Genomic DNA, 143,821 nt, shown 5'->3' with positions numbered 1-143,821 from the left:
TTCAAATTTTTTTTCGGTGTGAAAGCCGAATTAGAGCTTGATAACCCTGCCATCTCAAGTTTACTGCTTGAAGTAAGGCTGACAACCTTTTTCCACTTCTTACTGAAACGGCATCTAAAGATAGGGTTGTCTTCTTTCCCGTATAGCATTTAATTTGGCTGTAAAATGTATTTCGCTGAGTATTTTCCTGGGGTATTACTTGGGTAAGTTATGGACGTTTAGAGCGTTGAATTAGAGAAATTATTTGCTCAAGACGTTCAATCCAAACATTGCTTGTAGCTCTTCTTGTACTAATATGTAGAAAGATTTAGAAGGTTAAAATTAGCACATGCAGAGGATATTTCCCCAAATTTTATCTTCCCAATGTCAAACTCTTACGCTTGTGAAAAACACAAGCAACAAACCTGTTCAATATTCTTATCACTAATATTTCTTGCTGAATGTGTTCAGTGGAATGGATTGGTTACATATGCAAGACTTCCTTTAAAGTTATTGTACCAAATGCTTCAAAGCTAAGCCAATATCCATTTTTTTGTACACCTAGATCATCAACATCCCTGGTAACAATTTTTCAGAAGCAAATCGTATGCCATTAGTAACGATCTAATATACTGATTGTGCTCTCACTCGCCTTAAAATTAGTGTTGATATATTGCTGTTGGAACTAATCCATATATTTTAAAAATGACGCTTTTTGTCTTAAAAGGGAAGAGACTTCGATGCCGCAGCACCTGCCCTTTATAACGTCCATCCCATGCCAATAAAGCACAACCGTTTGTCGGCTCATGAAAGTCGGCTTTGACTGGTCAGGACTTTGATATTCACTTTTCCCTTAAGATAAAGTTCAATACAGGTCTTCCGTCTCGTTGTTCCACTATGAGCATTTAACAATTGACTTTCCGGTCAATGCTGAATTACGTTAACTAATTTCAAGAGACTATTAGTCTCTTGCTAATTTATTTTATAATCAGTTTCCGTTTCATTCTATTTTTTAGGTTTTCCCCAGACATGGCCGACAGTTCTTCCAAAGATGGTTACATCGTCGCTTTTTCGCTCTCGATTGTCACGAACTTAGTTGGCAATATCCTCGTGTGCCTCATCATATTGCTGTTCCGCGATATGCGCATTCCGATGAATTATTTGCTAGTTAACCTAGCCGTCAGTGACATGATGGTTGCAGTCTTCATGGCTCCATTGTATGTTTTCAACCTCACCAATCATCCGAGTGGTTCCCTTGGTAACTATCTCTGCAAGATGGTGACTGGAGACGCCTTGGCTTGGACCGGGTCACTAGCGTCAATTTTCACGCTTATCTGCGTTTCTGTCGAGCGCTATCTGGCCGTCACTTACCCTCACAGCAAGAAAAAAAGGCTCACTTCAAAAAAGTTAAAATATATAATTCCAGCAGGCTGGGTGTTTGCCATCGGGGTTAATATTCCCCTGTTCTTATCATTTACATACGACGACAATTCTGAGAGCTGCGTCTATTCGTGGCCCACGGAAAATTTTATGAAGTATCACAGCGTCATTAACTTCCACATATATTTCCTTTTTCCAGTGGTTATCATGGGGACTTTATACTTCCGTCTCATCAATAAGCTATGGATCAAGAACCCTTCAACCTCAACGGTGATGCAGTTGGCTGCACTCAAGAACCGCCGACGCTCCACCAAAATGGTAATCATGGTGAGTGTGGTTTACTGCATCTGCTGGTTTCCCAACGGCTTCGCTTACGTCTATGTCGCCTACTCCTCAAAGCCGTTATTCAGCGACGTGCACATTGTATCAGTGTTGATGGTATCGCTTAACTCTGCCATTAATCCCATCATATACAGCTTGCAGAGTCATCGATTCCGACGACATATTGTAGCGCTGTTCGCGAAAATAATCAGCCCTTGTCACAAAGCTCGGGTGTCTCCCGCTGTTGTTTATGCACGATACAACGAGACCAACTCAGGATCTATGGCAACTGAACCCGTAACTCTGGTTTAGCTGGCCTCCTTGAACAATCAGCTCCATATGCCGGCATGTATAGTTGATGTTAACTGTGATCAACAGCAGATACAGATCGAAGTAACATACGTTTTTAAGCATGTAAATAACTGTAATTACATCATCAAAGCAATCTTCTAATCCAGCTTAGTGGGACTGTTTAAACACTTAGGGGCTGTTTCAGTATATGGAGGGAAGAAGATCCTAGCACTAGAAAGATCCTAGCGCCATATGTTTTCTCTATTCGGTTTACATGCAAAAAGTCGTACTTGGCCCTAGCGCTAAGATCTTCATAGAGATAGGAACTTCCTAGCTGAGAGATAGGAAGATCCTAGCACCATGTAAACTACATTCACTAGGAAGAACCTAGTACTAGGGACAAACAGAACAAATGGCGGCAGCCGGGCGTTCAGCTGCTCAAGGCCGACAGTTTTTCTTCTTTTCCTTCTCCACTTGGTAACCACTTCGGCCGAAATTTCTGCATGTAAAGCAAACGAAAAGTTTTTCCACCCTCTAGAATCTTCCTAATGCTAGGATCTTCCTCCCTCCATGCAAAAGGCCCCTAACACTCACATTCAGTTATTCCAAATATCGTCAATCATTGGTGATAAAAAAATTACATGATCACAAGAGAGAGTGAATCCAAAAACGTTTTAAGTTACTGGGGGCTGGAAGCTAAGAAAATTTGCGCTAGATTGGGGCCCGGAGTCACTGAAAAAACTGTTGACCTCGGGGCTCAGAGTGGAAATCTGTAACTGAGTTTTTAAAAGATTACTCTCTGGTTCAATTCAACACACTGAGAAAACAAGACTTTTTAAAGTACTTAAAAGTGCGTGTACATGTAGTTTGTGAAAACGTTTTCGTTAGGTGTACTGATGCAAACAATTATAGACCTATCTCCCTGCTGTCAAACTTCAATAGAATCTTTGAGAAAGTTATGTAGAAAAGAATGATAACATACATCGACAATCACGACTTACTGTATTCCTCGCAATATGGCTTTCGTAAACGACATTCAACTCAACATATTGTTAATGCCATACAAACTAACATGAGTCAGCGATTACTTCTATGTGGAGTCTTCATAGATATTAAAAAAGCTTTTGACACTGTCAATCATGACATTTTGCTTATAAACTTAACCACTTAGGTTTCCATGAGATAGTTAACGATTGGTTCTCCTCATATCTAAATGATCGCACTCAAACAACGCAGCTGTATTCTTCTTTGACGGCCCACAGTAATTAGCTGTTAAAATCGTTGCGCCACGGGTACCAGATAGATAAATTAAATGTTGTCTTAAAGACGACCTTTGCATGCAGGGCAAAATTTCGCGATATATATTATCAGGTAAGGTCTTCACTAGAAGAGATGTTTTAAAACAAAATTTACCGCTTCGAAAACTTTATTTGTGAGGCGCTATCTGAAAGCAATGAGAGCAAATTAATGAAGAAACCAATTGGAGTAAATAAAAGGAATGACATGTGAAATGCAGGTGCAGCCTTAATTTGCCAGTCGAAGAAGCATTGGTGTTCCGGTGTCTCAACCATAAGCGAGCAGTTAGCTACGGGTTATATTTAATTAAACACATACTGTATTTCGGGTGGTTTGAAACTACACAAACGGTGTCCATTCTAGCAAAGGTACGTTTTGAAATCAGTTGAAGTAGTGCATAGATTTTTACCACTAACGAAGTCCTACTTATATGTTTGACATGATATCGGTCCTTGAACCAATTTAGCTTCTTGTTTGTTTCTAGCGGGTTAACATGATCATTTAGAAAATGTGGATGATATGCAATCGACAAGAAGGTCGTGTCTGAAAAAGGGTTAGGAAAAATCACATATTTTGGTCTAAAATTAGGCAAGAGTTTCAAGAAGCGCGCTTCCCCCGGTGGCAAGATGTAGGTGTACCCATTAAAATATACGTTTAGCCAAGCCTAAAGGCGGAGTTCCACAATTCCTATTTTTAATAACATTTATAAAAGTCTGCTTATTGTATGAACGTAATAACTTTATGAGTTCCTCATCCATTGGGAAGTTCTATATATTTTTAATGCATATGCAGCGAAAGCCAGGGACACAACTGGCGATTTTATACGCCGATCGCGGCGAATGTGATCGCCGCCAATTACTGCAGACACACTTGGCGATTTTTTTCGTCGATCGCGGCGATGTGGCAGTTTCGAAAAGTCATGTGAAAAAATTGCCCAACCTGATGGGTTGACTTCACTAGCGACTTGCAGTGATGAGCATAGAAAATCGCGGGAACGGGCACACTTGGCGAATGCTTGCGAATTTAATCGCCGATATCTGACATGCCAGATATCGGCAATTTTATACGCCGAACGCTGCGATCGGCGTATAGAATCGCCAAGTGTGTCGCTGGCTTAACTGCTCCGGCATCAACAATAACAATGTAATACAGAGGGCACAATGCTCATTTGTTGTAACAGAGCGCAGTTTTTTATAATTTTCCTGTCACCGAGGGCAAAATTACTTTCTCCTGATTGGTCGAGCGGCGAAAATACTCGCTCCTGATTGGCTGAGCACGACAGTTTTACATTTTGTTGGTTTCTGCATTTTGTGTCCAAAAACAACGAGTTCTTCTAGGTTCTTTAGAGTTCGACTCTTTAAGTCGGGTTGTTTGTTCCAAAGATACATGGAAATCAAGTGCTGCAGCTAGGACGGAAGAAATTACTCCGCAAGTTCTTTCTTTGGATCCACCGTTTGCTATTTTTATCGATCTATGTTCGTCTGGTAGGAAGCTTCCTAGCGCAGGTGAAAATTAATTGATGCCTAGCATTTGGTTTTATCGTTGTTAGTTTGCTCCTGAATTTAACTTTTATTCTGTCTTATATACATGTGTATAATGGGAACTGTTCTCGTCGGCGATTTTGTTTGTTTTGTGCGCCACGAAAAAAATAAATAATTTGTTGGTTTGCTTGCGCCTAAGGTGAGTGTTTTACTGACTGTTCTACGAAGTTCCTTCATAGTTTTAGGAACATTTTGCCCTCTGTGCTATAAAAGCGGAATTTAAATGGACTCCAAATGATATTTATTTTTTCTGTTTTTAGTTATTCTTTTTAGTATTTAAGATGATCGAGGCGAACCGGTTTGTGAACAGTCAAGGCGCGCTACGTAACACTGTCACCGTCTAGTAAATTTTGCTTATCAAGAAGGCCGTACGTGAACCTCAGAGAAAATGGCTACCATAACCAAAAAAAGACTTCAAATATATCCTTGAGTAAGACTTTCAGTAAAAATTACTCACACATCTTAATCTTTGACGTTATATCCTACTGTTTTAAGTATTTTTGTTTGTTTTCAGTCAAGATTGTCAGAAATAAATGCTAAAATTAGAAATATATGCAAGAAAAACTTGTCAGTAGTTTATGCAAACGATACAATGTTGCGAGACGTTTGTTTGACTGACTGTTTTAGCTTTGAATCAAATTTCTTTTGAACGAAGCAAAATGGGACGAGATTAGAAATAAAACTCCAAGGGAAATAACGAACATGGACCGAAAAATGAGCTCAAAAGACTGCTCTGAAGTTAAACAAGTTGCAGTGTTAACACTACAAGAAAAACAATATCTTGCAAAACAGCAAAGTTTTGTCAACAAAACTCGCCTCTTTGGAGAATAACAAGTCCTTTTATTTGATTGCTGATTTTTTCGTTCGTTTTACAACGTTAAGTTTCACTTCAAGAGGAAAAATCCAGTGTTTCATCGCGCCGGATTAGAGTAAAATAATTTCTCTTCAAGATTCGGCCGCTGTTTATGAAGTGCCGCCTCTAAAAGCTGCTAAAACAGTCGATTTGTTTCTCCCGCCGCGAGTCGCCTTGCTCTTTTTCCCGCTGTTTGACGGCAAAATTGAACGAGATCGGAAAATAAAACTCCATATCTTGCAAAACAGCAAACTAGCAAAGTTTTGTCAACAAAATTGCATGAATATACTCGCCTCTTCTGAGAATAACCAGTCCTTTACTTCCATTGCTGATTTTTCCGTGAGCGAAACGTTTCACTTAAAGAGGAAAAACCCAACGTTTCGACGCGCCGGATCGGAGAAAAATGATTTCACTTCAAGATTCTGGTGATGTGCCAGTCGATTTGTTTCTCCCGCCGCTAGTTGCCTAGCTCTTTTTCCTGCTGTTGGTTACATAAATTGACTCTGTATCTTGTCGTCTTCAAAGTTACTTTTTGTTTTTTTCTCAAATGTAGTTGGCGATGCAACTTCCCGCCAAACAAACGCGGACGGCAGCACAGTTGGCCACGCAATTTCCCGGCGAAAAAAAACGCGGGCTGCAGCACAGGGTTTGAGTGTCTCATTTCACATTAGCTTATATGGAAGAGTGTACGTACGGACAGTCGGACGGTCGGTCCGACTAAGTGAAGTCATAGTCTCTCGAACTGATGGGTTTACCAAAATCTCTTAGCTATTGGACGCGCAGTGCTCCGCTATTATTTGTCAGTAAAAGACGCCTGACTTTGTTTGTGTCTTAACCATAAGCAAACTGTCATTTACGGCTAAAGAAAATACGCTACTTTGGCTGGTTTGGAACTACAAAACCCTTTTCCATTTTACCGAAAAATTGGTTTTGAAACAGGGATTTCGCGCAAAATGAAAGAAATTACGGTGGAGAAACACCTGAGGGTGTTCCGTGCTCATTCGCGTATTCCAGCCGGGCTGGAACTGATCCATTTCTGGTGCAGCGGACGAAAAACACGTGCTGCAAATGGCAGGAAAGTACTTGCGCCTTTAGTTCAGTGTGGTCAGCTACAACACCCAATTTGTCCTACCGTCCCACCTACTCCGTACTTCTTCTTATATGAAATTTTTTCGGATACAATGTAATTTTATTTTGTATAAATATACACCATGTTAATTTTTTATTATTTTTTTTGCGTGTTCCAGGATGTTCCGGGACGTTTAGGAATGTTCCATGTTCCGAGTTTTATCGACGGCCTACGAGCATTAACAATTGAGATATCCCGAGTTTGATGTTCTTAGTGATCAAAATAAAATATTATTTCCCTTTAATAACAGTGACCTTATATCTGTAAAAAACTAGGTTATTTCATTTTTGAGGCTTTTCAGAAGAGCAAAAACAAAAAAGGAACGTGATTGTATTTCAACTCTATAAATTACTTTATTTTGTCACTGCTATGTACTTTTTCATAATGTGATTATTACTGTACTTTTATTTGTTTTTGTTTTTCACTTATTTACTTTTTTTTGTGCAATACCATCTATGTATATGGGAATGCAAATAAATTGTTGTTGTTGTTGTTGACTTTCCCGTCAATGCTGAATTACGTTAACTAATTTAACTAATTCCGTTTCCTTCCATTTTTTAGGTTTTCGTCAGACATGGCCGACAATTCTTCCAAAGATGGTTACATCGTCGCTTTTTCGCTCTCGATTGTCACGAATTTAGTTGGCAATATCTTCGTGTGCCTTGTCGTACTGATGTTCCGAGACATGCGCATTCCAATGAATTATTTGCTCCTAAACTTAGCCGTCAGTGATATGATGGTTGCAGTCTTCATGGCTCCAACGTATATTTTTAGCCATATCAATCATCCAAGTGGTTCTCTTGGTAACTATCTCTGCAAGACGCTGACTGGAGATGCCTTGGCTTGGACCGGTGCACTAGCGTCAAATTTCACGCTTGTTTGTGTTGCTGTCGAGCGCTATCTGGCTGTCACTTTCCCTTACAGCAGGAAAAAAAGGCTGACTTCAAAGAAGTTAAAATATGTCATCTCAGCAGGCTGGGTGTTTGCCATCGGGGGCAATATTCCCTGGTTTTTATATTTTAAATACGACGACAAGTTTGGGAGCTGCGTCCATTCGTGGCCCACGGCAAATTTTATGAAGTATTACAGCGTCATTATGACCCACATATTTGTCGTTTTTCCAGCACTTATCATGGGGACTTTATACTCTCGTCTCATCAATAAGCTTTGGATCAAGAACCCTGCAACGACAACGGTGTTACAGTTGGCTGCACTCAAGAACCGCCGACGCTCCACCAAAATGGTAATCATGGTGAGTGTGGTTTACTGCATCTGTTGGTTTCCCAACGGCTTCGCTTACGTCTATGTCGCCTACTCCTCAACGCCGTTTTTCAACGACGTGTACATAGTATCAGTGTTAATGGTATCGCTTAACTCTGCCATTAATCCAATCATATACAGCTTGCAGAGTCATCGATTCCGTCGACATATTGTAGTACTGTTGGGGAAAATAATCAGTCCTTTTCACAAAGCTCGGGTGTCTCCCGCTGTTGTTTATGTACGAAACAAGGAGACCAACGTAGCATCTATGGCAATTGAACCCGTAACTCTGGTTTAGCTGGCCTCCTTAAACAATCAGCTACATATGCCGACATGTATAGTTGATGTTAACTGTGGTCAACAGCAGATACAGATGGAATGAACATACGTTTTTAAGCATGTAAATAACTGTAATTACACCATCAAAGCAATATTCTAAACCAGTTTAGTGGGACTGTTTTTAAAACACTTAGACTCACATTCAGTTATTCCAAATATCGTCAATCATTGGTGATAAAAAAATTATATGATAACGAGAGAAAGTAAATCAAAAAACGTTTTGAGTTAGTGGGAGCTAGAGACTAAGGTCGCTTTCCATTAGTTAGAACTGGCCGGTCGGAACGGTCATTTCGTACATGGCGTGTGTCAGTTTCAAGGTCGGCATCTACAAATTTTTCGAAATTGCATAATCAGAGAAATGAAAGTGCCGTTTTGAAGAAGTTCGAAGAACTGACATGCAACCCAAAATTCAACTTGAGGAACTCCGTCCGCGAAATGACCGGTCTGGCTGGCCAGTTCTGGCAAATGAAAAGTGCTCTAAGAGGAAGCTCCATAAATTTGTGCTAGGTCGGGGCCCGGAGTCATTGAAAAAAACTGTTGACCTCGGGGCTCGGAGTAGAAATCTGTAACTGAGTTTTTAAAAAATTATTTTCTGGTTCAATTCAACTTCCTGAGAAAACAAGATTTTAAGTACATGTAGTTCAGTTGTGAGAACGTTTTCGTTAGCTGCGCTTGATTAGTAGGAACATTATGAATGCGGATAGTTTAGCACTTTTTGGTATTTAATTTTTAATCTCTGTTTAGTTTTATCCGTTGAAGATCATCAGTTTGTCGAAACCTCAGTTTTTTTTTTTTTTTAATTGTAACCCGAGAAAGCTTTTTTACTTTTTTTTTTTTGCAATCAATCCTGATTACGGATCTTACGGTTTTCTTGGCATTTGCTTAAGTTTCAACAGCTACAAGAAAAGCATAAGGAGAGAGAGGATCACCTTGCCTGACTACGCGTGTATTAAAGCCTAGAACAATTCAACGACAATTCAACGGCTGACAGTTTAAAAGGAAAAATCAGTTGGGGCATTTTTGAAATATCTCGATTTATGCAAATTGCGAGGTTTTCAACTCACTATTGCTTTATTTTAGCGTTTTAAGAGCGACTCTCCCTAAGATCCACACATTCAATTTTCATCTAGGGATTGATTTCTCTTGGTAAGTAGGTAACAAAAATGAGATATGATCGGAGGAGTTTAACTTACAATTTTCTGTTTCGAACTTTTCACATCCCTGGCTATGCTCGAAACCCAGTGGCGAGATGGTGAATTTTGCAAGACTTGCAGCTGTTAGTTCTGGAGAATACAGATAATTTAAAACCTCCTGATTCTCTAGTTATTAACGATGATCCTTCACGTTTATACTATGATCAATTGCAATCGTAAGGTTTAATAAATGTAATAAATCTCAGGACAAGTGTATTTACTTGGAGTACTTTTTAAAACATGCAATTTAGCCCAAGTTCAGAGGAATAAATTACAAAAGTGGCTCGTACTCACAGGCACTTCTGGATCTACATCTCTGGAAAGTTCCATCCATGGTCTGTGAAAATCTGTTAAAACATTTTGCCGCAATCCAGTTTTTGTTCCACAAGTGAGAGGTGAAAGTTGTGAGATTCAACTAACACGGCCATATTTCTATCGAACATGTCATCAAAGAACGGAGGCAACGAACCAAGAAATGAGGCAAGTCCATCGCATTGAAACGAATTCACTGTCCACCATGTTTTTTTTTTCTAAATTTCTGTTTCCATCGATACAAATCACAAGGATTTGCGACATCGTAGTATATTGGATGCTGGACTGACAGTCATCTACTCGAAGGAACCAATTTTTTTCTTCAGCTACGTAACCTATGTCATCGAACGCATCTTGTCGAGAAGTTAATGCAGCACGCTATTTTGAGCGATGTTCGGCACATAGATTAGGTATATAATTTGGACGTAGGATGGCGAATTTCAAGGCTTTGGCCTCGTTTTCATAGTTTCCATAATTTTTCCTCTGTTTGTTTTTTGTCCCTCTCTCTCCATTTTACGCCACATCGTATTAAACGCCTTTCTCAATCGATCACTCAGCCATTGTTCAGCACTGCCGTAAACAATGTCGTAACTTTTTTAGGTGACGCGACACAGAAATTGTTCTTTTGGCCAGCCAAGCTAACGAGTCTTAGAGAACCAAGGGTTCTGAGATTTCTTAAATAAGTTTTAGGTGAAAATCCAAATCATGTAAGCGCCACTAGGAAGTTCCATCGTTTGAGTCTGAAAATAAAAGTTTCTCCACGGATCACTCTTAAACCACGAGGCAGTGGGGTAGGAGACAGCCTTGTACTCAGATTCCAGATTTCAACAGCTTCAGCTCACCCCCATCTCAAATGTTGCCTTTAGTCTGCTCTGTGTTGAATTTTAACCGATAGAAAATTTTATAACACGCACATAGTGACTGTCATTTCTTGTAAAGATTATTGTTTTGTGTTGTTCTCGTTGCCGTTGCCGACCTTCAGATCAGAGTACGAGATTCAGTTCGAGTGCGACCGTGTTCAAATTTAAGTTCAAAGTGAACCGAGGTTTTCTGCTCGCTCGTATAAACTGTTTTTAAACTCTAATTTTAAGCTAGTGGTAAAGAAAAGTCAACGTCAAAAGTGAGGGACAAAAAACTTTTTGAAAAATCTTTATTGTTGTGTAATTAAACTCGAACCAAAGTTGTTGTTAATCCAGAATTAGCTTAAAACAACTGGGCCCAGAACTCTCACTTATTCCCGTTGTTTATCAGCGCATGAGGAGGCCCAAGAAACAAGCTAGATTCATTTGGTGCGACCAGCGGTGATTTGAGCCACGCAAACTAGATTTGGAAACACGCACTCGAACTCAATCTCGCACTCGTAGTAAAATCTGAAGGTCCCTATAGATGGTTTGCACTGCCGCCATGTTGGTGGACAAAACAAAAGAAACTTTGCTCACATCGTTTGCATGAAAAGTGAAATGAACTCCCAGAGGAGAAAAATCTTATTGTTCCTGTCCACGAACATGGCCGCGATGACGTCACATGCAAACCATCAATAAGAGGCACCTTACATAATAAGTGGAAGTTGTCAGATAAAAGGACTTCAGCACCGGTTGATGGATATCCGTTTAAAAAAAAGAAGTCAAACGAATTGATGTCTCCCTGTTAAGTAAATATAGTTGTTGTTTTATTTTTAAACTGACTAAATATTAAATTCTTAACAGTATTTTTTGAAACAGAATTAAAAATGAAATATCGTCGCTATTACGTAAGTTGTTACACGAAACGTAAGAAATAAGTTAAATATATCTACCTGTATGGAGTTTTTTTGCCAAAACCGATGGAACAATCAAGTTAATTGTGGTTGCACGGCTATATATATATATATATATATATATCTTTTTTTACGTAAAGATAATATAACTGAGATGTCGCATTCCAGTTTTAGTGGCACCAATACGCAGCAAAGATGAAGTGAATTTCATAAACTAGATGTTTCTCATTTGTGCAACGACCGCACACACTTTTCTGGGAAGCAAGACTTGCTTCCTAGAAGCAGAAGAATTTTGTTGCGACGATTGCTTGCATGTCTCCCTGTAGAATTATGTCGATAATAATAATACAAATTAGTGAATATATTCACCATGTGTAAGATCAGGGTTCTTTTATTAATTTTGATGTATGGAATTAATTGTTAATGCATCACAAGATTTCCTTATATCAGCTGGAAGTTTAAAAATATTGCTGCTATATAAGTCGTCAAACGTGCTTTAGAAATCATCAGTTGGTACAATCATTGTTTGTTTTTAAATCGTGCTTTTTTCTTTTGTTTTTTCACATTTCTTGGTAGTCTTAAAAATAATAAGTTGATAATAGTTAGAAATAATGACTAACAAAAGTCGGCCCAACATTTTCCCCATGTCATCCATCCATCAATTGACAATATATAGTCACATTGTTTTGCAAGTACATTTGTGAATAGAGAAGAGAAAATATCAAGCCCTCGCAGTGGTCCCTAATATCAATACTCTTCAATATTGTGGTAAACATTTGCTCACATTCTGTTTCTAGCCAGCAACTTCTAGACTTCGACCTCTAAACAACTGATTAAATCTGTCTGTTCAAAGATAGAAGGTAAGTGATGCTTTTTCTATTTCTGATAAGGAGGCAAAACGTATCACGTACCCTTCGAGTGATAGATGCAGTAGGTATCAGTTAACGAGACAAGACGTCTAAGGCACGGTCCACTAACGAGTGTAGACAACATAAGTAGCTTTAAACTTGTACTCCAACATTTCTTCAAACTACATTTTTTATTCAGTCCAGGGGCAGAACAAAAAAAGATATATTTGTTTTAATTTTGAATCTAAATCCTTTTGAATCATATTACACAAATATCAGTCGACAATGTCGTCGATAGCTCAGCTGATGTAAATGCATGTACCTAAACGACACAGCAGTTCTAAATGACGCAGTTCGGTTCAATGCAGCTCAGTAGGCGTCTTTCACAATAAAGAGAACAACATAAATGTCAGCTATCGTGGGCATTGATGCCGCTACAGTGGTAGAATGCGCAAAAGTGATAAATACTACTGCTCGCCAAGGGTCGCCTTGCTAAATGAACACAATGTTCATAATGAACATAATGTTAAATTTTAAATTATTGAAATAAAAATGATTGAAATGATTGAAACAATGGATTGGTGACAAGACGACTTTTAGGTCCATCATCACTGACCAATATAATTCGACACAGGATTCTTTTAATCTAGTGTTAATAACTTCCCTAACCTCTCGGCATATTTGGAGCATGTTTGTCCTTAATGCTGCAGTTGGAAGACAGTGAATTCTTAGATTTTAGCGTGGACAGCCGCGTGAGGTTTACTGAATTCCACTTTTCGCGTGATCGCATACAAAACGGAAAAATTAAAATTAATCTCCTGGAGATGAAGAACGTAAGTTGAAATAGTTCAGAAGTAAATAATTTAGGTATGCGTATTTTTTCAATAGAGGTTTTCTTGTCGACATAAGTTAATCTTTATAATATATGAGCTCTGAGTTCGCGTTTTTCGTTTCACGCTCAAGAACTGCGTGCAAACTGAAATATTCTGAGGTAAACATGAAATTTGCATTATCCACAAAATTTAAAAAAAAAAAAATGATTCTTGAAAGTTACTGCTGTGTTAATATTAATATAGCTTTATGTTTATCATCAAGTACCATGGCTAAAAAAAGCTTATCATGATGATGATGTCACAAACAAATTGCATTAAAGGATGAACACATATCTATAAGGCTATGTCTACACTACGCTGGATAGCATTTTTCGCCGTTGTTAGAAATACTCCGGCCAGGTGTAAAGAGAAGCGGTCCAAAACCGCCGCCATTTTTCGGTTTCGGTTCTATTCTCTGTTCACACTACTCAAGAAAGTGTCACGAAAACCTGTACGATATAGTTTGCAAAAGTGGTGCAATATAATGATATCGAAGCACATACGTTTTTGTAAAATTTTCGTTTGACAAGATCCACTCTAAGACCAGAAAAACTGTTGCGAACCTCCTTAACTATTCTTGTAGAATTTTTTTTTCAACCTTTCGGGATCACGAATTTCAAGACTTTCATAAAATTAAAGAAAAATGTAAATTGTAGAGTGTCAAAAGCCTATTTAAAGTTGATGGATATCAGCAGCCTAGCGTGTTTTCTTTTTCTGTGACTGATTCACGGTATACAAAATCGATCTTACTCTTTGTCTAATGTAACGATCTTTTAACACGTTACCAGCCTCCTTTATTTGAACGTCTGTATTGATAAGAGAGACGGACCAACAATTTCTATGAGCTTGCGATCCTTTTCTTTCTTTTCTAGGATCGTTCTCATCACCTGCCTCTTATGAAAAATCACTAAAAAATTTCAAAAATCACACTTTGTAACTCATACAGTTCATGAAAATAGTCTTGAGGATGGTCATTTTTTTGAAGTCTTCGGCAAGTCTTGACCATTAATGTTTTTCGACAAATCTTAAAAGTGTCGACAATTTCCAGAAATCATAAAATTAGTATTGACATATTGCTGTTGGAACTAATCCATTAATTTTCTAAAAAACTGACGCTATTGTCTTAAAAGGGAAGAAACATGGATGCCGCAGCACCTGCCCTTTATAACGTCATTCTTATTCCCATTATGCGCAACCGTTTGTCTTATGAAAATCGGCTTTGACTTGTCCGACTTTGATCTTCACTATTCCCTTTAGATACAGTCCAATACAGATCTTCGTCTCGATTCTCCATTATCGACATTTAACAATTGACTTTCCGGTCAATGTTGAATTGCGTTTAAGCAATTCATTTATAATCAGTTCCCGTTTCATTCCACTTTTAAGGCTTTTGTCAGGCATGGCCGACAGTTCTTCCATGGATGGTTACATCGTCGCCTTTTCGCTCTCGATTGTCACGAATTTAGCTGGTAATATCCTGGTGTGCCTCATCGTACTGCTGTTCCGTGACATGCGCATTCCGATGAATTATTTGCTAGTAAACCTAGCCATCAGTGACATGATGGTTGCAGTGTTCATGACTCCAATGTATGTTTTCAGCCAAATCAATCATCCAAGTGGTTCTCTTGGTAACTATCTCTGCAAGACGCTGACTGGAGATGCCTTGGCTTGGACCGGTGCACTAGCGTCAAATTTCACGCTTGTCTGCGTTGCTGTCGAGCGCTATCTGGCCGTCACTTACCCTTATAGCAGGAAAAAAAGGCTCACTTCAAAGAAGTTAAAATATGTCATCCCAGCAGGCTGGGTGTTTGCCATCGGGGGCAATATTCCCCTGTTTTTATATTTTAAATACGACGACAAATTTGAGAGCTGCGTCTATTCGTGGCCCACGGCAAATTTTATGAAGTATCACAGCGTCATTATGGCCCACATATTTGTCGTTTTTCCAGCACTTATCATGGGGACCTTATATTCCTGTCTCATCAATAAGCTTTGGATCAAGAACCCTTCAACTTCGACGGTGATGCAGTTGGCTGCACTCAAGAACCGCCGACGCTCCACCAAAATGGTAATCATGGTGAGTGTGGTTTACTGCATCTGCTGGTTTCCCAACTGCTTTGCTTACATCTATGTCGCCTACTCCTCAAAGCAGTTATTTAACGACGTGCACATTGTATCAGTGTTAATGGTATCGCTTAACTCTGCCATTAATCCAATCATATACAGCTTGCAGAGTCATCGATTCCGTCGACATATTGTAGCGCTGTTTACGAAAGTAATCAGCCCTTGTCACAAAGCTCGAGGGCCTACGGCTGGACGTAATGCAATTCCAAAAAACAGCGTGACCAACACAGGATCTGGGGAAACTGAACCCGTAACTCTGGTTTAGCTCGCCTCCTTGAACAATCTGCTACATATGCCGACATGTGTCGTTAATGTTAACTGTGGTCGACAGCAGATACAGATGAACATCTACATCTACATTTATACGTGGCAAAGGTTGCCCATCGCGCCACGGTGTGCTGGTGCTGGTGTATGTACTTAACACATCATTAAAAATACAGTGCTATGTAATACAGTGCTGTGTATGGTGTTTATACACGTGCAGAGGAAACATGTATAAATATAATTAAAATTAATTAAATGTTAAAATGTGCCCGCAGGGCAAGTTTGAAGGGGGCCTCTAATTGTATATTTCGGATGTTAAGTGGTAGTTCATTCCACCCTTTTATACTTGGGAAGAACTAGTTCTTGTATATCTCCCCCCGTGCGCTATGATTAATAAGGAACATATACGTTTTTAGCATGTAAAGAACTGTACACTTCCCAGCTTTATTATTAGATACCGTGTAGCAAAAAAATTTTGCGGGAGTTTTATTTTGCGGATTGGCGAGTTTTTGTAGTTTGCGGGAACAAATATTTGCGGTACGAGATGACTAAAATTTTTGCTGGGAACTTATTTTTGCGATGCTCCGTTCAAGCAGCAGAGCATTTAAGTGGAAGAAACCTTAATATTTTTTAACTTTTATTGTACGGTATGTTGAGTCACAGTTCACTCTACTTACATATTAGAGACATATCACTGTAATACCTTACTGCGTAAAGGGACTGAGCAACAACAAAACAAAAAGCCTACCTGGCCTACTATGTACAACCGAACACTACATTATTTTATAAGAAAGCAGTAAGAATGTTTGAATTACCGTAGCTGAAACGTTTCTAGGCATACAGAGGGGCTCTCGAGTGAAAGATGTAGCAAGTATACAACTTTGAGACCTAACTGGGAGCGGCCTGCTAAAATGCAAAACTTTGCCCTACTGTAACACAATGAGGCAGACTCGGCCGATGGTAATATAAATAACACTCTTGTTCAGTTGAAGTTTTAAGATTTGAAACAACTTCTGTGCAGGCCGCCGCAGAAGCGCCACTAGATCATGGTTGGTCGAAAGTAAATCGCCCCAGTGGCGCAGATCTATTAAAAGTGGAGTTTTTAATTTGACTGAAGGGAGTTAATTTTTGCGGCGTTTTATTTTACCGGTGTTTATTTCTGCGGGAACTAATTTTTGCGGATCGAGGTCAATCCGCAAAATCCGCAAAAATTAGAACCCGCAATATTTTCATGCTACACGGTAAATACGTTACGTGATGAGTTTCGTTATGAGATCAATAGCATTTTTGAATTTTTTAAGTCCACTTATTATTATATTATACCATATTACTTGAGGCTAACGTCATAAACTTTAAACCAGAGAAACTACAGCTTCAAGATAAGGAAAGAACGGGGATGGAAGGCAATGCATGACCTGTTGAAGACATGGCGTTCACAAATTGTTTTTTACTTTAAGAAGTTTAGGAACACTCACAATTAAACAGAACACTAGGCTAAATGGATGATACATGCTTCTGCCTGAAACGGAGATTTTTGTACAGTACTGTCGTAGAAAACAGTGATGAGGCACCTCATGTTCGCAGGGACACTGTGTTCGACAAAGATTGGGAGTTCACAAGCTTGACCCTTGTAAGGTGGAACATGGGAAGGGCTAGCTGGGAGGTCAGCAGCTGTGATGTACATCGACCAAGTGGGACACTGGTTCCAGCAGTTAAGAAGAGGACTTCCGGTCGTGTGTGAAGGATTGCGCATGCACTTCTGGTTGCACAATAATGGCCGAAGGAGATGTGACTTAATTTAGCATTTGCATGTATATGACATTCTAGACATTAGTTAAAATAAAATAGAAGCTAAATTAACCAAACCAGAAGCACAACCAAGCGTGCACCAGTAAAAATAGCGTTGTATAGTTTGTAGGGTGTAGGTGTCGGTATTTAATGTATATTAAGACACTAATTTGTTTATTTCTGACAAATTATTTCACATAGTTATATTACAGCACGTTCTCGAATTGTTGGTGAATAAAGCTAATATATCACATCACTAAAATAGTTCTTTGCAATTACAACTCCAAAACATTCTTTTAAACACTAAGACCCACACTTAATTATTCTAAACATTGTTAATCACTGGTATTAAAAAAATTATGATCACAGGAGAGAGTGAATCCTAAAACGTTTTAAGTTATTTGGGTCAAGAGACTGAGGTAGGGCCATAACTTCTTGCTAGGTTGGAACCCGGAGTCATTGAAAAAAATTTTCACCCCGGGTTTCTCAGTGAAAATCTGCGAGAAATGTTTAAAAAATTACTCTTTGGGTCTTTCTCTTTTTGATAAAATTTTTGTGTCACCGGACCTCTGGGTCTCATCCCAGAATCCGCCAACAAAATGGAAGGGGAGGGGGAGAGGACTGGGGTGATAAAATCTTCCTAACACATAATACAGTATCTTTAACATCCCACATGGGGAGCCTTACTAGCTCTCGCTTATTGTAGGTTCATTTACACCACCCCACAAGCTGTAAAGCTCCATCAGTATGTGGGAACAAGCAAATAATGGTTGTTGATCTGGAATGAAGATGATGGCAACAACGAAGCTGGATGATGATACTGATGATGATGATGATGATGATGATGATGATGATGATGATGATGATGATGATGATGATGGCTAATATTATGCTACAGTCCGATCAGCCTTGCAGAAATTTGAGTCATTATGTTACACCATGATGGTAATGTTATCATTGTCTCGGTTTTCACCGGGCAATTTATTCATTTTCTTCATTTTCGTCTTCATTATCATTGTCTTCAGTGGGGGGTGGCAAGCCATCTGGCTCCACAAGCATCGCAAATTCTGTAAATACAATGAAAATTAAGAACAAGAGTTGAAATTTGATTCAGTGATATGACAGGCTAAGTATAGTAAACGTAGAGAGAGAAAGCCTCAACGATCCCAGTTGAGATTACGATGCTCGCCGTACTAAATTTGGGCGCGGTATCCTGCAGATTCTGGGAAAACCTGCGAGTGAGTTTGGAACAGTTCGATATTAATTAAACTCGTATATAAGAACTTTCATTCTAATTCTCCATTTTTCCTTGTAGTGTTTGCAACAGTATTTTACACCCGGAACAGGACGCTATGCTGCAGACGTCTTGTTGATATGCTTTTGAGATTCAGGGCCCATACGTTTTTAAGAAGGATTTATCTCATTTCGTGTCCATAATTGTACACCTCGAATCCGATGCCATTAAATAAACGATCGATCGAGAATAACCTATCTGATCTAAAAGTAGATGCAGCAGTTTATCTTTATGTATCATCATCATCTCATTCTCGCCTATGACTAATGTCCTTGCTTTTGATATATTAAATCAAATAACCGTATAATTCTGAAATACTAACAAGGGCACAATAGTACGAACTCTTTTGTGTGGTGTTCGTTACGTACCCTCCAAGGTAATTCGTCTGTCTTGGTTCAGGTTGGTGCTTGAAATCAAGTCTTTCAGATCTTCAGCAGAAACTTTCCAATCCATTTTCTCCAACAAATCCCTCAAGTCAGCTGATTCAATGTATCCTTTGTTATCAGGGTCAAAAACACGAAAAGCCTGTATGATGTCTTCTTCAGTCCCCGCAGGGGTCTTCTGTTCCTCCATTAATTGTATATATTCTTCAAAATTTAACATCCCGTCCCCTGAAACAAACAATGCGAAGTAATAAATCAAACAAGAGGAAGAGTCTTTCAAAGACAAGCAAGCATGTTTTCAAAATTGTGAATTTTTTGTTTTCAAAATAATTTAACTTTCTGGCCCCAGTTGTTCAAAGGGCAGATAACTTTATCCAGTGGATAAGTCACTATCCAGCGGTGCAAATGTACTCCAAACAACACTTCTGTCAAGTTTTCAACACAATCCCATATTTATGTTAGACATAAGCTTCTACTCTTTACACAAATTATAGGGCTATAGGGAAATTCTTGCACACATTTATTTGCCGCATAGCGACCTATCTAGTGGATAAAATTATCTGCTCTTTGAACAACCGAGGCCTGGACGTTACTTTTAATTCAAAGTTCACCTATTGGTTTTGACTACTGTCTAGTCAATTTTGAGCATTTTCTAAAGTGTTTGAAAAAAAATCGATAAATCCAAGATGGCAGCCATCTACAATTGATGACGTAATGCCAACGCACTTGACGGTTACCAACTCGTTTTGTGAACACCAGAGGAAATATCTTTTGGACGTTATTTACACTCTCCAAGTGTCGCTGTTGTAGCTTTAACACTTTTAATGGAGTTAAAAGTAGATGAAATTCTTCCTTTTATCAAGGGATTTGTTCCATTAATTTACTAGAGCTAGAGTGTGCAGTCTTTTATCAAAACTGAACTTAAATGTTCAAAGTGTTTGCTTTGCACCTACCATCGTAGTCGACGGTGAAAATCATCTGTTGTAAGTCTTCTTCATTCGGATTAAACCCCAGAGTTCTCATGATAGAACCCAACTCTTTTGTAGTAATGTAGCCATTATTGTCTCGATCAAACAAATAAAAGGCGGCTCGGTATTCTAAATAGAGAAATAATGCGCCAAGTTATCTTTTTTGTGAAAGAGAGACATTAGTTCAGAGGCACTCAGAAAAAATGAGCACTTGTGATTTTTAAAACTGAAGCATCCTACCTTCGATTTGCTCCTCAGAGAGTCGTTCCTGTGTAGTGAAAAGGAAAGGTGGCGCCAAATTTAAGACTTCGTACGCTCTTCAAAAAAGAAATGAATTGTGACGGATGTACCGTAACAGTGAAACATTGATAAAATGTATGATTTCATGGATTTCATGCGGAAAGGACGGGTGATACAAAGCGAAGTGATTAGCGCATCGAACTCGTTTCTTTGTTGTTCCCTCAAACAAACAACCTAGCTCAACTTGTTGGCGTCTTTTCATCCAGTTATATAAAAAAGGTTAACCTTTACAGAACTAACAAAATGCTGGATGGTTTTATTTTAGGATCTCATCCAGGGCAAGGTAGTCACGATGTTCCTAGTCACATCACGCTGTGTATTCCGTGATGAACTAGTATCTAGTAATACTCCTAATCACTACATGCTGGGAGTCTTGTGATGAACTACAGTATCACCTCCAGGGAGTTAAGATGCTGTAATACCCCTAGTTACTTTATGCTCCTGGAACCGAAGTTACATAAGCGAAGACTGAGTGGAAAGCCTGTGGGCGAATGTGACGTCATCCTAATTGAACAAGTTTTGTACGTACGCTTGCTTTAAAAGAAATCAATAACCATACTAAGCACCCCCGGTTATGACAACTGAGCCGCTCAAGGTTTATAGTTAGTCTACAAAGAAACACTATAGGCTACACTATTTCAACTTTCCACTGCAAAACGAAGATCACCAAATGTAAAACCCGATATAATTTTTGCCAAATATTGTCACTATCCAGAAAATTATAGTTTTGTTTACCATGCCCGTCAGTAAATAAAGCGGTGGGTATTGTTCCTTAGGAGGAGTCATTTGAATTGATTTCTACTCAAAATTGTTAAAGCAAAATATGACACGCGCTCTGTAGGCTATTCTTTTTCATTTCTTTATTTTTCGTTTTGTTTTCCAGACGTTAATTTTTTTTTGTGCTCATGATCGAAGGAAGTTATAGGCAAACGTAATGTCAACATCAATTTTAGTACCTGTTAAGGCAATTAATTATTAACATTCACCTCAGTAATAATGAGAATGTAAAATGTCAAGTGGCTGCGTGCTGATATTTTGTTTTCGCTTAGAATTTGCCTGAAGAGAAATTACGCTTAGACGAACTTAAGAATTAGGACCTGAACTCAGCTCTGTTTAATTAAAAAAAAACAAGACTAGAAAGATGATGGTAGATTTAATCGATTTCCGTCGATTAATAACAATTTTTAAACTGAGTTTCAGTACGCATTGCAAGGCACAAATCTCGGAAGCCTTGTAGCATTATTTAGCAGGTGCTAGCGCTGTTTACGGAAACAAAGGTAACTTTAAAATGGAATAGAACGATTTAATAAATGTCAAAATGTGAGGCAATCACCTATCGTTAGCAACCAGCAATTTTCGAAAGAAAAAAAATCAGCTTAAAGTAAAAAAATGTTTTAAAAAAGTAGAGGTTGGGGTACAGCTAAGAAGCAAATCTAGTGTTTAATCGATTAATTTTCCTCTTGTCTAACGAAAACGCATTGAAAACCCAAGAAGGATTTTTCGTTTTCTTTATCCAGATGAAGTAAACAAGGGAAGCTGTATCCGAACGTAACTGTCAAAAACTGGAAATTTTGCAGTATTTGTATCCGTTGCTATTTAATTGTTAAGCTCCTTGCCTATTTACAAACAATGTAAGAAAGCTAATGTATTATCGACTAACTGACGGTAATTTTGTAAGCAACCTTTCAGTGCTAGAATTGACACACACATTGTACGTTTGCAATCTAAGATTTAAAACCTACCATAATATGATGATTCAACAGCCGGACGTCACAATTAGTCGCGAGGCAGTGAAACCTTGCAGGCACGCTATGAATACTATATTAAAATGCAACTTCGTCGGCTAAACAAGCTCTCCAATGTCTACGGGCGTTTGTAGAATATGATTGGAGAAAAAAGTTAATACTCCCACTGAAGCAGCCAAGAAATTACGCATGCGCATGATATTGAAACGCTATGCTCCATTCAATCCCTTACTCGTCCCCAGAGCTCCTCAGACTTCTCTCGATCCAGGGCCTCTTTCTCTTTGAGCTTTCCCACCAGTAAAGAAACAAAACGACAACGAAGGCTAAAATCCCTCTGAATGTTTGGTGGGTGTGTGCGACTCCGTTCTCCAAATCCTGACCCTATATTAGACCAGAATATGTAATTTTTCAGACCTGATCTCTAAAATTCATAGCTATTTTCTCAGAACTGGCCCCAGTTGTTCAAAGGCCGGATAACTTTATCCACTGGATAAGGCATTACTCAGGGTCTAAAATATACTTCACGTTAAAAGTGGTCCAACGTTTTCGTACACTCCCAAACTTAAAACTGTGGTTAGAGTGTGCATATTCGCTTGTACACGAGGAAATACTGAAATCTTTGCACAGATTGAAACTGTCGGATAGTGACTTATCCACAGGATAAAGTTATCTAGCCTTTGAACAATTGGAGCCTGGTCTCTAGAATCGGAACCGTTTCTGTAAAACATATATCCGTCGTCAGACTTTCAGACTCCAAAATGGTTAAAATCTATACCGCACTTCAGACCAAAACATCTAAAAAGCCATACCGTTTGGCGCCGTAAATATCTATAAAGCTTATGCAGGGGACTAAAACATCAAGCGTTAAAGAAATTAAATTTTTGGCATTTATTCAACCGACAAAACATGGTTAGTGCTCTTATAAACATAGACTATATAGATGTGTGCAGCTCCAGTTGCTCTTGATTATTAGCTGTATGTTTTGATCTAAAAACGAGAAAGGATCCCATGTTTCTAAGTAACGACTCAACTTTTATTGATTTTAAAAGTTAAATTCTAACTCTTTATAGTTCTATGAGAACACTAGGAAAGTTTATTGTAAAGATTCTACCATTTATCGGGTACGATAAGTTACCGTGACTTTTGAGAAATCGGCCTCGGTGTTTTCTTTTCTCAAAAAAAGAGGCGTTTTTTCCAATTAAGTATTCAATAACTTACCGGTATATGCCGCCATTCAACTCAGTCTTCATGGATATTTGTTTTGCCTGACAAAGTAAAGGTAATAATATATTTATGTCTTTACAGCTTTTGAACTTTTTAACAACATTTATGCAATTAATTTATGAGTAACTCGCTTTCGAAAATGGATCTTTCGGAATTCATAAATTTGTTATTCAGCTTATTGGCCTAACTCTGTCTGCAACCTATGTTAAACAGCTTGATTTGATCGAAACCTTTCAGAAACACATTTTGTCGCTTACGGCTTTTAGTATATGAGTTAACCCCGTAACAATAAAGCGATGGTCGTCCTGTATTACCATAAACGTTTAATATATCGATTCAGGTTAGCTCAAGAACATTCTTCATACGTTGAGGGAAGCGGTTATGGTAAGATTTCTGTTTCGTTAACTGTTTCATACTTACTTTGATCTTAAAATCTTGGTTTTTTTTCTGTTACGTTAACTGTTTCATCCTTATTTTGCTCTTAAATCATGATATTTTTTCTTTCGGAGGAGGGGTCTCCTTAAACTTAGAGACGACAGAACTAAAAAACCTCTCGCACGCGCGAGGTTTTTTCGTTCTGTCCTTCGAGACTGGAAAACAGCAAAATTGTCTGATAAAGATTTCGGAACTACACGGACTGTTTCCAGTATCAGAAGCTAGCCTTTTAGTGACACTAACACATCCTGCAGTATCAAAGACCAAATCTCTATCGACTGTAACAATGGTGATGTTAACAATGTTATGTTTCTGAAAGCAACCTAGTAATACCTTGATATATATTCCCTTTGTGCGGATTGAATCTCGTGCGTTTTATGCGGTCGAACTTTTAAACACGCACACAAACAAAGAATTAATAAAACAAACAGCAATTACAAGGCATCGATGACGGTTAATTTGTTCCCAGCACTTTGAAGTTGCTTACAAAAAGGAAGGTAAATTGTTACTGAATCAAAATAGGTAAACCTTACACTGGAGTGAAGACGTTTTAGGGGCCACTAACGACTCCTGTTTGCTCCTCATACATCTGGAAGCCGAAATAAACTCCACACACGAGTCGTAGTGACCTGACGCGGGACTTACTAGTGACATTAGAATAATTATTACATGAAGCACTGACATAAATATAAGCACACTGATAGAGCGGTTTTCAATTGAGTGTCGAAAGTAATTCACGTTTGGTTTGGTTTTGTATTACTACGTTCTGTGATTGGTTAACAGAACTCGCGCCACTTTCTCAACCAATGGGAATCCAAACCAAAAACCAATCGTGTTTTCGCCGCACGCGTTTTCCCGCGCTTGGCGCCAGTTACATGTATTTGCTTCGAATTCTGATTGCCTCGTTGTGTTGTTTACATCTGTTGCGATTGTCCAGAGTAATTACTTTGGTTTTGGTTTTACGACACTCAATTGGAAACCGCTCTAGAAGGAAAAGAAACAGAATGGTTCTTTTTATGGTGACCTGACTACAAATTAATACGCATAAGCAAAGACAATCACAAACACGGTGTAAAACAGTCTAGTTCGCAAGCATAAGTGGTTAGTTATGCTTTAGGCTTGTTCAAGTTAAAAATCAATCTTTAAAGCACCAAATTTCGCCAATTGAAAGAAAATGAAATTAATTTCGTTTTGTTATTGTTATCAGCTTTTCTCCAATTTTACTCCTAGAAACAATAACATTTAAAAGTATTTTGGCCTCTGACGACGTATAAGAGTATTCGCGGAGCATTGAAAAGTAAAAAGAAGCAATATTGTTCGTTAAAAATTCATAAGTTAGTTTAAAAGTCGGCTTTTTTATTTCATTCTTCAGAATGATTGAAAAATCTGATTTTTTCTGACATCAATGTTATCTTAAGTTGTTACAACAGATGGTTTTTTAATTGCACTGTTGATGCTGATGTTTTTTTTAACTTGTTCTTTGCAGGAGAAACTCTCCTCTGAAGAAATAAAAGGTAATCATTTGCATCACAGCGTCGTTAAATTTTAACATGAATTCAAGACGTACGATAGCTTACTTAATTCATAGAAAACACTTGCAGAATTGATGACCTTCTTCATGTGACCTTATCATCGTAACTCGTTTCCAGTGTTACTCTGATGTAATCCACACAGCTATAGTACAATGTACCATGAGCTAAAAATAACCAATGACGCAATTGTCTAAATTGCTCTTGTTACTCCGTAAAAAAGTGACTTGATTTCCAACCTATTCTTATATTTTAATGGCAGAGTACCTTGAGGTTTTCGAGTATTTTGGCCAGAATAAAAATGGCCGCATATCAACAAGGCAACTTCGACAAGCAATGCTTCTGGTGGGCCTCAACCCAACTGATTCCCAAATACAGAACCTTATTAATGAGAAGGAATATGATGGTAAGTGGTTAACAAACAACATCACCTTTATTACTGGGAGAATTTACAGGAACAACAATAATGTTATGAGCAACGCCGATGATGATAAGAGCAGAGAAAGATGTATGCGTTGCACAGTAACAGTAATCTAGCAAATTGGGTTTAAATGGATTACACATTTACTGAGCCAGAATTAATGAAATTATTGTACTGTATTTTTTTAATTATATAACGTGTATTTTGAGCTCATTGGAAAGCAGATGGAGAACATAAAGACTTTTCTTCAATAAATCCCATCTTAAGTAAGTTCTTAGCACATTCTTAACCAAAAAGGTCTGGACAGTACGAAAGTCACAATAAGTGTTAAATGTAAGACGACGATTTTCAATTCAACAGTCATGTGTTGGCAGAAACTTCTGCCTTCATCTAATTATTGATGTTAAAATTTGCATTTCCTGTAACATTTACACTGAAGAAGGAAGGAGTTTCTGCCGATAACATGCCTGTTAAATTGAAATCGTAGTCGAATATCGAAGATTTGTTGTGACATTCTCGACCCTTTGAAATCCTAATATCAACAGGTATATTCTCTTCACCTCTCTTCATATAATTCTTATGATGCTAGTTAGAAGAATCTGTATGAGGAAAAACATTTTATCATTGGTGACGATTTTTTTTATTCTCGTTATCTGTATGTTTGATTAAACAGTGAATATATTGGGAGAAATTAGATGTTGGTCACTGTATGGGTCTTTGGCCAATATAAGCCTTGATGTTCTTCGGCTTGTTGTAAACGAGCAAGTTTCCCTGAACAAGTCTGCATGCCTTTAGGCAAGTTTTATGTTCTGGTGATTACGGTAAGATTTGTCAAGTTTTTCTTTGACAAGTCTCCTTGTTCCAGTTTTTGAACAAGTTTATTGAAAACTTGTCCACCTTAAATCAACCCACAAGTCAAAACTGTCAAAAAAATTGGCAAGGAAAGCGTGCATGTGTCGAGCCAGCTTTCTAAAGAAAGTTTATTGCCAAAAGGAAAGGGTAATAAATTAGTTATTTCAGTCTCTGCTGTTATCATCTGTTATCGTCTCTGCTGTTATCGTCAGTCCTAAAGTCCTGACACCAACTGTCAAAAAATTTGGCAAGGAAAGTGTGCCAGTGTGGAAAGAGCCTAAAAAAAAAGCTTCTTGCCGAAAGGGTAGACATGTCCAAAACACTCGACCTAAGTCGGGTCGCCTGAACGCACAGACTTACTGAAAGTCAGATCGCCACCGGAACCGGAAATGCACACAATATGCTCTGATCTGTGGTACCGGAAGTTAAATGTTAACATGAGCAAGGGGGTGAAACAACCCTCCAAGAGGGTAGTGTAATAAATGAGTTATGATCTGAGCAATTTTAGTTTCTCTCTTCAGGTGATGGGTTTTTAGGACTTTCAGAGTTCATCAAAACAGTGGAAGATTACAAGAAGCCTGATGACAAGGACGATCTTATTATGGCGTTCAGGGTTTTTGATTCTGAAAACAAAGGCTATGTTGAGGCGAAAGAAATCAGGAAGGCTCTGCTGAGATTAAAAGACATTCCGATGGAAGAAATTGATGAAGTTTTGGAAGCGGCAAATCTTCAAGAAAATCGGCACATCTACTTTGATGGTGAGCTTCACGATACTGTAAGCAAGGGATATGAAAAATAGGTACCCGACATGTACTTGTGCGGACTAGCCCTAACCGGCCTTCAGTCATGTAATGGTTAAAGTCCCAATAACCTATTAACCCTGTCATTCCTCTGTGCATAGTGCACATGTAGGACTTTTTTCCGTGTTTGTGTGGAGGGGAAAAGCGGGAAGCTAAAGCAACTGAGATGTTTTGACAAGCATCTGGTGCAGGAAAAATATTATTGGATTAGACACCCAGACGATCGAGCACAGTTTTGGTTACACACCATTTTTTGCTTTGTGTTAAAAAATTCAACTTTCTTCAAATTAAAGTTAGGTAGATAATTTTTAAGCTGGTAGGAAACCACGAAAAAAGGGAGAAAAAATGCAAGAGAAACACAAAAAAGAAAGAGTCGTACGTAGAGTACGCCCAACACAAATAAAACTTCTAAACGTTGACTTTAGATATTTAAACGATAAGCTATAAGATAGTTTTCCTTTAGTTACCGTAGTTGCCATAATGTGGTCAGCATAAGCCGTTTGTATCTCCACATTGGGTTTTTTGGCAGAAAGATGAAGTTATGAGGGTTAGAAAACAATTTTTTTGGCGGAAGTGCTTGTAATTTTTAGTATTGTAATTTAAGTGAGATTTTGATTTAGTAGGGCGCGGCATCACACTATCGGGAAAAACTTCTAGTCAACAGATAAAAGCATATATGACAGCATGGTGTGCTAGGCCAAAAGCTTGAAGGCACTCGAAAACTTGCAATTGAAAAGTAACTTAATGGGACATCTAGTTCACCAAGTGTTGTAAGATTTTAATGGCCTCTGACCTCCGGATTTCATCGACGCACCGACATCTCACTGTAACGACTTTAAGGTTCAGCAGCTGAAGTTAAAGGATCGCTAAACGCTTTGTTTTTTCTTTCAGAATTTTCCAGGCTGCTGGTTCCACTCATCAATAGAGATTTGGACATCATCTGCTTGTGATGGATATTAACGTTACTCACGTGAAACCAAAATATCTAAAACCACGATGGATGAAATATTCTGTTTCCAATATCTTTGCTGTTTGTTTGGTTATATGACTGGGTCCTCAAGGATCGCTCTTATGATCACATATATCTTTAAAAATACACATTGGCACGTTACGTTGCTGGTTTAGGTTGATGAATTTGAAGGATAACCTTGTTGAGACACGAAAGTGATCAAAAGACACAAGCATTCCGAGATGCTTTGAACCTTACTGTGAAAGCGAGGCTTCGTGCATAGCTTTTATTATGATAATTGGTTTTCATTCATACGCGAACTTTTGAGAAAGACGTTCTTGTTGTTCATCGTGGTAGAGACAATAATATTAAGGACGGTGCCTACTAATATCGAAGTATTTTTGTGCGGCTTATGATTATGCGGGAAAAGCAGATCTTAGCAAGGCCTATTGGAATCCAAAACGAAAATTGGGGGTAGCCACGCATTTTTCAGATATAATTAAGCAATAATGTCTCTAAAAAGCGCCAAAATATGAAGTAATGTATGGAATTTTTTCCTAAATTGAAGCTTAAGAGCGGCTTCCCACAAATATCGACCGAAATCAACTTTTGGTGGCACAAGTCAAAAAATCGATTTCGCTCATATTTTGCTCATAGGTAGGCCCTAGTAAGAAACAAAACGGGCTGTAGTTAGTTTTTTCAAATACGGCTTCCTTACGCGTAAACATGCGAAAAACGATTTTCAACTCAGTTGAGCCAAAATCCGCTTCCCGCCGGACGGAATTTTCCTTAACTTTGGCCGGCCGTGTAACAATCCACAGTTTCTCACGGATCTTGAAATAACATCTATTGTTTTCCTAGGTCTTCTTTTTCTGTTCCACAGAAAAACATTCAAAACTTACGTTACTTTTATGCCCGAAACTGATCTAGAACAACATGCTATAAATGCAAATTTTTAACAACCAAATTTTCGAACTTAAATACCGGCAATTTTACCCATGGGCGATAACTTAGATTATCATAAAATGACTTTCTATGGCTTCACTGTGTACTTATCAATCATAATATCAAAACAAAGGTTTGGGTGAATTATTAAGTGACTCGCACGGCTTCGAATTTATCACCTACCCTGTCGAAAATCTGGCATTCGCATTGTAAACAATGGCGTGACATAGCCGGTGACCGCGAACTACGAAAGCCAAAAGAGATTCAAAAACGTGCATTATTTTGAGACATAAAGGTAGGGAAACTAAGCTGATACCTTAATTAACAATCCAAAATAAGATTTGGGCATCCTCTTCATCTATTCGTGCTCGATACAAGCACAAAATATTAGTGTGTCGACGACGCCTTCATATTTAGTATTTCATGATCATTTCATGCACGTTTTAACAAGAATTTAGCATCGAATTCTTCATTAACCCGCACTGGGATTATTTCTGTACTCTTATCCTCTGAATAAAGAGAACTTTGACAAAACAATCTAGTTTACAAATTAATAAACATTTCTTTATTTTTCTAATAAACAACTCGCAAGCTACACTGTTGCGTGACAACCATGAACCGGAAGGGTCACCATAAAGATTTCTATGTTTCGATGTCTTCTTCTGCCATGATGATTTGAAATTAGGGATAAAGACGATTTCAAGCGACTAGTTTTCGTAACTAATGTCCGTTTGCTTCCATACTTTCGCACGCAAAACAAATACTCAGAAACGAGCACATTATATTCTAAATCCAACAAAGCATTTTAAATGCCGTCAAATTTGGTCGGTATGTTAATTGTCCCCCTTAACTCATCCACACCTGATAAAGAGGAAACGACTTCTTTCTGGAGAGAAACGAAAAATAACTAAAACAGAACATTGTGTCAATGTCACGAAGTAGCAATAAGGACATGCTACGGCTCCTATACATTTGGTATTTCTGGGCGTTTTCCATTTACCAAGATACTTCAGAAATTCCGGTGGGGTTGTAAATGCAACATGCTTTATTTGGTTCGCTCCACTGAAAAATTTCCGGAAAGAATGGAACTTGTGAAAAGATAGTCCCGTTTTCCCGTTGGAAACTTTTCCGATGGAACTGCGTGTTCCATTTATGAGTTTCACAAGGTTTGACCAGTTCCAGGCTGTTCACGACCGTATCTTCGGTAAGGAAATATGGCGGCTTCTTCTACTCTCTCGGTAACTTTCCTATCCTCGAATAGTACTTTATACGAATGCTCCGTGTGTCATGGCCTGGCTCCAGATTTTCAAACGTTAATTAATCACAACTGTGCCATGTATGTCAATGGTAAGTAGTATTTATCGAAGAAAACATTACATCTCACCCTCGGGTTCTTTGAGTGTTCCGATTATTTCCCGCCTTGAAGCGGGTGTCTCGAAAACGAAGACCTCTAAAACGAAGACCCAAAGACCCTAAGACCCTAAGACCATAAGACCCCGAAAACTCGAAAACGAAGGCCCCAAAATTTTCAAGTATAAAAAAATGAAATAACATAAAAATACATTATTTCATACCTCAAGTGAAATTTAATTCCTTCCTGTGGTCCTACCGGCCCATGGTTATCCGCCATCTTGAGCTGAGCAGCCGCGTTTCTTGGAATACTGACCGGAAGTGTGTTTCCGCTCTACTGGACCGGAAGCGCGTTTCCGAGCATCTCAGTTGCGCTGCTCGGTTTTTATTTAATAACCAACTAGCAAAAGAAACGAGTGTTAAATCCCTCCTCCTCGGAACTACAACCACGCGATCGTGAGAGCAAAAGAAATGAAGGCTTTCTACTATGAAAGTTGCTGTAATTATTTTGAAGTTCAATCCCGAGTGTCGATTCGTATTTTTAACAAAATTCATCAGCCTCCCTGTAAAAAAGGCCTTATCACGGTTTTCGACGCCATTTCGACGAGTAGGCAAACAGGCTTGAAATAACAGATTTTGTCAGGAGCTCCTGTGTTTGTATGGAAATCCGAAGTCAAATAATTTTCATAAAACATCGCTTCTGAAATATTCATGAATTGGAAACTTTCGGTACTAGGAAAAGGATTTTAGGAAAAAAATTGAAGGGATGTAAGCTGTGCCAGAAGGGGTCCAGTCGTGTTTTGAACTTTCCATACATTTCCCTGTATTTTTTCCCGCGAACTATGGCTTAGTAGCTGTTCACGGCTGGTTTGCTATAGAGATAAATGTATGGACGTACGGCGGGATTGACGAATCTCAAACTTATTACAGAAACTTTCATAATAGAAAGCCTAGGCTTCATTTCTTTTGCTCTCACGATCGCGTGGTTGTAATTCCTAGAAGGAGGAATTTAACACTCGTTTCTTTGTAGTTGGTAATTAAAAAAAAACCCAGCAGCGCAACTGAGATGTTCGGAAAGGCGCTTCCGGTCCAGTGGAGCGGGAAACACACTTCTGGTCAGTATTCCAAGAAACGCGGTTGCTCAGCTCAAGATGGCGGATAACCATGGTAGGACCACATGAAGGAATTAAATTTCACTTGAGGTATAAATTAATGTATTTTTATGTTATTTTATTTTTTTTGTACTTACACTTGGAAATTTTGGGGGTCTTCGTTTTCGAGTTTTCCGGGTCGTAGGGTCTTCGTTTTCGAGACACCCCCTTGAAGCCTAAAATTTTGCATCTGTAATTAAACAAGGTCTTTCGTCATTCACCCTTGCACAGCAGCTGTTTCAAGTGCGTGTCGTTGAGGAGCTCTTCCTGTAGCTTGTACTTCTCTGCACAGAGCTTCAATGGTCCCTCAAATCATCCTGGAGTGGCTTTTAAATTCATCAATCGTATAAGCTTATCTATATCGCGGCAAAATATTTTCATAAAAACCTTGATTTTGGCGAAGATCGCGTCTCGTTGCAATCGTCGCCAGGATAGGAATGTCATCATAAATTTTTGAATTCACGAGACCCTCTTCTTCCAAAGACCGACTCTACAATTTCGTTTAACCACAACAATTGTGCCGCCATTTTGTATTTTTTGTGCGGAATACATCGGACGGAGAAGGAAATGGATGGAACATGTGTTAAATGGAACACGTTCTTCACCGATAAACATTTTCCACCGAAATTCTCGGAATTTTCCGGAATCTTTTGGTAAATGGAAAACGCCCGTTGTGTCTACCTTCTCTCCTATTTATCCAGAAATACCGTAAACTGCCTCTTATAAGCCCTGGGGCCCGTTTCTCGAAAGTCCCAGTAACTTACCGGGCCCGATAAGTGTCTTTTGTGATAAATGTTTCTCAACAGATAAGCCCAAATCGTCATCGTCTTGATGTTTCCTGGCGTTGAAAACGTGGCCGAATGGGCAAGAATAAGCTGAATCTCGTTCCCTACATCTTGAAAACCATAACATGACTTGTGCTGGTCAATTTTGTTTGTACAGGATAGCAGAGGTACTATTTCCCTGAACCTTGTTCTGTCTGCGATCAAAGGAACATGGCCCATAACTATCAACGTAAACGAACAGCAAACTTCCATGCTCGCCGTTTTGTTTACAGTTCCTTACTGTTTCTCTGGTGTAATAATAATTCAATTTGTTCATACGTCCAAAAAAGCAATGAGGACGTTCAAAAATCTAATTAGTTAATTACGTTCATCGTCACAAAAAGAATATTTCAGGATCAAAAAGCGCGGCAAAATAACATTACTAATCCCTGACACCAGTATTGACCACTATCTTGGTTTCATTAAATTTGTTACGGCCTTTATTGTTATTACTTTTTCCCTTAGAAACGTTCAGAATTCTGTCTTGTTTTTTTTTTTTTTTTTGGTTGTTGTTGTTGTTGTCGTTGATTGTGCGTGGCTTTCTTTTGCAAATTTAATGAATAAACTAAATCATGCAGTTTTTGCATCTATAATTCACTAATCACGAGCACTCATTTTTAGATGTATGAAGATTGGAAAACTCTACAGCAAATCTTTTTAAAAACGGAAATGGACCCTTTATTCTATTTCTCTTCCCTTTCTTTATCTACAGAGATCTAAAAACTCGCTCATGATCAACGGGACGAGTGAAACAAACATTACTTCGAAGGTATATTTCACGCAAACGATGCAGGTTAACATAACAGTCGAAACTTTTAATCAGGTTAATGTAGTTCAAATCTGCTGTGTTTAACCTATTTCTAGTTTAATTTATTCATGGCAGTGATAAAGAAAGAGGAAAATAAATTTTCCAATTATTTGTTTTAACACAATAATATTACACAATAACGAACTGGACTCCGCATCAGAGCGAACGGATACTCTGAAATTTCCAGTTATGAAACGTAGCCGAAATATATATTTATCCGTAACGCTACCAAACTTTCGATCCAAAGATTTTTCTACTGCGAATGAAAAATGCTTCCTTTTAAATGTCGCTTCATTTTTTTTTTTTTTTCTAAAAGGAAAAAATATTTGTACCCGTGACAGTGTGTCACGCCATCTTTTTTACGCTTCGATCGCCAAATCTCAAGAAAATGCTGATAAATCTGAAGCCTAACGGGTCATTTATTTTCATTTACCCAGAGTTTTGTTTTTGTATTATGATCAATAGGTATACAGTGAAGCCATAGAAAGTCATTATAGGGAAATCTAAGTTATCGCCCGTGGGGAAAATTGGCATTGTTTTAGTGCTAAAATGTGGTTGCTGAAAATTTGCATTTATAGCATGCTTTTCTAAACCTATTTCGGACGTAAAAGTAACTTAGGTTTTAAATGTTTTTCCGTGAAACAGAAGAAGAAGACCTAATAGAGCAATAAATGCCATTTGAAGGTTAGTAACAGTCTGTGGATTTATACGCGACCCGTCGAAAGTTAAGGAAAATTCCATCCCGCCGAAAGCGGACTTTGAACTCAACTGAGACAAAATCGTTTTTCGCATAATTACGCGAAAGGAAGCGGTATTTGGAAAAACTAACTACAGCTCAGTTTGTTTCTCACTAGGGACTACCTATGAGCAAAATATGAACAAAATCGATTTTTTGACTTGTGCCACCACTTGGTCGATATTTGTGGAAAGTCGCTCTTAATTATCTCTGAAAAATGCATGGTTACCCCCAATTTTCTTTCGAGATACCAAAAGCGTTTGCTAATTTCTGCTTTCTCGGCATAGTTTTAAACTGCGCAAAAATATTCCTGTATTAGCAGGCACCACCCATAGGAAACCCGAGTATCTCGAGATGCGCAGAACGTATGCGCAGTAACAATAGTAGGCACCGTCCTTAAGTGTTTTATCGTTTGTTTCACGATGTAGTCATTTTGAGTTGCAAATCGCGACGTTTCAATTGCTTACTGCTAGTCTTCATCAGGTCGACGATAAGGTCGACTGGTCACGCAGCACCATTTATATCACGATGGTCGGCTGTGATTGGTGCATTTCGATCCTCACTGTTCCGGCGAGGAGTTGTTCAGGGAAATGGCCTATTGTGGGCTGGGACCATTTGCTAATTTCACCTGTCACCATGTTGAATTGAATCATCGTAGAGCCAACAGGCATGAAATAATTTTTTTTAATGAAAGTTACAACCACTAGTGAGTTTCTGTACTGAAGATGGATGAAGTTATTTTCGAAACATGTTTACTTAAAAAAAATGCTGTAACTTGAAGATGAAGTCAATCTGTTTTGTGGTGAATTCTCGAGTAAACACTTCAAATGTGCCTCTTTCTTTGAAAGGTATACTACAGGGTTGCCAAATGCTGTCGTACGCAAAAGAAAATAAACTTATCGTATGCAAAGCATGTCAGCTACAACTTCCTGTGCAATCACGCTAACGACATGTTGCAGTCAACAAGTTCCGTTTTCCTTCCTGGAGAACTGTTCTGTCAGTTTTCTAAAAATGAAAAACTGGACAAATTTTGTCCTACACACGAGAATAGTACCCTTGGCAGGGAAAACTCGCTTGCATACAACCAGCCTAAGATTGACTTCCAAGCTTTCTTTTTGCATTTTTAAACAATTTATTTGTTGTGCTTGGTAGTCAAGAGCCGTTTTGGCCAACAGAGGTCTGATATTGCTTTCTCACGTAAGGCGCAGGTGGTTACAATCGTATTAGGATTCCGTGCCAAAATGCTAATATTTAATTACAAAATACAAAGGCAATGTGGTGTTAGTGGTATTTCACATCAAGGACTCATCCTGTTGACAATGGCTAACAACACTTCACGACCATCACCTTGTTTTTATCTCTCTGCTCCCGCCATCCAGGAAGTTTCAGATCGTTACCTCGTCAACCTTATAACAGCCATCATCAATATCGTTTCCTCTCCGTTCGCTGTTGTTTCAAACCTTTTAATTGCCGTTGCCATCTTTAACATCGCCCGTCTTCGAACGCCCTCCAATCTTCTGATCGGTTGCTTGGCGCTCTCCGATGTTTTAGTTGGCCTTGTGGTTCAACCATGTTATATCACATTCAGACTTATGGAAAATCGGCATCGAAATGTTCCGTGCTTTGTTCGAATTCTTTATGCCAATGCGTTCTATGTTTGTTGTGGGGTGTCTTTCATGACCCTTTCAGCTATCAGCTATGAACGCTTTGTAGCGGTCCGACTTCGGGCAAGATACAATGATATTTTCTCATCACAGCGAATCCTCAAGTATACGGTGGCCATCTGGGTCCTTAATGTCTTATTAACAAGTCTTCAATGGGCGGGAATCGCCAAAATATCAACAGGAATGCATCTGATTTTGTGGCTTCTCTGCCTTCTGGTTTCTGTTGTAGCAAACACTAGAATCATCTTAGTTTTGCGTCGACATCGTCTTCAAATGCAATCACACCAAGTGATTGCCGAAAGCATCCGAAGGAGGAGGGAAGCCAGCCGGACAAAAACTATCTTAATCGTTGTTGCAGTGTACATACTGTTGAACGCACCTGTTTTGTTTGCAAAGATCTATCATGAGGTTTTGCAACTGGACATAACAACCTACAACCACTACAGCTGGACTGAAACTCTTGCTTTTCTAAATTCGTGTACAAATCCAATTATTTGTCTTTGGAAGAACCGTCAAACTCGTGAAGGAGTTAAATCAACATTGAATAGACTGTACTGCATGTAACATTAATCCTTAGCTGTTATGAATACATCATTCCAGACCAAGACAAAATTGAAACAGTAAATTCTTATTCAAGGGGTAGCGTCACAAATTTTTAGTGTTACTTTGAACCGCCAAAAAATATATTTGTATCGATGGAAATGTTAAGATAAAGTAATGATTCTCTTTTTTTAATAACTACCTTATAAGATGTACTAGTGCGCGTGCGCAGAAACTAGTATCAATCATCTTTGGCTGCGGATGGTTAGGATGGAAATGGATTGTAAGTTTTTCTAGTTTTTTTCCGTCTATTTTATTAAGCAAGTGTTAAAAACTGGCTGTGCTTTGGAGAAAAGGTTCTCTGTGAAATGGTTGAGTAGTTTAGACCAAAATTCAGCAAGATCTGCTTGATAATGCCTCTTTAAGAGCGATTTGATGGCTACTAATATCCTTTGAAGTGAGGTGATACTCTTATCTTACCTTCGACCCCTAGAGGACAGTTGTCAGTGGACCCCCACCCCTCCCCCCTTTCAGTGCTCAGTAGAACCAAAGATACTGCAGAAACTCTTACTCTTCTGAATTCTTGCATAAGTACGCCAATATTCTAAAGGACAAGCTTTAAATTCGTCTAGAAATTTTATCATCTTGTATTGTATAAAATATTTAGGTGTTATGTAGATATAAAGATAGAAACAACAAAGATTCAGCAACTGTAAACACAACTCTTGGCTGACACTGTTACTACTTGCCTAAAATGGGCAAAAAGCGTCTAATATCTGTTGAATATGTAGCAGTGGAAGGCCTTAATAGCTACGCGGAGTTGGGGCAGAGGCGTTTAGGCTAGTGACGCTCCCTTTTGGTTGCTGTGAGCGAGGCATGCATTTGCCAAATGCTTATATTAGCAGAACCTTTTTAAAAATTCTTGCAGGATAAAAGACGGAACGTCTTTCCACTTGAGTGTGTTGCCCAATTTTTAAATAAATATTTGTGCTAAAAGATACAAATATCTCGAAATTTAACTTACTTTATGATTTAACCTGGCGTGCGCCCGTAATCAAGACACCTGCTTGTGATGCGCATGCGTAAGGAATATGTAAATAGATTATTTGATATCAAAAAAACAACAACCAGAAACAAGAAGAAAACCAGTATGTAACAAAGTAAGAAGTCTTTTGCCAAAAAAGCCAATTACTTATTCAGTTTATATTCACAATGAGTAAATTTTTCAGCTTTAGTTTGTTTAAAGACGATATCGGCGTTCGAGAGAAAAGTAAAGCTGCTCAGTCTTTTGCCGATTCTTTGAGATGGACTCCAATCTTACAAGTGTACTTCAAAATCACTTAATCTGCATATGTATAGGTCCCGGAACTTTCCTTTTCAAGAAAGTAGAAACTGTCACTTTTATCGAATATAGAAAGTTTTTTGACCACCTGTGCATATCAAACTGTTTCATTTCTGAGTTTAGCATTTATATTTGAAGCTTTGATAGAAAGAACAAAGTTTTATCAATGGTTAAAAAAATTGTAGCAGATAATTAAATTCCTTTGATTCTGTTTGTTTTTCGATCTAGTTTCACGCTTTTATGCCGAACGATGCAATAAGGCCGCAAGGAAAAAAAGCTTTTAGTGGCGGTAACTTGTCACTACGCAGTTTGGCACTTGGTATTGAAGATTTCCATTTACTAATACTTAACTGAAATTTGAGTAAATCATTATATTTCTATCAAGTTAAAAACGAGGATCCCATGTTGCCTGTTACTGGCCGTCTGCGTCAGACGAAATCTCTCATATGATATTAGTCTTTTGTTTATTAGCAAATAGAATTAATTTTCACAAGAAATCAACTTCAGTCAAAAGAAGGCGTAAATCCATTAACTCGGAAATGGGCCATTGTTGTATGACAGAAGATGAATTGTGTTTGGACGCCTGATAAAATCGTCATCTAAATGAAAATATACTTTTTTCTTTGTCCTTAATACGTAATCCCGAGGAGTAAGACTATGTAAAGAGTAAGACCTCAGTTAACCAGAAGTGATATTCATGGTTAACCTGTGAAAGTAGGCAGCCTAGCTCAGAGTACGTTCAATTTTATGGTGAGTGCTAAAACTAATAATATAAAATAAAATTTGAAAGCACGCGGCTAGAAAAAAAAAACACCTCTACTTTGGGTATCCTTCATTTCACAGCAGTTATTATAATTTCTTGATATTTAAATTGTCAATAATGTGGAGAAGCACCAGATTTACCAAGATATGTTCTAAATCTTTCATTACAACAGCACGACCTAAGTGTAATTAATTATGTTATTTACGAAAAGCGTTCATGTGAGTTCAGGGCTAGCTAGTTATTAATAGTCATTTAAATTTGATAGTAATTTATTTTCTTGTGTGATTGACAAGATTGTATGTTTCGATCGAACTTTTTAGACAATAACTGTCACATTTCTTGCGCGTTCAATGGCTTATTTTTATCACAATTTGAGTTCAGACGGATGAAAAGTCGGAGATGATGCCATCAGCGAAAATGTTGAATTTTTTAGCGCTGTGTTGTTGTTGTTGACGTAAAAGTAAGGAGAAGCTCTGAAGCGGGAAGCTGAGAATCTTTGTTGAGGTTGACCTGTAAATTGGCGATGAGCGTGAATTTAATGCTGTTGAAACTAAAATCACCGGAGCCGAAATAAACAGTGCTGTTTCAGATGACTTTTTTTTGGAGAAAATTGTCGTCTGAAGTAAAGGATAATTTTGAAATGTCGTTTCTCTCTGAGTTTTTGTTTCAGACGTTTAGTCTATGAGCCTGACATTCTCTGATCTCTGTTATGGCGAGGAAACCTTTTTTTTTGCAGAAAAGCTTGGACAATCTCTATTTCGCCATTTTTCTCACGGAGACGCGAAATTACGTATATCGCAGGACATTTGTTGTGTACGAACGACGAATATTGAGTGCACCATGACCATATTTGGGCAGTGTTTTTTTTTAATGAATAAATTAATTGACATAGAGCACTTTAAATGCAACAGTACTTGCAGACTTACAATACACAATACTACAATATAACGCCACCAACTTAATAACTAATAGAAAACTTATAGACCTACAGCTTTACTATACAACAATACCTACAATACAACACTTCTAACTTAGATATTAATCGAAAAATGGAAAAACTTGTTAACTGCAATTTTAACATTAATGATGTAATATAATAATAGTATTCTGATTTCTTGCGATTACTCTTTTTGTAACTTGATTTCTACTCAGTTAACTCGTGATTGAACCTCGTTTATTTGGTTTCGTTATTGCAACAAATTGACGCCGGTTTTTTTTTATAATTACGTCGTCTTATTGATGATAAATTTCTTCATAATATTGTCAAAGTTTGCTGTCGCCTGCGGCTTGTGAATCCACAACAACTTTGATATTGTTAAGACGAAATTCATCATCAATAAGAGGACAAACTAGCATCAGTTTGTTAAGTCGCCATCTTGGATTGTAATGCCGAGCGCAACCTGGGGAGAGTGCCAAAACTACCAAGGGGTCCCCTCGTCAGGTTGTAGAGCGTTGTGGAGAAGGGGCGAGAAATTGAATGATGAAATAAATTACTGTCAGTAGCCAGTATTGTTCCTCTCTGTGCGTAAACGTCTTCTGTATTTTCCGCTAGGAAGAAAAACATGACTCATCTCAACTCCAGCCAGGATCCTTATCAAGCATGTCTGATGCCCAACCTCGATAAAGAAATACAAACCCAGGTGAAAGACATCACCAACTACGTCGTTCAACCTCTTGGCCTCACGCTAGCCGTCGCGTCATGTGTTTGTAACACGCTGGTCATCTTAACCATGGTTCGAACCAGAACACTTCATCGTCCTCCACTGATAATGCTGTGCAGCCTTGCATTGACTGATTTAAAATACTCATCGTTTTCTGTCTACAGATATGTTAAAATATTCACACATGACTGGATGTGCCCTAACGGGACACCCGAAGAAAGTGCTTTCGCCGTTTTTTGTAACACTACAATCCTTGGCAGCTTAGCGGTTATCAGTAGAGATCGCTACTTGGCCGTGAAACAGCCTTTGTGGTATCGAAATCACGTGACCAAATCACGTGCTATGAAAATGATATCGATACCTTGGCCGATCAGTATTGCAATTGCGTTCGTAGTTTACTTATCAAGGAAGTTTGAAGGCAGTGTATACAGAGTTGTTGGACAAATCATAGGGGCATTGTTTGTTCTCATTTCTTTCATAACGATTATTGTTTCTTATCTAGCTATATACACAAAGAAACCTCCCGCGAACAATATAATCCAGATACGCGCCATAGTGGAAAGGGAAAGGAAGACAACTAGAACAGTTGGATTGATTCTGTTGATGTTGTTATTAACATTTCTACCAGCTAATCTTTTTCCTATGATTTTGTACGCAATAGGAATAAGAAATATCCTTCCTTTCAAACCTTTTTACCGCTTGCTCTTCACGCTTAATGCGTTTGTTAATCCTTTGTTGAACTTTGGACGAAACAGAGACATGCGCAGATCACTAAGAGCGGTGTTTAAACCTTCCCAGCAGGTACAGCAAGCTTGACGTTGTCTGAATATACTGATAATGTCTTACAAGTATTGTAATAATATATTACTTTCAAGTGTCCCTGGGACGAAAATTTCATTTTCCATCTTTTTGCCTTTTTTGTGTAGAATATGACCTTCTTACTCATGTTACCAAATTTCAATCCTTTACGGCGATTGGAAGTATTTTTTTTTTAGCTTTTTATTCGAGATTTCACGGCCGCCATTACTTGGCCTTGTTCCGGAAATTAAGGCTCAAATTACAGGAAGTGACGTCATTGGCTCAACACGAAAAATTCCACATGGCTAATTTTCATACGGATTCTACTTCATAAACTGTATTCTGCTGTTATTTAGTTCGCAACAGTTTATATTCACAATGAGTTAATTTTTCAGCTTTGGTTTGTTCAAGACGATATCGGCGTTCGAGCGAAGAGTAAAGCTGCTCAGTCTTTTGCTGATTCTTTGAAATGGACTCCAATCTTACAAGTGTTCTTCAAAATCACTTAATCTGCATTTGTATAGGTCCCGGAACTTTCCTTTTCAAGAAAGTAGAAACTGTCACTTTTATCGAACATCGAAAGTTTTTTTTGACCACCTGCGCATATCAAAATTTCAATTCTCAGTTTAGCGTATATATTTGAAGGTTTGATAAAAAAGAACAAAGTTTTATCAGTGGTTAAAAAGATTGTTGCAGATAATTAAATTCCTTTAATTCTGTTTGTTTTTTGATCTAGTTTCACGCTTTTATGCCGATCGATGCAATAAGGCCGCAAGGAAAAAAAGCTTTTAGTGACGGTAACTTGTTACTGCGCAGTTTGGCACTTGGTATTGAAGATTTCCATTGACAAATACTTAACTGAAATTTGAGTAAATCATTATATTTCTATGAAGTTAAAAACAAGGTTTCCGTATCGCCTAATACTAGCCATCTGTGTCAGACGAAAAGTCTCTCATATGATATCAGTCTTTTGTTTATTAGCAAATAGAATTAATTTTCACAAGAAATCAACTTCAGTCAAAAGAAGGCGTAAATCCATTAACTCGGAAATGGGCCATTGTTGTATGACAGAAGATGAATTGTGTTTGGACGCCTGATAAAATCGTCATCTAAATGAAAATATACTTTTTGCTTTGTCCTTAATACGTAATCCCAAGGAGTAAGACTATGTAAAGAGTAAGACTTCAGTTAACCAGAAGCGATATTCATCGTTAAGCTGTGAAAGTAGGCAGCCTAGCTCAGGGCGGGTAGATTCAATTTTATGGTGAGTACTAAAACTGAGGATATAAAATAACATTGGAAAGCAAGCGGCTAGAAAAAAAAAACCTCTACTTTGGGTATTCTTCATTTCACAGCAGTTATTATAATTTCTTGATATTTAAATTGTCCATAATGCGGAGAAGCACCAGATTTACCAAGATCTGTTCTAAATCTTTCATTACAACAGCACGACCTGAGTATTATTAATTATGTTATTTACGAAAAGCGTTCATGTGAGTTCAGGGCTAGCTAGTTATTAATCAGTTGTCATTTAGTAAATTTGATAGTAATTTAATGGGCGACCCCGAAATTACCGAACAGCTGTTGGCTTTATTCTAGCTGGCTCTATTTTGTAATGTGTCCCTTCAAACGCTAAAGTAATGATGATTTGCAATGTTACAAAACTTTAAGGTGACGTTTCACCCAAGAAAATGCTGGTGATACATAACAATAAACTCGAAACTTTGAAACTGCCACTGTTTGGATGATTTTCCTCAACTTTTTAACGTGTTAATGAAGTTAATAGGGAGCTTAAGCAAAGACGACGGCAATGGCAACGACAACGCCACAAAGCAATAGGACAATCGATCTGCGCGTGCGTTTTACTTTTTGGTACATTTCTTTGCCGTCCTCTGCAAAACAACAACGTGAAATGACCACATTCAAGGTTTTGTGGAGAACGTGAACGCACGACAGGGAATTTTTAATTCTCTTTCTAACTTGAACGCCACTCCTACCAATTTGGTTCCTGGATAGTTCGCCCTTTTTGTGAAAGTTGAGCGAGTTGAAATAATCGCGAAGTAGCACAAATGAAATAAAGATATATTTTCGGGTGACGTTTTCGTTGCCGTTGCCGTTGCCGTCGCCGTCGTCGTTGCTTAAGCTCCCTATTGAAAGTTGACCGCTGTTCATCTAACGCGTCAGCTCCTAGGTCCGGAACAGTATCTTGACGAATAGGCGTATGTTTGGTTTCATTAGTATACATTAGCGTAAACGACAAAACAAGCTGTACAAAAATGTGTACTCTATAAACTTAGTTTTTTATGCTTACGTCGTCTTTTTGATGATAAATTTCTTCATAATAGTCTACGTTTGCTGTTGCCTGCGGCTTGTGGATCCACAACAACTTTGACAATGTTATGACGAAAGTTATCATCAATAAGAGGACAGACGCGTAAAAAACTGGCATCAGTTTGTTAAGTCGCCATCTTGGATTGTAATGGCGAACACAACCTGGGGAGAGTGCAAAAACTATCAAGGGGTCCCCTCGTCGGGTTGTAGAGCGTAGGAGAGGAGGGGGAGAGAATTGAATGATAAAATATATTACTCTCAGTAGCCAGTATTGTTCCTTTCTGCGCCTAAATATCTTCTGTATTTTCCGCTAGGAAGAAAAACATGACTCATCTCAACTCCAGCCAAGATCCTTATCAAGCATGTTTGATGCCCAACCTCGATAAAGAAATACAAACCCAGGTGAAAGACATCACCAACTACGTCATTCAACCTCTTGGCCTCACGCTAGCCGTCGCGTCATGTGTTTGTAACACGCTGGTCATCTTAACCATGGTTCGAACCAGAACACTTCATCGTCCTCCACTGATAATGCTGTGCAGCCTTGCATTGACTGATTTAACATACTCATCATTTTCTGTCTACAGACATATAAAACAAATCGCACACGAGTGGATGTGCTCGAAAGAAACACTGGAAGGAACTGCTGTCGCCATTTTTTGTAGCACTACAATCCTTGGCACCTTAGCGGTTATCAGTAGAGACCGCTACTTGGCCGTGAAACAGCCTTTGTGGTATCGAAATCACGTGACCAAATCACGTGCTATAAAAATGATATCGATACCTTGGCCGATCAGTATTGCAACTGCGTTCGTAATTTACTTGTCAAGGAAGTTTGGCGGTGTATACGGAGTTGTTGGACAAATCATAGGCGCGTTGATTGTTCTTATTTCTTTCATAACGATTATTGTTTCTTATCTAGCTATATACATAAAGAAACCTCTCGCGAACAATTTAATCCAGATACGTGCCATAGTGGAAAGAGAAAGGAAGACGACTAGAACAGTTGGATTGATTCTGGTGATGTTGTTATTATTATTCTTACCAGCTTTGCTTTTTCCTATGACTTTGTACGCAATAGGAATAAGAAATTCTTATCCCTTCAAACCTTTTTACCGCTTGCTCTTCACGCTTAATTCGTTTGTTAATCCTTTGGTGAACTTTGGACGAAACAGAGACATGCGCAGAGCATTAAGAGCGGTGTTCGAACGTTCCCACCGGGTACAGCAAGCTTAACGTTTTCTGAATATACTGATAATAGAGAGATTAAGCAACACGTTTCCGGCAAACGGCACAAATGACCACGTGACCATGTTTACCTTACCTTTGCCATTCGCTGTCTTCCAGTTTCTCAAAAAAATTGAGTAGTTTTGCGTTGGCATCAAAGGCCAGAATTATCTTTTATTGTTTTCATCTATGTACTCATTTCTTCAAGAAAACATAAACGCGAATCTCACGTTTGCCGTTTCCCGTAAACGTGGTGCTTAATCTCTCTAATGTCTTACAAGTATTGTAATAAGGTATCACTTCAAGAGAAAATAATGGGACAGAGAGGAAGACCCCCAGTATAGGCCTTTGGATATGTGAATTTCACTTCAGCTATTTTTAGACGTCATGAAAACAGAAGTCCGTTTCCCGAGGCGTCCGCAAACGTATCTAGAAGCCTGTAAATGCCATTTAGGAAAACCACACTGAATATTCAACAATGTTCAATATTCACGCCATTACACAATGCGACGTTGGCACGCTGAGCTGACTTCCTGTGACGTCACACTAACCGTTTCCACACGTCTCGGGCAACCAACTTCCGCTTAGACGATGGCTAAGAATAGATTAAGTGAAATTCACCTATCCCAGCAAACACCCCTAGTTTCCCTCTGTGTCCCCTTATTTTCTCTTGATTACTCGCATTGGAAGTCAAAAAGAGTTGATTAATATATATATTTAGCCAAGCCTAAAAGCGGAGCTCCAATTTTTTTCATAGCATTTATAGAAATCTCCTTATCGTATGAACGTAGTAACCTTAGCAGTTCCTCATCCTTTCTGCAGTTATATATACTTTTAGTGCATGTGCAGCATACTGCCCATAAACAATGACAATGTAATACAGAGGGCACAGTAATATTATTTTAATGCTGATTTGTCGCAATCTCGTCCCCAGAGCCCCCGCGCGTGGGAACCAAGATTGCTAGTACCCAGATTCTTCGTACACACGCGCGAACGTCAATTTCATAAACAAATATGGCGGACGATTTGGAGAATTTAGTTGTCTTGCTTTGTTCTAGAGATTTGGATAAAAATAGTTGTGTTTAGACGTCTTCCTGCATTAGGATGGTGCATCTAATCAGCGTGGCGGATCAAGGATCTTTTTAAGCGCTAGGAAACTTAGGAGAAGTTTTTAAATTTGGAGGCGATCGAAGTTTTCCTAGTCGCCTCATCTTATTTTTCCTGCGTGACTGTGTGAAAAATGTTCCGTTCTACAGCAGATCAGCTGGGTTGAAGGAAAATTTTTAGTGTGATAAATGTCAAAAATAGAAGGGGTTTTCCTGTGTCGGCGAAAGGCAAAAGGTCCGACGGCTCTGTCAATCTAGGAGGTAAGGACTAACTTCAGATATTTGTCAGTTTATGTATGGATGCACACGCACCTTTGTACTAGGGGGAGCAATTTTCTAAAAGAAACCTTTGATGTTTAATCAATATAATGTTAAAATTGCAAGTTAATACGGACAATAGTAGGCCAGTGTCGTTATATGAATTCATGTGGTCGGCTATATTACATAATATGCACAATACTAAGAGATCGTTTCAAAATGCGGACCAATTAAAAAAACGAGTCATTAATCATGGGGATTTTCAAAATATTTTAAATTTCATCGTTTTCTAGTCAAATTGAGTGATTTTTTTTATGTTTAGGTTCTATTTGAGGGAGATGCACATTGGAGAATGTTTGAATACAGGATAAATATTTCAAGTCAAATGACACAAAGCTTAAAAGCTTTGTGTCATTTTTCTATTTTCTTTAAAATACTGCACTTGTAGCTGATTAATTAAATAAATTAGATTAAAAAGCTCATTTTTAAAATTTCTGTTTTTCCCAGGTTGATAGCTATTCTTGTACACATAGAGTTGTTTATTTTGGTTTTTGTAGAATCTCAAAACTAGGTGCTCAGTTCCATCAGCCTTTGATATTGATTTACTAGAGAGTCAAGATGTCTTTTTGCGAGGGAATAATCCAGACAATAGGAGGATTTGTTTAAGCGAAAAAAAAAAAACTCAAGGGGTTAGGTGCACTTTAACTTAATCTACGTGTACATGTAAGAATGCAGTATAATTTTCCCAATTTAAGAGTACAGACAATAAAAATGACATCAGATGTAATGCGCACACTTTCTCAACGAAAAAATAGCCAATTCCGCTCGTACTTTTTCCATGTTATTGTAAAAAATAAATGGACGGCAGTTTTCTATGGTCTATACTCTTGTAGACCTTAAAATGTTCAAAACTTAGCAGTGAGACCACTCGCCTGCGGCTCGTGGTTCCACTTGAGTTTTAAACATTTTGTGACGTTATTTTATGGTCTATAAGAGTATAGACCATAGAACACTGCCGTCGATTTGTTAATTAGAGAGTGCATATTTTGTTGACCTCGATCCTAGGTTCTCCCTCCTTTACCAAGTTGGTGATGATATCATCTGCCCCGACAAATTCTGCAGGGGGTACCAGATTCAATTGTCCCAAGATCCTTTCATTCATGGCAATCAAGTTGGTTGTCCCATACAATCTCGACTCCAATCTGTGTAAGGAGTACGTTCTTTCTATGTAATTGTTGAATGCAATAAATTTCGTAAGTCTAATAATTTATTCAACAGGAAAAAAATGTTTTTGCAGTCCCTAGCCATTTGCTACCTGGTTTTTAAAGTAAGCAAATTGTTTGACATGAAATCAAATAACACTTGGGTAATTAAATCCTCAACTGTCCCTGTCAAAATCTTTACCAAAAAAACCCATCAGGCAGTTATGGGGTCAGTTATCCCCTGCAGTTTTTTTAACAGGTTGCTACATGAGAGTTCACTCAAGGAGTAAAGTAAAGAAATAACACAACAATTAAGGGATAATGAAATTTTGTGCTGTGCAGTACTGATTATACAACTGGGAAATCAGATAATAATTATCTCTGGAGTGTAAATTTCTGTGTGGGAAGGAAACCACTTAAATTTCCCATTGCCCTAGTGAGTACATTTGGTCCATCAGTGATCAAAATCCTGGGGTAATGGGTTTGAATCCTGCCAAAGTCAAAGAGTTTTACTTTACCTTGCATGGACCACATTTCCTTACTGAGGTAATACTGAGAAGAAAATTAAGGGGGTTTCTTCACCACAAAAATTTCCCCTGCAGATTTCATTCTCTGGTTTCTCAATTTAAGTACAGGCCTTGCTTCAACCTATTAACCTTTTGTCCTTACAAGCATAACCCCAATTGAAGAAGTCATTAGACTGCTAAACAGTACACCGCTGCAGCCTCAAACATCACTCCAGCTTCTGGATAGCACCTCATCTGAGAAGTCCCATTCATTTTTACACATCAAGATTAACCTACCATGTATCATTTAAAAAGCATTCTGCAAATATTTCTTACTTTACTTTTCATCATCTGGTTTTGCCGAGAAAAAAAAAATGGAAGGTAGAAGCGTGCTTAAAGAGAGTTGAGTGTGCATATAATAGTCCTCTTCTGAATTCACAAAATGATGTACAGCTAATATTTTGCTTAAAATATTGCAAATTAAAAGCATTTTATTACTTCATTCTTCAAAACAATCAGTGGTTTAAACTGTTCTTATATAAATAAAGAAGATTTTACATAAACCCAGTGGACAGAATGGAAAAAGAAAATAATATTAGTGTTTTTCCCTATGTTACTGCATGAAAAAGATGTATACCAGACCATGTGATAAGGTTTAGAAAACTGTACCACTGGTCACTGACGTCACAAAACCCATGAAAAATAAACAGTTATAGTACGGTAATTAGAAGTAAGTAAAAGAAAACAATCAACTTGGGGTTTAACATTTGTATAATAAAAATATGATAACTGAATCACTGAACAGTGAAATACCAATTGTTTTTAACCTGCAAGGGAAACAGAATTTTGTTCAAAAAATAGCAGGTAAAAATCTGACTGAAGCAAATCCAAGAGAATTAACAACTATTTGTTCAAAGAATCAGGAGTGTCAAAAAAATTGAGGGTTCAAATAACTGAGATTGCACTGTAAAAATAACACCTGTACATATTAATTTTCATAATTCATTACTCACTACCAAATTTGAAAGTTTTCTTTTAATTAAAAGAGATGGCTGATAAGAAATTTGACCTTTTATCTGTTAAATCACAGTTATCAACAGAAGCCACAGTCTGGTTGCATTAAACATGGCCTGAATATCAGCCATCTCCTCTCCATATTATTGGTGAATGATGGGAAATGTATACAGGGAATGCCCCTTGTTCAGCATATTTTTGTTACGCCTCTTTATCAGTTGAATAGTTATAAGAATAATTGAGTGACAGTGCTCTGTTGCATATAAACACAGCTAGGCCCAGGCATCCAGTGGCCAATCTCTGTTGTACACACCATGCTAGAGCGATAGCCCTACATGGCCAACTAATTAAAATCTTTACTGCTGAAGAAAAATGTTACATGCCCAGTAAGTGCCTATTCTATTTGGTTCCTGCCATCATAAACATTCATAAAAAGGTAAGAAATTAAATACACAACTGGATCTATCCCTTGATAGGAAAAGTGCACAGAAACGTTCACACAAGAATGCATAATTTACAAGTTTATGAACTGCCTCAACAAAAACTTCCATTAACAAAGTGATTCTTGAGCTATACAGTGTTTTCATCACATCTGTCATGATCTGTGATGGTAAATAAAAAGCTTACATCAATTTATTTTTTGTTACGGCCAAAACACAAGGTCTAAATCTACCAGAAAAGGTTACACCCTCTGTGCATGGCTTTTGTGCCCAGGCAGTGGCAGATTTTAAAACACTCCTGAGGGAAGGTTCATAATTTATGCATATGGGGGCCTATGATTATTTATAAAATTCTCCCTTTCATATTTTGGAAGCCCCCCCCCCCCCCCCCACCCGATGATGATCTAAAATAAATATTTTTTTCCTCCCCCCCCCCCCCTCCCCACGTCATGAGCTATCCTGCAAACCATGGTAAAATACCATGCCCAGTCCCCCCCCCCCCCCCCTCTATCACCCCTTTTAATTTAAAACCTCCTCTAAAATGGAAAATATAAGCATTTCTGGAGTCTTAACATTTAATGACATTTGCATTATAATTACCGGTAACTAATAAATTTCACTTTAAAAAATCCTTTACTAAAAATTAAAATGATATAAAGGCTGACATTCACTGCATAGAGAATGCAGTGGTTTTATGTCATAAACCACATTTATATAAATAGCTGTTGATTGCTTTGCCAAGGAATCATTCTAATATTCCATGCACAATAGTTACATTGTTCTAGCCCTCTACCTTCTTTTTTAAAAAAAATGTTCAGTCATCATACAAATTAATTGTAACTGTATAATCTCTTTAACATACCAATAGATTGACTTTAAAAATCAATTTTTCTGGAGAAGAAATACAATTGCAGCCATTTTTAAATGTGATCTATATCACAAATAATGTTGTTAAGATAATGTTGTTTGATGAAGTCAGGTTCCAAGATACCGAAATGTCCAGAATTTGGAGACTCTGATTACCTCATCAGGATACATTGAGCACATGAAGACAGTGGCCAGGGGGAATCTGAAAGGACTAATTCTGCAGTTGGAGATGCTAGCCATTATCGATAGCAGTTCTATAAAATGGGAATATAATTTTTCATGACAAATCAGACGGAGAAATTTAGAAGATAGCTGTGATTAGCTGAGTATGAAAATCCCGAAGATAAAGAATAAAGAGAAATGCATGGAGGGTTGGTCATGACAGCATTGCGCATTGAAGATGCACCTGTTCTGTCAGATTACATTTAAGGGCATTTGTAACTGAGAGGGAGGAGGCATTTTTTTGTTTTTCAACTCTACCCAGCTAATCATAATTTCATGAAGGGATAAGAAAGTTCAGCGAAAAACATGTCCCAGGCTATAATTATTTTTCTTGAATTTGTGACCATAAAATAAATGATCACCATGATGTCTGAGAGTTATACATGGAATTTGTCAAAGATAGTCCAACAAGGTTAAGAAAGGGCAGCAGTGCGCTTCATGCAAAAATTGGTTGGCTGGCTCCATGATGGGCAGAAAATTATTCCACACCCTTTCCCGGATGAAGAAAAAATAGGGTATAAATTAAAGTGTCTTTGAATCTCTGGCTACTTCTTTAGGCGAAACAACACAACCAGTTGATTACTTTATGCCTAGAGCGCAAATAAAAAAATCATTCAATGAAGGAAAGCTGAACACAGTGAAGGAAATTACAGACTTTTCTTCTATAGTGTACCTTTGTGGCATCTGAGGAGCTAGTTAAAATATACCTAGACCATTTAAATCATCTCCATTTCTCCAAAGATTTGCAAAACCAAGCAACCATCGAGAACTGACGAAACCGAGAACAAGGATTACAATAAAAATATTGGAGAGAGTTACTACTATTGACTACAGGGTTAAAATCTCTTTGTGGTTTCGAACTTGACATTTACTTGAAATCTGATTTATCTGATCATCAAAGTGATGGAGACGGCACTGTTGCTGTGGGTGAAACATGGTGCAGTGAAAGTGAGGGGATGTTTAGTGAGAGTGAGTGATGATAGCGAGAGTGAACTTGCCCATCCCCGGCGAAGAAAAGGTGCAGCACTAGAAGTGGACGGAGTGCCACACGCTTTGCGTTTAATTGGTGAATTGCTTAACCCTAGATAGTATAGAAAAGTGCTTAGACCTTAATAATATTTTTTGTTGCTTAACCGGCAGGGGAATTTTGCTGAATGCTGAATGTTGCATTTTATGCTACCTATGACAGTTTAGCATTAAAGGGGAAGTATCACGAAAATTTGATGTAATTTCAAAACCGAAAAATGTTTGTCTGACAACAGAAACAAAAAAATTGGTGGCTAGGTTTGCTATAAATTATCACCCCACTGCAAGAAAACTGTTGATTAGTGCCTCTGGCCAGGGACAGAGTAGGTTGCAATGGATTGAAACTTCAAAAATATTAGGCTAATGTTTTTCAAGTTCTCGTATTTTTGTTTCCAAAATGTGCTAGAACAAATCATGAGTCGTTTCTGTCAAGAATTAAGTTGATTTTTCTCCTCTCATTGTTCTAGAATTATTTTGTAGTAAAGTGAAGGTCTAATTTCACCATTTTTAACAAAAGAGGTCAATTAAACCCCATGGTACTTCCCCTTTAAGCAACGAATGAAGTTATTTAGGTCTAAGCACTTCTCTTTTAACTGTCTAGGGTTAAACACTGGTTATACAGACATTTAGCCTTAAGTTGTTGTTATGGCAGCCATTCCATCAAAGGACTTCTATGAATTAGGCATTCAACATTCTGCAAAATACCCCTGCCGCTTCAAAATCAAACTTTAAATTATACTCGGCTTTATGTGAAAACATATACTACCTGTTATACAAGGTAGTAAGGTATCCTTTTGAACCCAAAAACCCATTTCAGGAAAAGAGGCATTCTAAGCTACAAGATTATGCGAGTGGGGGTCCAAAATCAAGTATCAAAATATTACATGTATGTACACTGAAGGTAAATATTGAGGATGGGTACTTCCTCCTATAGCTTCCTATTGATATATATTTTTTCTGTTGTTATTATTCTTTTTCAAGGCGAACTTGTGTATATATAGCAATCAGTACAGAAATAACTAAACAACGATCTTTAAAAAATTTGCACAAACAAGCGAATAAATATAATAATACTCACAAATCTAAATCTTTGCCCTTATATCCTATTCTTTTAAGTATTTGTGTTTGTTCTCTGTAAAGATTGCCACAAATAAATGTTAAAATAGAAATATATGCGAGCATGAACCAAAAACTGAGCACAAGGGACTGCTCTGGCGTTAGCAGTAGCTTTTACAAAAGTTAAACAAGTTGCAGTGTCAACACTTCAAGAAAAACAATATCTTGCAAAACAGCAAATTAAAGTTCTATCAACAAAATCACATAAAATAACATACTCGCCTCTTTGGAGATCGATAACAAGTCCTTTTATTCCATTGCTAATTTTTCGTTTGTTTTACAACGTTGAGTAAGCGAAAAGTTTCACTTCAAGGGGAAAAATGCAACGTTTCGTCGCTTCGATCGAATCAGAGTAAAATGATTTCTCTTCGGCCGCTGTTCATGTTATCCCGCCTCTAAAAGAGTCCATATGTTTCCCCCGCCGCTAGTTGCCCTGCTCTTTCTCCCGCTGTTGAAAAGCAAAATTGGAGGAGATTAGAAAATAAAACTCTAAGGAAAAAAAATTGAAAAAAGCCCAAAAAAATGAGCGAAAAAGACTGCTCTAAAATTAGCAGTATCAAGCTAAACTGCGTGTCAGACAGTGCATATATTGCAAACCAGCAAATATTTGTCAACAAAATCACATGGATATACTAGCCTCCTCTGAGAATAACCAGTCCATTTATTTCCCTGCTGATTTTTTCGTTCGTTTTACAACGCTAAGTAAGCGAAACATTCCACTTTAAGAGGAAAAATCCAACGTTTTGTCAAGCCGGATCGGAGTAAAATGAGTTCACTTCAAGTTTCGGTTGCTGTTTATGCCAACTCTCCCACCGGCCGCGAGTCCTATTTATACTCTTTCTCCCGCTGTTGGAAGGCAAAATTTGGAGTAGATTAGAAAATAAAACTCCAAGGGAAATAATGAACATGGACCGAAAAAAGTGAGCTCAAAAGAATCCTGGGAAGTAAGCAGTATTTAGCAGTAAACGGCGTGTCAACACTGCAAAACAACAAGTTCTTGCAAGACAGCAAACAAGCAAAGTTTTGTCAACAAAATAACATGAATATACTCGCCTCTTCTGAGAATAACCAGTCCTTTTATTCTAATTCCTGATTTTCCATTCGTTTTACAACATCAAGTGAGCGAAACGTTTCACTTCAAGAGGAAAAATTCAACGATTCGTCGCGCTGGGTCGGAGTAAGATGGTTCCACTTCAAAGTTCTGATGATGTGTAAGTCGATTTGTTTCTCCCACCGCTAATCGTCTTGCTGTTTCTCCCGCTGTCGGCTACATAACTTGACTTTGTATTTTGTTGTCTTCAAAATGTCTTTGTGTATTTCTCAAAAGCAACTTCCCACCATAGTTAGTAGAGGGAGACGCTAAACAAACAATGGTGGCAGCACGATTGCAGCACAGCTTCACACAATCTGAGTTTTCCTGTGGTACTAACTAATTGTGGTTGTTTCGCCCGAAAGTCGACCCGCCCGAAAGCGTTTCGCCAGAACTTGCGTCGATTCGCACGACGAAATACACCGTATTCACAAATTCCATATGGATTTCATAATTAGTTCAAAGTTTTCACTTCGCGGTAAAATTTCCCGCTAACAAAAATAAATCAATTAAATAATATTTGTTACAAGTCGACATGCAGCTATTTGTCTTGAAATCATAATCAATCATCTTGTGGGTAAATCCCTAACATCTCGGAGAAACTCGGCACCTCAATGTAAGGACCTCTTTTAGTTTGTTTGAACAATTTTTACTGATTTTACATCCGCTTGTTTTATCGTGTAGGCCTTAAAGTTATTCCTTCTAATGTAAGTTTTCCATTTTATTATTTAAAACATCGCTCTAATCGACGTGAGTCCGGGCGATATACCGTCGGGCGAATCGACTTTCGGGCGAAACAACCGCTGCGCTGCGTACGTCGTACGGACGGTCGCATGGACGGACACAAGTGACGTCATAACCAAACCAAATTTTCTCGCATTCACGGGTTACCAAATTCTCTTAGCTATGGGGCTCCGCTGCGCGCGCCTGCGGCGCGCGCGAGAGCTCCGCTATGAGAAATAACATGACGCCCACAATTCAAAGATTCCTACTCGCTCTCCATTTCGTATACCTATGACTACTCCATTTCAGCTTTACAATTTCGAACAGTATTTTCCGGTTCTACTGGTTTTAGATTAATTATAAAAGGCATCAAAATTTCCTAACAAATAGTTTCCAATTAACAGGAGTAGCTTGTGAAGGGAAATACCAAATCATGTGACATCGGGGACTCTCCAGCCTCCATTTGACCTTAAATGACCAATCACAGAACACTGTTTTTGTTTGCTGTAGTTGTAGATCCGTCATATATCAATCTCAGCAAGACACTTTCCTTTTAATTAATATTTTAATCATACTGGAAGTTGTTTTTGTTATGTTTTGAATAAACACGCACTCAACTGATAAAGCTTCTTCATCATCATCTGCATCGAGAAAGTGAGAAAAAAAGAGACCAATTTAATAAAAAGCCTTGCACATCGCTAAGTCAGTGGAGAAGCTGCAACATATAATTCCTATCCGATCAGAGCACTTACTTAACGTCTTAGCGTTCTGAAGATCTTAATTGTAGTTCAACGGTTAGCGGCTAAAGACAGCTGCTTTGAAAAAAGTAATTTTACTGTGTTTTGTCGAAAGATTTCCTGGCGATAAAATAATCACTTTTGGTGTTGACTTTTCACGCTGAAATAACTTTAAGTCAAAATAAAGGTTATCAAGCAGTGTTGTTGATGTTATGATGAAATTGAAGAAAAAGTTGTTGTTATTTCAGTCGCATACTACAAATAATAATTTTGTTGAAGCTCAAATCGCATTAATTAGGTCGAAACTTTTGTTTTAATGTATTCTCCCACACTTATCGTTTTTGGATCTCCCCTTTCAGGCTGTTTTTGACTCGAATTTTGTTTTACTTCCTGAATAAACTGTTGGATTGTGACAATATTGCGTATAAGAGATTCTCAACTGATTATATATTTATAGAATTGTTAATAAGTCTGCTCATTTCTCTTCAATACTTAAAATTAATAACGCTGAATACAATCAGACAGTTGCTCCATATTTTATTAAGTAGCATGTCAGTTGCTTATCTTTAGTAAGCCGTAGATTTAGCTCGTCTTCCCCCGCAAAGTCACAAAAGTGATATTAATCTATATTATTCTTCAATTTAATTAAATTTGCTTTGTTGTGTGATATATAAATAGGATATCTTCCTGGTTGTAGGCCATTAAGTCAATCCATCGAAGAAGTTAAAAAGCAGCAAACGAGCATGACTAACAACACCTCAGTTGAAGTCTTGTTACAATCGCCATCTTGTTACCATCTTCCCGACCCAACTTTCCACCAGGTTTCAGAGCGTTACCTCGTCAACCTTATAACAGCCATCATCAATATCGTTTCCGCTCCGTTCGCTGTTGTTTCAAACCTTTTAATTGCCGTTGCCATCTTTAACATCGCCCGTCTTCGAACGCCCTCTAATCTTCTGATCGGTTGCTTGGCGCTCTCCGATGTTTTAGTTGGCCTTGCAGTTCAACCAGGTTATATTACATACAGACTCATGGAAAACCAGCATCGTTCAGTTCCGTGCTTTGTTCGTATCGTATACGCCAATGCGTTCTATATCTGTTGTGGTGTGTCTTTTATGAGTCTAACAGCTGTTAGCTATGAGCGATTTGTAGCAGTCCGACTGCGGGCAAGGTACAATGATGTTTTCTCGTCGAAACGAGTCCTTAGGTATATGATGGCTATCTGGATCCTGAATCTCTTATTAACAAGTCTGCAATGGGCTGGAATAAATAAGGAATCAAGAGGCATGCATTTGATTGTGTGGTTCTTATGTCTTTTGGTTTCTGGGACAGCAAATATTAGAATTGGTTTTATATTGCGTCGTCGTCGCCACCAAGTACAATCCCACCAACAAACGACCACTGAACATACTCGCAGAAGGAGAGAAGAGAAGCTCACAAGAAGCATCTCATTCATTGTTGGGGTCTACTTGCTGTTTAATATGCCTGTTTTACTTGTAACAATTTATCACCAGATTTTAGGACAGGACATCAAGACCTACAACCACTATAGTTGGACAGAAACGCTTGCTTTCTTGAATTCGTGCACAAATCCACTTATCTGCTATTGGAAGAGCCGACAAATTCGTCAAGGAGTCATATTGACAATGAAAAGACTTTCTTGTCACTGAATGTAACAGTACTGAGTCTGAGAGAATGTAACAGTGTGCTACTGAGGGAATACTGTGAATAAAACAGTGTTTCTCTAATTCTTCTTTAGTTAATTTAACTCCATGCTCGGACCGTCATTCCAGTTATGGTTTGTATAACTGTAATATTATTGTATATATGTAAATTAAGCAGCTATAATTTTAAAGAATCAATTCTTGCAAATCTAGGGAAACTATTTCTGGAACTATTTCCGTTCAGCTTGACTTTACCTTTGGTAAATGCTATTGTTTTAACAATAAACTTAAAAGTTTGATGCAACAAACATAAGCTCAAATGTCTGTATATTAGACTGATATATTAGCAGCAGAGGTAAAAAGGTCATGCAATTTTCCCTTTTCCATAATTTCTTTATTTCTTTGGCTTTCGAAAAAGCTGTGTATCAATCTCTGCAGAACATGCGATTTCTTTTCTAGAATAGAAATAATCGCTGCGTTTCACACGAAAGAGCATTTTCTCAGTTAAAAGATCATGTAATTTTTCCCTTTCTAATTTCCTGACCGCACCCTTCAGAAGAATTTCCAAGGTAACGGATCTTGCAAACAGTCTTAGTGATTATTTGAAAACTTACTGTAATTTACTGACCTACAACACTTTTCACCACATGCGGCGTATTCAAGCTGTCTGTATGTAAATGTTATTCTTAAAACACAATTTTTTCTATGACAACTTGGAAGAAACCTCGAGCGAGCTAACAACCCATCGTTCGTTTTGCTTCTTAGTCATTAATAATTCATAAGGATAAAACAGCTCTTAACCCTTTCGATTAATTTATTTGCAATAAAAAGTATGACTCTAGTCACAACAGGAGTCAGTTTCATCATGATATATCAACAACACTAGCTGCTTATAAATAGACATTTTTATAGGTTGACTAGTTATTTCAGCGTGAAAAGTCAACACCAAAAGTGATTATTTTATCTCCGGTAACCTTCAAACTACAAATGGGATCTTCAGAACCTTTAAATTATAAGTAACGCCTGTGATCGGCTTAGGTATTAGCCGAGGATGACTATCTTGAGATCACACAATGATGTAATAGCTCTAAGTTTTGTATTTTATTTTCTGTCTTCCTCTTATATTTACTAGTATTTACAATGTCAGTTATATTTCATATTATTTATCCTTAACCCTTTAACCCCTAATATCAAAGAACAAATCCTCCTATCTTGTCCCCATACTTTTCTTTTAAAAGTACTGTGGAGAAGTTATTAAAATATCAAGAACATTCACCTTAGGTGATCATATTCTTAACTCTCATGACCTCAGGGGTTGAATAAACGTTGATAGTACAAGGAGAAATTTGATTCTGATCACTGTTAGGGCTTAAAGGGTTAAAATTAGTGTCACCTTTAGCTACTTTTTAGAGCTAATGTTGTAATTTAGTTACAGTTTTATTAGTATGATATTTGTATTTCTTTTTTTTTTCTTCTTCCCAGCTCCCGCCTCGATTAGTTAGCTACATGAGGGTGGGTGGAATAATTTTTGTATCAATTCATTTGCTTGTGATATAATAAAGTTTTGTTGTTGTTAAAATATATTTTACAGGTTCTGTTATGATGTGAGTGCTAGGTTATTTGGTTGATTTTTTTGTCACTTTTACCGATACGGAGGATGATGAGGAAACTTCATCAGTTGATTGTGTGTTTATTTTAAACATATTTAATACTTCTTCCAATATGATTAAATCAGGCAACGTCAAGCTTGATGTACCTGCTGGGAACGTTTAAACACCGCTCTTAGTGATCTGCGCATCTCTCTGCTTCGTCCAAAGTTCAATAAAGGATTAACAAACGCATTAAGCGTGAAGAGCAAGCGGTAAAAAGGTTTGAAAGGGAGGATATTTCTCATTCCTTTCGTGAACAAGATCATAGGAAAAAGCAAAGCTGGTACAAATGTTAATAACAACATCAACAGAATCAATCCAACTGTTCTAGTCGTCTTCCTTTCCCTTTCCACTATAGCGCGTATCTGGATTATATTGTGCGCGGGAGGTTTCTATGTGTATATAGCTAGATAAGAAACAACGATCGTTATGAAAGAAATAAGAACAAACAACGCGCCTATGATTTGTCCAACAACTCTGTATACAACGCCTCCAAACTTCCTTAATAAGTAAACTACGAGCGCAATTGCAATACTGATCGGCCAAGGTATCGATATCATTTTCATAGCACGTGATTTGGTCACGTGATTTCGATACCACAAAGGCTGTTTCACAGCCAAGTAGCGATCTGTGCTGATAACCGCTAAGCTGCCAAGGATTGTAGTGTTACAAAAAACGGCGAAAGCACTTCCTTCGGGTCTTCCGTTAAGGCACATCCAGTCATGTGTGAATATTTTAACATATCTGTAGACAGAAAATGATGAGTATATTAAATCAGTCAATGCAAGGTTGCACAGCATTATCAGTGGGGGACGATAAAGTGTTCTGGTTAGTGCCATGGTTAAGACGACCAGCGTGTTACAAACACATGACGCGACGGCTAGCGTGAGGCCAAGAGGTTGAACGAGGTAGTTGGTGATGTCTTTCACCTGGGTTTGTATTTCTTTATCGAGGTTGGGCATCAGACACGCTTGATAAGGATCCTGGCTGGAGTTGAGATGAGTCATGTTTTCTTTCTAGCGGAAGATACAAAACACGTTTGCGCGCAGAAAGGAACAATACTGTCTACGTAGAGTAATATATTTTAACATAGTTCTCAATAAACTACACCGTTGATATGATCAAGCACAAATGCTAAAATTACCACTAAAATACAGGAATTTTGTTTTTTGAAACTGGCACACTTCTTCAAGAAAATGTTCCCAAGTTTTATGCAAGCTAAGACATTTGACGAATGAGTATTCGTAAAGATACTGGGATTTTCATATCAGCTAGCACATTAGACTAATAGTATTCTTCAAGTAAATTCAACTTTTATACGAGCAGACTAAAACATTAAAATGTCAGTCTTCTCCAAAATGTGACAGTTTTTAGATGAACTTACCCTGGGCTTTAGACGATTAAAATTCTTACTACTATTCTTATAACTACCGCTTTTACACGAGCTAACACCTGTGTATCAGGCCTTTCTCAGGGGAGGGGGAAAAGATAATGTTTCTTCCCTCCCAACTACCTTCCCCGGCCCCGCAGCCTGATACTCAAGCTACCAAGAAATTCTGGAAAGAAATTCTAATAACTGCTGTGAAATGAAGAATACCCAAAATAGAGCTGCTTTTTCCTAGCCGCGTGCTTTCCAATGTTATTTTATATCTTCAATTTTAGTACTCACCATAAAATTGAATCTAGCCTGAGTAAGGTCGCCTACTCTCACAGGACAACGATAAATATCGTTTCTGGTTAACTAAAGTTTTACTCTTTACGTAGTCTTACTCCTTGGGATTACGTAACACATCTCAAGAAAAAAAGTACATATTTTCATTAAATTACGATTTATCAGGCCTCCAAACATAATTTATTTCTGTCATACAGTGATGGCCAAAATAGACCATTTCCGAGTTAATTGCTTTACGCCTTCTTTTAAAGATCATTTCTTGTGAAAAAAAAAACTTAACATGAAAATTATTTTTATTTGAGACATTTTCCTCTGACACAGATGGCCATAAATAGGTGATATGAACATCTCCTTTTTAAATTCGGAGGAATACAACGCTTTACTCAAATTTCAGTTAAGTGTTAGTCAATGGAAATCTTCAATACCAAGTGCCAAACTGCGCAGTAACAGGTTACACTAAAAGCTTTTTTTTCCTCTTTTGACCTTACTGCATCGATCGGCAGAGTTACCGGTGAAACTAGATCAAAACAAACAGAATTAAAAGAATTGTAATTATCTGCCAAAATTTTGTTTACCATTAGTAAAACTTAATTGTTGCTATCAACGCTTCAAATTTAGATGCTAAAGAAATGAAATTTTTATATGCACAGGTGGTCAAAAAACTTTCGATATTCGATAAAAGTGACAGTTTCTACTTTCTTGAAAAGGAAAGTTCCGGGACCTATACATATGCAGATTAAGTGATTTTGAAGTACACTTGTAAGATTGGAGTCCATCTCAAAGAATTGACAAAAGAGCAGCTGGAATGTTTGCTCGAACGCCGATATCACCTTTCAACAAGACTGAAAATTAAAGTTATTCTGAATATAAACTAAGTAATTAGAAGCAAAATTACCGAGCCATATCACCAGAAAATGGAGTCTGACGAAAGATTCAAAGTTCAACGTCTTAGATTGAAAAAATGGGACACATCCAGGAAAAAAATAGATTTTACGTGTCATAAAAATGCCTCCTCATGAACAAGATCATGAAATTCTCAAAACCGAATGAAACTTCTGAGTCACTAGAACATCACAGGCTTGCTCGAAAAGCACAGGCCAAAGAACGAAGTACAAAAGATTATTACATTAACAGTTATTTTTTCTAATGCGAAAATAAACAAGTTTCAGTGCGTTTCTACGACAAGTTGTCTGTACCTATGTAAACGAATCTTCGACTGATTTTATCATCAGAGTTCTAAGTAATTTAATTGGCCACCGTAAGAGATTAGAAAGCTCTAGTTTCGAGGGTTATTTTGGCGTCCTCTGACGAAGTGCTAGCGTCGAAACGTCAGCTCTTGAATCTCTTTACGGTGGCCATATTACTTTATCATCTCAGTTGATAGAACCAAATGTTCGGTTTTTGCCAGAGTTTCCTGTGGGTAGCTATCTGACCGAGATTCCCGAAACAGTGGCACTCAGTTGTTTCACGGTGAGTTGTTCACCACTGAATTTTCTTCCGAAAAGAGAAAGTCACTGAGACTAACTCATCAAATTGATCTTTAAAACGAAAGGCCGAAATGGAAAAGACGAATGAACTTACAAAGTAAAAACACAATTTAAGTAAGCCGGTTTCTCAATGAATTAGAATTATAATGAATGAGATTTATTCGAGGACGAATATTATATGCTTATCCGGATAGAGGCTATCACTCGATCATGTCTCTCTGCGGATGAGCACTATTACATCACCTGATCAATATAAAAAGAAAGAAATTCCTTTTTTCAACTTTATGAAATACACAGTGAATCAACTAAATCTATCTCAATACAAATTTGAACATCTGAAACATCGGATACTCCCATGGCCTACTCGGAAATTTAAGAATCATTGTTCTGCTCTTCAATATACAAAGATTCAAAGGGATGTAAGAGGTAAATTGAGAGTAGAATTGCTCCTCACTTCCTTTTTTTCTTTGTTTTTCCTTTAATTGAATATTCTTATGACCTACGTTTACTGCGTGTTTAGATTAATTTGTACGCTGATGTTGTTGTTTGTGTTTATTCATAAACGTAACTAAGTATACCATCAGTAAAAACATCTTAACCCTTTAAACCCAAACAGTGATCAGCATCCAATTTCTCCTTATAATATCAATACTTATTCAATCCCTGAGGTCATGAGAATTAAGGATATGATCACTCAAGGTGAAGTGGGCGGGGGACTAGAAGTTCGCAGCATTTGAATATTTCATTATTTAACACTAAAACAGAGCAGAGATCCTTTTCCTACAGAATTGTTAATATATGGAATAACTTACCCTCTGAAATTAAGCTTAGCCAGTGTTTGAATAGTTTTAAATGAAATTTAAGAAAGTACCTCCTGAAAGACTTTTTACGATGGGCTAACCCTCACCAATTTTTAGGTAGTTTTTTTCTAAATTACTTAAACTGAAATACTTTTTACGATGAGCTACCCCCTCACCAATTTTTAGCTAGTTTTTTAAATTACTTAAACTTATCTTCATTTTAATGTTTGATTATGTATTGTGGGAGTGTCAATAAAGTATTGTATTGTAATTTTCTTGATATTTTAATAACGTCTCCCCAGTACTTTAGGTTGATGCTTTGTTTATGGTGGAAGAGCATGCGCACTAAGTTACATGTAGCTACCCAGGCTTGTTACAGGAACTCCACTCAAATAATGCAAAACAAATAATCTACTAAAAAGAGCATTAAACACCTTCTTCGTTTACTTAATATTTGTTGTCATTTTATGAACATGAGATCTCGCGTCAGTTCCTGATCGCGACCTGAAGCTAAGTTGGACCTCAGTGACTGCATTTGCATCCACAAGACGGCGATATCTCTGCCTGATTACAAATTGAAATCTCCTATCTCTAAATGCGTAAAGCAAAGGATTAAGAAACGAATTGATGCTGGAACAAACAGTAGTGAACGAACCCACCAGAATCTCCCTGGCGGAAAGAGAAATGTTTTCAAAAGCCTCGTGTTTAAAAATCCACACCAAACCGATGAAAACTGGCAGAAGAAAAAACAACAAATTGCTAACAACCAAGACTGAAATCTTCTTGGCTAGTTTTCCATCTCTCTTGACACCCATCATATTCCCGGACTTCCTGACGTGAAGGAAGATGTGCAGATACATTGGCAGAGTAATGGTGTACAAAACAAATCCACTCGCTATCAGGCTGGCACTGTAGGCGAATGAATGAGGAATCCCTTTAGCTGGCTGTACAGGAAGACAGTACGTTGTACTGGTGTATGTTCCAATGCCAAAGAAAGGAAGTGAGGCTATCACTATTGCAATTATCCAGGTGATTATCACACTGTAGAAACAAGGCTTAGATGACAACTTGATGGCTGGCCTCATGGAGAAAATTATTGCTATGTATCGTTCAGTTGTCAAAAGCACCGACGATAAGGCTGCGGTGTATTGTCCACAACACCACAAAAACCCCAGAAATGGACATAGATAATCTATCAATCCATAAAACCTCTGGTACGACATTGCATGACGCAAAGATGTAATGACAAGTGAATACACACCAAGAAAGAAGTCGCTAACAGCTAAGTTCGCGACCAACAACATCGAAGGGACTTTCCTCAGAGTCTTTGTAGTCAATGTTGATGTGAATACAATGAAGTTAAATATAAGAAGTAGTGGCGCAAAGAAATACTCAGCGTAGAGAACATTGTTGGCACTATCCCAGCACTGATGCAGAGGAGTTACCGAAATCTCCTTAGCAAAACATTCCTCATTGTCCAACACACACACGGGCAGGAACCCGTTAGCAGCAAAAGTGCGAGACACATTACTGACGGTATAGCGTGACCCACGACAGCGTGACGGCGGATATAAGTCATAGGTTCCATTTCTAAAAAGCGTGACGTTGACGTGAGTTTTGTTTTTGAGCAAGGTGCAGTTCGTGCAAGAGCCACTCCATGTCAACCCAGTAATATTTTGAAGCTTTGGTCCTTGAAGGACGTGTTCTGGTGGAGTGAAAGGGTTACTCGAATCAAACGAAAGAGCCTCAATCGAAGGCAATTCCTGAGAGAGATTCCCCTTCCAAATCTTTAGGTTTTGTAAGCTGATTAGCCTTTGAAAAAAAAAATCAAGAAAATAAATTGGCGTGCAGCGATACATCAAGAAGCACTTTACACCAGCCCAGTAGTATATGAATAAACACCTCTTAGCTAAAGCCATCAGTGTTCATATGTTTTTAAAAAATCGTTCAGAACACAGCTTATAAATTCAGATATAAAATGATTATCTGGTAAATTGTTTTCCGTACAAAGTAGTGTTTGTCCGTACTAACAAACCTTTTTAATTGTTAAGCTGCGCGGGCACGAAATATGTTGTATGCCCAGTGTACCTTGATCGCGTGATCCCACGTTACTTTCCTGTTGCATATCATGCGCATGTGCGAGCTCAGTTTCCGCTGGGCAAGGGTGACACAAGCTCTTAAAGGAGATTAGTAACTCGGGCTACATATAGCTATAGCAGAAAAGCTACTTACAGGTATTTCACGTTTGAAAACTGGATAAACGCTTCTTTTGGAATGATCGTTGTGTTATCATCTATGACTGTCCTACGAATGAAAGGGAAGTGTTTTAGCCATTACATTATTATCGTACATCATTCAGTTTGTCGCCATATTCCACCTTTCGAATTTCATGATGTAACTGTCAGAGCTTTTAGTGGTAACAGCTTTTAGTACCTTGATATTATTTAGAGCAGTTTCCAATTAAAAGTCGTAAGTAATTTGGTAATTGATTTGGTTTTGCTTTATTGTGCTCTTTGGTTAGAAAAACTCGCGCCATTTTCTCAACCAATGAGAAGCAGACCCAAAACCAATCGTGACTCGCTCACACGCGTTTTCCCGCGCTTGGCGCCGTTCACATGTATTTCCTTCGAATTCTGATTGATTCATTGCGTTCTTTACATAGGCTGTGATTGGTCAAAGTAATTACTTTGGTCTTGATTTTATGACATTCAGTTGAAAACTGCTAACTGAAGGAGTTACTCTATTCAAGTAAGGGTATCTTCCTATCTTTTCGTTTTATAATTAGAGATTTTGTGACGGAGGGAACACCATAAAATTAGCAGAAATCTGTATTCGGGTCTTTGATTTTACTTGATATCACACCAAATTATTCTGCAGGCTTTTCCAAATGAATATAGGTCAAAATTTGAGATATGTCTTCAATCTAAACTTATAAAGTATTACTGGCTATTTTAGCTAACACCAGGGTGTAACAAAGGTTAGATACAAAGGTTAAATAGAGGCTATGAGGTACACTAAATATTTCATTTATTAACTTACAATGCGCCAATGAGCTCTGGCTTCCGTATAAAATTCTGCAGGTCATTTCTCAGGTCTTTTGTGCGACAGGTGACTGTCACGTTATAGACTAGATCACGTGAACAATTGCACATTGGCGTGACACATATGTCTGTGACAGATGTTGAAAGAGAAGGTGCGAGAAAGTCGATGACGAAAAGTAAGGTAACGAGTAGTCTATCCATGTACCTGAATAGGAGAGATGATAAAAAAGCGATCAACTTGCATGAAAGCAATAAAGAATATGGAACATTATTCTCATGAAATAACCTGTTAAAGTAAGTAAGCTACAATCCTGGCCAAAAATGTTGGGACGATTTCCAGAACTCAACACGAAATGCCTCCCCGCTCCCCTGCCCCCATGCAGGGTTGTCATGTTGCTGCATGCTGCGTTTATGCACAGTCCGAATGATTTGACTGTCTTTCATCAACATTGCTTGGGGGGAGGGGGGGGGGGAGGATCTTCCAAAAATTCTCAATGACAGCACCACCAAGCTTATGGCGACTGGTTATCATCATGATCATCATCATCATCATCAACATTATTTATTTGCCTTGCTAAAAAAAGAAATCATTCAATTTACAAGTCAAGGTAATGGCGAGGAGACCTCAAGAAACCATATGCCATAAGCACTCGATTGCAAAAACGTTGACACCTGAAAAGCATAAACCATGAACAATGAGACCCACGGATTTGTGGGTAGTGTTTAAAAATTGGCCCTTGTCGGCCAACTTGACACTTTACGAAAGCTTGAACAGTTTCCATCATTCACCACGTGCAACTAATTTTGGTTATCAACTGTCACACGAGAATAGAATATTATGCAAATAAATTTAGTACATAGAAAACTTTTGAATGCAGAGGTCCACACAACGCAGGAATTAAACTTGCTGGTAATTTTGCCGGATCTCTCTTGTGAAAGACCTTGAACGTGAAAATACAAAACTGAATGCAAGGCTGGCACTACGGCAAAGGGCAGATTTATAAGTGGCCAATATTTTGACTAATAGAATTAGTCTTCCTCAGGGCCAGAGCTATATTTTGTATTTTCAAATTTAGTACACTTATACCCATAAAGCCACTGGGTCTCATCGTTCACGGCGGTTTTTAATTTTGTCCATGTATATGTAAATGTTTGTGGAAATTAAGACATTTAAAAATCGTTCGAATGATATTTGCAAACAGATGTTTCATTTAAAAATAAATGAAACTAAAGGAAATTATCAATTGAATTCAGCAGTTTTACTTGGTTTTAAAGGAAACGATGAGCACTTGCTTTAAAAATGCATTGTAACAGTGGAGAGTTGTAAGATTGGCAACTTATTTCACCCATGAGAAGCCTTGTTTTAAGCCGTCGCCGTATTGACTTTTCATACTTGTCAGGCTTAATACAAAATTTCAAATGCAAATGAGAAAGAAAATCCTCTGTACGGGTGCGAGCTTTTTAACTGTGTCGCTTTTGTTCAAAATTAAAGTTCTGCTGCACCCTCAACCCCTTGTTCTGCTAGCGAACGATCGTGCACAGTTGTACAAATGCTTCAGGAGTCACCGTGACAGTTAACTGTGTCGAAAAATAAAAAAAAAACACATGAAGACAGGCCGCTTATGTTACTTCGGTTAGCTGTGTGGATTACGAACAGGTTCAACACAACCACAAGCATTGCTTAAATTGCAAATCAGATAGAACTTTTACTCTGCTTCAAAAGTAACGTCCCTCCACCCCCTTAAATTTTAAGGCACGTAGAGCGCTAGTTTGTGACCACTTAAATAAAAGCTTCTTTTCAGCACTTTTAATGGGATGTGATGCTGCTAATTCTTACATATTTTGGAAAACGAAATCTATTTTTTTCTTGTTTTGATCTAAGATAATTAGGGATTAAAACAAAAAAGAAGTTCATAAACAGTTGCTAAATTATATAATAGAATGAACTAAAGTCAGTTGAAAGTCAACTTATTTCTAGATAACAAAGGCAACCAACAATTAACAGAAAAAACGATGCATTCATATTAGATGCCTTTAAGAAAACATGAATTAATCGATAGAAATCTATCTAAGATGTTAAAGTTCCTTACCCGTTGATAGTGAAACGCAGATACATAACAATATGTCTGGTGATAGAGTATAGATGAACACTGGGTCTTCGCAGAAATCAATAATAGCGATTCGTAATATATGTCCAGAACACACTTTCTAGTGGAAAATTTTAATTAACACGCAGGTCCATATGCATGCTATCCTTTTGATTGACACGAAGATAGCCTCAGTTATTAGCTCCGTATTGGCCCATAAAAACAATTTGCAGTTTAAAGATGCGTGGAATAACAAACCAGATAAGTGATGTTGATGAGACGAAAGGAGTGTGTTTTTGTGACAAAGACCTTAAAGAAAATGACAGCGTTTAACAAACGTATTGTTGATGACAAAGGAGTGTGTTTTGTGACAAAAACCTGCGAAAATGACGGTGTTCGACAAACATATTGCTCGGAAATAAAGAAATAAAGTGACCATTTCGGAGTTTTAAAACCGAGAGATTAGTTTATACGATGGATTTACTCGTGGATGAAAAAAAAAAAAAACAGAAAACTTTACTTCGTCACCGTCCCGGTAGCGCCATCGACATCGTGGTAATGAAGGATGCATTTGATAGTAGCTTTAATTAAAGCAAGTGGTTTGAATGGTCATTCGACGCCGGCCATTCTGGACTTCAACGTGGATCTTTCTAGATCGAATATTTCAATAATTCAATTTCACTGAAAAAGGTGCAGCCAAGTTGCGTGCCTTTTTATCACCCATAAAAGTAAGTCCCAGTGTATACAAAAGAGCTTAACTGACAAATTTACTTTGCTAAGTGCACGCGCGATCGTTTACTGTCATGGAGTAGTCAATGAAAAATTAGCCAATCAGATTCGTCTATTTGTGATAGTCCATGCTGAGTGACAACTACTTCGTTGTATTCATATTTCTCGATTTCTCTTTTCAGTAAGCGAAACAGAAACGTCATGAAGCACAGCAGGAATTTTCCTTTGTCAACCGATTAATTAAAAAATTGTCTTTTAATACAGAAAAGTTACATTCAGTTTGAGAAAACACAACTGAGGAAACCTCGTTATTGTGGCGGGGAGAGCTCCGTTTGAACAGCTTTCTTAAAGTAAATAAATATAACAGAAAGAAAGTAATGACTTCATTACAATAATGTTGCTTGGGTTCACAATATAAAAATATTACGATCCGTTTGCTGCAAAGAAATAAAATTCAGCAATAGAATAACAACTACTTATTGAAATAACGGATGTTTATTACATCAACAAGGCTTCTACGACAATATCACTTCTTGTTTAATATATAAACCTTGTATCATGAAATAACCACTTAATAAAAGCCGACCTGTGCTTTAATTTCGTGTACCAAGTTTCTATCACTCAAAAGAAACGCTGTCAATTAGCTGGCGGTTTTTATTGAAGAAATAATTAAACATTTGGGGTATGTTTTACATCATGTAAAAATCACCAGAAAGGCTGTAGAAATTTGCGGTGGAACTCCACTGGTACCAGTTCTCAGAAAGTTACACTCTTTCGTGTTTCTGTGTAATTCTATAGAGACATAGAAAAGTAGGTATGTTTCTCAAACAACCCTTGCAATTTTTCTTTATCAGAGACAGCTACAGGCAGATCTGTTATAACAAGTATATCATGCTAACAGTCATCAAGTGTCTCCAACGTTATGTTCTAGTTATATTTAAAATCTAAAATAAGCGAGATGTACCCTGTGACAATAAAAAATTGAAACCCTATTTTAATAGGATTTCAACTCAGGGATTTCAATTCAAGGATTTCAATTTAATTTTTTCAATTAGGGAACTGAGGATTTCCATCCCTAACAATTAAAATTGTTACTGAAGGATTTCCTTCAAAATTTTCGTTGGTTTCAAGCCTAAGCCTAATGTTAAAATCTTTCTGTATGCTGACCTCATATATTCAAGCCAACAGCTGCAGCAAATGTCCGTCAATTTTGGTCAGCTTGTAGTTTGTCTTGTTTCGTGAATTCACTCATTTACATGCGACTAGAATAAGGAGGTTAAAGAAATATTAAAATTATCGGCCTATAGGCGGCTGACTAGACAATCTCATTTGTAAATTTTAGCTGTTAATATACAAAAAAACATCCTTGTTAATATAATAGATTTTCAATAAGGCTTTCAAAGGTCTTCAACACCAAGAACCAGAATATTTTACAGCCGGTGACAGATAATTCCTGACAGGTTGATATGGATAGGAATAATAAACTCTTTCGCACCAAAAACCGTCCATAGTATCGAACAAGAACAAGGGAAAACCATGTTTTAAGTTGCATGTATCGGGAAAATAACACTCTACAACACGGACGTACTGCTCAATAGCTTTCATTTGAATGGTCACACTTAAGGATTTCATACACAGACTCGAAAGGTAGAACCACCTTGTATGGCATAATAAACAGCACCACAGGGAAGTACTATTCATTAGCTTTTATATGGTCACGCTTTGGGGTAGGATTTCATCCACAGACTCAAAAGCTGGAAGCACCTTGTACAGCATAATATAATACACAGCACCACAGGAAAGTACTGCTCAGTAGCTTTCATTTGAATGGTCACACTTTAGGATTCATATACAGACTCAAAAGCTAGAACGGTTCCGCTTGAACCCTGCATTTGCGAAGGCGAAAAGATTAAAGATCAAGTTCTATTTTTGGCCGTGAAAATCGACGAAGTGAAAATACGGACCAATAATCAATGTTTTAGATCTTAAATGACGGACTGAATACATGTCCATGCTGGTTCTAAAATATCGCCATGCGGACCTTTTCCACGTGAGAACCTTGACTCTCTTAACTGCTTTGACACCAGTTTAGTTAACACACAAAAAAATAAGTCTAATTATTTGAAACTTTAGACAAATGGAAAGAGATAAGCCAAACGGCCGCAAACGGCAGAAATGACCACGTGACCATCTCACCATCTTATATTTGCCGCTCGCTGTTTTCAGTTTCTTGGTAAAATTGAATAGTTTTGCGTTAGCATCAAAGGTTAGAATTATTTTAGCGCTATTCTCATCTGTGTACTAATTTTTTCAAGAAAAAACAAACACAAATCTCACGTTTGCCGTTTGCCGTAAAGGCGATTCTAAATATCTCTATTATACTATACCTTCGAGTCGAAATTTTCTTTTAAGCTTCTTTTCTATCCTTGCTTCTTCTCGTTTCTCGTAGTTTAATTTTACAACTACGTGACAGAATGAACGAATTGTTAACGAGTCTTATTTGAAAAAAAAAATCAGCTGCTCCACTGGCAGACCACGTACGTAGCATAAATAATACTTAGTTTGTTTAGGAAGTAACGCGACACTATTGAGTACCCGCGCAATATTTGCAGTTTAGTCCAGTTTACCCTTGAAGACGTCATTCGCGTCAATCCTTTCCTCCTTAATTTTAGACTGATTATTTCGACACTGCCACAAATAAAGGCTAAATTGAATGGTACTGAGTCATCTCTTTTAAGTTGATGTGTTACAGAACACTTAACTAAAACGGACATCGGAAGCTGTTGCATTTTCTATATACGTGTGTGTGTGGAGGAAATTATTTAATGCTCAAATAGAAGCATTTTTCTGTCGTTGAATCATTGATTTAACTGGTCCTTCATCTAAGATACGGACAGTCTAGAAGAACTCTACTCGGAATGATAAGTGAAATAAGCGATAGTGATCATATTAACTTGTTTTACTAAAAAGCTGAATCATTAGTTTATGCGATTCTAGAGTTTTAAATGGGATATCGACCATTAATTATTTATTAAAAACTTGATCATTGTATAATACAATGCCAGGGTTTGATTGGCTTAGCGACCATGGTATATGAGCCATTACACCATAGCCGAGAAATAGCGACCATTAAATTGTCTTCTGGTTGTTCTTGCAGAGCGGAATCAGGAAGATCTAGCAATATTTCTTGGTTGTTTAAAACAATTATTCCACTCGCGCTTGTTGGATATGATATTGGCTATCAATCATCTCATATACAATACGCGCTCCTGGATTAATTTTTAATTTTGGAATATTTGAATATCGGAGAAATAGCGCCATTAAATTGTCTTCTGGTCATTATAGCAAATGACATTGCAACGTCTAGCACGAACGATTATGGAATGATCATCCATCGTCTCAGCGTCTCATATCCAACGTGCGCTTGTGTAATATCTGTTTTATTACAGCCTGGGGATACTCGGTTTGAAGGCTAATATTATGGGGAGTTTGCTAGATTTATACTGTATGTAACTGCCACTAGACATTCACCAAGGAGGTCGGGGGTGGAGGGGAGGGAATCAAGTGAATTTTCAAAAGTACAGTTTACTTTTTATAAAGTGGGGTAGAATGGAGGACTTGTGGGCAACAGTATACCAACAAATGGTTTTCAAGGAACCAGATTCACCAGAAACTAAAGGGAGTTTGATGGTTTAATGCATGGTCATTGACAATACGCCAGTGTAATGGCAGTAAACACTACTATTTTTGGTGGGGATGTGCGACTCAGTTCTCGCAACCGGCTGATCAAATTTCAGAACAAAATATGTAATTTTCCTGTACTCCTTTGTAGACCAGGGCCCGATTGTTCGAAAGCCGATTAACGGTAATCCTCGAATAAGCGAAGTTTTCAGCTCGCTCGTTAAAATTGTTTTTAAAATCTAATTTTAAGCCAATGGTAAAGAAAAGTCAAAGTCAAAACTGAGAGACAGAAATCGTAATTAAACTCGAATCAAAATTCTTGTTAATCCAGGATTAGCTTAATCGTGCTTTGAGTTACTCGGCCCAGACCTCTAACATTCAAACTCATTTTCAGACTTAGTTTTTAAAATCCATACAGTGAGTAGCCTCTGAATCTCAGTATTTTTAGACCTAAATTATAGCGTTTGTAAATTTCACAATGGAGAGCTATGTGTCAAGATCGTGACGCCATTGTTGATATTTTTTGATCAAACACTTCACCAATAAAAGAGGGTCTGAATGGGGGGGTGAAAATGTCGGTTGTCGGTTAAAATTTCATTACTTTGTCGGTTGTCGGTTAAGATTTTTGACCTTTGTCGGTTGTCGGTAAATCTCAGTTAATAATTAAAAATACACGTTAATTATTCACATTTATTATGCAATTTGCCCAGTTTTAAGACTTTAAACTCTAGACGAAGTGTAATACTTGTAATAATTCATTATTTGTTTTCACTTAAACCTCGTTAACGCTGTTTTTTTAATTTAGCAACGTGCTCATCTACCCCACCTTTGTTTGCAAATCTAGTATACCGATAAAATTCACCAAAGCTTTTATTATAGATGTGAATTTGTTTCCTGTCGACTACGGGGCATCGAAGTAAATCAAGAGAGGTAAATTCTACAAAGAATGGAACACCTACTCTAGCGCCTGGGATAACTAATTTTAATTTGTAAGCTACGGAAGTCTTTTTTCCGAGACGTCCACAAAAACTCACTACACTTATTATTCAACGGCTCTCGTGGCTTTTCTGCGAGGTTTCTTTTTTTTCTCTTTTTTTTTTTTCGCCAAAAATTTGGTTGTCATACGTATCAATCTGCACCGTTAAATGGATATTTTAACTGTTAGTACCTCTTACATGTCGAGACGCACAAATGCACGAACAGCCCTGCCGGATCGGGTAACACACGCTCTGTTGACAACCTCTGGATGTTCTTCAAAATCTGATTCCTCGTCATCCGAATCTGTCTCATACTCATCGATTTGTACTTCTCTGTGATCCTCAAACACCTCAGTAACATTCCCTTCGTCCACAAATTGTATGCTGACAACGCGTTGTGCATTTGCTGACGATACAGTGTTTTCTTCAGGATATCGAAGCCTCTCTTCAGACTCGTCGGTGTGGTGAACGGCGTAGACAGCTGGCGGCAAGGCCCCAGCCTTATCTTTTGTGGTCTCACTCCTAACCGTCCATTGGCGTACTGGTCTGTAACTCTCTAGCCACTCTTTGATCTGTCCTTCCATCCCTGGTGTTATGTCCTCACTTGGCAAAGGTGTCATGGTAGCTATAGCAGAAAGGGGCATGGCGGATTGAGGTACCGGATAGTAGGATTTGTCATGCGTGTAGTACTTTGCTGCCCATCTAGATGTGCGCTTCCTTGCAAATTGTTCCAAAATCCTGGGCATATGTAAGTACCGTAAATGTCTCGTGTTTAAGGTGCGAAACAGCGTGTAAATTTTCCACTACTGTTGTGAGCAACGTTTCGAGCAGCAGATCATCTACAAATTGGGGGTTAATGTCCACCACGTTCTTGTATAGCCTCTCTATGCCCTTTTTAAGCAAAGACACAGATACTTGCGTCTTCTGTGATACAGTTCCCTGTGGACCATTGGTTGCAGACGTCTCGCTCAACTGGTAGCGTTCTTTCACCTTACTCACAGTGTCTTTTACATAGCTGTCAATCTTTGTCACGTTCTCTTTTGCTTGTTTCAAGGACACTCCGTCTGGTTTCATACCCTTAGAATGAATTCCAAAGGTATCGTAAAGGGAGCCAAGAATCCCCAGAAAAGATACCGTTTCTGAGAGGCTCGTCACTATCTTCAGTTTTCCAGCGGAAACATCTGTAACAAACAAGTTCTTGTCTAGAGAGCATATCCCTTCGATTTGTTTGAATGAGCACGAGTCTTGTGTCCCATCGGAAGAACTGTTGTGGCCACTTCCTACCAAAGTCCTAACCGATTTATCATCAGGGTTGTATTGCATAACCTTTCCCGCCTTTGTATCAGTGTAAACTACCCTCCCGTTCAAGGTGCATACTTGGTTTACCTCAGAGCAAGGAAGAGTCGAGTTGCATACAGCTTTGGTCACTGTCTTTGCGCTAAGTTCACGTTTATAAAGCCCACCATGGCTCGAGGCTCCTGAGAAGAATGCACATTGGTCAAGTAGAGTAATAGACAAAAGATTTATGATGCTGGATGGATAGGCAGTGAATTTCGTAGCATTGCCGTGAATGGTCACTCCATCAAATGTCAATGTTATCTGATAGACATATTGACTCTCGTCATCGCTACAACATAACAAATCATTGCTTGCAGCATAGACAGCAGAAGGCTTACCAAGACGATTAGGATGCATCTGGACGTGTTCTGCACAGTCCGTGTTCTTAGAAATGGCACCCAAGTGGTCCTTAAGGCTTTCGCGCAAAACGGGAACCGTTCCATCCGTTGGGAGAGATAGTGCCTCTAAGTGCCTCAGAAGTTCAGCTCGTCGCTTAATATTATTTGAAAGCCTGGTTTTCAGAAACGAATAAATTTAAGGGCGTGTATAAATAAACAGGATCTTTAATATGTTAAGCTACACTGTTGTTCATTCACCAATTAATCAGAAAGAAGCTGATAAACTGATTTACTCGCTACTTCTTTGTAGAGATTTTTCTTCTCAATTTTCGCATTCAAATGGACGGTGAAAAAGAAAAAAAACATTCCGCTCCACAAAACAACAAACAAAAAACGGTGGAACCAGAGTTTAACCACGTTAATATTTGAGCTTAATATTTAACTACAGAACTAGAGTGATTCATCAAACTCCGCTGCACGCGTTCCACACTTACCGTTGAGCTCACTGCTACTTTCATCCGATATTAAATTTGGAAGTTCAAGCTGCCATTGCCCATCCGTCACAATTGTAAAATTTTAGCATTTGCCCGCAGGCGATTTCGCCAGGCGAAATTAACTTTAACGAAAATGTGCCTGCTCTTTTAGTCCTAAAAACTCCGTAAGATGTTTTTTTAGTTCAGATACTCCTCTATGAGCTTCTTTGTCTACTGGGACCCTGCTTCGATGACGTTCGATGGCGACTTCTTCACCTTTTCGAAAAAGACGCACGATGACTTTAGCAATCCCAGTCATGACCCGACCGCATGAACAAACAACGAGCAATAAAAAGACAACAGCAGGGCGTCTCGCCGGCTCGATTGTGATCCGCTGTTCTTGAAATGAGACAGCAGGGCGTCTTGTCAGCCTGATTACGAGCCGCTGTTCTAGAAATGAGCCCACGCTGCTCACCGAAAAGAAGGATCCCGTGGATTTAAAGTAATTTGAAGACGAGAAATTCTATAATTCGGCTAAATTTGGAATTAATGTGGTTACGTCGGGTGAAGAAGGATTTTCTGAGCTAGAAATCATCAAAATGCTGTTCTTTCTGAATACAAACATCCCTATCACGTCTGACCATGTCGGCTATCGGTTAGAATTTATTTGTCGCTAGTCGGTAATTTTTTCCCCGTTTCGTCGGTAGTCAGTAATTTTTTGCGCCCTTTGTCGCTAGTCGGTTAACCCCATTTACACCCTCATAAAAATATGATTTAACTAGAAAGACGATATCAAAATTTATTTTACAACGGTTTTTATACCTAAATTCTTTTGCATATAGAAGAGAATTCAAACATATTAATTCAGAATGTTTTGAAAATGTTCAAAATGTTTTCATAAACATTTCGTGCAAATTTGACAATGAAGAGCCATGCATGTGTCAAGCTTATGACGTCATTATTGGTATTTTTTCATCAAACACTTCACCAAAAAAAACTATAATTTAATTTGAAAGACGATATCAAAATTTATTTTACAACGGCTATTTTCAAGGAATTTTAGCTTACTTTCGTTTATATATTTAAGAATTTTTTTTGTCAAGCTGAGTTTCATGTTTGCAACGGAAATACGCCTTGAACAATTTGAAGTTGATCTCCTCATAGCATATGTTAATCGGGCTGTCATTGATGTCAATAAAACACAAAAACATATGTCAACAAAAATTGTCGGTATTCTTTGAAGCGTTGGAGAGCAGAACATTTATATATCATGTCTGAATTAAGGAGGGTGAAGTTTCAAATTACTAACGTCAAAGGCTCACTGTTCATAAATAAATATAGTGGCATTAAATTTGTTTTCATTTCTTCTAGCTTGTACAGTCTTACTTTTTAAATAAAGCTTGTGAGAAACGTAAGTCGCGAAAAGCTTATTAATTCAATAATCCAATAAACATTTTATTCTACACAAAAGCTCAAAATTCTTAAAACATACTGATATGAAATAAACTTACCAAAGCATGACTATAAATTTGAAATTTCATTAAAGTTTCTTTATCCTTTAAGTTAGTAAATTCTGAACAAAGCATCACGACATCTTTGCCCAGATTATCACTTATAGTCTTTGGTATGGCAAGAAAACGATTGACCAAAAATCAGTAGAATTATTCAGCTATAATGCCTTTTTTACATTGTGATATGTAATATGCTTGGCGATGAACAATCAATAGCGTATTGATCGAAAGATGTCATACGGGCTTACCTTAAAGTGTCTCCTAATTCAAGCTTCTTTTTAGTAGAATTGAAGCTTCGCTGTTCAGCCAACTAGTGCACAAAAAGACCTTCGTTAAAAATTATTAGCTAAAAAATATTGAAATTGCACCACCAGGTTTGCTGTTCAGAAATAAACATGTTATGCTTCACAAATGAATACAATGATTCAAGTATAACGTTAATGGCCGAGCGGACCTTTGTTGACATAATTCACAAAACCACAATTGGATAGCACTTTGTGGGCGAGCAAAAACGTCCATAATACAACAAAAAGCTGTCATATTAGGGCAATGCTGAATGACAGGCGAGCAAAAGTATTTCAAACAACGTCCATTAACCGGAAAACGCAAGCTTGCATCTCACATCGGAAATCAATGTTACTTTTTAGCAGTTTTTAGTTAAGTTTAACAAAAAAATAAAGCCATTTGGCGACCACCAACTTCAGTGATTTTGATATTTTTTAACGATTTATGCTAATTAAAATTTTCGGCATTTTCGAACCGAACTAAATTTAATTAAATCTGATAATAAATTGCTGCGTAAAATATTAACAGTATCTTAAGAACTGTAGCCGAAGTGCAAAACACTAACGTGTTCCCGTTATAGAATATTTTTTATTTATTCGGTCTATTTATTTATCACATTTGCCAAGCGTACAGAAATAGAGTTATCACAAAAATATATTGAAATAAGGAGATGGTGCATTTAGGCAACAAGTTCAAGTTCAAGTTTATTTTTGCCACTTTAAATGAATGAACACGTGAAATAATGATAAAATAGAGACGGCGAGAAAGCCCATGAGAAACCACAAGGCTGTTTTTAATAATGGGCTCCGTCCTCCCTCTATTATAAAGAAAACAAATGACAAATCAATGCATTTCACCCAAAATCTCTTCAGAAAAAGGAAAATTTGAGTTATTGATTCAAAGAAATAAGGAAAAAAATTGTAAGAGAATTGTAAAACTTTGTAGTGCCTTGATAGGAAATTGTCTTAGTTTTAGAGGGACATAGAAAGCATTCAAGCTTGTAACTATGGAATTGTATATTTAAAGGAAATATGTTATCAAATCAGCTTTCTTGCAGGCAAGAACGTTTTGATATAAATGTCCATTAACCTGATTGTAGCAGGCATATGTCATAAGAGGTTTGCATAAGTTATTTACTTCTTTTGTCGAATTTGGCATGAGAACTGAATGAAAGCCTAAATGCAAACTGCCTGTGGGATGAATCGCATCTTAAATAGCTCTTCAGATAACCCTGCAAATGCAAACATCAACGAGCTATTTTAAAATGCTAGAAAAACTCGCGGAAAAATTCCATATTTCAACCAGTCAAACTATATATTTCTCGAAGTAAATAGGAAAATCGTGCCATCCTCGAGTTGAAAGATATACAAGACGAGTTTATAATTAAGAACATTTCAGATTTTACTTTTCATTCAAACGTTGTTCGTGATTGTATTTAAGCATCTATTTATACAGGATTCCGCTGAAATACGCTTTTTCTGATGTAGGTTCCCGTTTAAACATCTTACGTTATCAGCTAAGCTTGTTTAGAATACATTCAATAAATAAATTTTCACCCTCAATTTTAGCAACCATGCCGGCTCATTTCCTTAAGACTTCCTCTTGTGCAAAGCCAGTCATTATAGGTTTTCTTGTTACTTGAATTTGACTGAGCTTCTCAGAATTGACTAATATAATTCAAGATTTATTTTAAGCGCAATTAATAGCCCTTGAAGACACAAAGGGAAACTGAAAAAAGAAACAGTTTACGAAAGGGCTAGCGACTTAAGTGGCACGGTTATCGGTTACAAGGCGAAGTAACTTTCGAACCCCTGTACCAAATGCAAATTAAAAGCTTCCTTCCTCAGTTCGTCAATTTGTTTGCTTTTGGCGTTTAATTCACCTCGCATTTCAAGTGGTCGCACAAAAGGGGAAGATTTACAAAAATAAATAAATAAATAAAAAAAAAAACATTTTGGGACTCCAAAGGCCGGCAGGCAGTCGTTGCCCGCATTAACGAGTCTGGCGAGGTGGTGCACCGGATTAATAACCGGGATACTCGTAAACGGCAGTGCCATTATAAGACATTTATACCAAGAAAGCCGGGTAGGCTCAATTTCGATTCACTTTGTGCTTACTAACTGGCGTGAAATCCAGCCTTCAAGCCTTAAGATTTGTCTTAGTATAGATATCAAGGGGAAATTCGGGCTTCTCGAGTCTCACCTGTCCGAAGCTGAAGAAGAAATGCGACGTTGAGTATACCTGAATGTTTCGATGTCTGCCGTTTTTCAGTGTTTAGTGAACAGAAGGCAACGTATTTTTGGTCCTGATACCTGTACTGGTCGCTTTAGAAATTCTAAGTTTAAATAGGGTATTTCCCTTTTAAAAGTTTTCGTAATATTTCTGATTTAAGCATCTTTAACAATAGAGCAAGACACATTCTGAATCGGTTCAAGAGTAAGCGCATTGTTTTATAGGGTCAGTCGAAACTCGCTCTTTGTTTGTCTGGTTAAATCATTGCCTGTTGGCATAAACGCATTCCGCTTTACCAGTAGTGTTCAAGGTTGTTAAATATATTACTTACAATAATTCTCTTTAATTCAGTGGGTCAGACATTTTAAACTTATTTGTCATTTTTTAAACCGACGAAGGCCGAAGATTTTCGGTCGAAACGTCTTGTTAAGTTTTTACAAACGTTTGGTTTTTGACGTTTTACAAGTCAGTGTGATACACATTTTACATTACATTATGTCCATTCCTGACTGCAATTTCAGTACATATCATATATTTACTACTAAGCTACCAAAGTGTGATCAACTGATCTTTGAAAAATCAGCATCGTTACAAAAAGTACGGTGTGTTAATGCTGTTTTGAAATTGTCTTGTCAACACTGATACCCTTCTCTCTGAGAATTGACTTACAATTAAATAACATCCTTTCGCCCATTGCCTCGTAAGGCATAATAGTATCAGGTAGTTAAATCAAACATCACAGGCTTACCTTAAATGCGATCACCTTCCGTGACTTCCTTTTCGTTTGAAAGCTTTTCTTTATTTACAGCCGGTCATTACATAAAACTGAGAACTTCCCCTCATAAATTTGCATGAGTAAATACTTCTCAATCTATCTAATCTTTCAATTGATCACATATTTCATTTCCATTTTAGTTTATATTTAGTACATCATTAACCTTTGAACAAAACTTTCAAGCATCAGTCGTTTCGTAGAGGTGTCCGTTTGAATTCACTCCTGAGTGCAAATGCGCAAGTTTCGATACAATATTCATGCTCGACATTCTGAAAAACGTAAATCCTTTGACTCCTTCGACGATAGGAATTTCTTTTCATATCGTGAGACTCTCCGATAGCATTGTTTTAATTTAATAAGACGAAAACATATAGAATTTTAAAATGATTTGGGTTATTAAGTATCGCTGATTGATAACACGGATCGTGTGCGCTATGCTTTGAAAGTAAAATTAATTCCGGTTATTTTATGACAAACGCCGACTTTGACATCAGTTTTCAACCGGAAACATTAAAGTTATCTTGTAGCAGTTTACTACTTGTCCGCGTTATCAATGACTGATAAACACTGTTGTACTGTTCTTATCTCGCACGTCTCATACTCTGATTGGGTACGGTGAACAAAAGATTATGTAAAACAGCAAAGGACATTACCCAACATTATCATTACACGCATTTTAAACAAAAAGTTATGTATTCAAGACATTATATTCTTCCCTTCAAGACACTGAAGTAATATGCTCATCCATTCTTATATTCCCGTCTTATTTTCACCACTTTAATCTCCAATATCAACAATTATTAAATACCAGGTCATTGTATTCCAGCAATTTGATTGGCTTAGCGTCCATGGTATATGAGCCATTATACCATGGCCGAGTTGGATATGAGATGATTACAGCCAACTCTGCGCTACTCACAGGCAGCGCCTTGTTGGCTATCTATCATCCCAATTACAACGCCACTCCTGGAATAATTGTTAAAAGGGAAGTATCATGGGTTTTTTTTTTACCTCTTTTGGTAAAAATGGTGAAATAAGACCTTCACTTTGCTACAAAATAATTTTTGAACAACGAGAGGAGAGAAATCAACTCAATTCTTGTCAGGAACAACTCGTACTCTGTTCTAGCACATTTTGGAAACAAAAATACGAAAACTTGAAAAACATTAGCCTAACATTTTTCAAGTTTCAATCCACTCCGATCTACTCTGTCGCTGGCCAGGGGCACTAATCGACAAGATAACAAAAGTATAACAAAACTAGACAATTATTATTTTTTTGTTTTTGTTGTCAGACAAACATTTTTGAGTTTTGAAATGACATCAAATTTCCGTGATACTTCCCCCTAAAGTACACTATGCTATTTCTTACGGAACTACCTGGGAGAATTTCAAATGGACCAAAGAGTTTTACCAAAGTCACTTATTACTAATATTGCTTAGCCGGTTCATCCTCCTACGTGACTACATCTCTCTAAAAAAATGGATTTTCTGTCATCAATAAATGAGCTAATTGTACACGGGGCTTCATTGAAGAAATTAGGACTTTTATCCTGCAGGCAGTTGTACAAGATATAATTTCCGCTTAGTCCTGTGCAAGTTTTCACGTACATTCGTTTTGGTGTTCTTTCTTCTTCTTTTTTCAGTTTTTTCAGCATCTGGTTCAATCAGATTTGTCAGTTTAAAGTCTTTGAACAATTCTTTCTTAAAGCAAGTAAAGTTTGGTCGAAAGAGAAAACGCATCTAAAGGTTTCGTCGGCAAAACAAGTCAAGTTTGGTTTTGTCAGTCGTCAAAGAAAACGAGATTGATTCTGAAGTGCGTACCAACCCCCGAAAAGAATCGCTACACTTTGGATCACTCTGGATAGGGGAGAATAGAACTTTTTCTTGTTCAAATCGTGTTCATTGTTTGTAAATATTAAATTGACCGCAAAGCCCACAGGGGATGATCAATAAAGTATGTATGTAATAGTTTTCTTCTTGAAATTATTTCCGTGGTAGATATTATCGTATTAGGCCACAAGTTATACATACATGCATCTCGAAACACTGATGAATTACACCGGTTTCCGAATAATTCCCAAGGCTGCACTATAAAATATCGCCAGAAATTATGAACAGCTTCAAATTTCTTGGAACTTTCGACCCTTTTAAACGGACACTGTCACGGAGATTTTGCTGTGTTTTGGCCAAAGCTGTTCAAATATTTGACGAGAAATCGCTTCTTTAACGTGAAATTATCTTAGAGCGCCGGGAGGAAAATATGAAATGATTTCTCCGAAAAATAATAATTTATAATCATCAGTACAATAATTTTTGATGTGGCAAATTCCTTACCACAGTTATCCAGCGCGATATTTTCTCCAACTTTAGAGAGTGTCTGAATCCGGCTAATCTAAATTAAAGAGTTCTCTGTGAGAAACGCAACTTAAAACGTCGATTGAAGTTAGTTAACATTGCTAAATTAAGAGTACTGTTTATACTCTAGTAGCCAAATCTATTAGTATGTTAATATTTATTGCTTGTGAATTTATCTTAAAAGCCCACAGGGGGTGTTAGTTTCCTTCTTGAAATTACTCCCATATTAGATTATATCGTATTGGACCGTAAGTTATACATACACATATCTTGAATCAGTGATGACTTACAAGTGTTTCCAAAAAATTGCGGGAAAAATTGCCAAGTCTGTACTATAAAACATCACCAGAAATTATAAACCGCTTCAAATTACTTGCGATTTCAACCCTTTTAAGATCTTTAAAAATGTCATGTATTGAGATATAGCTTGACCTTGTAAGAGCTTCGTAACCTAAAGCCTATCTCAATATGGCTCTTCGCCACATAGTCATTATTTATTCAACACCATAAACTGTGCAATAATGACCGAAGCGTCTCATAACTTATAGTGCTATGGCTGAAAACAATAAAAAATAAAAATTAAAAATATGCGGTCAAGGTTTCGTCCCAGGAAGATTCCAATGTAATTGCCCAACAAAAACATGTTATCATCTAAGTTATACCCAAATCCAATGTCTCAATTGTCTTCCATTTTTTGCCTCGTTTTCACCATAATTGATAGACAGACTGGATAGACAACGATTTCGACTGCAAAAAGTTGCTTCTTTCCTCCGTTTTGCCAATAAAACATGCAAGAAAAATACAGGCGTGTATTTAACGGATGAATGGCCAACGGTCTGCAGTGGTATAACAAAACTCTTTTCACATTTCGCTTTGGAAAGAAAAAAAAAAAAACCTGATGACACTTGAAAATAGCAAGACCGGTAAATTTAAACGTTATATCTTGGCAAGATGAACTGGAGTAAATTTCGAGGTTTTTTTTTTCATACATTCAAATAAAAGCTACCCTGTCGGAAATCAATAGGGTCTTCTTTTTGCAAGATATTTCATTCCGAGTTCACACAGTATATGATAACTTCATATTTTCTTAATTAACAAATTAAATTCACAGGTTTTGTCCAACCTAATGATGTTGACTTTTGTAATATCAACGGCTTTTCTAGCTCGCTAAGTGGGCAAATTTCAAATTTGAATCCTACGTTAGTCGACTGCTTTAAATTGTACACCGACCCTTTTTCAAGGAATTAAAAGGGGGAAAAACGGAAAATTACCTTTTTGAGAACCACCCGCTAGCATGAAGCTCCGTGTTTGTCTCGACTTTCCTCGGGCAAAACGAAGAACTAATTAGAACGTAAAAGCCTCGCGTTCGTTTAGCAGGTGTTTTCATTTATTTAACATTGCCATCCATTATCACATAAAGGGCGTCCCTCTGAGTCACGGGGAAGGAGTTCAGAATGGCCCGACTTAGAGACGATTGTGCCGCAGTTTTCTACAGCAAAAAGGCACGACATAATAAGAGCTAGAAATTAAAGCCGTTTTTCCGGGTGTGAAGAGAGATATTTATTTTCATTTAACAAACGTGCTGACATTGGTCTAAGGCTAATCTTCGAGTGTTAATATTTAATGATTTGTTTACACCATAACGTGTTTTCCTCCTTACAGAATTTACTTAGTGTCACGCAAGGAAGATTTATCGGCAATTATCGCTACTTCTGCTTCGATCTTTACACTTGACATTTGCCGCCATAATTCGGGGTAGGTCTCTGTGGTTATTAACGTTAAGACGTTTTGTTGCCGGCGAGGGTCACGAATTTACCAAGTTTGTCAAGCTTGCTGGTACGCCGCATCTTAAAAACCCGTCGTAAGTGAACTATGGGTGTTGACGATTTGCAAGAAAATCCACTGGGATAAACCAGGACATCCAACGAAAATATTGAAACAAAATACTTACATTGTTGTCTCGAGCTCCTGTGTTCACAGATCGCTTTGTCCTTTACGGTATATTTTTGTAAAGTTTGATCTGTTCGCAAGCATGGGCTGGAAATTGAAGTTGCAGAAAGTTTTAGGGGCCGGGGCGGAATTTCATTCCTTGCTGTTGTTTAATGGCTTTACGAAATTACTAGCTGACCTCAGTTATATCACATTTTTAACGACATCTCTTCGAAAACGAAAGGGGCTTGTTTTAGAGTTACAAAATTTTGAACTTGTATTTTGCCGAATTTTAATACTTGCTGTTGTTGGCTTAACGAAATTGCTAGCTGACACTATTTCGCATTTTTAACGACAAAATTGACTCTTCGAAAACGAAAAGAACTTGTTGTTTTAAGGTGTTACAAAATTTTGAACTGACATTTTCCCAAAGAAAACTTGAGATTTTCTGCACAATTAATATATACATATCCACCGAAATTAACCGTTTGGTACCCAATAAACTTTGAATAATGATAAGACCCACGCTAGTCTTTATTGGAACGGGAGAAAACAAAGGGTGCGAAATTTTCCCAGGCACCGTTTTGTGCAAATGGTTCCGTTCTTTCAACTGTTTTAATGGAAATGATTTTCATTGCGCAACAGCAGAAGTTGGTTCCTCTTGGCAGCCTATTTTAATGGTTCATCAAACGGTGCAATTGTGTCGGCGGTACTTCAAATTAGTTTCTCGTAACCCAAACTGCCTTCTTTAACAAACGTATAATTTCAGAATATACAATTAACACAAAATTTAACCATAAAATGGGGCAGATGGTGTTATGATATCCTTATATATTTTCCCCGTTTGCAATAGTGATTTTTTCATGCAATCAGTTTCTTTGACTTGGCCGAACAGTGGTTGATATGACGATTTTATTTTTGCCGATTGTTAAAAAATGGTCATTTCATGTAACCAGTTTCACCGAAAAAGGTTATTTGATGACCCATTTTCTTTCTGTTTGCTGAAGAGTTGTTGATATTACAGCAGTTTGTCAAAAAATAGTAATTTATGTTGACACACTGTCATGCAGTAAGGGAGCTCCGCGTGAGTCCTGAAGATGATATGATGTCCGGGCAATACGCGTGTTTGGGATTTTTAGCGGGTTTTCATAGAAATTGCACTAATAAAAACGTCCTAGTTGACAATTTAAATGCTAAATTAAACTTTCTACTTAAACAACAAAGATCTCTATCATTTTTAACCATAGTAATGAGTTTGTATATTGTAGTATAATTTCCTAGTGTATCTGTAATTTATGCATGATTTTTTCTTTTCTTTTTATGTATTTTTTGTATTTATTTTAGTCTTGAGGGCTACAAGTTTATTAGTATTAGGGCTTTGTTATGTGTTACCCACCCCAAATAAGACTCTACTCAGGCTAAATAATAATAACCTAAAAAGGTGGGGCGCTAGCTGTCGGCTTAGAATGCAACTTCTCAACCTCCAACGTATGACGTTGAGGGAGTGGAGGCTGGGAAAAGTGTTTGTTTCCCAGAGATGTATCTGCTGTTGTGAGAATCGAATAGTTGACATTTTTGACAGTGAACATTTGGTTGATTTTTTATTGCGTGATGACCTCATCACGTGACCAGTTGAAAAGCATGTACACAAGAAAACGTGGTAAATACGATTTGTGAGACGATTTACCAGTTAGAATTCGACGACAGTTGTATGCGAGAATGCGATAGAGGTGAAACGATTTGTACCAGTACGTTATCGACGATTAACACGTTTAAGAAAACACTACAAGACTCGATATCCGTTTATTACAGCTGCCTGAAAGGCTAACCAGCGATCACACCCTCCCTCCCTAAAAAACTTAGACGCCTAATCGCAGGTTAGTGATAGGCAAGAGAGGTGTACAAGCAACATCGCCGAGCTCGTTTATGATTGGCTCCTATTTGACATGACAAACCGCCATAAAACACTTCTGCGACGGCCTCAATAGCATCAGATCAACATGAAGTTCAATTAAGCCTTTGACGTAATGTCTAGTTTTGATGAAACCAGTGTGGTTATCAAGCCTCAACAGTTTTATCGGCACAGCTTCAAGGTAGTAATTTGATGTAGACCTCAACTGGCGCTTAGGCACATGGCGAATAGCTCCTTTATGCAAAGGGAAGCCGTATTGTCAAGAAAGCACTCCTAATACAGATTGGAGTCGAGATTGTATGGGACAATCAACGAATGAATGGATCTTGGGACGCGTATCTGGCATCCCCCGCAGATTTTGCAAGGGCGGATAATATCGTCACCAACTTGGCAAAGGAGAAAGAGAGCCTGAGATCGAGATCGTCGAACGCACTCCCTTATCTTAGATTATTACTAGTTTTAGATTCGATCCTGCATGCAACTTGTAGCCAATACAGGTCTCTCAAAGCGGGAAAACCCTTGTACGAGTCTAAAAGTTTGTAGGAGTATCAAAAAGACCGACGGTCCAAATGCATAACGGGGTTAGCTTCTAAATCAAACTGCGGTACTGCGTCAGTGGGGAGTGGGGACGAATGTTTGGTTTATCAACAGAGTTGATAATTGAAGGTAATTTGCCCACCGTAAAGAGATTGCTGACTTTTCGAGCGTTAGTCCTTCGCCTGAGCGAATCAAGGAATTGTGGGTTGAACGTGTTTATATAGCGAGCATTTTCTCTCTTTTCACGGCATGTTTGAAAACAGCTTGCTGAGCCATTTGCCGTGTTTAAATAAAGTTGATTGATTGATTGATTGATTGATTGAGTGGAGCTGCGCTATTGGTGGGAGCATGATAACGTGGAAAACAAGAATACACTATAACACTCTTCGTAACTTTCCATGATAAAAATATTAGAGAGCATCTGTATCATTTTCAAAATGGTTGAGAGGCTGAAGGCATTCTTCCCATTTCATTGTCACACGGTAGAGGTGCGGTGGTGTAGTGGTAACCACGTTCAGGATACCAGAACTGGAAGTCTGTGGTTCAAGGCCTTACCTCAACCTCGTTTCCGGGGGACGGGAAGAAGAGAGCTCCTGGGAGCGAGGTTGGGCCGGCGCATTGCCATTATGTTGTTTCTTTAGAAGAGGAGCTTTCCTTCATATCGTCGTCTTTCTTCACCCAGCGACACACTGCTGGGGGTAACCCTCCAATGGACTAGCATCTATCCAGTGGGGAGAAGTAATACTCCTAGTTGCTTTATGCTACAGAAACCGGGTTAAACTCCAACCGTGTGGCCGATTTGTGGCTAGTGCGGAAGAAAATTTGTACCAGCATCAAAAAGATCGCGAGTATAAAGCCATTCTTAGCGACTTTACATGCTGACAATGAACCAGGGTTTTCGACAGTATTAGAGATTATCGGATCCTGAAAAATACCGGACGGCGATGTTCACTTAATGATGGGGGGGGAGGGGGGGGGAAGGGGGGAGGAGTGTTCCTGAGACCAGAGAAGTAGTTTAGATTACATCCCTAGTCAGTCATTTCTTGAAATACTTAATGATAAGCAGATTACATGTAAGTACCGGACATCACACAGTAAAGCCGCCGTTACACGTTGAAACGTTTAGCTGAAACTTGTGTGCAACGGCGCTGCGAAACAAGTTTCAGCAGGCGTTGCGCCGTGTAACATGGTCGGTTTCGTGAAACTTTTTCGAACTTCCGTTGCGAGACAAGTTTCACGAAAAGTAGAACCACTTTCTACTTCTGCAACGGCTCGCAACGGTCGCAGTGGTGAAAAAGCAAGAGTTTCACCGTGTAACACCACTTCGTGAAACTTGTCTCGTTTGCCGTTGCACGCAAGTTTCAGCTAAGAGTTTCAACGTGTAACGGCGGCTTAAGCAACCGGGCGTTACGTCCGGCCTCAAACGAAAACCCCGCGTTGAACTGCCGTGTAATGAATGGACAATGGGGTGAGTTTGCACCACGCTGAGTTTCGAAAAAGTTGCAGGTTTGCACGTATTCTTTGCAACTTTATATATTTTTCTTATTCATTACATCAACATTCAGTTTTCAGTTTGAAACAAAATGGTGTAGGTTTGAAGGCATCCTTACAACTTATAGGTCGAAGTTTAACATTACAAATGGAGTCGGTGAGTGTAAAAGCTCCCTGGATTTGATTTCCCGTCATACATATACGTTCAATCCGAAAACAAGAAGAATTACAATTACAATTTAACTAGTACCCCCATGTACATTCACCGACATTAGTATTTTTTATTTGTTTTTAGTACTCTATCACTGTATTGTTAAAACTCATTCTTTTAAAGTATTGTAGCTTGCTCAGAATCACTGGTTTACTTAGTGTCTCCAGTTAGTCCAATGGGCTAAATACATTGATATATAAAGGTCGTAAAGGTCGTGATATATTAAAATGGTTGATATATTGATATATGATATATTAAAATGGGTAGGATATATTAAGATGGTTGTAGATTTGAAGGGTTCATTAACATTACAGAGTATTTTAGCATTCTTGCAACTCGTGTGCTGAATTTGTGAACAAATCAATTATCACAGTGAACAATCATTTTATCAACTGTTGCTATTCCTGTATACTAGCGTAACTAGCACTGAAGCACACAGGCAACAGGCAGTGCTTTTATGTTTCAACATTCATTGCACTGCTATAAACTAATCATACTCCTCACAGATGCAACGGGTTATTGGTTCAACTAGAAACACCTTAATAATACCAGTTTGCGCGCCTGTGAGGCTCCCGCGCGAGAATCCATCCTCGTTTCCCGCGGGGATTGGTTTAGGTTAGGCTTTCGTTGCTTCGCGTCTCGCGAGTTGTTAATAAAGTTACTTAAAACCTTAGGAGTATTGTGAGTGATGTTTTCAAGAAATAAAGCATACAATTTAGGTATTTGTGTAGTAACACAGCGGCCATTGAATAGGAAAGGGGGGGAGGGGGGAGGGGGGTAAGGAGAAGCGTTGTTGCAACTAGCGCCATCGTAGTACTTTCTGATATACCAGCTACTGTATGTAAGCGAGCCCCAACTGTAGACAAGAATGCGTTACACATCATCAAAATCATTACACATTTACATGATTCGAGTCATAACATTCCATATCACACTGTTCCTTCTCCTTCCTCCTCGGTATTTTTGCTGTCGTCTTCTCCGTCTGTCCAGCGTAAGCTCAACACGGAAAAAAGCCAAGATCAGTCTATTTTTGTTTCTTTTTCCGGCATTATAGCTTGGCGAATCTTGCTCGCTAGTTCGACGAAGATGAGCGTACCTCCGAAAACCAACACAGTGCCGATCCAGTGGTAGACTGTGAAAGGATTTTGGAAGTAGAATATCGAAAACATCAGGCTCATAAACTTGCGCAGCGTGACAACCAGCGTGACAGTCAAAGATGTGCACTCTGACGTCAGGATATAAACGCTACGAATGCAGACGTATTGCGTGACCACGTTACCACCAAGATACGCCCATAGCTTGGGAATATGGGAATTAGCACCGTATAAAATTAATGAAGCTGAAAAAGAAAGCACTTCTGGTGAACATGGTGTTGATATGATTGAATCGAAAGAAATTAAAGACGATTAAACCTGGCGCCATTTTTGGTGTAGGTGTGTCTGGCACTCTTTCAAACCAAAATATATTTTTAGACCCAGCCTGTAAAATTCGCAACCGTTTTCAGACTTCAGGCCAAAATTGTTAAAATCTATACCCGGTTTCTGGCCAAAACGGCTAAAAACGACACCCCTTGGGGTGGTACATACCTATATAGCTTATACAAGGGAGTACTCCACCCCCTCCCCCACCTTACTTTCGCTTAGCAAAGCTCTCCTTCGTCAAAAAGAGAAGTTTGCTCAGAGCAAGATTTCATCTGGGCGAATTGACTTTTAATTGTAAAAATTGCCAATGCGTTCATATACTTACCAGATGAGTTAAAAGCAAAGATGTGTTGATAGATGTCTTTAGAGAGCAGAAGGAATCCCGCCAGCGGTAAAGCGTGCTGTATGAATGGCAACAGGAAAGGAAAACCAAGAAAAATGAGTTAATTAGATTACAAGATACAGCATTTAACGTTACACTCTACAAGCAGCTGCAAAAAGAATCCCTACCACGTCTACCCACCCTTCCTTCCCCCTAATCAATGTTGCACCATTTCAAGGTGTTTCTCTGGATGATTTGACGTTTAACCTTAATTTAAGCACTTACTTTATTTAAGCACTTATCTAGTTGCTTAAAAGAACGAATGTATGTACTTATCTACTTATTTATATTTATATTTACTAATTTATTCTAATTTTATTTATGTTTGTAATAATTATTAAGTAACACAGCCCGCCTCGAAAAGCTCTGCTATATGTGGGCTGTGTATTCCTGTAAAAAATAGGAATATATAAATAAAGTTGTTGTTGTTGTTGTTGTTGTTGACTTGTTGTACGTGACATTGATGAGCAACCAACTGGCTCGTTACAGAAATGTTCGTAAGGTCAAGATGTTTAAAAGCTTAGCGCTAAAGTATTTATTATTAGGAGCCTCCCTAATATGAACTGGTATATCATTCCAGAGCCGGCAAGTAATGTACGAAAAAGACTCTGAGCGTTGAGTTTGCGTGTAACAAGAAATTTCTATACACACTCGCGTGATTTTGACTACAAAAACTGAGAGAAACAACAGACTGCATGCAGCAGTCCCGGAGTCGGCGTTATATGTGGGTTAAGTTTGTTGTTGGTTCTCGTCCTTGCTCCGAGAGGTCTTTCTCCGGGTACTCCAGTTTTCCCCACTCCTCAAAAACCGACATTCCAATTCCAATTCGATCTGGAGAGTCCCCCCCCCCCCCCCCCATACTGTAAAGCCATTTGATCATCTCGTCACGCGCTACACAAATTTACCCTTTTTTTATATTAAAAAAGAATGTAAGGGCTAGTGCGATGGTAAAACATGCTTGTTTTCAAACCGTTCATTGTGAATGACTTTGTCATTAATTTTATTTACAAAGACGACTACTGCGCTAAATCTTTGTATTTTAGAAAAGGTGGAAAAGCAGTTCAAATAATGCCACTTTGTTGTAAGTGTAAACACCAAAGCAATTAAACTCACCGCATAAAAAAGGGCCTCGCGGGGATGTTTTCCATGTTGTGCGTACATTTGCTCCTAGAGTTTTTACATTGAAAAGAAATATGAACGATTTATTTAGTGACAAGGTAAATGTAGCGCATTGTCTAGTCTCCTACAACTAGATAGACCTAATCATGTTATAACTTAACTGTCTACATTCAACTAGCTTTATTCCTAGTACATAAAAATTCCTGCTTATAAAATAATCTGAATAGCAATCGCTCATAGAGCGGTTTCCAATTGAGTGTTGTAAAACCAAAACCAAAGTAATTACTCAGTGGCAAGTGGCCAATCGCAACAGATGTAAACAACACAACGAGCCAATCGGAATTCGAAGCAAATACATTTAACTGGCGCCAAGCGCGGGAAAACGCGTGCGGCGAACCAATCACAGAGTGTAGTAATGCAAAACCAAAGCAAACGCGAAATTACTTTAGACACTCAATTGAATACCGCTTTATGATTTGTCGTTTGCTTGCATTTGTAGCTGCAGTTTTTGTTTTGGATGAAAGGTTGAATCAAGAGGGCGCAGCCGGGACATTTAACCTCTTTATCTCAAGAAATTAAAACTTGTTACCGTTCCCAGTTCAAGGGGCAACATTTCTAGGCTGTGGTTAACCCTCAAATTTCGAATATAAGCCCCCTGAAGAAAATCCCCCCACTAATTTTCACTACCCCAAACTAGATGCTAAAATCTTTCTGATAAGACCTCTGGAAGATAAGCCCATGGACTGTTGGGGCTAGCTGATTTAAGAACGGTGCCTACTTTTGTTACTGCGCATACGTTCTGCGCATCTCGAGATACTCGGGTTTCCTATGGGTGGTGCCTACTAATACAGGGATATTTTTGCGCGGTTTAAAACTATGCGGAGAAAGCAGAACTTAACAAAATAAATGCTCTTGGTATCCAAGAAGAAAATTTGGGGTAACCATGCATTTTTCAGAGATAAAAAAGCTTCAATTTGGAAAAAAAAAGCCATACATTGCTTTGTATTCTACGTTTTTTTTTAGAATAATTGTAGTTATCTCTAAAAAATGCGTGGTTACCCCCAATTTTCTTTTTGAATTTCAGTAGCCCTTGCTGAGACCTCCTTTTCCCACATAAACCACACAAAAAACCTCTTTATCAGTAGGCACTGTCCCTAAGCAAGTTGCTGAGCAGTTTTGTTTTGTTTTGTGATTTGTTTGTATTTTTTGGGAGGGGGGGAGGGGGAAGGAAGGAGGGGGCGGGAAGATGAGAGACCCTGGGAACGAGGTTGTAAACCAGGATGATTTAACGTCTTTAAATTTATAACTGTACGATTAGTAAAATGTGCACCTACCTGATAGATTCCTGTTCTTGCAGAAAGAAATAACGCAAGCACAAGAAGTCCAACTCCTTTATCAAGAAAACAAAATTGTGTGATTTGAATTGTCCCTTATTAGCAATTTGCAAGGGTGTGGGATGTAGGGGAATACAGGGGGGGGGGGGGTGTAGGGGAATATGGAGGAGGATAGGGAGAGGCTTTTCATTGTGACAAGTTCCTTACAAGTTAATTAATAATATATGAAGAGAAAACGAAGGAAATCACTACCATGAAGAGGGTTTGGAAATGTGATCTTAATTATCACAAAAATTTGGTGAAGTTTTGCTTTGATTTTCTCCAAGAATTATTAATGGTTTGAGAAGCTATATCAAACACTCTAAAGGGTGTTTTGTCAAATTTCCAAACATCTCAAAGTTGGTTACAAAAACTGAGCTGTGTTCCATTTTTTCAACCATCAGTTTGGAAATCAGATGAAACATTATGTTTGATATATTACATCATGGGAAAATGTGGACAACTATAGAAAAATAGGCTACGCCCAAATTTTCACAAATTTTAATTTTCTTGGTATACTTAGTTTCTTCCCAGACTTTTTGGACTGTTTTAGATTAAATGGCTTGCATGTAAGTAATGCAACAGTTTTATAGCAGTTTTGCGGACATTGCTGTACCTAAATGTTCATGGTTTGATACTGTTTCAAGTGTCTACATAAATACTAAATGATCACCATTGAAAGGAAAAGTAACTACTTGTTAGAGTTGGTTCCTTTAATACTCTTATCAATACAGATTTGGTAATGCAGAGACATGCAAAAATTAAGGATAAAAACCGACGTTTCGGTGTCTTCATAACGCCATTTTCCATTGCTAATTTTTTGATACACCTTGCCGCAGACTCTGTAATTTTTTATTTCTCCTTGACAATGGCGTCATGAAGACACTGAAACGTCAGTTTTTATCGTTAATTTTTGCATGTCTCTCCTTTAATACTGAAAACGAAATTAAATCATCCCCTCAACCCACAAAGTTTGTGTACCTTCAGAACTTCCTACAAGACCCTGTAACTTCAATACATGGGCGTCCACCCAGTGCAGTCAACTCCCTTTACTGCGGACACCCTTGGGACCACGAGGTACTGTCCTTAATAGCCAGAGTTCATAATAGCGGGAATTTATTTCAGCCAATTGTCTGTAATTTATTTTTGCCAGGGATTTAGCTGCTGTCCATATTATCGGGGTGTCCGTAATAGCAAGGTGTCCGCAAGGCGAGAGTTGACTATAACGAGGGTGTGTGTGTGTGTGTGCAAGTGGAGGGGAGGGGGAGGGGTAGGATTGACTTAATGCAATGGCAACTGCAGAAAGAAAGGATGTTTACTTACCTATACACCACCACATGTAGTCTGTATAAGGATCTCCTGTGGTTGATTTAAACTCCTAATAAACCAGAATTAAACTGTTACCAAGCTCTTCAAGTCAGACAAACACATACATAAAACTTGGTAGTAATCAAAATAATAAGATACTATTAGAATCCAAACCTATCACAGCATGTATGATATCGTAAAATCCTGATTCACATTTTTAAGATCACCTCCAACTCTCTCTGACTCTCTGTCTCTCTCTCTAAGAGTGGTGTTTAACAACACGTTGAATAGAAACTTGTCCTGTGGCCAAGACTGGTCTATTTCCTATGTTTTACCACAAGTACAGAGCAGTTAAAGATAGTTTTTTTCTTGGTTTAAGAGAAAAAAGACAACAGCCTGGGAATACAGCTTCTCCTAATTTCCAGCTGCTTAGGAGCATCCATAACAATGCTGAATGATAGATGTCAGGCAAATGCATTCCTACATCTTTGGATGAAAAATCAATTTTACTACTGGTCAGTGTGTATTGTGCAGTTTCAGAAAATATCCCCACTCCCCCCATGGAAGGTTTTTGTTTTGCACGCCCCTCCCCCAGGAAATTCCAGTTTAGCTTCATACTTTGCTTCTAAAATTGTGGCTTCTAAGGCCCCCCTCTCCCTCGAAATTTCAATGACCTTCCATGGGGTGGGTATGGACTTTTTCTGGAACTGCACATTACACTGTACACCATAAAATTAAATTATCTTAATGCGCTTTCCAGTTGTCAGACCTGGCTGGCCAAACCAGTCAGTTGGGTAATAGAATTTGTCATTTTTAAGGACGTTCGCGCGAAAATGTTTTAACTTTGATTTTTTTTTCAAACTTCTGCTGCAGTTAGTCTATGAATTACTTACATCTGAAATGCAAAAAAAAATGGGGGTCACCGACTTCATTTCGGAGATATGACATCTGCAAGTTTGCGCTTATTTTGAGAAATCGGTCCTCGTCACTCGATATGACCTCATCGGTTGTTGAGGCAAAATTTTTAAAAACGAATCGCTGGAGACAAACTTCCATTGCCGAAGTTTATTTCAGAGGATCTATTAAACAAATAAATTCCACTTTTATTATCCCTAAAGCTACAACTAATCTTTAATAATTGTATTTCCACCCCAGAAGTGGCACAAAATGTGCGGAGTTCGATCGCGCGTGGGTAGATAAATTAAAAAAAAGTAAACTTCCCACATTGATTTTTCTTTCGTTTGACGACAGTAAGCAGATATCTGTCAAAGAAGGTTAACCGTCTAAAAAAAATTGGGGGTCACCGACCTTTTAAAACCGCAAAATCCAGTTGAAGTTGTCGAAGACGTGAGAAACTTACGGAAGTCACGTTTTTGCGTGACAGGTCGAAGAAGCACTGGAACCTAAACAGGATTATCTATCCCATAATTCACAGCTCACAATGGTTGCTCGATCGTTTTTTGTTTTCGTGCGAGTGTGCTGTCAAACCTCTGATCGTCTAAGTTGTTTATTGTTATTCTACCTTCAAAACTTATACAGCTGTTTAGCCAATGCCAGGAAAATGCATCTATAGCCGTGAGCGAGGCGAAAATGGGAGAAGTAAGCTTATTTATTTACCTAGAATAGGTATGTGAAGATTGATATTTGTACACGGGATTGGTGATCAATATAATTGCTTTCTTGTATAAGGGTAAGACTTTCTCGTTTACTGTCAAAACTTAAAAAAGCTTAAGGTGACTTCGATTGACGAATAGACTAAATAAAGTATTGCATTTCAATTATTTTATTATATCGAGAGTCAAGTAAATATATTAATCTCTTGGCGCGAAATACCCGCAGGTATCGATGCCTTTTCTTGGACTTTTTGTTGTAAACTTAACCCGTCTAATCGTTTCACGTCGATTTTTCGTTTCAAAACTGTGCAACGGAGATGAATTTCTCCCTTTTCCCTCTTTTTAATGCTGTCACGTCGGCCGACATGTGTGTTTACCTCCGTCTTCCTCCGTGTATCGTCAACCATGAATTGCGCGTGACATTGCTTGGCGTGTGCGTTACCTGCGCACTAAAGATGCGCATAAACAATTAGCGCGAACGTCCTTAAGGCATCAATCCACAAAAAACAAACTTCAAACTTGGACATTGTGAAAAAGTTACACATTTTTGAAAGGTCTTCAAATTTGTGCATTCCCTTTGTGAACTGCCTGGTCTGGTTGGCCGCAGTTTAGACAAATGGAGAGCACTGTTGGCTAAAGGGTCCATCCTGATCTTCATCCTTACCAACTTTTTAGCTGATGCTAACGTACACAGACATATCCCAATTGTGATCATTAGCACCGATAAATACTTTGACATTTGGTATCTAAAAAATAAAGAAAAGCGTTCACTGCATAAAAAAGATATGTACATGACATTGTACAAGTACATGTATTGTGAGGCGGGCTTGCATTTTATTATTTATTTATTTATTTAGCTTTGTCCAATATGGACAGGGATACCGCAACAGCTAAGGCCAATTACTGCGGACCCGGGATATACGGAATATACGCACAAAGACCAGACCACAACACCGGGAACTACGTCCCTACTCTTTGCGAACAGTGAGTGGGTTCTTTTCAATGAGTTATTTAAAACATTATAAACCTAAAGACCTCATTCATAAATGGTGGTTGATATTACTGTTCTATTTGATGTATGTTAACTAGCCCTAACAACCTCATTTTAGAATAAAGATTGTGTTTAATTTTTTAAGATTTTAACTTTTTAAGATTCTTAAAAAATCATCATAAAAGGACCTTTTTAAGATAATTTCTTCAAAGATCCTCATCAAATCTGTGAGGATCTTGAAGGATTCTTGCAAAGATCTTTGCAAGGATCTTTGCAGATAGTGATGCAAGATCTTACAAAGCAGGATCTTTGAAGATCTCCATCCTATAAGGATCCTGTAACATTTTTCACTGGGTAGGATGGCTAATTCTCATTAAGAATAAAGAATAATTCATCAGCCACCAATTTATGAATAAGGTCTATAATCTTCCAAGCATTTATTTTTATTTTTATTTTCATTAATTTTAAAAACAATGTTTAGAAGACCAGATTGCCGCATGCAACCAAATAATTTGACCAAGAAGTCACAACAAAAATACTGATAAAGAAACTGAGTAAATATTTATACATGTAGCTTCCATTTTACCACACAGAACACTTTTGATATTGCTGATAGATCCTACAATCTTGGACAAAACTTAGAAAAATGCAAATTGTGCACATAGATTTCAATGTCCCTAAGTAAAACACTGTCTGGAGTGTAGCAACTCTTCACTTCCCCCTCCCACTAACTCAATGTTACTTTGAAGCTGTTGGAAATGTATAATACCCGTTGGGGTGGGGGAATTTGAAATTTGAAGGTTTTAAATAAAGTTTCTTATTACAGTTTTGTCCATGATTGTAGCAGTTTGTAAAGACATCTCACATGTGAACGCAGTAAAATGACCTACAGTAGCTTGCCATGAGTCTCTTAGTTCTGTTCAGTGGTTAAGGTGAAAAATCTGACCAGCGTTTGGAAGGTCATGGGTTTAACTCTTGTGGAGGACTCAACTATTTTATTTTAAATATACATGTACAGTAATCTGGAGATTGCAAGACATACCTTCTTTTTAATATAATCATTCCTAAAACCAAGTTGGCCACTAAAGATCCCTAAGAGATACAAAAATAAACAAATCAATGAATAAATAAGGATTAAATCGTTATTTAATATTGAATTGGGTAAACTATGTGTTATGCAAAATAGCTATTGTTACACTGAACACTTTTACCCAAAGGAAACTCCTACCCAAGGGGAAATTTGATCCTCAGGAGATTGAATTAATGTCAAGGGAACAACAGAATTCTGGACCCTACCCAAGGGAGAACATAAATCTCAACAGTGAGGTGGTTGACACTGAATAGACGCTGGTCTGTGACTGTGTTGATTACATAGATCCAGGATTTTCATCTGATGTGAAAATAATTTTGCAGCAGCTAAACATAATGTAAAGCCAATTTTGCAATGATATCCAAAAAGAATGCAGAGAGAATAGATATAATTACAACAATCATTGAGAAAGTAATAATTTTTTGTAATCCGATCCTGCGATCATTTTTAATCATGTGGAAATCAATATCATTTGGACAATTATTACAATTTGTATTAATAAAAAATTAACTGTTTTTAAATGAAACTTACCGATCTAAAAATCATGTGGAGAGGCATGGGTACATTAAAGTTGAGTGCATAATTATTAACCACACTAGTTGAGAAAAAGAAGACTACCATTGTCGCATAATTGCTGAAAGAAAAGAAAACAGTAAACAATTATCAATATTAACTCTCTCTGCCACAACAAGTCCCAGAGAAGAACCAAGTTACAAATTATGTACAATATTACAGTCAAACGTGTGTTACATGATTGTAATAAGTGCCCTTATATTAAGCGACCACTTTTTGCAAACCCCATCCAGTGTATTTTTAATATCAATTCAAATGTGGTCAAAGGTCTCTTTTAACATAACACATGTGATCATTATATGGTAACCAAATGGTCATAACTCACAAAGAGAGGAATTTCTCGTGTTGGTCTTCCCCTAGGTCTATGTCTCTTGTTAAAAAAAATGCCTGAATCTAAGTCAATAGAATCTGTATTAAATGGTCAAATTATCTGAATTCAGCAGGGAAGTCAGTCTTTCCCTAAGGGGGTGAAGGCCCAATTACATATACAATTGTTTTTCAGTAATATTAATTATTATGGTCGTACTTTTCAATGCAAACTTCAGCTGCGTTAGGACTCACAATGAAGATGCAAGTGTAAACTAGTGGTAATTACTAAATGTAGTAAATGGAACTTAATTACGACTAGTTTACACTAACTTGCAATTTTCATTTCAAGTTCGATTTCAACAAACGTGTGGTGAAAATCACATAAAAAATCACCTACAGGTGTAACTGGTCCTTAATGCAGGTGTGATGCAAAAGTACGTAAAAGAATAAACAGTATACAATACACAGAATGCAAAAGAATAACAGGTAAGTTTGCTTTACCTGACAGGAATAACAGGTTTTTTAAACCCAAAGTTTGCAGTAAATATAAATCCTTCTACAGCAATAAACAGGAACTGGAAAAACGTTACAGTGTTGACACAACTGGGGTCCTCTCTGAAATAACACAGTAAAAACATTGGTTTACAACTATGTAAAGAATTATGTGGCTAAATGTTATTTAGGTAAGGTTAAAGTCAGCTCAGTGCCGGTCAGCGGTGGCCTCTCATCACAGCTCAGGGGCGACCTTTGAGCTCTCTGCTGGGGGGCGCCCTGTGTTTCGCATTGCATTTGCTTGCTTGCTGGCCTGCGAGATAGGTCATTTTGCTTGCCTTATTTTCAAGCCCCCCCCCCCCCCCCCTCTGCCCTCCCATTGATGAGTATCAGGTCTGGTAAGCATTCCACTGATTGGATTATGTCTGACTGTGCCGTTGGTGGTGGCTGCTCGCAGGGTTGCCATGGATACCTCCTTCCCCATGCCTGATCACTGCCTGGCTCCACCAGCCTTCTAGGCACCAGCCCCCAAGCTCATCTATTGTTGATGAGTTTAACTCAGGGGTAAGGTTTGGTATAGAGGTCCGGGGGAGGAGAGGAAAGGTGCTGGGATAAGTCAAGTTCTCAGTTTGTCTCATGTTCTGGCAAAGGAAAATATGTTTGGCTCGTACAAAGACACTTCTGTGTGCTTTGCCACTATATCTGTCCTTCAGTTTTGTTTCTGGCAAGGGGATACTCCCACAAGCAAGCTATAGGGTCTGCTTTTGTTTTACCCATTTTGGACTGGAATTGGGTAGATTTTGATCATTACGCGGGATGCCCTGAGGGGGCATACTGTGTCTAAAAACGGGTCAATTTCTTTTTTTTTTTTTCTTCGTCGTAGCCACAAATGTGTACATTAATTTATTCATTTAACTCTCCCCTCTCCTACTCGGGATGTATTGTTCTGATTGTCTTCAACAACAGCAGGCCAATCAAAATCCATTCTTGTGGCTTATATCGCGAGGGAGGGGACCCGCTCACCCCTACCTGTGTGAAGTCAACGCATCATTTGATATATTTATTAAAAACGGATTAAATTGTAGCGCCATATTGTTAACATGTTCTGGACTCAAGTGTGCCATTTTCAAACGGACATTTCACCATTTTGAAGCGGTGAATCAAAAAAATAACTTCTAAGAAGCACCCGACATTTAAAACGGTGGAAATTGGTGAGTTCCTGGCGAAGGAATCGTGCTTTGTTTGACAGTCTTAGACCACGACGCGAGACAAAAAAGAGGTCATTGAGAAGCTTATGTTATCGTAATGAAATTTCACAAATTTCCAGTGAAAGTCTGAGTCGCGTAACACAAGGGAAACAATGTAACGCGATCCTCGTGACTCAAACTATTCCATTAGCAAGGATAGTTTTCTCAATCGGCGAAGCATACAGTTGGAATAAATGAATCAGCCCCAGCATCACCCGTAATGCCAGTATAGCAGGCATCTTGTTTTGTATGAAATTAAAGGTTATGCCAGCTGCTAGTCAGGAGTAAACTTAAATTTGGGTACAGGTTCATTTGACTGGAAAAGAGAGACAATTTTATGGTCAGAGACCTGTTTTACAAACGTTTTGATAACTTTATGACTGGGCTGAAAACTAACCAAAAAAGATTCATTTTTTACTGATTCTGAATTCTTTATGATACTCAAAAACTGGCAAGTCTTTAAAAATTGGAGATGACAGAAATACCTATCCACCCACAGGTAGCCCAAGCTCGAAATATGAGCGCTAGTTACGCAACGGTTGAAAAATATAAGGATTTGTATGGGAGAAAAACGGTTTATTTTAGAGGCTAAAAATATGAACGAATTTTTAAATAAAAATCACCCATTTTACTTCTCTTGTGTATTTCTTGCCTCCTATGTGGTTTTTAGGACGATTTAGCGCGATTCCAGTGAGTTTTAGTTCCATCGCTCTCTCTCTCTATATCCTTCCCCAAGGTTGGGCAGCGTTGCTCGAGCGCCGAGCGGATCCACTGAAGGAAAACCGCCGTAAATTCGGCCCAAACGCTCAGATCGCCCCGAAATTTCACAAAGACCACGGACGATTGTTTTGTTATCCATTCCTGTGAGCAACGCTGCCCAACCTTGGGGAAGGATATAGAGAGAGAGAGCGATGGAACTAAAACTCACTGGAATCGCGCTAAATCGTCCTAAAAACCACATAGGAGGCAAGAAATACACAAGAGAAGTAAAATGGGTGATTTTTATTTAAAAATTCGTTCATATTTTTAGCCTCTAAAATAAACCGTTTTTCTCCCATACAAATCCTTATATTTTTCAACCGTTGCGTAACTAGCGCTCATATTTCGAGCTTGGGCTACCTGTGATCCACCCGGGATCATGCACACCAGGGCTGAGAAACAGGCCCCAGCTCTGAAATCAGGTAGGGAAAATCGTGTGACTTTAAAACCACTGGCACTCTTCATCCTTAACATGGTAGCTGCCTTTGGAGAGATTAAAGTCAGTCTGAACAAGACAAATTAATGACTCCTATTCACCATTCATTAAGAACCCTCCTCCCGCAAAAACTAATGAAAACCCTTGGACTTTAAACGTTATTACTTTACGTGTAAATAAGTGGACCGGGTATTCTGAAATCTAACCCTTAAACTTGACATTTGAGGACCGGGTATTATGCAATCTAGCCCTTTACTTGACATCTGTCAAAAGTGGTCAGGCATTTAATTAAATTGGGCCACGTAAACAGCATGTAGCAAGCTACAGGCCATAATTTTAGTTAATCTTAATCTTCGGCGCTTTAAAATACATTCTTACAACCTTAAACACTTTGCAAATGTACTCACAGGAATTTGTAATCCCAAAACCTTGCCTAAAGACCGGCTGCAGGTCGTTCTACCTTGGCAACAACACGTGTTTGAGAGCAGAGCAAGACAGTTTATTGTGAAAACTTACCTCACAAGTAACTCCAGGAGAACCACATTAGAACAGCAGGCAGCAAATACCAGGAAAATAGGAATAGACGGATGCATTTTCTAACGGAAAGGGAAAGTTTCTTCGTGCATGTTCCACACCGGCACTGAACAAGCACTGAATAAACCATTCTCGTCCCCAGAGCCTCCTGTCCCTCTTAGCCGGCGGGGCCTTCGCACGAGGGAAAGTCTTCGTGCCCAGCCTCCAGCGGCTAAGAGGACCAGGCGGCTCTGGGGACGAGAATGTGAATAAACAACTTCCCGAAAATTAGTACCGAGGCCCTCCCGTCTGAAAAAGATCCTTACCCTCCCACACGCTGACACCATGACTACAAATAATCGTTTTAAATTTCCATAAACATTTTTGGCCAGAGAGTTGACGGTTAAGGCTTTTGCACATTATGCTTTTGATTCCCCACTAAAATGCTCCAACTCGATGCTCCATTTTTTCCACTAAAATGCTCGGTCTCCCCCCGAAAACGTCCCTTAAAACGGATTATATGAATGCACTACACGTCTGGTTATTTTAGTAGTTAACGTCATTTATTAAATGAATTCGACAGGTTGAACTGACCATGACTGACTCTCCAATGAATCAATTATTTATATAGACAAATGCGACGTGACGGGGCTACCTTTATTTTATCAGGTGTATCAGAGGCCCCCTCAAAATTGGCTTTTGATTCTTTTGAAAAGCTTGTTCATTCAAATTCTAAAAACTGAAGACTTCTGTTCTAGACAAAATTTAGACACATTTAAAAAAAATTGCCTGCTGATAGAATAAGCCCCGAATAAGCTTATCTGTTACTTTATCTCCCTGCAGTGCTAATCCAGTTGTCATTTCTTTGTCTTAGAAATTACAGTAAATAAATCAAGTTGAAAGTCAGCACAGGTGGCCCAAGCGCGAAATAAGAGGAATAAATGACACGTACGCAAACGTGACTCTTGCCTTCGAGCGGTGTTGTGTTACAAAGATTCGATTTACAAAGGTTTGTATGGGATCTTTACGGGTTTGATTTTATTTTAAATACCTAAAATTTAATGTTCTGTGAATAAAACTGCCTTACCTTGTATCCGTGTTGTACTAGCTAATCCCCACCACCCGCGCTAACTCGCTGAAAACGTTTCAAAACGGCCTCAAACGCCACAACAACAAAGAGTACAACCCGGGGGGGGGGGGGGGGGAGCCCTTGACCCATGTTTGGGTATAGGGGTGCCGCTGGGGGTTTGAAACCCTGACCCTGTTTAGGACGAAAATAACCTTAAATACCTACCATGTGTAGGACAGCGCCCTCTATTTAAGACCCTATTTAGGACAAAGGACATCTATCTCTTGTGTTACACAAGTTTTTATTGGCAATAGTAATAACATTTAAAGGCCCACTGTCAGTTACCGGACGTGATGTTCCACGCATTGAAACGCGAATACCAGTCACAACAGATAAAATAATACACTTCCTAGAAGTGATGGCGAAAAATCCCAAAATTTCGCATTAACAGCGGTGAACCTTAAGGAGAAACTCAATTGACGTGAAGCATTGTTCACTAAAACAAATACAGACTAACGTCTCTGATTTCGGATTGCCAAATACAAGACGACAGTCAAGCAACCATACCCTGTCTAGGACGGATCCAGGACAGACTCGCTTGAAATTATATACCCTGTTCAGGACAGAAAGGCCAAAAACCATACCCTATCCAGCGGCACGTCTCCGTATAGCCCATATAGGGGAGTACCCCCCCCCCCCCGGGAGTACAACACGGATACAAGGTAAGGCAGTTTTATTCACAGAAATTTTAGGTATTGGCAAGAACTTCATCGCCCAATCGTTCACGATCAGCACAGTTTCCTGGTCAAGCTTGTCGAGTGTATCTAATTTTGCCTGGTCTTGGTAAGCGGATCTTAGTATGTGACATTTCCAGGAGAGGATAGCCAGTTTAGCCGTTTGGAAGATGAATGTCGCTTCATATTTGTCGTCCTCGTTTGCAAAGGTGCTTCGGCTGATTATTCTTGCTATGTCAGCTAGGGTTTCAGTGGGGCCCTGGCATTTTTCGCACCTGTCCATGTGCTGATGGTTGCAGGTCTGCTGGTACTCTCTTTCGGTACTGTCGCTAAGAGGAAACACAACGCAGTGATCTGCTACTTGAGAGGTGTTACTGATGTGAACCTGTTTACAACAAATTGAAAAACAAATTCTCGCATTAGCGCAGTATCATGAGTACCGTAACATTCCATTCGGGGGGGCTTACATTGCAGTATGGGTTTACAGTGAATCAAGCCAGTTTAAGAGTGACCTAAATTAACCTCACATTAAAATAATTGTCTTTTAGTAGTAAAACTGGAAGAAGGGGAGAATAAACTGGTTTAATTTGAGGTGATTATTTTTCGCCTCACCTTGTCAGCAGAGAGGGGATAGGGGGTTGGGACTGGTAGGCAGCTGTCCTATAGTTAGGTTCGAGAGGGGTTAGGTTACTAATGAATATTTAACAATTATTCCATGAGCGCGCGTTGGATATGAGATGGTAAATAGCCAACGAGGCGCGAAGCGCCGAGTTGGCTATAAGCAATCTCATGTCCAACAAGCGCGAATGGAATAATTGTTTTATTAAATTTTCCGCGTTTGGGTGTTGCTTTTGAAGTTTACTGAATTTTATTTTATGTTAAAATTTCTTTCAAATTAAAACGACCGGATGTTGAGGCAACTTCCGACAAAAGCGCGCGAAAATTAATGATTACCTGACACGCGCAGCTCTTTGCAAACGGGGTTGAGTGAAAAATCGAAAGCGAAGAAGATCAAACACAGTCGGACATCTCAAATTCAAGAAACGTTTAAATGTACAAGTTACCACCTTTCTGAGACAAGCATTCAAGTGATTTTGAAGTTCCAGCTCAACGAGAAGCGTAATGGTTGTGCACATTTGAGCAAATGTTTTGCTGTGTGGTGCCGAGCGAAGGAAGGGATCAAGGACGGCTTTTTTTTTTTTACGCTGAACTGAATTCCCCCAGACGTTTTAAAACACTTAAGGCAAGTACAAGTGTACGGGGTAAAACCTCACTGAGACAAGCATTCAATGCAAGTTTTTAAACTTCAAGCTTATCGAGAAGCGTAAGAACTGTGCACGTTTGTGCCAATGTTTTGTTGAGTGGTGCCGAGCGACGGAAACGAACATTATGGCCGCCGCTCGTACGAATTTCATAGATGAACTTTTGTAACTAGAGTCCTCGTAAATGCGTAGAAACATAAAGGCAGGCATTAAGCTCTTCTTGAGAAATTTCTTTGATCGGTTTTAACCTCTTACCGCCAGGATTTGCAAGCCATCCTGAAATTTTTGTTTCAAACTTCAGCATCCCCCGAGCCGACAATCCCCCCCCCCCCCTCGAATGTGTTCTATCACGTAAGGCGCGTTTTGTCTGATGTATTCTGATGGTGAAAGGAAGAGAAAGGGAACGAGGTTGCATTTATCATGCATGGTGAGAAACCAATTGTATTTCCACCTTAATGTCAAATTGTCGTTCGGGAATTGTCCACCCCTGAGACATGGCGCGGCTTTCCGCATCAAATTTCCCACCTCCAAGCGCGTCTCGCACTCAATTCTTCATCTGACTCGTCCCCAATCGTCTTGATACAGCCCGCGGCAAGGTGGGGCAGCAGGGGTTGATGGGAAGGGGGAGGAAGGGAAGTCTCCCTCTCTCGTTTTCTCCCTTCCCATCGCACGTTGCGCTCCCTTTGTCGGTATCCATCTCTCCCCGGTTCGTGCGCGCTTCCCTTTGCCGTGGGCTGTATGAAGACGACTGGGGACGAGTCAGATTCTTCATCGTCAATCTCGCGCGTCACGCGACCAAAGAAATTCTCGCTCGGTGCTAGCCGGGTTCTTATTTTTCCACTCTACGCCCATTGTGAGGCCAGTCGAGCCAGCAAAGCATTTAAATAAAGGAACAGAATCGTAAAACACGGCAATAGCTGAACTCCTAGCAGTAGGCAATTATAGGCTACGCAGTAATCGGTTACCTGCTCGGGCTAACAGCAACTTGCATTCGCTGTCCAGGGCTTTATCGCGACTCAGCTTGTGTTGTTCCAAATGTCTTGAAACGTCTCTTTCACATTGTTTCAGGGAAATCACTTCTGTCTGCCCTGGATAATCACTGCTCAATCCGCAGGCTGTTGCGCTCTCTAGTAGGGAGGAAAAACTGCACGATGGCGAAGCCATAGAGATCAGCACACAGGAAAAATCCTTCTAGCCAAGCGTGGCGAGAGGTTTTGTTATTATCTTTCGTAAGTCATAATTCGATTAGTCCTTTACCTGCCCTGGTAACAGAGCCTTAAGGCTTTTAAGAAACCGATCACGGAATAGACTGTTCACAGTCCCCTTTTTTGTGGTGGCATTTTCGAGAGTCATACGCTACGATTTAACTCCCGACATCTTGGTTCTGATAACGGAAAAGGCAACCTGGGGCCCGTTTCTTGAAAGTCCCGGTAACTTACCGGGCCCGATAACTGTCTTTGGTGATAAATATCTTTTAACAAAGGTCAATTTTTGTTAGCTTTCAATACTAAATTTCAAAATCTTATAATTCTAAGAAAACATTGGCCATGTACCATCTCTCTAATCAATGTGTAATCGGCAAAAAAAAAAAAAAAAACGTTTAAAAATATACTTATCGGGCCGGGAAGTTACAGGGACTTTCGAGAAACGGGCCCCTGGAGAGAGTGTATATACCACCACATCACTTTAATCTCTTAAAAGCAATTCAAGATGTTGCTATCGATATCTAGAGATAAGTTTACAGCTCAGTTTATTAAATCCATGGTCCTAAAATGGTGACGTGGATGCTCAATGTATCTTTTAGAGGTTAAAAAATTAGCGGTATGGCACCCCTTTGGACCTATCCTGGTACCTGTTGAGGATATTAAACAAGACAAAAGTATTACAAAAAATTGAATTTGTACCTTCTAGGAGTGAAAATGAATTTTATCCATGGCCACATAACGTGATTCTGGTCCTTCTAAGGGGATCCTTTAATAAAATTTCTGACTAGCATCCCCACAAGTCTATCTAGTTATCAAATCAGCCTTCGCTTTAAACTAACATTACTGTCCGAGAAACTAAGATATCACACCACTACACGAAATGTAGCGGCAAATTTGATTGCCTCGTTAAAGAAATGCTATACATTCGCATGCGTAAGCCAACACTGAACGTGTAAACGGATTCTATCCGCGCCAAGGTGTTTGTTTAGGCCGTTTATTGTAATTTATGCTTATCTTGTACCTTTTCTTATTTGCATGCTGTTTAACTAGTCTCTTGATAATGGAGTCACGATGACCCCGAAACGTCGAGCAGCAATAAATATTTCCTGTTTTTTTAGACGTCAAATTTGTAATGTACTTGCTAATTAGATAAAGAGATCTGCAAAAATGACTGTACTATAGGAAGTGCACCGTAAAACAAACATGTTATCTCTGACGATTGAGTGACATGAGTAACTGCATTACCGTAGATGGGAAATTCGTTTTCATGATCTCTTTTAATTTTTTTTGTTCTTGTTTGGGAGGGGGGAGGGGGAGGGTGGGGGCACTTCTAAACGGTGGTATTTTAGAAGTTTTCCGTATCTTGTGTGGCACAGTTCATAGCTTTTGAACCAATACATGTAATTGTATATTTTATTTTTCAAGTGGAATTTGCAATGATTCAGTCGATGTTGTTACACTAGGTTACACTTTTTCATTGAACTGATACTTACCCGGGTGGGGGGACTTCCATATAAAATGAATTCGAATAAATTGCATACATTAAAAAATATTAAACACATCATTCTATGGATTGTCATATTCCCCCAAAAATCGTCCAGGCTGGGGAACATTCTTTGTCATTTCAAGGTCCCAAAACGTAGAACAGCATTGACAAACACATGTGTCAATTTATTCAAGCAATAAATGTATTTAAAGGAAAAACATGACAGCGATGATCATGATTCCTCCATGCTGTACACTCTTATTACTTCTATATCTACTGATATTGTTGCAATTATATTACACATTGTATTTTACTTGCTTAAAAGCAAGTGATGGAAATAATAAAGTTAAAACGTTGTTAACATTAATTTGAATCTGCTGCAAAAAGACCGAAATCCCGGAGAAGCGAGTGCATTACAAAATTATTACCTGTTCGGAGCGAATATTAGTAAACTTTCTAAGGCATCTTAAGGTTTCTTCTCCATGAAGGATTTTCATGACCTTTCTCGCCTCTTTATTAAGCTCGTCGTCCGTTACGGCCTTCCGATGGATTGTGCGATAGTAATGATCGATTCCGTCAATTTTAAAAAACGAACCCTTTCCTGTACAAAATACGTGCGGACAGGGGAGGTTTTGGTCAAGAAAAGCAACGTGAACTGGTCTTTCTTCGAGAATAAAGGCATTTTGAGATCTGCATATATTATGACTATTATCATCCGCCATTTTAAAAGCAAGTCCGCGTTTCGCTTCCTTCCCATTAACCCCCGCGCTCCCTTTTTATTTTTGCTCGGCGCCTGGGGATGAGGCAACGCTTCAGTAAAGTGCAGAGTCAAGTGGAGAGAAGACCTTAATATATAGTCATCCATTCTACTATTTTGACTACAAATTCAGTTTAGAGTTGTATCCAAACGGTTGCAACTCAACTTCATTAGCCCGCGTGCATAGTATATAAGCATGCGTTAATTATTCACAGTTGTCAGTTTTGCCTAGTCTGAAATGTCAGCCGTCTCCTCCCCCTAACCCACAGGGGGTGCGGGAGCGTTATAATGTCGTCCGTTGACGTCACAGAGTAATTTATGCAATTTTGCATAAATAAAAACATTTTAAACAAAATGGCGGCCACGAGTCATGGAAGCGCGCGGCGTGCATTGCAGCATGCATAATGTAAGAGGTTGTGCGCGTTTTTTAAGCCGTAAAATTTGAAGACAAAGCATCAAGAATGCATGTACGGGATCGCACTTTTATTTTTCACCGAAGATGAATTGAAAAATGTTCCGATAATTGTTATTAGTAAATAAAGTGTTGACAGGCCAGACACGTCTCATATTAAAGCTCGTGGTATAGTGGTATGAAATGTGACTTCTCGTTATGGTTTTGCTTTTTTGACTGTTTCTTTTTTTTTGTATGAAATAAGAGTAGGTCCTTCAGAATATTACTCGAAGCAATTGTTGGTTTTGAACAAAAGTCATTTGGTCCTCGAGATGTTTTTAATTTTGAGGTTAGACAACGCCGGGTGGTAAGTGGTGACAAAAGAAAGAATTTTGTTTCGCACTTTATTGTTTTGTTATAAAGCTGACTTCCGTTCAGTGAAAATCAGAGGTTATTTTTTCAATAAGATTGTGGGGTAGCCTCTGGCCCAAAAGTGCGTTTTGAAGTGGATGATGTTGTAATAGAATGATTTTGCAGAGGAGTTGTTTCGAAGAAGTCTCAGGGCTTCATTTTTTATGAGTCCTTTTCTGACCCCGGTCGGTGGCAGGAAGAAAAATGTGTACTGGAAAGTCTCTGTAGGTTTGAAGTGCGTGCGAATGTCCAGGATTCCCGCTTGATTGTAGAATCGCTGAAACTTCTGAGAACCAAATACTCAGTGAAATCATTCCATTGCAATACCACCAACTTCAAAACGCGCCTTCAGGCAAGAGGCTATCAACACAATTGAATAAAAAACCTCTAAGATTAAATTCACTGAACGGAAGTCGGCTTTATAACAAATTCAAAGGCTCCTGTGAGCCAACTCGTGAATGCAGATGACACATAGTAATTGAAATTTGGACGGCTACGGAAACTTCCTTGAAAGCTAAAAGAAATTTATATCTTTGCCCGATTATGTAACGAAAAATAACCATTCTTGTACTATAAAAATGATTGTCAAACTATTCTCTACAGATTGAATAAGATTATTCTGATGCGCCGATTAAAAAAAATCACGTGTTTTTTTTATTCAAAGTTCATAGAAGCACGCCATGTGCAGCTACGTCATGTAAATTCGTGTCCCCGATAATCCGGGGCTACTGGATTTTGCGATCGGGCTAGTGGATTCTAACCATCACTTGCCCGATGGGCAAGTGAAGGTTTTTTGGAAATTAAAATTACAAAATTACTGTAGGGCAAGCCGACCTCACAAAGGAAAATCTGTTCAACAAAGTATCGCATTACATTTCATGCCCGACATAATGTATCAGTCAATTCCAAGCGCGATCATCCCCCCCCCCGGGCAACCCCCGGGCATTTGTCCCCTGTTTGGCTCCACATAGTGGGGCATTTGACGCGAATAGAAACCCGACCCATCGGGCATTTGACCCGTCGAAAAAATGCTGGTCAGCGGTCGCATAAATTGTCGGAATGCTTTATTCACAGCCAGAATTTACGCGTATATTTTGCGTCAAACAGTTTTTAATGTAGTAAGCCATTTAATACTGCCATAGAGAAGCGTTTCAACAAATATATCTGAGATTGTTTTTGGCATGGCGGGGTTACATATTGCCCTTCGCTTCTCATTTTCAGTGGTATGTCCAAGTTCCCTCAAGCTTCGTTCTCCCTTTGCTCGGCGTTCGAAGCTCGACTTGTTGGCATGTCTAGGTTTCATAACATAGTGTTTTATATCATTGCTCTTGTTATCACATGTATTAGCAAACTTAATGTACATTTAATAGTATAAAAGAAAAGCGAGTATCGGTACATATATCGTTAAACTCTTTGTTAGTTGAGTTTCATATGTGATGTTATGCATTATCTTTAACAATAAATTGTTTTAAATTTATTAATGTATGAATTTCGTTGATTTTATATAAACAGAGCTAGCGAATACAAAAAAAAAAAAAAACCAACACGATGACTTTTCAGCCCCAACCAGTGGGGCATTTGACCTAGAAATCGGCCCATATAGAGGGGAATTTGATCAGACATTTTTAAAAAAGTCAAATGCCCGGGGGTTTGCCCGGGGGGGGGGGGGGGGATGATCGCTTTTGGAATTGACCCAGACATAAATGCGTGAAATTTTTCCTTTGGAGTTCAGTCCACGCAATCCTCAAGTAAAAATAATGAACTATGACAAGCTCTTGCTAAATAAGAATTATTTATCGACCGCTTCCTTTTGCTTTCCCATAAATTACCAGTTGTAAATTTCGAAAATGAAACAATTTTTCCCTTTGAAACCTCTATGAAAGCTGACAAGATCTTAAAGTGTTCATCACACCAGAAATTTGCATAATTTTGTTTACGACGTCAATGATGCGTGACATGGCGCGTTCCACTTTCACGTGAAAACTGACAAATTAAATTATTTTTTAATTAAATTATTTCTAAATTAAATTATTAAATTATTAAATTAAATTAAATTATTTTTAATTCTTAAAAGAAACCGCACTTTGTAGAAAAAAACGAAAAAACTATAACTTTGCTCAGATTCAACGAAAAATCTCCATTCTTACACTAAAATGATTGTCAAATTATTCTCTACAGAATCAATGTGGGAATTCTGACGCGTCGTGAAAAAAAATTTTCCGTTTTTTTTTTTTTTTTCACTAATTGAGTTTACGACCCCGGACTTTCTAAAAAACTGAAAAAACTTGTAACTTTGCTCAGACTGAACGAAAAATCTCCATTCTTGCACTAAATAATCGTCAAATTATTCTCTACATTTTGAATAAGAATTTCCTGATGCGCCGAGAACAATAAATGTTCGCGTGTTTTTTCCACTAATTGAATTTAAAACTCATTCACTGCGCACGCCCGAAAGTTAACGACAAAACCGACCAACCAACCAACCAACAGTCAGCTATCGCTATAACTCGTTCATTGCGCTATGCGCATTCACGAGTTAACGAGAAAGTGCGAAATAAAATTCTTCTCTTCTTCACAACATACCACCCAGCGCTGTCTAATTAACCTCAAAAACACCTTGAAACCAACCTTTGGCTCGAAATATTGAAAGAGCCTCCCACTTATCTCATACCAAAAAGGAAAGTCTTTAAGAGAGATACTCGTGAGAGCAAAACTACGTTAAACGAGAAGTCACTTTTCACACCATGAACTTACGGTACGAGTTGTGTCTGGCCTGTCAACACTTTATATTCGCCGCCGAAATGAAATATCTGTTTTCGCAAGTTCGACCGATAAGAAACCGTTATCTATTTCAAGTAGGTAAGAACCATTCAAAAACTACCTACCATATTTGCAAAAGTACGTGACGTCACCGGACGGCATTATAACGCTCGGAATTCAGACGTCTCTCTCTCCCGCGCCCCTTGTGGGTTAGGGGGAGGAGACGGCTGACATTTCAGACTAAGGTTTGCCTAACTGCGTTTGGAATCGGTTGAAGATGTCCGAGCGTCCGTCCCAAGTGAACGACCCTGCGAGGGCTCAGGAAATTTTAACAGCCGCTTCAAGGCGCTGTTGAACAGGCTGCTCCGCTGGTGCAACTGGCTGGTGCAACTTCAGGAGCAACTGCGAGCCGGGATATTGCGGCCCAAAAATCTGCTCGAGAAAACGTTAATGAGACGATTACGTCGAACAGCTCGACAGTCAACCTTGAGGTATATATCCGCCTACAATGTTTTAGTTTTGTATTCTAGCCGGGGTTTGTAGCTTATTTCTGTTTGCCCAACATTAAATTTTCTCGTTATGTTTTTCCCGTTACTGGGGAGCCGGTTTTAAATTTTCGCGCTTGGAGCACATGGTCGGCGCGTATTCTTCTGGGTTCTTTTAAATGTTTGGCGATAGTCTGTTGTTTTGTAATCTGAGAAAGGAAATAGTGTTTTGGAGGTTCCTTGATAGTTGGGACAAGACGATTCGGTGGAGAAGTGAACGTCATGTTGCCATCTCTTTTACCTCAGACGCTTCGTCTTTCCGTTGGGGAGCGGTAACTCACCTGCCTACCGGGACCATTTCTGTCGGCGACTACTGGGAAGAAACCGTTCGAAGGGAGCATATTAATGTGAAGGAGATGTGGGCCGTCCTCAGGGGATTGCAGTCACTCCCGGAAAGCGTCTCTGATTGCAGGATTGATGCACAGGTGGACAGCATGCTTGTTTTCCACGCCGTGAGACACGCTCTAGAAAGTTAGTTCAGGTTTTGCGATTGATTTTCCAGTTCTTGGTAGATAGAAACCTTTCCCTGGAAAAGTCTTTTGTTCCTTCTCACCTGAACCAGGCAGATTGGTTTTCTAGGAGACTGTCTCGTTCTGATGCTATGCTTTCTCCCGAAGTCTTGGGAAATCGTCCAGCGTCGGTTTGGCAGAAATAATCGCCATGATCTCGATTTGATGTCATTAGATTGCAATGTTCAACGGGACTGGCAAGGGAACTCGTTAAAGCACTTTACGCCCTACCCTACCCCAGAGTCATCGGGTGTCAATGTTTTTAACCAAGACCTCTCTGTTTGCGATGGTAACCGCGTTAACGCCTACATTTTCTCACCATTTTCACTTATTGGGCCCCTTGTGTGTTTTTTCCATCAGTGAATGCAGTTGTTACGATAGTAGTACCATTGATGTCCCCCTTACCCGGGTGGTGGCCGTCATTAAATGCATTGTCCAGCCACAATGTTTTGGTGGTCGAGAGGAGATCACCGGATACGCTCCCTTTCCCTTCAAAGGATGGTTTTATTCCTGGCTCCTCTCCGTATAGCCTCTGGGCATTTAGGATTGAGAAAGACATGTCGTAAACTGCCTAACGGGAGAAACCTTTTTTCTCTTTTCAGTCTTTGCCATTGGTACCCAGACTTTTCCAGCCATCTGTGTCGTGCCCGGCTTGTTCCAAACCCAATGATTTTGATTTTCGCTATGGTCAGAGTTGTGGCTATCAGTGTCAGACAAAGTCACATACAACTTTGAAGAGTCTCAAAGCCCCTATTGACCTCTGTTTTATCGGGGGAGAAAGAAAACTTTGGTTACTAGGCAACAGGCTACCCCTTATCAAAAACAAAGAAGTGCTTTAGAGATGGAGTTTTCACAGTTCTTAGAATCCACCTCGAAGAGGGACATTTGCTCGGCAATACCTGACGACGTGATTGACTTCTTGATCTGAAAGGATAATTTTGGCAAGACGGTGGTACATATTGATTCCTGCCCTTTGTTGGGTGAGAAGAATGCTTCTTGTTGTGTTTGCCCTAAGCGTTTAGCATACGGCTCCATTAACTCGATAATTGGAAAATTAACAGCTATATTCAACAAGTATGGGAGATCGGCAACTGATAGTCTTTTCCCTGGGATCGCAAACCCAGCAGCTTCACCACTGGTTAAGTCCTATTTATCAGCTGTCAGAGAGGAACAGCTCGCCGCAAGAGTCATGCGGAGACAGGCTGAACCTTTCTTTCTTCAGGATTTGGTGTTTTTATCTTCAGAAATAACTAAGCGCATGAACATACATGTTCGTTCTTCAACACAGCTATTTGTTGTCGCAAGAGATGAAGCCTTTTTTAAGGTGCAATTCTTTGGTGGCGACAGGGCCGGAGACCTCGGTCGCATAAAAACAAAGGAGAAGTGGATCATAAAAAAAAAAGCAAATTAACACGAAGTTTATCGATTTCGTTCTCAGAGTCACTCCATTTTCCCAGTTCCCTTCTCTCTCGGTCACCGATGAAATACACTACACAAAATATTAAGGTTCAGAGGAGAGAGGTTGAATCTTATCTTCAATCTGCGATGAGACTTCATCTTGCTTTGACTTGTGCAAAGCTCAACAACATGCAAGGGGAATTCAAAGAAACGACAAGGAAAGTTGAGGAGAAGTATGAGGCAAAGTTTGGAGAGCAAAGGACAACTTGAAGAAGAGTTCGGAGAAACCAAAAGAGAACTTGGGAAGCAAAAAAAAAAAAAGGGCACAAGAAAACTTGAGGAAAAGTTCAGAGAGACCAAAAGAGAACTTGAGAAGAAAAGAGGTCACAAGGAAACTTGACGATAAAGTCAATGTTCTTAAAAACACACTGGTGCAATTTCCTGAGATATACATATGGAAGATCACCCGCTTCAGTAAAGTGCAGAATCAAGCAAAAAGTGGAGAGAAGACCTCAATACATAGCCATCCATTCTACTACTTTGGCTACAAATTCAGTTTAGAGTTGTATCCAAATAGATGCAACTCCGGAGAAGACACTCACCTCCCTTTATTTTTTTATTTCATGAAAGGTGAGTACGATGCTAGATTATCGTGGCCTTTTAAGAGGATGGTGAAGCTTGAAAATCAAAGTCAATGTTCTTGAAAACAGACTGGTGCATTTTCCTGCAGAATACATGTGGAAGATCAGCTGCTTCAGTCTGCCTCATCCCCAGGCGTCGCTCCTTGATCGCTTGCTGTTCGTGTGGCGTTGCGGGATTGATTTAGCACGGTGCGCGCGGCGTTTTGGGACTGATACATTGACGAAGGGAGACACCTAGCAAATCTGATTCGGTTTCTCGTCAAAAAGCTACGGTTTCTCGTCAAATTGCTTTTACGCGATTGTATCAATGTTCTTTGTCGAAAAATTATTTTTGGGAGGTACGTGGATGTTTTTACTGGCACCACGTGGATTGTGAGTGCCATTCTGTCGCTGTGTTCGAAATAATCTGCTCAGCCTTCCCGGCCGGTCAGCGATCAAAGAACTTCAAGGCAGCGGGCTTATTGTTTACACCAATAATGGCGGGAAAATTATCTGGGAATTGGAAATTAAAACAGATGGAGAGAAGGGTCTGGGTGCCGTACCCTGAAAATCTATTGTGGCGGGAAGTATGGCAGAGGATGGAGCGCTTCTATCGCTGGAAGATTTTCTTGGGGAATATCTGTAAAATGACGGTGGGTATTGTTCGTGATTTGCCGTTTGCAATACATGACGATTGCTTTTATAACCTATATCTTTTAATTTGTAGCCCGTTCACTTAAAAGCGCCCTTTCGCTGGTGTTTGATGATCGACATGAAAGCGAAAACTCGAGGGGAAGGCCTGGAAAGCACGACCTTAAACCGTCCTCAAAAGATTCTATACAACCCATATCGAAGCGTTTTGAAGAAGCTAAGTGAAGTGGTTCTAGTACTTTTTCATTCTTTGATGTTTTTGTTTTATCCTTTATGCCTAAAACGTTTGATGACATAACCGTCTATACAGGCTAACAACAACATATAAATATATTTGTCATCATAAAAATTATGGCAGACATTGATTCCTGTTTGTTCCTATCTCTTGATTAATTCTTTCTCTTTGTACGCTAATGATCCCATCTTTTTGAGATAATTTGCTTTCAAAAGTCAGTTTTTATCTTTAATTAACAGGACGAGTGTTACCAGGAGACGAGCACAAGAAAAGGCAGCAAGTTTTACAAGCCAAGCTCCATGAGGGCCTTTCTGAGAGCCCTGGTGAACAACCCGCCAGATTGTAGTTTTGCACTACTTAAATCTTGGCCATTCCCAAGATGATAAAAGCCTTTAATTGTACAAGAGCAGTGACAGGAGCATTTGGATCAGCAAATGTAAAAAGAGTGCGTAGGAGTGGGGAAGAAATGTATCCTTTCTGTTAATTAAATTTGATTTGGGAATTTTATAACATTTCTTTTGCAGTTTTATTTTGAAATTTTCAAGTGTATAATTTTGTGTGTGGGCTAAAATGAAATGAGTCAAACTGTTTTAAACTAGTTTTATTTAAATTAGTTTCGTTTGTTTGATAGTTATTATCTTGAACATCTGAATTTCAAATAATTTCACCTGAAATTTATTTTAACCGACAACATGTACAACTAGTTTGAGTTGCAATTTGAAATTGTTAGCTATTTGGGAGGGAAGAAAATATAGAAAAGGTTATAGAAAAATCTCAGTCGATTTAGCCATTTAGTAGACAGTGTATGGGGAAGCCTGAGATTCAAACCTAGGACAATAGTTCATGGCATGCAGATTTCCTGTTTCTCCTTGACGCTATTGAAGTATTGTATACACTAATATCTGCCTGAAGTCTCCACTAATACACATATGTGATGAGAAAAATGTCAACGTCAATGCACACATTGCACAAATCCAACAGCAGATTAAGGATTGTGAATGGCGGATGGACGAGATATGGTCATCTTTTGTAAAAGCATTAGAAGAAGAAGATACTGAAACCACAGCACTGTAACTTGCTTTAAAGTATAAATCAGACGAACCGATGATTATAATAAAACCTTCTTTTTTGGACATATCTTTCTTCACCCGGTTTGAATTCTTTAGCAGCTGTAAAACAATAATGACCATTTTGATGAAGAATACCAACATCTGTCCACATCATTCGTAATTAAGAATAGAACCATCTTTGGAAGCTGCAAATCTATCATGTATATGATGTACATAATATCTTTTTTCATCATGAATAATAGTCTTGGCTGTTGGATTTTGCTGAGATCAATGAAGACCAACTGATTCATTCACATCTGGATTTTGCATGGACGAAGTACCAGATCGGCTTCTTTTGCGTGTTTCTCTTGTTGTGGGAATTATCCCTGAATACTCAATAATTTGAATACTCAGGGAGAATTAAAATTTGATATTTCATCAATTCTACTCATCTCCTATATTTCAAATATAGGAGTTTTGTCTTTAAGCCTAGTTCATTTTCAAAATCATATCCAAACCAAGGCTGAAAAGTGTTGTATTTATCATTGAAATGAGCAATTGATGAGTCGGGTGTGAAAAGAGGTCTATTTAAGTTGTAGTTGGGGGTTAAAACTGCAGAGAATATGGAACCGAGGATTTTTTCAGGGTTTATCCCATGTTATAGCAAGCCATTGATCTTGGAAATCAAGTATTATGTTAAAGGGCTTGAAAAAGGTCTCGATGATAGGTGAGTTGGGGTTAAATTAAGTTTCATTTTTGAAAAATGGAAATTGATGAGTTGGGGCTGAAAATGGTAGTGAATATGGTTGAATTGACCGGCAAAAGGGGTAAATATTTGAAAAGTGGGCTGAAACCCCTTAATTTACCAACTATTATCGTACAATGAGCGGAACGACAACCCTAACATTGGTAGGAGCGTGGAGTGACCTATGCGGGGATACTATTAAGCAAATGTTTCGGCATCGGCCATTCCCAAGATGATAAAAGCCTTTAATTGTACAAGAGCAGTGAAAGGAGCATTTGGATCAGCAAATGTAAAAAGAGTGCGTAGGAGTGGGGAAGAAATGTATCCTTTCTGTTAATTAAATTTGATTTGGGAATTTTATAACATTTCTTTTGCAGTTTTATTTTGAAATTTTCAAGTGTATAATTTTGTGTGTGTGCTAAAATGAAATTTGAGTCAAACTGTTTTAAACTAGTTTAATTTAAATTAGTCTCGTTTGTTTGATAGTTATTATCTTAAACATCTGAGTTTCAAATAATCTTACGTGAAAGTTATTTTAACCGACAACATGTACAACTAGTTTGAGTTGCAATTTGAAATTGTTAGCTATTTGGGAGGGAGGAAAATATAGAAAAGGTTATGGAAAAATCCCAGTCGATTTAGCCATTTAGTAGACAGTGTATGGGGAAGCCTGAGATTCAAACCTAGGACAATAGTTCATGGGATGCAGATTTCCCGTTTCTCCTTGACGCTATTGAAGTATTGTATACACTAATATCTGCCTGAAGTCTCCACTAATACACATATGTGATGAGAAAAATGTCAACGTCAATGCATGGGCACACATTGCACAAATCCAACAGCAGATTAAGGATTGTGAATGGCGGATGGACGAGATATGGTCATCTTTGCAAAAGCATTAGAAGAAGAAGATACTGAAACCACAGCACTGTAACTTGCTTTAAAGTATAAATCAGACGAACCGATGATTATAATACAACCTTCTTTTTTGGACATATCTTTCTTCACCCGGTTTGAATTCTTTACCGGCTGTAAAATAATAATCACCATTTTGGTGAAGAATACCAACATCTGTCCACATCATTCGTAAATTAAGAATAGAACCATCTTTGGAAGCTGCAAATCTATCATGTATATGATGTACATAATATCTTTTTTTATTATGAATAATAGTCTTGGCTGTTAGATTTTGCTGAGATGAATGAAGACCAACTGATTCATTCACATCTGGATTTTGCATGGACGAAGTACCAGATCGGCTTCTTTTGCGTGTTTCTCTTGTTGTGGGAAATATCCCTGAATACTCAATAATTTGAATACTCAGGGAGAATTAAAATGTGATTTTTCATCAATTCTACTCATCTCCTATATTTCTAATATAGGAGTTTTGTCTTTAAGCCTAGTTCATTTTCAAAATCATATCCAAACCAAGGCTGAAAAGTGTTGTATTTATCATTTAAATGAGCAATTGATGAGTTGGGTGTGAAAAGAGGTCTATTTAAGTTGTAGTTGGGGGTTAAAACTGCAGAGAATATGGAACCGAGGATTTTTTCAGGGTTTATCCCATGTTGTAGAAAGCCATTGATCTTGGAAATCCAGTATTATGTTAAAGGGCTTGAAAAAGGTATCGATGATAGGTGAGTTGGGGTCAAATTAAGTTTCATTTTTGAAAAATGGTAATTGATGAGTTGGGGCTGAGAAAGGTAGTGAATATGGTTGAATTGACCGGCAAAAGGGCTACATATTTGAAAAGTGGGCTGAAACCTCTTAATTTACCAACTATTATCGTACCATGAGCGGAACGACAACCCTAACATTGGTAGGAGCGTGGAGTGACCTATGCGGGGATACTATTAAGCAAATGTTTAGGCATCGGCCAATCCCAAGATGATAAAAGCCTTTAATTGTACAAGAGCAGTGAAGGGAGCATTTGGATCAGCAAACGTAAAAAGAGTGCGTAGGAGTGGGGAAGAAATGTATCCTTTCTGTTAATTAAATTTGATTTGGGAATTTTATAACATTTCTTTTGCAGTTTTATTTTGAAATTTTCAAGTGTATAATTTTGTGTGTGCTTAAATGAAATTTTATTCAAACTAATTTAAACTAGTTTAATTTAAATTAATTTCGTTTGTTTGATAGTTATTATCTTAAACATCTGAGTTTCAAATAATTTCACCTGAAATTAATTTTAACCGACAACATGTCAGCTAGTTTGCCTTGCAATTTGAAATTGTTAGCTATTTGGGAGGGAGGAAAATATAGAAAAGGTTATAGAAAAATCTCAGTCGATTTAGCCATTTAGTAGACAGTGTATGGGGAAGCCTGAGATTCAAACCTGGGACAATAGTTCATGGGATGCAGATTTCCCGTTTCTCCTTGACGCTATTGAAGTATTGTATACACTAATATCTGCCTGAAGTCTCCATTTATACACATATGTAATGAGAAAAATGTCAACGTCAATGCACACATTGCACAAGTCCAACAGCAGATTAAGGATTGTGAATATTAATGGCGGATGGACGAGATATGGTCATCTTTTGTAAAAGCATTAGAAGAAGAAGATACTGAAACCACAGCACTGTAACTTGCTTTAAAGTATAAATCAGACGAACCGATGATTATAATACAACCTTCTTTTTTGGACATATCTTTCTTCACCCGGTTTGAATTCTTTAGCAGCTGTAAAATAATAATGACCATTTTGATGAAGAGGACCAACATCTGTCCACATCATTCGTAAATTAAGAATAGAACCATCTTTAGAAGCGGCAAATCTATCATGTATATGATGTACATAATATCTTTTTTCATTATGAATAATAGTCTTGGCTGTTAGATTTTGCTGAGATCAATGAAGACCAACTGATTCATTCATATCTGGATTTTGCATGGACGAAGTACCAGACTGGCTTCTTTTGCGTGTTTCTCTTGTTGTGGGAATCATCCCTGAATACTCAATAATTTGAATACTCAGGGAGAATTAAAATGTGATTTTTCATCAATTCTACTCATCTCCTATATTTCAAATATAGGAGTTTTGTCTTTAAGCCTAGTTCATTTTCAAAATCATATCCAAACCAAGGCTGAAAAGTGTTGTATTTATCATTTAAATGAGCAATTGATGAGTTGGGTGTGAAAAGAGGTCTATTTAAGTTGTAGTTGGGGGTTAAAACTGCAGAGAATATGGAACCGAGGATTTTTTCAGGGTTTATCCCATGTTGTAGCAAGCCAGTGGTCTTGGAAATAAAATATTGTATTAAAGGGCTTGAAAAAGGTATTGATGATAGGTGAGTTGGGGTCAAATTAAGTTTCATTTTTGAAAAATGGAAATTGATGAGTTGGGGCTGAAAAAGGTAGTGAATATGGTTGAATTGACCGGCAAAAGGGGTACATATTTGAAAAGTGGGCTGAAACCCCTTAATTTACCAACTACTATCGTACCATGAGCGGGACTACAACCCTAACATTGGTAAGAACGTGGAGTGACCTTTGCGGGGATACTATTAAGCAAATGTTTAGGCATCGCGCAAAGATTTTTACACTAACAATGGCGGGAAAATTATCTGGGAATTGGAAAACAGATGGAGAGAAGGGTCTGGGTGGTTTTACCCTGAAAATCTATTGTGGCGGGAACTATGGCAGAGGATGGAGCGCTTCTATCGCTGGAAGATTTTCTTGGGGAATATCTGTAAAATGACGGTGGGTATTGTTCGTGATTTGCCGTTTGCGATACATGACGATTGTTTTTAACACCTATATCTTTTAATTTGTAGCCCGTTTACTTAAAAGCGCCCGTTTCTTGGTGTTTGATCATTGACATGAAAGTAAAAACTCGAGGGTAAGGCCTGGAAAGCATGACCTTACACTGTCCTTAAAAGATTCTATACAACCCAAATCGAACCGTTTTGAAGAAGGTGAGCGAAGTGGTTCTTAAGTACTTTTTCATTCTTTGATGTTTTTGTTTTATCCTTTATGCCTAACATTTTTGATGACATAACTGTCTATACAGGCTAATAATAATATATAAATATATTTGTCATCATAAAAATTATGGAAGACATTGGTTCCTGTTTGTTCCTATCTCTTGGTTAATTCTTTCTCTTTGTACTCTAATGATCCTGTAACGAACGCACCGGTAAATTTATTTAAACGTCCTTGACAGTTCCTCTAACTGTAATTAACACGAAATTATGACCAGTGGTTTCTGGAACAGAAACAAATAAATACACTAAGGCAAACCATAAGTTACAAGATAATACTAACGAAAGGCAATAAAACAGCAATACGAAGGATAAACGAACAAACAGTGTATGGACCATGCGTATACTCAGTTTCAGTTCGTAAGGACAGGAAAATTCTGCTGTTAAACAGCTATCCGTTATTTTATGGTTGGAAAAACTGAAATTATAAAATGGACATTTCATTTGACGTTGCAACAATACTTATTCCAGCGGTATATATCGTAGGCGCTTAGTGCCAGACCCCTCGTGGACCATTTAAATATTTTCATTCGCGCCAAAATTTATTGTTAGCTGTTGGTCTCCATGTTAATTCAGTTTCGCTTGTCCTATGTTGTTAGTTTCTATATCCACACTGTCAGGTACGTTCATGTTGTCCTTTGCCGTTTATCCTTCGTATTGCCGTTTCATTGCCTTTCGTTAGTATTATCTTGTAATTTATGGTTTGCCTCAGTGTATTTATTTGTTTCTGTTCCAGAAACCACTGGTCATGATTTCGTGTTAATTACAATTAGAGGAACTGTCGAGGACGTTTAAATAAATTTACCGGTGCGTTTTTAACAGTTTCTGACAAGGATTACGCTATTGGATCGTCTATTCGCCTATATTTTGGTGGAATTATATTTGGTATAATTGTTGTATATGGCAAAATAAATATTGTATTGTATTGTATTATGATTATTACAGCATAATGATTAACAGAAAGGAGTTTGATGAACGTGTGTGGCTTCGGGAAGTTGAAACGCCACTGTCCACTTATGAACAGAATTTGAACACCTCTGCTCGTCACGTCTCACCTTCACAGGTTGAATCAGGGACCTCGAAGTCAAAGAGTTCAAAGTCGAGTTTGCCTGCAAGTGACAAATCGAAAAAGGCAAAAGCTGACTTACTTCGCTGAGAAGTGGAACTAAAGAGCCTCATGAAGCGCCAGCAAATGGAGCGAGAAATGGAGCGGCAAATTGCTGAAATGAGAACTAAGGAAGATGAACTCAAACGTCGCATTACGTTATTAAAAGCAGAAGAAGAAATAGAGAAAGCCAAGGCAACTGATGGAGTTTACGCAGCCGCCGAATACCCTAAGTCTGAGACGAAACCAGTCTACAAAGAAGAAGTGGGTGGAAAACCCTTAGCCAGACCACCTCTTCCCCGTGAGGACCTCAATCAAGTAAGGAGAAATTATTCGAGATCGGGGCTCAACCCAAGCGCGGAGCCGTGGCACCCGGGACCTCCCAGGACCACTACCAGTGGTGCAGATCTCCTTGGATCGCAACAGCTGCAAGAGGTTTTGGGGCAACAACACGAAGCCTTACAGATGATAGCTCATTCCCTCCAACAAGCACTTGAAATGCCAAAATGCGAGCTCTTAACCTTTGATGGCAATCCACTACTGGCTGTTCGTTAACAACTTTGAAGTCAACATCGCAAAAAGGGTTCAAGATGCCGAATCAAGACTCACCTACCTCATCCAGCTCTGCACTGGAAAGGCCAGGGAGGCCATCAAGAATTGTGCTATAATATCTCCACCAGAACAAGGTTACGAGAAGGCTAAAGAGATTCTCTACCATAGGTTTTCAATTTTTTCAATTCAATTCAATTTATTTGCCATTAACAAAAAAATACAACATAAATACATTATAGACGACACACAATATTCTTACTATTACAATATTAATACTTGACTATTTACAATATTAAATGTGTTAAAGGCTAGGAAGCCTATATAGAAGCCGGGGGCTTATTAACTATAGGCTTCCTAGAACTATTGGATAAACCATAGAAGTTAAGGGTACTGATTGAAATTTCCAGTTAAATTTTTTTTTTTAAAGAAGAAAAAAAAAAAAAAAAAAGGAAAGGAAGAAAAAAAAGAAAAGGTAAAGAAAAGGTGTGTAGTTCAACAAAGAGTCAATTTAACTTAGATAGAAGGAATTTTTTAAGTCTTTTGCCAAACAAACTGATAGTTTCACTGTTTTGAATTTCACGACTAAGCGAGTTGAAAAACGAAGGACCTTCGTATATAGAAAAGGTTGGAATTTCTTGTTTTATAAGAATGTATTTGACTTGCAAGAGTAAACATATCACGAAAATAATTTGGAAGTAAGCTTCTTTTAAAAAGATACATAAATTTACCTATTTGGTATAAATAAAGGTCAGAGAATTTTAAAATCTCCTGTTCTTTAAAAAGAACACCGGTATGAGCATCAAAAGAAACTTTTGATATTATTCTAATTATCTTCTTTTGCAGAACAATAATCCGATTTAAATTAGACTGATACGTCGATCCCCACACAGAAACACAATAAATTAAGTAAGGGTAAACTAGACTATAGTACAAGGAACGTAAGGAGGTTTTGGGGAGGCAAAAACTAGACTTATAAATAATACCTATTGATTTTGATATTTTTCTAGAAACACTAAGAATGTGAGGCTTCCATGACAAATGCTCATCGAGGATAACACCTAAAAATACTGTTTCTTTCACACGTTTAATTGCATTGTTGTCAATTTGAATAGATATATCAAGTGTTTGCCTCCTTTGGGGTGGTCTAAAAACCATAAAATTTGATTTTTTAAAGTTAATGGACAGTTTGTTTGCCCGACACCAATGAGTTAATTTAAGCATTTCAGAATTCAAGATTCCAGGAAGCAAGTTAAAATCTTTGTGGGAGAAAAATATGTTTGTATCATCTGCAAAAAGAATAAAGTCCACGACCTTCGACACGTTACACAGATCATTTATATAGAGTAGGAAAAGTAGGGGACCTAGTATAGAACCCTGAGGCACCCCGCACTTAATTTCGCAAGACTCCGTCCTAACGCCATTAAATTCCACATATTGTTGTCTATTGCTTAGATAGGTTTGGCCGGAAACATGTCATTGTGCATGCGCACATCGCAAAGATAGTGGACGGTCCTCAGTTAAGAGCTACGGATGTCGTTGGTTTGTCTGATTTATCCCTTGAGATGCAGAACTGCGCACTCACCCTCGTCCAAATGGGCTACAAAGTGGATATAAACAGCTCCGACAAACTCGTGAAGATAATGAGACGCCTCCCTGTTCACTTGCAGTCTAAGTGGGCTGACACTGCTGGCCAGCTGACCTTGTGAGGTGTTGAGCCAACTTTGTCGCATTTAGCGAAGTTCATGGAGGAAAGAGCTATGTTGGTCAACACAATGTACGGAGAATTTGTGGGTTCATCTCCAGAGAAAGAGTGGCGTGTTAAGCAGCAATCAAAGGAGAAAACCGCTGACCACCGAGGCAAAGGGAAGAGCTTTACGAAGCAAATTGGAACCAGAGATGGATCTTATCCAAACGTTAGCTCTCCCGTTTCCAATTGTCCTCTGTGTTCTGGTCAACACTGGCTTGCGGAGTATGAACGTATGAAAGCGATGACCCCAGGAGAGAGGAAAAGTTTCGTCAGACAGGCATGCAGTGTGATAATTGTTTTGGAAGAGGTCATATAGCCATAAATTGTGGAAGCAAGATGAAATGCCAAGTGAATGGCTGTGGCTGGAAACACCACACCATGTTGCATCTTCAGAGGAAGAACAATGATGTTAACACCCCTCCTCACAAAGCAGTAGCCACACTTGACGCAAATAGTGCCAGTATCGATATCGTCAGCGGGGCTGGAGAGTCTGGTTGTTGCAGTGCCACAGAGTCTGGGAAGAAGAATGTTTGCTTAAGGATTGTTCCAGTCGTTGTGAAGGGACAGGGCCAGAAGGGCGAAATTGTGACAAACGCTCTGCTCGACCCAGGATCAGACATGTCGTTATGTGATGTTCCTGTGATAAGGAAAGACGTTCAAGCCGCGTTTGGTAGATGTTTACAGGCATACTAAGAATATTATCAACTCGCAATCGAGCCCAAAACGAAATCTGTGGCACTGGATGATTATTACAGCATAATGATTAACAGAAAGGAGTTTGATGAACGTGTGGAAGAATGACCCCAGGAGAGAGGAAAAGTTTCGTCAGACAGGCAGGGCTGTGTGATAATTGTTTTGGAAGAGGTCATATAGCCATAAATTGTGGAAGCAAGATGAAATGCCAAGTGAATGGCTGTGTCTGGAAACACCACATCATGTTGCATCTTCAGAGGAAGAACAATGATGGTAATACCCCTTCTAAGAAAGCAGCAGCCACCCTTGACGCAAATAGTGCCAGTATCGATATCATCAGCGGGGCTGGAGAGTCTGGTCGTTGCAGTGCCACAGAGTCTGGGAAGAGGAATGTTTGCTTAAGGATTGTTCCAGTCGTTGTGAAGGGACAGGGCCAGAAGGGCAAAATTGTGGCAAACGCTTTGCTCGACCCAGGATCAGACGTGTCGTTATGTGATGTTGGCCTGTTGGAGTATCTGGACTTCCAAAGGAATTCACGCTAACAACCATTAATGGGGCACCTGATTGTCAAAATGGTCTGGAGGTGTCTGGTGGCAAGGGGAATTAACCTGCATGAAGAAATCACGCTAAGTAGGGTCTGGGCTGTAAACCCTTTACGTCTGCCTCGAGGGGGTGCTCCCACGAAGGACGATACTGATAAGTGGTCTCATCTCATAAGTGGTCTCATCCAGAATTCAGTCTGACGAAGTGTCATTACTCATCGGCTGTGACATTCCTGAAGCTCACTGGGTGTGCGACCAGAGGCGCGGTAGGCGTGGTCAACCTTATGCTGTATGCACCCCTCTCCAATGGACTCTTATGGGACCTTTCAATTCATGCGCAAACAATTGTTTCAGTGTGAACTTTGTTCGCCATGATGATGCAATGCTTCACCAGCAAATGGAGAGAATGTTTAGGAATGACTTTAACGAGCCTATGGTAGCCTCAAAGACTGCGATGTACGTAGAAGACCGTAGAGCCTTGGCGCAAATGGAAGCTTCCGTGAAGATCGTGAATGGTCACTATCAACTGGGGTTACCGTGGAGAAAGAAGTCTGTACGCCTTCCAAACAGTCAAGAATTTGCTATGAAGAGACTGAACAACCTAAAGAAACGCATTCAGTGCGATCCACACCTGTTTGAGAAGTACAAGGAAACAATTGACTGTTATGTCTCAAGTGGTTATGCAAGACAAGCACCCCATGAAGAACTAGAAGTTAATGAAGATACACCAGTCTGGTACCTGCCTCATCATCCGGTTTTCCATCCACAAAAGCCAGTAAAGGTTAGAGTTTTCTTTGACTGTGCGGCCAAGTTCAAGGGCTCATCACTGAACGATCAGCTGTTGCAGGGACCAGACATGATGAATGGACTTGTGGGTGTCCTCATACGCTTCTGTCAAGAACCAGTTGCAGTGTTAGCCGATACAGAAGGCATGTTCCACCAAGTTCGTGTGGCCCCTGAAGACTGTCATGCGTTGAGATTCCTTTGGTGGCCCAATGGTCATTTGACAGAAGAGCCGGTCGATCACCAAATACTTGTACATTTGTTCGGTGCCACGTCATCACCTAGTTGCGCAAGTTTTAGCCTGAAGAGGACGGCTTTGGATAGTCAAGGCGAGTTCAATTCCGAAACTATTGAAACCGTCAGTCGGAACTTTTATGTGGATGACTGCTTAAAGTCCGTGGCTACCACAGAGGAAGCAGTACGACTGTCCAGCCAGTTGCGAGAATTGCTGTCTAGAGGAGGGTTCCGCCTGACCAAGTAGATTAGTAATGACAGGAACCTAATCGCTTTGGTACCAATGACGGAGAGAGCACCCTCAGTTGTCAACCTTGACTTGGATGATCTTCCTACAGAACGGACATTGGGTGTCTAGTGGGACATGGAGACAGACAGCTTCAGCTTCCGAATTTTGGACCAGGAAAGAGCCCCAACCGGCAGAGGAATATTGTTGGTCGTTAGCTCGATGTATGACCCCCTGGGGTTTGTGGCGCCAGTAATCCTTCACGCAAAGAGCCTACTTCAGAGCTTGGGTAACCAGAAATACGGATGGGACGAAAAAATATCGCAAGAGGATTACGTGACTTGGCGAGGATGGCTACGAGAACTAAACAGTACTAATTGTTGATGACGAAGGCCTCGCTCACTGTTCCTTTGTCCTTGGTAAATCCCGCATAGCGCCCCTTAAAGTGATGTCTATACCACGTCTTGAGTTAACAGCTGCTGCGGTTGCAGTAAAGCTAAACTGCCTTATTCGAAACAAGCTTGAGCACCCCATAGATGACACCATCTTCTGGACAGATTCAACCATGGTTCTACAGTATATTCGTAGAGAGTCAATAAGATTTCAAACGTTTGTCGCTAACAGAGTCGCCATGATCCACGAGGAGTCTACCCCCAAACAGTGGAGACACGTCAACACCGAGTCTAATCCTGCAGATGTCACCTCTAGAGGAGCGAAAGGTTCAGAGCTACACAAAATGGATCTCTGGCTTCATGGTCCAATGTTCCTACGAAAAGATGAAGCTTCTTGGCCCGAACCCTTGCACTTGCCGGATTTGTCTGGAGTCGACAACGAGATAAAGAAGCAGACAGGTCATGGGAATTTAATTGCCAGCGGAAAGGGGATAGAGTTTTCACACTATTCGTCATGGGACAGTCTACGTAAGGCAATTGCCTGGATGGCAAGATTTAAGAAGTATATGTTGAGTCGAAATCCTAAAGCTCAACAACATGTTCCCAGAGGGCCTCTGACTGTACTGGAAGTTATTGACACCGAGAAAGACATCGTCAAAGTCGTTCAGAATGAAGCCTTCCCGAAAGAAATAGATGCGCTTAACAAAAACAGCACCAGGAAGCAGTGCTTACCACGTACAAGCCCAGTACGCGATCTAAACCCTTATGTGCCGGATAGAAAATTAAGAGTAGGAGGACGCCTCGAGAATGCTTCAGTCTCCTTTGAAGTTAAACACCCTATCATTCTGCCAAGCAAACACCATGTAACACGTTTCTTCTTTTATAAAAAATTAATTCGAATTTTCAATCAGTACCCTTAACTTCTATGGTTAATCCTAAAGTTCTAGGAAGCCTATAGTTAATAAGCCCCCGGCTTCTATATAGGCTTCCTAGCCTTTAACACAGTTAATATTGTAAATAGTAAAGTATGAACATTGTAATAGTAAGAATATTGTGTATCGTCTATAATGTATTTGTGTTGTATTTTTTTTGGTTAATGGCAAAATAAACGAATTGAATTGAAAAAAAAATATATTAATAATTCAGAACTGTCATCGCCAACAGGGACATTCCGGTCCTGCTCATGTCCTGGCTGCTATTAGACAGAAATTTTGGATAGTGCGAGGGCTCTCTGCAGAAAGTAAAGTATTGGCAAGATGCATCGATTGTCGCAAATGGAATGCTCGTTCTAATGAACAGATTATCGCCCCTCTCCCAGCTGCGAGAGTTGCTCCTTGTGACCCACCGTTCACACACGTTGGAGTGGACTACTTTGGTCCTCCTTTTGTAAACCAAGTACGAAGTGAAGTAAAACGCTATGGTTGCTTGTTCACACGTCTTACCATGAGGGCGGTGCACATTTAAGTTGCGCACTCTTTAGAGGCAGACTCCTTTATTTGCGCATATCAGCGTTTTGTCAGCCGTCGGGGTAAGCCTCGAGCAATGTACAGCGATAATGGAACCAACTTCACCGGCGCAGAACGAGAGCTGAGAGAAGCATTCGAACGCCTGGATCAGAAGCATGTGTGTACAGGGTTGTATATAAGAGCCGGCAGCCGGCGAACTTCGCCGGCTACTCCGAAGTTTCGCCGGCTACTTTCACTGCTGATCGGTTGTTAAACATTTAAAATTTTAGACAAGAATAGCCTGAAACTCGATGCGCAAAAAATCAATGCGGCATTACATAAAAATGTTCTTCAATTCAGTCACGCGTTGTCCGTCCTCAAGCGAAATAATAAATCGAAAAATAAACAATGCGGACAGTTTTTGCGACACTGCGACGGGCAAGTTTTGGCGGGACTTTTATCGAAATTCCCCCGTGGGAAAATGCTTTGCACATGGCATATTTGTCGGACACATCTGTTTTCAACAAAGATGAGACGACAACAATCATTGCTCAGCTTTATAGAAGACCATAACAAGAGCTCAAAAAGTCAAACAGGTAACTATAATTATTATCTATAATTAGTGAACATGTACGTCACGTTTTACGGTATAAAATCTTTTCGTTGAGGGAAAACCATTTTTTTTTTCACCGGTGTTCCGGTAGACCACAGCTTGACCAGCGCGCGAAGGAGGCGTAAGACAGTATTTCGTCGCTGAGTTTTCGAAATAACACTATTTTGAAGTTAAAACAGGATTGAAGAGCTTTTATAAAGGAATTCAATGTGTATAAATTGAGACAACGCCGTATCCAGTTGTGCAGCGACTCATAACGCAAAATGAAGTGAACATCACATGCTTTTCATACGACACTTCATGTCCAACAAACGAAAGATGTAACCGGAAGTTGCGCAAGTCCTTTCACAGGAAGTTCGTGCAAGATTTTCTCTTTATCATTACCTTTGCTATTATTTGCACCAGAATTGAGGAAAAAGGTTTTCGGTAGTTAACTTTAGTCAAAAACTGCAATATGTACCATTAGTTATGTTAAGTACAGCCGCGAGACATTTATTGTTAGTTTAATCTCAGTTCTTGACATTTCCTCTCCATTCGTACGTCATCAGCGTCATGTTGCACTTAAAGATAGAAAGCCGCGTTCCGACGACATAAAGCCCAGTGGACTCACTAAAAAGTCTAACTCGAATTTTCCACTTATTTATCTACATTTTACTTATTAAATAATCACTTATGATACCATTGCAACTTTCATTCAATTTGTAGATGGAACTTCGTTTTGACACTTGTTTATTATTTTCTCACAAAAAGTATCAGATTCTGGATCGAGCAGTGCGCCTATGCAAGCTGTTGCTAGCATCTCAGAGGAAACGGTCGAAGTTTTGCCTGCTTAGCAACCAAAGAAATCACGCAGCTATTCCAAAAATGTTTCTGCTAAGGAAAGTATTGATCTATTGAACTCGTTGTTCAAAGAAGAAGAAGACGTTTTGCATCACCAGTCGTTATGTATAGGCAACTCATGTTGTAAACTATCTGCGCAAGAACAAAATGCCCACAAAAAGTTGAAAGACAAGTTCAAACATGAATGGCTGGTTGACAAAGATATCTCATTTTGCTCGGAAACTGGAATTTGGTGGCTTTCTTATTTGGAAGGAAATGGTAGGTTTTGTCTTCTGTGCCGAAAACATAATGCTGGCAGCAAGTTTAACAAGTCAAAGGTTTTCAATCTCGAGGGTTCGGTTCGTTTCCGGAAACCGACTCTGATAGAACATAGTAACAGTCAGCAACATCGTGATGCCATCTCTGCGGAACACCTGCAAAGAGTGTCAACATTTCATAGAGAAATCACTGAAAAGGAAAATACTGCTCATGATGTCTTATTTAAGGCATTCTATTCTTTGTATTGGCTTGCTAAGGAAGAACTCCCCAACAGAAAGTTTACTTCCTTATTGTCACTACTGGAGAATTCGGGACTTGAAGAAATGAAATACTTGAATCACCGATCACCTTGTGCTGTACGAGAGATGTTTTTGGTTCTTGGCCAAGTGGTTTTTAACATGACCCTGCAAAAGATTCATAAATCAAATTTTGTGGGTTTGCTATGTGATGATGTCACTGATATTTCTGTTTTGGAACAGTTCGTATATTTTGCTCAGTTCTTTGACTCTGAATCTGGCAAGCTGCACACTGATTTCCTGTTTGTAGAAAATGTCGTAAAAGACTCTGATTCAGCAAATTCTGAAACACTGTTCACCCTTCTCTGCAAGAAGATGACCGCGAGCTCAATATTGAAATCAACAAAGTTTCTTCCCTGGTCAGTGATGGAGCAAGTGTTATGCTAGGTTCCAGAACAGGTCTTGCTGCCCGACTCAAGGAAGTTAATTCCAGAATCATTTCAATCCATTGTATCTGCCACAAGTTGGCTCTAGCTTGTGTTGATACTGCAAAGGATGTCGAGTACATAGGGACTGTCGAGGATCTACTGAGACAACTGTGGAAGTACCTAGAAAACTCCCCGAAAAGAATGGCGGCGTACTTGAAAGTACAACAAGAAGTTAAGTCTTTTGACTTGTCAGAGAAGAGCAGAAAGGTGATTACCAAAAAGCTGAAGAAAGCATGCCAGACAAGATGGTTGTCCCTTGGTCATGCAGTGGAAGCCATATTTGATGACCTAGAAGCATTAATGCGCACACTACGACTTTTCGAAAGAGATGCAACAGCTTGTGGTCTGTTGAAGAAAATACACTGTCCCAAATTCATTGGATGTGTTTATATTCTTAAGCATGTCCTTCCCGTCCTCTCTCAGCTAAGCAAATCGTTCCAGAGAGGATGTGTGAACTTTAGTCACATTGCTCCTGCAATGGGCCATTCAAAGCACAAGTTGCAGGACATATTGGATGAAGGTTTGCCACTGAAGCAGTTCAAGCAGGATTTAGAAGCAGGCGGCAGGCTAGCAACCCTAGAGCTTTCACCAACAGAATCCCAAATCCAGCAACAAGAACGACTTCTAAGTCAATACGTGTCTAGTTTGAAGGTTAACATTGATCAGCGTTTCAGCAGTGCCTTGCCAATCCTCAAAGCATTTGCAATCTTCGATGTCATGATGGTTCCACCTCCTGAAAGTGTGAGCTTAAAGCAGTATGGGCTGAATCACATCGAAACACTTGCTAAACATTTTTACACTGAGTCCAGTCCTGGTTGTGAAGTTAAAAAGCAACAGCTTGAGGCAGAATGGGGCAAATTTAAATTTGACCTGTTGGAGTGGAAGAAAGTTGTCCCCAAGGATGTCGTTGATGGGAAATGTCCATCTGTAACTACAACCACGTGGACGCTTCAGCATATGCTTAAACAGCCATCCTACAGGCATTTTTATCCTGCACTGAGTAGCCTTGCTGAGTGTTGCCTCTCAATTCCCATTTCCAATGCGTGGCCGGAACGTGGTGCAAGTTCTCTTAAGCGCATCAAAACCAGGCTTCGATCAAGGCTTCAAAATGATATGTTGCAGGCACTTATGCAGATTTCGATCAATGGGCCAGCACTGCACTCGGATCAGTGCAAGGTGGTTGTACGTGATTCTGTTCAATTATGGTTGAAACAGAAGAATAGGCGATCTCTGCCCAAGCAAAGAGCCAAAGATCACCCAGCTTCAGTGTCAGAGCCAAGAGTAGAGATGGCAGATGTGGCAGTTCAGGTTGGGGCAGCTGATCAAACTGAGGTTAGCCCCAATGAGACGGCACTCAGATGTGAGGTTGAAGCTGCAGCAGCTGCTCTAAAGCTCACCGATCAGCCTGATGACTCAGACTATGATTCGGAATATGATGATGGTGACATCGAATAGAATAAATCTTCATCGAAACAAGACTGTGGACGTTTCTGAGTGTAGTAATCACCCTTAAGAGGGAATTACTGTATGCTTGGAGCAAGTCTGCATTGCAGTTCTCATTTTGATCAAGATTTATTCTAGTCGATGTCAATGTCATTGTCCACAGCATTAAGAACAGAACATCTGCGAATAGTAGCTGTAATTTTAAAGAAAACATGTTTCTCTTTATTGTTAAGTGTAAAGCATCTTCCGTTTATACATTTTCAGTGAACAAGTGTTGGATCAAAATGGTTGTAAAGCGAAACAGGCGCAGGCTTTTTACTAACATAACGTAAATCTAAGACACAACCAACCAATGATTTATAGGCCGTTATAACGTTTGAAGCGTCACATTCTACATTTTATGTTTTGATTCCTGAGAATTTCATGAATTGTTTCCACGAGGTTTTACTTTAAAAGAAAAAGAAAGTTGGTCTATCCTTGAGACCACTTCAAGGCCTTATCACTGTTTACTTACGTTCTGGGACGAACAAAGTTGGCCTGTAGTAAGATAACTTTTAAACCAAGTTTGTATTCCGTTTAAGTTTGTTTGTTAGGCAGAGCCTTCAAGTATATTGCTACCCAAGTTTTCCAGGTGTCAAGTATCGATATTTACTAAGCTTGATAGTGCTCGCGAATCCAGCAATGCAGATCAGTATTTGAATACAATTGACTGTTATTATTGAAATGTATCCTCATTATTTTGAGATTTTAATCCAGGTTCAATTTACCCAATGTCAATGTTTTTAGGCCTAAAATGCCTGTGAAATGCATTTTCCGGCATTCAGTTGTTAAAAGTTTTTTTTCGGGAGAGTATGCCCTAGACTCTTCTCCCCCTTTCCCTCCAAAGAGGGGCGGGTCCTTCCAACCACCGCTGTCTACTTTTCAGCAGCCTCCGCCTACTTAAAAACTTGAAGAAAACCCTGGTGTAACCGACTTAGGAAGGACGACGTCCACTAGTTTTTTAACCCGCCAGAAGCCAGTCACCACGGAGGAATTTGGGAGCGCATGATTAAGTCCTTACGGAAGATCCTCGCCACCCTGCTAAAAGAGCAGCGGATCAATGACGAAACACTGTCAACTCTTTTGTGCAAGATGGAAAAGATACTCAATGATCGACCGTTGACTTCCCTCAGTGACCACCCGGACGATCCAGAACCGTTGACGCCCAATAAACTGTTGCTCTTCAAGTCTAACAGCTGCCGACCTCTAGATGTCTTCACAGACCAAGACAAGTACAGCAAGCGTTGGCGCCAAGCAGTGTCTGGCTAATGCATTCTGGAAAAGGTGGATGAAAGATTACTTGCCCGTGCTTCAGAGGAGAAAGAAATGGTACTTCCCTCGCCGTAATTTAGCTATTGGCGATTTAGCACTGGTCATGATTTCGTGTTAATTACAGTTAGAGGAACTGTCAAGGACGTTTAAATAAATTTACCGGTGCGTTCGCTACAGATCCCATCTTTTTCAGATAATTTGCTTTTACAAGTCAGATTTTATCTTTAATTAACAGGACGAGTGTTATCAGGAGAAGAGAACAAGAAAAGGCAGCAAGTTTTACAAGTCAATCTAGGAAGAGGGCTTTTCTGAGAGCCCTAATGAACAAGCCCACCAGATGGTAGTTTTGCACTACTTAAATCTTGGCCATTCCCAAGATGATAAAAGCCTTTGTACAACAGCAGTGAAGGGAGCATTTGGATCAGCAAATGTAAAAAGAGTGCGTAGGAGTGGGGAAGAAATGTATCCTTTCTGTACTACATTTGATTTGGGAATTTTTTAACATTTTTTTTTGCAGTTTTATTTTGAAATTTTGAAGGGTATAATTTGTTGTGTCGGCAAAATTTGCAGTTTTATTTTGAAATTTTGAAGTGTATAATTTTTCGTGTGTGCAAAATGAAATTTGAGTCGTTGTATCCAAACAGTGGCAACTCCGGTTGCAAGTCTGGAGAAGACACTCACCTCTCTTTATCTTTTAAAAATTATGGCAGACATTGGTTCCTGTTTGTTCCTTTCTCTTGGTTGATTCTTTCACTTTGTACTCTAATGATCCCATCTTTTTCAGATAATTTGCTTTTACAAGTCAGATTTCATCCTTAATTAACAGGACCACTGTTATCAGGAGAAGAGCACAAGAAAAGGCAGCAAGTTTTACACGCCAAGCTCCATGAGGGCTTTTCTGAGAGCCCTGGTAAACAAGCCAGCCAGATGGTAGTTTTGCACTACTTAAATCTCTGCCATTCCCAAGATGATAAAAGCCTTTGTACAACAGCAGTGAAGGGAGCATTTGGATCAGCAAATGTAAAAAGAGTGCGTAGGAGTGGGGAAGAAATGTATCCTTTCTGTATTAAATTTGATTTGGGAATTTAATAACATTTCTTTTGCAGTTTTATTTTGAAATTTTGAAGTGTACAATTTTTTATGTGTGCAAATTAAAATTTGCAGTTTTATTTTGAAATTTTAAAGTGTATAATTTTTCATGTGTGCAAAATGAAATTTGAGTTGTTGTATCCAAACAGTTGCAACTCCGGAGAAGACACTCCCCTCTCTTTAGTTTTTAAAAATTATGGCAGACATTGGTTCCTTTCTGTTCCTATCTCCTGGTTAATTCTTTCTCCTTGTTTTCTAATGATCCCATCTTTTTCAGATAATTTGCTTTTACAAGTCAGATTTTATCTTTAATTAACAGGACGAGTGTTATCAGGAGAAGAGCACAAGAAAAGGCAGCAAGTTTTACAAGCCAAGCTCCATGAGGGCTTTTCTGACAGCCCTGGTGAACAAGCCCACCAGATGGTAGTTTTGCACTACTTAAATCTCTGCCATTCCCAAGATGATAAAATCCTTTAATTGTACAACAGCAGTGAAGAGAGCATTTGGATCAGCAAATGTAAAAAGAGTGCGTAGGAGTGGGGAAGAAATGTATCCTTTCTGTATTAAATTTGATTTGGGAATTTTATAACATTTCTTTTGCAGTTTTATTTTGAAATTTTAAAGTGTATAAGCCGATCGCCGCCTCTCTTCGTCCTAAAGGTTCTAGACTAGCCCACCTGTACGGACTGCCAAAGACTCACAAAGAACGTCTAGCCATACGCCCAATACTATCGGCTACACAGACATATAATAATATTATGCACTGGCCAAGTGGCTTGAGGATAAACTGAAGCCCTTATCGTATAATCAATATACGGTATCTGATACCTTTCAGTTTGTTGATGAAATACAAGGCTTGAAGATCAACAATGGAGAGCTTTTGGTGTCTTATGACGTAACCTCGCTGTTTACAAATGTGCCTCTTGACGAGACGATTCAGATACTGGCTGACAAGGCCTTTGCTGATGACTGGTTTAATCAAACCACCAAACTAAACCTCACTAAAGCAGATTTGGTCGACCTCCTTAAAGCAGCTACTAAGAACCAGCTCTTTCAGTTTGACGGGTCGTTGTATGAGCAGATTGACGGAGTAGCAATGGGTTCTCCTCTTGGCCCATTGCTTGCAAATGTTTTCATGTGCTCCATCGAGGAAACTCTGCAACAGGATGGCTTGCTACCCCCGTTCTACCGGAGGCATGTGCATGACACTCTTACCATAATGCCCGATAGAGTAACTGCTGACCACTTCTTACGCGCGCTCAACCATTGCCATTCTACCGTGAAATTCACTATGGAGACCGAACATGACGGGTCGCTTCCCTTTCTTGGCGTGGAATTACATAATCGAGCTCCCAAGATCGAAACCAAGGTTTACATCAAGCCCACCAATACAGGCCTTCTACTTCATTACCAGAGCCACGTAGATGATCGTTATAAACGGAGCCAATTAACACCATGCTAGACCAGGCCTACCGGTTATCTTCTGATTGGTCACATTTCCACGAAGAATGCGACTGGCTCAGAGAAGTGTTCAGTAAGCTTAAATACCCACAACACTTAATTGACACGGCCATCAACAAGGTTATCGACACTAAGGTATCTGATCCACAGCCCTATCCATCGTCACAAGAGAAAGCGAACACTGTTAGAGTCATCCTACCGTTTAAAGATCAGAGTTCAGCAAACATTGTGAAACAGCAACTAAGTAAATTAAGTTTAAAAGTAGGAACTGCCATCCAACCTGTGTTTGTGAGTCGAAAACTCAATAAAGATCTTAAGGTGCAAGAAGCCAAGCCTTCCATTGTCAACCAACAATAGTAGTTAGATATTTGAGGGTATCAGCTCACTTTTCAAAAAATGATAAAAAATCCCATACAAATCCTTACAAATCCAATATTTTTCCAAACCCCCATAAACCACACATTATCTCACCCCAATAACTACATAAAATACTATTTCAGTCTTTGAATTCAACACCTAACTCCTGCAACGGAGACGTCAAAAACCTAAAAACCTAAATCCTCGGTTTTTCAAAAACCTAAATTTACGTTTTTCATAAATGACACCCAACTCACAAACAATCATCGATTAAATCCAACCAACTCATCAATCGCTGATTTGAATGATGAAGAAAAAAACCGGTTATAACCGGTTTCGAAAAATTATGTAATCTAATTTATATGAACAACCAATTTGATCACAATGATAAAACATATTTTATTCATCCAACATTTGAAAATTACGGAGCCTCAGTTGATGGTTATATAATCAATCGAAAAAGATTAGAACCTAGAAAAGGATACTTATCTGAAAATGGTTATTATATAATTTCTCCGGGACGTAACAATACATGCCCCGCTCATCGATTCGTCTATGAGGCCGTAAATCAGACACATATTTCTCCTGGATTGCAAATAAATCACATTGATTCCAATCGCCAGAACAATTCAATTGTAAATCTTGAGTTGGTGACAGCTTCCGAAAATATTAAAAAGATGCATCAAGCCAGAAAAGAATTTTTGAACAGCTCATACTCTGAAGAAGAATTGCAAACAGTCAATAGATTAATGGAATTTCCACCAATGGAAGACAATGATTGTGAGTTTACACGCACAGAAAACAGGTTAATCAATAAGATGTTTTACAGAATGTGTAACGATTTGGATGACATTAATTTTCCACTTTACAATGATTAATCATCAATGAATACAAGGGTTGTTTGACTATGTTTGATGTATTTTTTGGGTCTCATACATTTACTGTAATTTTTTTACCTTAACTATTTATAGCGATAATTATATAATACATTATTGTATGAGAGAAATGAAAAATCAAAAATCTGAAAATCAACTTTTGGATTCATCTACAAAAAAATTATCTAATAATACTATGATTATTAATGGTAAAAAATATTATATTCACCCAATTTACAATGAATATGGTGCTTCAAAGTCTGGTAAAGTTATTTATTTTTAGACAATGAATAAATTTTCTGGAACTAATAATCATACAGGGTATTTATCAGTTACTGTTAAATCAAATGATAATAAACAAAAAACAATGCAGGCACATAGATTTATTTATGAATGCTTTCATGGTGTAATACCAAATGGAATGGTAATTGACCATGTTAATGATATCAAAGATGATAACCGAATAAAGAATTTACAAATGATGACACAACAAGAAAATTGTTTGAAAACAGCAAAGAAAAGAGATTATGCATTTGCAGCAAATAATCACAAAAACCGGAGATGTGTTAAGGCAACAAATTGTAAAACCCAAGAAGTGAGTTATTTTAATAGTATGTATTCAATAAAAGAACATCTTGGAATTAATCCTGGATTGGTTAAAATGGTTGCTGAGGGATTAAATATGTGTAAGACAGCAATTTCCAAAATGAATCATCAAGCATACATTTTTGAATACATTGAACAAGAAGAATTACCAGACAATCATTTTAAATCATCCAATATTAGACCACGAAAATCAACTGATGAAGAAAAAAGAATGAATCAAAAAGAACGAGTTAAAAGATGGCAAAAACAAACATTTACATGCCCAAACTGCAACAAACAATTAAAAAATGGAAGTAAATATTTACATAAAAAATCTTGTAATTAATTAGTTGGTTTATGTTTGTAGTTTAGCGACCTGTGTATACTCAATGAGTGTATACAGGCCGTATGGCTCAACAAATAAATAAGAGATTGCACCCGTCAGATGTGCAACGGATATCTGACATGAATGTTGTTGGCAGTCAACATTCATTAGCAAATCTGTCAAACGCACCGAATAAAAATAATATGTTGTATTATTATAATATGAATAAATCTAATCTATCCAAATTGACCAAAGATCAATTAATAACACTTTTACTCGCTAAACAAAAACCGGTTCCAATGCCGAGAACCAAGAAAGTTACTCCAATTCCTTTTCCACGAAAATCTGTCAAACAAATGGTAAAAGATTATGAGAATACAATCATCAAACCACCTGTTCAATTTAGAGATGGACCCCAACCTTTGCCGAGAAACAACATAATTCCACCTCCGATTCAATTTGCTGATAAACCCAAAGCTGCACCCAGAGTGAAAAAAGTATCATTTGATAATCAATTAATACCCAGACGTCCAATTTCAATGCCTCGAAAAAAGAAAATGGCTCCAGTTCCAACACAAAGAACCCAAATCACAGAAGTTGCAAGAGCATTCAAGGGATATACAAAATCTTATGAAGTTGGAATTAAAAATGAAACAGATCCTTTGATTCAAATGAGTTCAACCAGATTAGCGATTGCTCATTTTATGAAACAATTATTAACTCAAATGAAAGGAATTAAATTTATTGAAACTTTGACAATTTATTTTGAACAACAAAAAGGAAACCAAACTGTCTCCAGAATTGGATATTTTAATAGTAAACCAAAAACAATAACTAATGCCAATGATTTTCAAGAATCTTTGGATGTTAATGTTGAACAAATTATGAATGATATTCACAAATGGATTAGTGAAGGTTCAGCTTGGATAATTAAATCAATCAATGGACATTACATCAATATTATCAAATATGAGCCTCTTACTGGAAGTTCTTACATTAAACTTCCAACTGAGCTACAACATAACAAACATGGATTAATCAATCTCAAGAATAAAGACAATGAATGCTTTCGTTGGTGTCACATTAGACATTTGAATCCACGAAATGACAATCCACAAAGAATTAAGAAAACTGATAGAGCATTTGTCAAACAATTGAATTATGATAACATTGAATTCCCTGTTTCAGTCAAACAATATAACAAAGTTGAAACACAAAACAATATTAACATCAATGTTTTCGGTTATGAAAACAAACAAACTTATCCAATTTATGTTTCAAAAGAAAAGTTTGAGAATGAGATGAATCTATTGCTAATCTCAGATGATGAAAATAAACATTACTGTCTTATCAAAGATTTTTAATAGATTTATGTATCGAAAAACAAGAAATAAAAATAAGAAACATTTTTGTATGCATTGCCTTCAATGTTTCTCCAAGGAAGAAATATTGTTGAAACACAAGGAAGTATGTATTGAAATCAATGGTGAACAATCAATCAAAATGCCTGAAGTTGGCTCAAAAATAAAATTTACAAATTATAATAAACAAATGCAAGCGCCATTCGTGATATACGCAGATTTTGAAGCAATCACTGAACCAATTCATGGTTGTAATCAATCTAACCAACAATCTTTTACTGAAGCTTATCAAAAACACACTGATTGTGGTTATGGATATAAAGTTGTTTGCTGCTATGATGACAAATATTCCAAACCAATAAAATATTATGGTGGAGAAAAAGCTGTTTACAAATTTATGCAAGCAATGCTTGATGAAGTCAAATATTGCAGACAAACTATTAAATACAAATTCAATAAACCATTAGTTATGTCTCCAGAAGATGAAGACAAATTTCAAAAAGCAACATCTTGTCATATTTGTGGTAAAAAATACAAGAAAACAGATAAACGTGTCAGAGATCATTGTCATATTAATGGCGAATTCCGTAGCTCAGCCCATAATCAATGTAACAGGGATTTTACAATAACTAACAAAATCCCTGTAAAATTTCATAATTTGAAAGGATATGATAGTCATTTTATAATGCAAGAAATTGGTAAAATTATTGAGACCAATACTTATGTGGATAGAAGAGGTGAAACCAGACAACACAAAATTAATGTAATCCCAAATAATATGGAGAAATACATAGCCTTCATGTTGGCTTATAATTTGGTATTTATCGACAGTCTTCAGTTTATGAATCAATCATTGGCAAATCTTGCAAAAAATCTACCAGAAGATGCATACAAATATACCAATGAAGTCTTCAAAGGTGAAAAACTGCAATTAATGAAACAAAAAGGAGTTTATCCGTATGATTATATGAGTAATTTTGATAAATTCAATGATACTCAATTACCAACCAAAGATGAATTTTACAGTCAAATGAATAATACAAATATTACAGATGAAGAATACAGTCATGCACAAAATGTTTGGAATACATTTCAATTGAAAACCATGGGTGAATACCATGATTTATATCTCAAATCTGATGTATTATTGCTGGCTGATGTATTTGAAAATTTCAGGAAAACATGTTTGGAATATTATAGATTGGATCCATGTCATTATTTACATCTTCGAGATTATCTTGGGATGCAATGTTGAAAATGACTGAAGTCCAACTTGAATTAATCAGTGATGTGGATATGTATCAATTCGTTGAAAAAGGCATGCGTGGAGGAATCAGTTATATTGCCAACAGATACGGCAAAGCAAACAACAAATACATGCAAAATTGGAATCCAAATAAACCCAGTAAACATATCATGTATTTGGATGCAAACAATCTATATGGATGGGCTATGTCACAACATCTTCCAACTGGGAATTTTAAATGGTTGAATAAACAACAAATAAAAAACATTAATTGGAAAACAGTTCCCAAAGATAACAAGACTGGATACTTGTTAGAAGTTGATTTGGATTACCCAAATGAATTACATGATTTACACAATGATTATCCATGTGCTGCTGAACAAATCAAAGTGACACCAAATATGCTGTCAGATTATTGTAAAAGAATTGCAGATACATTTGGAATAACAAGTGGACAAGTCAAAAAACTGATTCCAACATTGTCAAAGAAATCAAAATATGTATTACATTATCGTAATCTACAATTGTATCGTGAATTGGGTCTGAAATTGACTAAAATCTATCGTGTATTATCCTTTAATCAAAGTCCTTGGTTGAAGACATATATTGATTTCAATACTCTTCAAAGAACTAAAGCCAAAAATGCATTCGAGAAGGACTTTTTCAAATTAATGAACAATAGTGTCTTTGGGAAAACCATGGAGAATATCAGAAAACGGGAAGACATCAAATTGGTAACCAATGAGAAACAATTGATGAAAATGACTTCCAAACCAACTTTCATAAACAGCAAAATATTCAATGAAAACCTTGTTGCAGTCCATAAAATAAAGGAATCGTTGACTCTCAATCGACCAGCATACGTTGGTATGTGTATCCTTGATTTGAGTAAGACTCTCATGTATGACTTCCATTACAATTTCGTTAAAAACAAATATGGTAACAAAGCTAAATTACTGTTTACGGATACAGATAGTTTGACGTATGAAATTGAAGCAGAAGATGTGTATCGAGATTTTTGGAATCACAAAGATATGTTTGACAACAGTGATTACAACACTGATAATCAATATTTTGATGCAACAAACAAGAAAGTAATTGGTAAATTCAAAGATGAAGCTGCTGGTGTGCCAATTGTTGAATTCGTTGGATTGAGATCCAAAATGTATTCATATACCAAAGAAAACAATAATGGTGGAAAAACAGCCAAAGGTATCAAAAAGAATGTGATCAAAAATGACATTCAACATTTTGATTACAAAGATGTGTTGTTCAATGAGAAACAATTATTTCACCAAATGAAGACAATCCGCAGCAACAATCATCAACTTGGTAGTTACACAATCAACAAGACATCGTTGTCATGTTTTGATGATAAACGATATTTGCATCCAGATGGAATTTACAGTTATGCTTATGGGCATTGGAATACACATCCATCCAGGATGGCTTTCAAACATTGGTAAACAAACTTTGTGATCAAAACATTGCAACAAAAACTTGTGACAAAACTTGGTTTTTATTTGTTTTTTGATAAATATTTGATTTGAACACTTTGACTCATCTTTTGTGATGAGATATTTAATTTTAATGTTTTGGGTGAATATTTGGTTTCAAGACTTTGTGATGTGGTATTTGGTTTGTTTTTTGATAAATATTGGATTTCAAGACTTTGTATTATCTTTTGTGGTTTCAATATTTTTGAAAACATTTTTGTGTAATTATATTATATACTATAGTTATACAAAAATGAAATCCATTTTGAAAAAACTAAAAGATGTTTCCATGCAGGTGGATCCATCTCTGTGTCAAAGCCTGCATTGCAAAGATGAATGTGAATTTTGTGGATATCATGATGAATCCAAAGTTGAAACACAACAATCAATGCCTGAATGTTGTGAATCACAAAATTTGAGAAACATGGAATGTCAAATAACGTGTGTTGCTTGTGGACAGGTTGTTGGGGAAGATTAGAAAACAGAATACATCAATTTTCATGCTAATTTGTTCAAAATATACAAGAAAACAGTGTATAATAGAAAATACCATTTGTCGCATACATTAGATCAAATTATTTTGAAAAACAAAATTGAAATCAGTTGTTCAACC

At 38.3% G+C, this 143,821-nt stretch overlaps 10 protein-coding genes, 2 long non-coding RNA genes and 3 pseudogenes across 15 annotated transcripts; 10 read left to right on the top strand and 5 right to left on the bottom strand.

Moving 5' to 3' along the window:
• Positions 1 to 1,008: 1,008 nt before the first annotated feature.
• Positions 1,009 to 3,302, top strand: LOC146468555 (neuromedin-U receptor 2-like). The gene has a single exon (XM_085124382.1). The coding sequence runs from the start codon at positions 1,009 to 1,011 to the stop codon at positions 1,990 to 1,992; it is 984 nt and encodes a 327-aa protein (XP_084980508.1). The 3' UTR covers positions 1,993 to 3,302.
• A 3,981-nt stretch (positions 3,303 to 7,283) lies between these two features.
• On the top strand, positions 7,284 to 8,630 carry LOC146468554 (galanin receptor 2a-like). Its single transcript, XM_085124483.1, has one exon. It carries the CDS (start codon positions 7,365 to 7,367, stop codon positions 8,346 to 8,348), a length of 984 nt encoding a protein of 327 aa, XP_084980609.1. The 5' UTR covers positions 7,284 to 7,364; the 3' UTR covers positions 8,349 to 8,630.
• Positions 8,631 to 12,333: 3,703 nt separating this feature from the next.
• LOC146468553 (neuromedin-U receptor 2-like) lies at positions 12,334 to 16,842 on the top strand. The gene is made up of 2 exons (XM_085124390.1): positions 12,334 to 12,510; positions 14,757 to 16,842. Exon 2 carries the CDS (start codon positions 14,770 to 14,772, stop codon positions 15,757 to 15,759), a length of 990 nt encoding a protein of 329 aa, XP_084980516.1. The 5' UTR covers positions 12,334 to 12,510; positions 14,757 to 14,769; the 3' UTR covers positions 15,760 to 16,842.
• Positions 16,843 to 17,015: 173 nt separating this feature from the next.
• LOC146468552 (calmodulin, striated muscle-like) lies at positions 17,016 to 22,394 on the bottom strand. Its single transcript, XM_085124391.1, has 5 exons — positions 22,234 to 22,394; positions 20,432 to 20,459; positions 20,177 to 20,320; positions 19,209 to 19,451; positions 17,016 to 18,613 (listed from the first exon to the last, which is right to left on the bottom strand). Exons 1-5 carry the CDS (start codon positions 22,234 to 22,236, stop codon positions 18,528 to 18,530), a joined length of 504 nt encoding a protein of 167 aa, XP_084980517.1. The 5' UTR covers positions 22,237 to 22,394; the 3' UTR covers positions 17,016 to 18,527.
• A 2,992-nt stretch (positions 22,395 to 25,386) lies between these two features.
• LOC146468551 (uncharacterized) lies at positions 25,387 to 29,013 on the top strand. Its single transcript, XM_085124411.1, has 4 exons — positions 25,387 to 25,409; positions 25,687 to 25,830; positions 27,219 to 27,455; positions 28,389 to 29,013. Exons 2-4 carry the CDS (start codon positions 25,761 to 25,763, stop codon positions 28,445 to 28,447), a joined length of 366 nt encoding a protein of 121 aa, XP_084980537.1. The 5' UTR covers positions 25,387 to 25,409; positions 25,687 to 25,760; the 3' UTR covers positions 28,448 to 29,013.
• Positions 29,014 to 35,579: 6,566 nt separating this feature from the next.
• Positions 35,580 to 36,734, top strand: LOC146468550 (sphingosine 1-phosphate receptor 1-like). Its single transcript, XM_085124413.1, has one exon. It carries the CDS (start codon positions 35,580 to 35,582, stop codon positions 36,486 to 36,488), a length of 909 nt encoding a protein of 302 aa, XP_084980539.1. The 3' UTR covers positions 36,489 to 36,734.
• An 8,580-nt stretch (positions 36,735 to 45,314) lies between these two features.
• LOC146468549 (uncharacterized) lies at positions 45,315 to 46,432 on the top strand. Its single transcript, XR_014867453.1, has 2 exons — positions 45,315 to 45,953; positions 46,273 to 46,432. It is a non-coding gene; the product is annotated as an uncharacterized LOC146468549 (long non-coding RNA).
• A 9,022-nt stretch (positions 46,433 to 55,454) lies between these two features.
• On the top strand, positions 55,455 to 62,450 carry LOC146468548 (histamine H2 receptor-like). Its single transcript, XM_085124273.1, has 2 exons — positions 55,455 to 62,282; positions 62,352 to 62,450. The coding sequence occupies exon 1, from the start codon at positions 55,637 to 55,639 to the stop codon at positions 56,561 to 56,563; it is 927 nt and encodes a 308-aa protein (XP_084980399.1). The 5' UTR covers positions 55,455 to 55,636; the 3' UTR covers positions 56,564 to 62,282; positions 62,352 to 62,450.
• Positions 62,451 to 62,587: 137 nt separating this feature from the next.
• LOC146468546 (putative glycoprotein hormone G-protein coupled receptor) lies at positions 62,588 to 81,993 on the bottom strand. 4 transcript variants are annotated; one of them, XM_085124271.1, is made up of 4 exons: positions 81,969 to 81,993; positions 65,205 to 65,411; positions 64,398 to 64,469; positions 62,588 to 63,977 (listed from the first exon to the last, which is right to left on the bottom strand). In XM_085124271.1, the coding sequence occupies exons 2-4, from the start codon at positions 65,405 to 65,407 to the stop codon at positions 62,609 to 62,611; spliced, it is 1,644 nt and encodes a 547-aa protein (XP_084980397.1). In that variant the 5' UTR covers positions 65,408 to 65,411; positions 81,969 to 81,993; the 3' UTR covers positions 62,588 to 62,608. The 4 variants fall into 4 exon arrangements, with proteins under 4 accessions (XP_084980397.1, XP_084980396.1, XP_084980395.1 ...); XM_085124270.1 differs by lacking the exon at positions 81,969 to 81,993 and adding an exon at positions 76,589 to 76,771; XM_085124269.1 differs by lacking the exon at positions 81,969 to 81,993 and adding an exon at positions 67,297 to 68,851.
• LOC146468547 (uncharacterized) lies at positions 72,875 to 74,375 on the bottom strand (annotated as a pseudogene).
• A 6,122-nt stretch (positions 81,994 to 88,115) lies between the features above and the next one.
• Positions 88,116 to 101,837, bottom strand: LOC146468545 (nucleotide sugar transporter SLC35B4-like). Its single transcript, XM_085124311.1, has 10 exons — positions 101,699 to 101,837; positions 98,750 to 98,863; positions 97,898 to 98,000; positions 97,319 to 97,368; positions 95,950 to 96,031; positions 93,688 to 93,742; positions 92,326 to 92,381; positions 90,986 to 91,039; positions 89,816 to 89,891; positions 88,116 to 89,408 (listed from the first exon to the last, which is right to left on the bottom strand). The coding sequence occupies exons 1-10, from the start codon at positions 101,773 to 101,775 to the stop codon at positions 89,089 to 89,091; spliced, it is 987 nt and encodes a 328-aa protein (XP_084980437.1). The 5' UTR covers positions 101,776 to 101,837; the 3' UTR covers positions 88,116 to 89,088.
• Positions 101,838 to 107,490: 5,653 nt separating this feature from the next.
• LOC146468542 (uncharacterized) lies at positions 107,491 to 135,459 on the bottom strand. Its single transcript, XR_014867455.1, has 3 exons — positions 135,095 to 135,459; positions 114,734 to 114,824; positions 107,491 to 108,296 (listed from the first exon to the last, which is right to left on the bottom strand). It is a non-coding gene; the product is annotated as an uncharacterized LOC146468542 (long non-coding RNA).
• LOC146468544 (uncharacterized) lies at positions 122,845 to 124,868 on the top strand. Its single transcript, XM_085124190.1, has 2 exons — positions 122,845 to 123,330; positions 124,619 to 124,868. Exons 1-2 carry the CDS (start codon positions 123,137 to 123,139, stop codon positions 124,866 to 124,868), a joined length of 444 nt encoding a protein of 147 aa, XP_084980316.1. The 5' UTR covers positions 122,845 to 123,136.
• Positions 127,836 to 133,114, top strand: LOC146468543 (uncharacterized protein C17orf113-like; annotated as a pseudogene).
• Positions 135,460 to 135,962: 503 nt separating the features above from the next.
• On the top strand, positions 135,963 to 137,320 carry LOC146468541 (uncharacterized; annotated as a pseudogene).
• The last annotated feature ends 6,501 nt before the right edge of the window (positions 137,321 to 143,821 follow it).

This window comes from Pavona decussata, unplaced genomic scaffold (assembly GCF_977016875.1).
Source record: "Pavona decussata unplaced genomic scaffold, jaPavDecu1.1 SCAFFOLD_130, whole genome shotgun sequence".
In the NCBI taxonomy this organism is placed as follows: domain Eukaryota; kingdom Metazoa; phylum Cnidaria; class Anthozoa; order Scleractinia; family Agariciidae; genus Pavona; species Pavona decussata.
Note: the sequence above shows the minus strand (reverse complement) of the source record. Positions and strands in the feature narration are given on the sequence as shown.

Excerpts from the sequence above, each read along its gene's own strand:
- LOC146468550 (XM_085124413.1), top strand. The coding sequence starts at position 35,580 with ATGGCTAACAACACTTCACGACCATCACCTTGTTTTTATCTCTCTGCT.
- LOC146468548 (XM_085124273.1), top strand. The coding sequence starts at position 55,637 with ATGACTAACAACACCTCAGTTGAAGTCTTGTTACAATCGCCATCTTGT.
- LOC146468555 (XM_085124382.1), top strand. The coding sequence starts at position 1,009 with ATGGCCGACAGTTCTTCCAAAGATGGTTACATCGTCGCTTTTTCGCTC.
- LOC146468554 (XM_085124483.1), top strand. The coding sequence starts at position 7,365 with ATGGCCGACAATTCTTCCAAAGATGGTTACATCGTCGCTTTTTCGCTC.
- LOC146468544 (XM_085124190.1), top strand. The coding sequence starts at position 123,137 with ATGGCAATCCACTACTGGCTGTTCGTTAACAACTTTGAAGTCAACATC. Across the intron at positions 123,331-124,618 it reads AAAGAGATTCTCTACCATAG|GTTTGGCCGGAAACATGTCA; the intron begins GTTTTCAATTTT and ends TTGCTTAGATAG.
- LOC146468546 (XM_085124269.1), bottom strand. The coding sequence starts at position 67,322 with ATGTATCTGCGTTTCACTATCAACGG. Across the intron at positions 65,412-67,296 it reads CTGCGTTTCACTATCAACGG|GTACATGGATAGACTACTCG; the intron begins GTAAGGAACTTT and ends TCTCCTATTCAG. Across the intron at positions 64,470-65,204 it reads CCAGAGCTCATTGGCGCATT|GACAGTCATAGATGATAACA; the intron begins GTAAGTTAATAA and ends TTTCATTCGTAG.
- LOC146468553 (XM_085124390.1), top strand. The coding sequence starts at position 14,770 with ATGGCCGACAGTTCTTCCATGGATGGTTACATCGTCGCCTTTTCGCTC.
- LOC146468552 (XM_085124391.1), bottom strand. Across the intron at positions 20,321-20,431 it reads CTCTGAGGAGCAAATCGAAG|AATACCGAGCCGCCTTTTAT; the intron begins GTAGGATGCTTC and ends TTCTCTATTTAG. Across the intron at positions 19,452-20,176 it reads TTTCACCGTCGACTACGATG|GGGACGGGATGTTAAATTTT; the intron begins GTAGGTGCAAAG and ends TGTTTGTTTCAG.
- LOC146468551 (XM_085124411.1), top strand. The coding sequence starts at position 25,761 with ATGCTTCTGGTGGGCCTCAACCCAACTGATTCCCAAATACAGAACCTT. Across the intron at positions 25,831-27,218 it reads TAATGAGAAGGAATATGATG|GTGATGGGTTTTTAGGACTT; the intron begins GTAAGTGGTTAA and ends TTCTCTCTTCAG. Across the intron at positions 27,456-28,388 it reads TCGGCACATCTACTTTGATG|AATTTTCCAGGCTGCTGGTT; the intron begins GTGAGCTTCACG and ends TTTTTCTTTCAG.
- LOC146468545 (XM_085124311.1), bottom strand. The coding sequence starts at position 101,775 with ATGCATCCGTCTATTCCTATTTTCCTGGTATTTGCTGCCTGCTGTTCT. Across the intron at positions 98,001-98,749 it reads AAACCTGTTATTCCTGTCAG|CAATTATGCGACAATGGTAG; the intron begins GTAAAGCAAACT and ends CTTTTCTTTCAG. Across the intron at positions 92,382-93,687 it reads CTACATGTGGTGGTGTATAG|GAGTTGGACTTCTTGTGCTT; the intron begins GTAAGTAAACAT and ends TTCTTGATAAAG.